This window comes from Cyanistes caeruleus, chromosome 31 (genome assembly GCF_971803275.1).
Source record: "Cyanistes caeruleus chromosome 31, bCyaCae1.hap1.1, whole genome shotgun sequence".
Lineage (NCBI taxonomy): Eukaryota > Metazoa > Chordata > Aves > Passeriformes > Paridae > Cyanistes > Cyanistes caeruleus.
Window position 1 is genome coordinate 938,941 of NC_141731.1, and position 133,044 is coordinate 1,071,984.

The 133,044-nt window shown below is 39.8% G+C and overlaps 1 protein-coding gene and 1 long non-coding RNA gene across 3 annotated transcripts; one reads left to right on the plus strand and one right to left on the minus strand.

Annotated features, from left to right (window-relative positions):
- Nucleotides 1-10,109: 10,109 nt before the first annotated feature.
- On the minus strand, nucleotides 10,110-11,983 carry LOC111943229 (uncharacterized). Its single transcript, XR_002870835.2, has 5 exons — nucleotides 11,890-11,983; nucleotides 11,274-11,309; nucleotides 11,111-11,149; nucleotides 10,648-10,716; nucleotides 10,110-10,250 (listed from the first exon to the last, which is right to left on the minus strand). It is a non-coding gene; the product is annotated as an uncharacterized LOC111943229 (long non-coding RNA).
- Nucleotides 11,984-22,122: 10,139 nt separating this feature from the next.
- Nucleotides 22,123-90,499, plus strand: LOC111943230 (maltase-glucoamylase-like). Of its 2 annotated transcripts, XM_086866495.1 has the most exons (49): nucleotides 22,123-22,144; nucleotides 25,050-25,167; nucleotides 26,074-26,147; nucleotides 28,614-28,734; nucleotides 30,610-30,719; nucleotides 32,505-32,656; nucleotides 34,643-34,814; nucleotides 36,554-36,653; nucleotides 38,360-38,472; nucleotides 39,546-39,671; nucleotides 40,838-40,969; nucleotides 41,050-41,169; nucleotides 42,625-42,738; nucleotides 44,165-44,249; nucleotides 46,810-46,927; nucleotides 48,065-48,236; nucleotides 49,458-49,574; nucleotides 50,003-50,157; nucleotides 51,856-51,940; nucleotides 53,054-53,110; nucleotides 53,971-54,095; nucleotides 55,433-55,521; nucleotides 57,414-57,463; nucleotides 58,541-58,711; nucleotides 60,284-60,433; nucleotides 61,818-62,030; nucleotides 63,367-63,521; nucleotides 65,020-65,188; nucleotides 65,869-65,965; nucleotides 66,078-66,190; nucleotides 67,369-67,494; nucleotides 68,584-68,712; nucleotides 69,331-69,438; nucleotides 70,411-70,473; nucleotides 71,912-72,046; nucleotides 73,485-73,569; nucleotides 74,538-74,676; nucleotides 75,925-76,058; nucleotides 77,001-77,035; nucleotides 77,129-77,245; nucleotides 78,670-78,818; nucleotides 79,644-79,728; nucleotides 79,838-79,894; nucleotides 81,418-81,542; nucleotides 83,517-83,605; nucleotides 85,269-85,318; nucleotides 87,103-87,273; nucleotides 87,817-88,839; nucleotides 89,999-90,499. In XM_086866495.1, the coding sequence occupies exons 2-48, from the start codon at nucleotides 25,050-25,052 to the stop codon at nucleotides 87,877-87,879; spliced, it is 5,433 nt and encodes a 1,810-aa protein (XP_086722621.1). In that variant the 5' UTR covers nucleotides 22,123-22,144; the 3' UTR covers nucleotides 87,880-88,839; nucleotides 89,999-90,499. The 2 variants fall into 2 exon arrangements, with proteins under 2 accessions (XP_086722621.1, XP_086722622.1); XM_086866496.1 differs by lacking the exons at nucleotides 83,517-83,605; nucleotides 87,817-88,839; nucleotides 89,999-90,499 and having other exon boundaries at nucleotides 87,103-87,143.
- Nucleotides 90,500-133,044: the final 42,545 nt, after the last annotated feature.

Sequence of the window (133,044 nt, forward strand, 5' to 3'; positions counted from 1 at the left end):
TAAGCAAACAGAAAAAACAAAATTGAAAACAAACACTTAAATCTCGGACCACGCTGGGCAAATTAAAGACTGATGGTACTTAATACAAACATAATGGTTTTTTAGTTCAGTCTCTTCTAGTTTAGGATTCTCTTTTAGGAAGGGTGCAGCTCTTAGATCTCCTCTCACGAGGGGCAGAGTTCTTCGATCTGTATAGCTTTGGCTCCGGCTCTCATGTGGGTGTCGCCTCTTTAGATGATCTCGGTGAAACATCGGCTTTGGCAGATCAGGTTACAGTTTTGATTTCCCCGGAGGAGGTGTTGCCCATGATGGAAAAGCACAGCCCCCAGGGGTGGAGCACTGAACAAAGGGGTGGGACCGAAGCAGGAGTTACTGGGGGAAGGGAAGGTTCGGGACTGGAAAAGAAGGAGCAAGGCGGGAAACAAGGGATCCCAAGCCATGTGGCCGGTGCCATCTTGGGATGGGGTGGGAGGCCGGGACGGAATTTCCCGGACAGGGAATGGGGAATATGGAAAGACAGGGGGTGAAGGAGGACATGGAACAGCGGGCAGACAGCAGCAGACCTACATCACCCTGGATGTTCTTTGTCCCTTGCCTGCCTTCAGGAAAACAGGGGATGGGATGGCAGAGAGACACTGGGGTGACGGGGAGACGGCAGCAACCCTGAGCCATCTTTTTTCACCCTTTGTCCTGCCCTTAGGAACAGAGGAAAGGGGAAGGTACAGGGAGGTATACACCAAAAAAAAAAAAAAAAAAAAGGAACTTCACAGAAGACGAAAACAGTCCACCGGAAGAGCCATACCGTCCATAATCGTCCATAATGTTAATATAATTGTCCATAATGTTGATATAATCATCCATAATGTTAATATCGTCCATAATACGTCTCCTTGGGTGATGTTAGGTGCTTGTCCCAGCGTCTGGTCTCGGCTCCCCCACCTCCGTAAGCCCTTTTCTTCCCCATGCCCGAGGCACTCTCAACCCAGTCTCCCTGCCAGGTACTCTCGAGTTCTCCTTTCCAAGGCGGGGGTCTCGCCGGCTCTCAAGTCATCAGCCGGGGACTTACGAGGTGTCCATGGAGCCGGGTCCTGCTGTTCTCTTGCTTCGCTGGATGCCACGCATTCTCTCACCATTTGTTGCTGTCAGCAACCTCAGGATCTCGTCCAGAGAAGACGCAGGATTCTGGGGACCAGCATGAAACACCAACCGAGACGGGCTCCCGTTCATGAAACCATTTATTCAACATGGGAACAAACTCAGGTCCAGAACAGAGTGCTCCAAACAGAGGCACAGCAAGGGTTTTTGAGGGACAGAACTCCCAAGGGTCTCCACCTTTGAGGGTGGAGTTCAGGGTCAGGGACCATTAGAAACACACCAAGGGAGAACCCCCCAGGGACTCAAACCCAATCAGAACACCTGGACCGCCCTTCACAAGGGGTATGGGGTGGAATAATGTTAACTCTTTGTCTCCCTGAGGCACACTGCCACATCACTTAACAGCCACACTGGCTAAAAGAGTCCGTTTCTACATGCTTATGAATATTTCACCTCATTGCCTGCTGCTTTTATAGGCACAAGTGTAGTTGCAGGTGCTTGAGGCAAACAACACTGGACAGATTCCTGTTCCCATTCCCACCTTCCTGCAGAACACTGGTCGAAGGTGGTTTTTTCTGTTAGAGTGGTTCTCACAGGCTGGACTCCCTGGGCTTGCATTAGTTGCATTAAGTGGTGCTTAGTCATTCAGGGATTGATTAAATGGATTTATAGGTTCTAAGACAGCATCTTGCTACCAAAGGAAGCCTGACACCCCAGGGGCTTGGGCTGTGCTCACCTGCTGCCAGCCCTGCCCCACCTTGCTCATCCACATCCCAGGACAGCAGACTCCACTGAGGAAAAGTATTTTTTTCCCAGTTAAAAAAGGTGTGGACATTAAGAAATAAAGACAAATGAAACCAACCTCTTGCGCTACCCACACTCTCCTCAGGCTGGAGAATTAAATCAGTGGATGTGCTACAGCTTTAAAGAAGTGTGTTCTCACATCATGCACAGCTCTTAAATTGTAGAAGGCATTGCTGAAGGGTGAAATAATTTATGAACAATTATAACTTATTGTGAGAAATGTTCAAAAGAAATTCAAAACTAATTCAAGAGCATCATTTCATTGGTGTCTATTAACTCTGATAATTGCACACTCACCAGAGAATTCCTTTCTAAAATCAGGATAAGAGGGCTCACTGAAAAATGCAGAGGCTCTTGCACATGTGATATGTACAACACCAAATTTAGGATGAAAAAGTGTGATGTGAATATTCTGGGCTCATTGGGAAATGGTTTTCCTTCCACCATGGTTCTGAATTTCATAATTTTCCCTTTTCTAATGCAGAGTAGGTCACAGCAGAACTCACATGACTCAGGTGGCAAAGGAAAAGACTCCAGAGATGACCTGTTGGAATACAATTTCAAAAGTGGCTGAAATGTTCCATAGATGCAATTTAAACTGGGAAATTACAAGAGGAATTTATGCAAGAGGAGGGTTTAGTTTGGCTATTGGGAAGGATTTCCTTCCAGTGAGGGTGCTGAGGCCCTGGCACACATTGACCAGAGAAGCTGTGGCTGGCCCTGGAACCCTGGAAGTGTCCAAGGCCAGGCTGGGCACGGTTTGAAGCCACCTCGGCTGGTGGAAGGTGTCCTTGCTCATGGCAGGGGATGGCACTGCATGAGTTTTAAGATCCCTCCAAACCCAAAGCATTCCATGATTCTCTGGTTCTGCAAGCTACAGTGAAACCTTTCGCATCAGTGCAGAGAAGTCATGTCTCTCCTGCTTAGATATATTTGATGTCTTTGTGTATGTTAGAATTTTGTCATACATCTATTTGGCCATAGGACAGAAGGAGATTCCTTTAAAATGAAATATTGGGATCTTAAAATCTTTAAATGTAAGGATTTAATGTGTGGCGTCTACAAATGACGACTGTGTATGAGACTGTGTGTCACACTCTCCAGTATTAATTGCCCCTCCTGGGGTCCATGTTCCCCACCTGCTCCTCATTATCTTCTGATTGATAAGTCATCTCTTACTCTTTTCCCATGTCCACACAGCTGGTCCCTTGTGTAAGTCTCCTTTTATCACTTACTTGCTTACATGCTACTGAAAGAATGTGTTCTGCAATTAAGTTATTGATGTTTTTGATTCCCCCTAACTGTACCTCCAGTTTAATCAGAAGCTGTTCCTCCTCTCTTGTCCACACACTTTTGTGGGCTCCTTGGGCAGAGATCTCTGAGGGGTGGGATGAAACAGTCCTTTCCTGGCTCCTGATAACAGGATGAGCCAGAGAGAAGGGTTGAGAGAAGCTCCCTGTCCTGTCCCAGTGTACACAGCAGTGTCATGTTCTTGTCTCTGCCTTTTTCAATTGGAAGTGTTGGTGATACCCATATCTTGTCCCTCTCCAGTGGCATGAAGATAAGATCATCCTTGGAGGACCCCCCAGTGCCCTGGGAGCTCAGGGCCACTTCCCTTGAATGATCAATAAACCCCTTCAGCAAAGCTCCCTTTTGTGTATCTGTGTTTTCCTGTGTGTATTTGTCTGTCTGAATTTCCGTTCTCCTGGAAAACGAGGCACCTTGGGCCAGGTGCTGGTCACTGTATGGCTGGGCTCTACTGCCTCCCAAGAAGTCCCCCACTATCCAGCTTGTTTGCTGCAGGTTATGTGAGGTCTGGTGTGGGCAGTTTGAGTGAGTGAGTGTACGCACAGGCAGAGCAAAGAGCAGATGCTGGCTGTGATCACGATGGAGGTTGGTGTGGGTCCAAAATGAAAAAAAAGGTTTCCAAAAATATTTGGTTTTCAAAAATATTTTTTCTTCAACTAAAAAATACTTTTTTTTTCCCAAAAAAATGTTTATTTTTGTCAGAAATATTTACTGATCCTGAAATTTGTTTCCCTGCTTGACAGGTCTATGTGGCTATGGGGGGTCATGTGGCTGTGGGGTTTCTCCATGTCTGGAGAGGAAGTAGGATGCCAGGTGAACCCGGCTCTGGGGGGTTCCTCAGCAGACAGGTCAGCCCTGCTCTGAGGCAGTGCTCAGTCGCCAGCAGTACCCTTCTCTATGGTGTCACGGGGCAGCCAGGTCTACCTGGGTCCAAGGTCAGGCTCAGCCACCAGCCCTGCCCAGAGCTGGTGGAGTGGCAACACCCCAGCATCCGGGCACAGGGTGAATTGGTCTACTTGGGTCCAGCAGGACTTTGCTGAATTTTAGCATGGCCTGAGTAGACCATTTTTTTCCTGGCTATCCTGGAAGTTCACCAAGGAAAGTAACTGGTTTTCTCTGCCACCAGTTACTCCATTGAGGGAGTCAATGCCAGTGGCACTGCCCCGGGGAAGCCTCACAGCAGAACTGGCACAGGGCACTGCCCTGGCAGAGTGGCACAGAAAATGTCTTGGCTGTGAGCAGCAGAGCAGAGAGAAACTGGCCCAGGCAGCTGCTGCTGTGCAGGCACAACTCCACTGTCCAGGAAGGTCCCAGAGTGACCACAGGGGTTTGCAGATGGACATGGAGTGGACATAGGACATGATGGAGAGAACAGAATATTTTGCTCCAAGGAAGAGGTATATGACCTGTGTAGCACATTCCCCATAGGAGATGTCCGTGATGTTCCAGAGGGATTTGGCCATGGCTTTAGGCACAGTGCTGCAGATGGAGTCGAGGTCAAGGAGGTTGAGGAGGAAGAAGTCCCTGGCTGATGAGTTTGGCGGGAGAAATGCTGCACTCAATATGAATGATCAGCAAGTCTCATTTATTGGTAACTCTAAAACCACTTATATAGCATCAATAATTAGGCTCATACATAGTGCAAAAGCAAGCTCATTATTGGATATTTCATTTAAGGTCAACTCCACCTAATTCCACATACCTGTGATCGCACATCTATGCTGAATTCACATTCTTCTGATCACAGTGTCCTGTTCTTAGTTAACAGTTATCACTAAGGTCTTTCTAACTTTGCAGCATCCCACACTGACTGTACTCTGTTGTCTAATTCTTTCCCAGCTAACTGCTGCATGGGAACGTGACCTTCGCTAGCTAGCCACTCCTCTGTACCTGGGGGTGTGCAAGTGGTGGTTGCAGACTGTAGCAGGGATGATGAGGCCGTTGCTCAGGAGAGCAGACAAGGAGATGCCCAGGAAGAGCCACAAGTACAGGAGCTGCAGGTCCCGAGGGTCTGTGAAGGCCAGGAAGAGGAACTGGGTACTGGATCTGCTGTTGAACATCTGGAGCCTCCTGTCACAAGGACATTTGCAAAAGACAGTGAGACATGAGGCTGGACTTTTCAGAGGAAAACCAGTTTCATTCTTTCCAGAAATTCCCAACCCTACCTCTGTGCCCTCAGTCCTGCCTGTGTGCAGCTCCCTTTGCCTGGAGCTGTGCTTGGCACTGGCTGAGGCTGCCAGGACAGCTGGGTTTTTGCTGTGGGCTTTTCAGAAATCACTTCTGTCCTGCAACAACTGGGAAACAGCAGGACAGGGGGAATTTGAGTGAAATGTGCTCCTGACAGAACAAAGCTTTTCATCATTGTTGCTCCCAACTCCCCCAACACACACAGAGCTCCAGAGGGTTTGTGTTTTTCCTTTTGGTCAAGTTCCACACCACAGCAGAGGGGTGGTTTGAAGGCAGATTTGTGTTGCATTCCTGTTATCCTGGCAGTGAAATACTGGGCAGAAGGCACAGAGATGTCTTCTCCATGGGGCTCACAGGAAACATCAAGATGCTTTGCAGGCACTTGCACCTGAGGGCAGACTCAGCCCAGCAGCACCCCTGGGCAAAGGAAGGAATGTCCCAAAGATGGGATGTTGTATTCAATGCCAGTCCCACACCTCAGCAGTGTGAATTTGCTGAAATTTTCCACTTTAACTCCACTCCTGAACCAATTCCTGATGTCTTGAAGACAGTTCTGGTAGAGGAGCAGTTCCTTCAGGCTTTCTGCACTTCCATGAGCCCCCATGAGCTTCCATGGGAGATTTGGTGCTGAGTCCATGGGTCTCAGATCCACAGAGGCAACTTCACAAATGTCCAAGGTGTGACAGTCAGAATCGAAGGCCCAAGACACTTTTCAAGGCCTGAGATAATTTTCCACTCTCCATTGGATTTTTGCTGTGGTCAAATGGCACTGAGTGTGGTCAGAAGGCTGTGAGTTTTCCTGAGCAATCCTTTGCTCTCCAGGTGCTGATGAGCTCTTGGAAGGGAAACAGGGACTGTGATGTTGTAATTGCTGCCCTGTCAGGCACCAATGGGCACCTGTTGTTCTTGGACCCAACAGCAACCCTAACAGAGAAGGATTCTCTGAGGTCCTGGAAAAGCCAAACAGCTTTGCTACCAAAAGCCCATGGGCTCCTGCATAGGTCTGTCCAGGACGCAGTCTGGAGGTGGTCCCTGCCAAGGATGAATAGAGGCCCTGGGCCAGTTCCACAAGGGGGCTTTATCCACTCCTTCCCAGTGAGACCTTCCTGGGCCTCCAGCACAGACAGTCTGTGGGATCCTGTCTTCCAGAAATATGGATGAGTTCTGCCCCTTTGCACTGGGGCTTTCTGAGCACATGCGGCACCAGTGTCAACCAGAGACACATCCTTGATGCTGCCATGGGGCTGCTGTGCCAGGCTACCAATCCCACCCGTGTCAGAAGCCCTGACTGTCCCTTTCAGATACCAGGAGGGAAACAGGGCCCCTCCATTTGTGCTCAGCGAAGGGATTTGTGGGGTTTGTTCTAGCCAAGCAGAAGTGCCTAGAGCAGGGTGGAAAGTCAGAGCAGCCCTTCTGCTCTGCCCCATAGACACTGGAGCAGGAGTTCACCTGCAAAAATGCTTGGGGGCCTGTCTTGTTATGGACTTCGTGGTTAGGTTCTTTTTCCCTTTGAACTGAAGATTGACGAGAGGGTGGCAGTTCTCTCTCATTCGGTCTTGGTTGTTTATTCTTATCAGCATTACAAGGTACAAGGAATTATGTGCACTATGATAAAAAGGTGTAAAATGGCTAACAAAGATCCTCTTCAAGGTCTTTTATATGTCCATTTGCCCAATAAACAGATGCCAACTAAATTATATTTCTTAGTGACTCAATGACCCAACAACTGTGTACTGCACTGCGGCATTCTTTATCCAATCACTAGCTACTACCCAAAAACCTCTAGAAGAAGAAGATGAGGAAGAAAGGAGAAGAGACAACACCCTAAATCCTCCATCTTGTCTTCTGCTCTCTAAATTACTTTAAACTCCAAACTTTATCTTATTCACCCAGTGACCTAAGAAACTTTCTAATTTACACACTTACATTTTCAGGTTTTTCTATCTAACTTTAACATTTGTTCTCATGTATCACCATGAAAACATGCTCATTAATTTCATGTTATATGAAAATCAGTGTTTTTCTGGATTTTAAAAATAAGTATCAGAAACAAGGACACACACTCTGTATCCCAGACTCCAACAGGGGCCTTTGCATTTCCCTCCAGGTTCTGTAGTGGAGCCCCTCCACTCCAGGGAGGTTCCAAATCCAAACTCCCCATGTCCAAGCCCCAGTGGTGTAGACAGAAACAAGGGTGACAAAGCCTCTCTCATGTCCCAATGAACAAGGGGGAAAGAGGCAGGGGGGAGGGGCTCACATATTCTGCACTCTGTTTTAGGATTGGATGTAGTGGTGACACCTATGTCTTATCCCAGTCCAGCAGCATGAGGAGATGATCATCCCTGGAGGAAATGCCTGATCCTGTGTGAGCCCTGGGCCATATGTTCTGACATATCAATACACCGCTTCAGTAAAGCTATGCTCTGAAAGTCCGTGTGTGTTTCAAAGGAAATTTCCCCAAACCCCCAGGAAGTTTCCCCTGGAGGTGTTGTCTTGCCCATACCCCCCAGGTGTCCATCCATCTGAACATCCTGTCACTCTGTCACTGTTACCTCCACACATGTCTGACCCCACTGACACCTCCCAGGTTTGCACCTGAACTCCTCCCTCCTGCTCTTCCTTCACCAGAAGCGCCGTGGCAGCTCAGACCAGGCACTCCCAGGCCGATGCCAGATAACGAGCATCTGGCAGAGGCAGGAAGGATCCCCCATTCCATGGGGTTTTGGGGTGCAGGGGGGCAGCTGTGTCCCCTCCCAGCCCCAGGACTACAAACCACAGAGAAGATGCCTCAACTCCCTCAACTGCATTGCTTCTCTCAGCCCTGGGCTTGGGAAGTCTCCAGCCGCAGCACAATCTCTAGAGAAAACTTTCCGCAAGGAAGACAAAAGAAAGGAATTGTTTCTTCCCTTTCCCTCATCCCTCCCCTTATGCCAATATTCTCATCAACTTGTAGCAAAACCAACCAAAAAGCGTCTGCAGTGAGGTAACTCTGAGGATCTATTCCCAAATAGGGCCCTCAAAAAAGTTAGAAAATTGTGATTTGGTTGAATAGTTTAAAAACCAGACATTCAAATTTCAGATGCTACAACAACAAAGTTGGCAGTTTTAATGGTCCTTTATCCTCCTTTTTCCCACTGCTCATTTGACACATCCCAACTCCAGAGAAGCAGATTATGGAAAGCAGAACTGCAGGAAGAGCTGGAGGTTCATTCCAGAGAGAGGAAGAAAGATTGAAATAGGGAAATTATTTCAACTGTTTTCTGGATCATAACGGCCACAAACAGCTTTTCATTCAGTGTTCAGTACCGCAGTGCTGACATATGTTTCTCATTTTTTAAGCCAAATTGCAGTAATTTGGAAATTGTCCCCGGTTTAGAACAAAACCACAGGCAAATAATTGACTCACTTTGGTTCCTAAATCAGAAATCATTAAGCCTCTCCCACAATGTGTTTCCTTGCAGTAGAGAAGCCAGCTTGAATCCTTTTGTCCTGAGTTTGTCCTGACTTAATGACTTCAGATGAACTGGAATGGTCCCGGCACTATCAAATGTGGCTGCAGTGACAAGGATCAGACCCCTTGAGTCCCCATAAATTGTGGTGGATCCTTACTTTCCACAGCCCCACCACGCTGAGCACAGGCACCTTCATCTTGCTCTTGCACTAGTCAGCACTGGCCAAGGCTGCACCAGGGGAAGAGCACCTTTATCCCTGCACCCTCCTCAACAGCCCCCAGGCCAAAGTCCGGCTTTGCACAGCCCCGAACCCTGGCTGCAAGCCCAGCCCTGGCACAGAGTCCATACCACTTGTGGCACAGAACCAGCCCGTTTCGCCTGGCATCCATCCAGCTTCCTTCATGGGGCATTTGGTCCTGCAAAAATGGAGCCTCCGGGTATGTGCAGTGGCTAAGGTGTTGGGCAGGGAGCTGAAGGCAGCTGGGTCCCTTCTCCAACACAATCCATCTTCCACCAGCCCCTTGGAGTGCTGGGGGATTGTGATCACCTGAAGACAAGGCTGACGATTGGGGAATTACTCAGATGTGGCACTTCCCACATCCACACCATCCCATTTCTCAGCACTGCAGGCCCCATGCTGGTCCAGTCTCCAGTGATGCCTTGTTTTTAACTTTTATATTTTTCAGATCCTGTACTGCATTAGTGTATAACTGAACTCCATATATGTTGCTAGTGGACATGAAATACAAGCACAGATTCAGTCACAACAGCAGAGGTTTTCAATCCCGAGGAGGTAGAAGCTTTTATTTCAGGGTTTTCAGCCCCATTTATAAGGTGTTCCAATACAGGTTAACCTGATTGGTACAAGGAAGAACACCTCTCTTGTCCCATTGGTGAAACAGGAGAAAAACACACTCAGACATCTGTACAACATTCTTCAGAGAACAAAAACCTATTTACAAAAAACAGTCCTTGAGAGAGAAAAGTTTCCCAAAAGACTTCCCCTTGGGAAACAGATCTGGCATTGGCCTGGGAGCACCTGGTCTGAGCTGCCACGGCACTTCTGGTGAAGGAGGAGCAGGAGGGAGGAGTTCAGGTGCAAACCTGGGAGGTGTCAGTGGGGTCAGACATGTGTGGAGGTAACAGTGACAGAGTGACAGGATGTTCAGATGGATGGACACAGGGACAAGACAACACCTCCAGGGGAAACTTCCTGGAGGTTTGGGGAAATTTCCTTTGGAATACACACACAGACACAGAGCATGGCTTTGCTGAATGCATTTATTTCTTGTTTGAGGAAAAAAGCCCAGGGCTCACAGGGGATCAGGCAATTCCTCCAGGAATGATCATCTCCTCATGCCACTGGAGGGGGGCAGGACATGGTTTTCACCAACAGTTCCAATCCTAAAACACAGAGCTCAAAATGTGATCCCCTGTGTCCACTGTGACAGAAGAGGGGCTTTGTGACCACCCCTGTTTCTGGAGAGAGAAAAGAATTGAGGTCCTGGGTAGACCTAGGACAGGATTTGGCTCCTCAGATCCACAGGACCCCCAGACCCCCTAATCCCTGGGGTTCCCCAAAACCTGCAAGAGAACCTCCCCCCATGGGGACTGTGGGGTTCCCCAGAGCTCCCCAAGTGCAAGAAAAGACTTGTCCAGCACCCTCAGAAAATAGATCAGTGAAAGTCAAGTTTTGCATCCCTCTACTGGCCCCAAACTCTGCCCACCCAAAAAATACCACGGTTCCCCATGAATTTCACAGAATCATGTGGGGGTCTGGGGACCACCAAATGCTGCTCACCTATCCATGGAGAGAGGCAGCCAGGCGCTTCTGCCGCAAAAGACCCTCCAGCTTTTCAGCCACAGGGGGCTGGGGACAAAGGCAGCATTAAAGACACACTGGAGGCACAGGGCTGGATTGGGAGGAAAGGGGAAAGCAGGGGGGACATTGGGGAAGGGGCCTATGGGAGCAGTGGGGTGTAGGAGCTGCTGTGCTCCTGCCCAGAAGTACTGGGGTCCTGGCCAAGAGGCACTGCGGGGACAGGGGCTGTGTCATGGACCATGCGGGGGTGCTGGGGAACAGAGATGGGAATGCAACGGGAGCACTGGGCAAAAGGTTCCCTGGAGAGGATCTATGCAGCAGGGGAGTTGCCTGGGGTGTCAGCAGGGGTGCACTGGGCTGTGCTGGGACAAACTGGGATGGCTTGGAGTGTGGTGGCCATGCAAGGGGAGGGTCTGACACCGGCAGAACTCTTGGTACCCACCAGAGGTGTCTCCAGGATCTCAAGATTGTCTAAATCCAACTGCAGAGAGACCAGGAGACCTTGCTGGTCACTGGGATGTCCCTGATGCCAGCAAGGAATTGGGGGACCAAACTGTCCCCAGGTTCCCTGAAGGGATGCCCTCCAATCCCAGGAGCCCACTCACCTCCTGGAGATCATCTTGGGTTCCTTCCAGGAGTGGCTGGGAAAGGAGAACAAAGGCTTGGTCTGGATTGGGCCTTGTGGGGCTGTGGGGGGACACAGGTGCAGGGAGCAGGGCGGAGGCAAAGGGATGGGAACTCAGGGTGTCCTGGGGGATCTGTTTGAGGTGGGGGGAGACCCAAAGACACTGAACTGGGGAAAACTGAGAGCCCAAGGTAGTGGGCCAGGGGTGTGGAAGGGGCACGGTGTAAGCTACAGGGCGGGAGAAAGGAATTGCGGTGTAGGGACATGGGCGTGCAAGGGAGAGGCTTGGTGGGTACAGAAGAACGAGGACAGGTGGGGACAAAGACCAGCAAGACTGAGAGAGGATTTGAGAGAGGCGCTGAGTCAGGGAATTGTACAGGCGGACTGCGCTGCAGTGGCCAGAAAGAAAGGCGGAGGACTGAGGGGGCACGTGGAAGGAAAGACCTCGCTTGGGAATGGTCAGTGGGAGGGTGTTTGGGCACCCTGCACAGGACACAGAGGAGGGAGCAGGGAGGAAATGTGTGACGGGCCCAAAAGGGTGGGATGGGAAGCCAGAAAGGGCAGGATACGGGGACAGCGTTTGGCTGGTGCCTCACCTTGGCCTGTGCTGGGGGGCACAGCAGGATGGAGAAGAGCAGGGCCACGCTGAGCACAGCCGCCTTCATCTTCCTCTTGCACTGGGCAGCACTGCCTGAGGCTGCTCCATGCCAGGAGAGCCTTTATCCCTGCCGGGACTCCTCCCTGTGCCCTCCCCAAGAGCCCCCAGGCCAAAGCCCAGCTTGGCACAGCCCCCAGCCCTGGCCACAAACCCAGCCCTGGCACAGAGTCCATACCACCTGTGGCACGGATCCAGCCCCACTCCCCACATCCCTCTGGCTTCCTGCATGGGGCAGCTGCCCCTGGAAGGGCCCAGGCACCCAGGGGTGCTAAGGGAGGCAGGCAGGGAGCGAAAGGCAGCTGGGGACCCTGTGAGGACAACCCCCACTCCAGCACAATCTGTTCTCCAACAGCCCCCAGTGCCAGATGCCCCATCTCCTGCTGCCCCTTCCCTTCCAGAGGTTTTCCTGTGGGACACCCCAGAGCTGAGCCTGGCCCCAAACCCAACATGTGGGAGAACAGGGGGAACAAGGGGCACGTGATCAGGCCACGGATTGGGATCTGCAGTCACTGGAGACACTGGGGAGCACTGGGCAATGTTGATCACCTGCAGACAAGGCTGAGGTTTGGGGAATGGCTCAGGTGTGGCAATTCCCACATCCAGACAACCCTGTATCCCTTCCCCTGCAGATACCAAGCTGGTTCAATTTCCCTCCCCAGAGCAGAGTTCAGAGGGAAATGTTTCCTCCTCTGGGACTCACCCTGTCACACCTGCAGTCTCTGTGCCCACCCAGAGCACATGGGTTCTACTCTGCACAGCTGTCCCACATGCAGTGGGTTAGCAACCCCATCCCTAACAAGGCCCAAACTGCTTGGGACATGCCCAGAACTCCACGAGGTCCTTGTCCCCACAGAGGGTCTCTGCAATACCCTGGCCCTGGGCCCAGGCCAGCGCTGGCCCTGAGCAGAATGTGCCCATCCTGAGGGACGTGGGCAAGGGGACATTTGTCCCCAGGCAGCCATTAAGAGCTAACTGGGTAAACAGAGGTGACCTCCAAGAAGGAGGAATGATTTTGGTCCCCTGCCAGCATCTTTGATAAGCCCTGTTTACCCAGGGCCTGAGGCACCAGGAAGACACTCAGGAATTCTGTTCCTCCCTGGAGTGCCTGATGTGGGGCAGTGTGGGCATGGGACAGGTTCAGGCAGCCTGGAGGCCCTTGCTCCCTGCAGGCCTGGCAGTGGGGAGAGCCTGCAGAGCAGCACAGAGCTGGGGCCACTAGTGGGAGCAGCTCTTGGGGTACCACACACCCTTGTTGCTCCCTTGCTGCTGTCAGCAAAGGCTGGAGCCCAAATCTGGGGACAATGGCCAAAGCCTACTGAACTCCAGGCTCAGAAAATCCATTCTCTTCATCCATCCTGGGTACTGTCTGATGGGAGAAGAAATTCCTGTTGGCTAAGCATGATTCCCTTTGGTCAATCCATGCTGACCACTCCTGGTCACCTCCCTGGCATCCCTATGGTCAGATGGCCTCCAGGATGAGATGTTCCATGCCCTGTGCAGAGGTGGAGGGGACACTGCCTGGCCTGTGATGCTTTAGGATTTTAGTTTGGGGGTTTTTTTCATGTATTTGTAAGCCTGTAGTTCTTTAATGTATAACTCTAAACTCTGTATACAGTGCTAGCTACTGTCTTCACATTTTGGTGAGACAAAACAATTCCTCTCTAGGTCTGGGAATCAAGGACACCTCACTGTCTCAGGCCCCGAGAGACCTAAACAAAAAGTGAGTTGGGGCGAGAAGACTGGGGGTAAATTGCTTCATTACCTGAAGTTGTAATTGCAAGATTAACCCCCAATGTGCAAATGGACCAAACTTATAACCTGTTGGCCATTTTTGGGTGTAGCCACTGCAGAGGTTTCTTCTGCTCTAAACGTATCTGAAGGTCCTTCAATAAATATTACCCCTTTTTTTTTCTCTTAATTTTGTCTGACCTCTGTTTTTAAGTAAGCCCAAAAAAGCATCACCTGCACTTCCCTGGCTCCTTGCTGCCCTCTGGGAAGAGTGGGATGACACTGGCTTCCTTCCAGCCCTCAGACCCCACTCCTGACTGCCACAGCCTGGCAAAGATTGTCATGGGAGGCCTGGCTGGGGTGTCCTCCAGTTCCTTCAGCACTCCCAAATACCTCTGTCAGGGCCCTTGGACTTTGGGATGCCTCGTTTCTCCAGGGGATCTCTGACCAAATCTCCAAGGGGTCGGAGGAAAGTCTTTTTTCCACCATTCCTTGTCACTGCTCTCCTGGGTCAGACATTCCTGAGGGCTGCTCTTGTGTTACAGAAAGGGCAACTCCACCACTCCCTTTTCTGTCCTGTTTTTCTAAAACCCCTGAAGCCATTCCTGACAACTCTCCAAGCATGGAGCCATCACTCCATCTCTCTGGACTATCCAAGTCTCACAACTGTGCAATATCTCTCAGTCTCTGAGTCTCTGTATCCCTTCCCCTGCAGATCCCAAGCTGGTTCAATTTCCCTCCCCAGAGCAGGATTCAGAGGGAAATGTCTTCTCCTCTGGGATCCACCCTGTCCCACCCAAAGCCACTGAGCCTTCCCAGAGCACCTTGATATTTTTCTGCATATCTGCCTCAGTCAGGGGGGAGCAGGGATCCCATTTTCAATAAGGCTCAAACTCCAGCACTGTCTGTGGCTGTATGTCCCCAAGGTCCTTGTCCCCACAGAGGGTCTCCACAATGCCCTGGCCCTAGGCCCAGGCCAGCATCAGCCCTGAGCAGGATGTGCCCATCCTGAGTGATGTGGGGAAGAAGGGCTTGGCCTCAGGCAGCTATTGGGAGCTAACTGGGGTAACAGAGTTGTCTTGTGAGGAGAAGTGTTTGTCCCCTGACAGCATCTCTGATAAGCCCTGTTTACCCAGGGTCTGTGGCACCATGAAAGCATTCAGCAGTCTGGGGCTTCCCCAGTTCTGCAGTTCCTTGGGCAAGTTCCAGAGCAAGCAGTCAAGACAGTGACCTGAAATGTTTTCCCAGCTGGGCCACAACAAATTTGTGGTGGATTCACAGTGTCCCTGGGGAAAGAGAGAAGCAGAACCCTTCACTAATGCCCTGGAATGTCAAACAAGAACAACAGCCAAAGACAGCTCTCAGGAACCACTTCTCTGTGTATTTTTCCTTTTTGGGAGCTGGGACAGGCATCTGGATCCACCTGGGAAAAAATTGGGGGCACCTGTGATTCTCTGAGGCTTAGGAAAACCTCCCATAGGCTTCCGAATCCAAACCAGGTTTTCACCCTCAACCTGTGATCTCCAACTTGCATCTCCTCTGAACACTTTTATTCACATCCCTGTAGGCAGAGCACTAAACCAGAGCAGGATTTTCCTGTCCTCAAGGCTGCTGCACGGAGTGATGGCTCCATGCTTGGAGAGTTGTCAGGAATGGCTTCAGGGGTTTTAGAAAAACAGGACAGAAAAGGGAGTGGTGGAGTTGCCCTTTCTGTAACACAAGAGCAGCCCTCAGGAATGTCTGACCCAGGAGAGCAGTGACAAGGAATGGTGGAAAAAAGACTTTCCTCCGACCCCTTGGAGATTTGGTCAGAGATCCCCTGGAGAAACGAGGCATCCCAAAGTCCAAGGGCCCTGACAGAGGTATTTGGGAGTGCTGAAGGAACTGGAGGACACCCCAGCCAGGCCTCCCATGACAATCTTTGCCAGGCTGTGGCAGTCAGGAGTGGGGTCTGAGGGCTGGAAGGAAGCCAGTGTCATCCCACTCTTCCCAGAGGGCAGCAAGGAGCCAGGGAAGTGCAGGTGATGCTTTTTTGGGCTTACTTAAAAACAGAGGTCAGACAAAATTAAGAGAAAAAAAAAGGGGTAATATTTATTGAAGGACCTTCAGATACGTTTAGAGCAGAAGAAACCTCTGCAGTGGCTACACCCAAAAATGGCCAACAGGTTATAAGTTTGGTCCATTTGCACATTGGGGGTTAATCTTGCAATTACAACTTCAGGTAATGAAGCAATTTACCCCCAGTCTTCTCGCCCCAACTCACTTTTTGTTTAGGTCTCTCGGGGCCTGAGACAGTGAGGTGTCCTTGATTCCCAGACCTAGAGAGGAATTGTTTTGTCTCACCAAAATGTGAAGACAGTAGCTAGCACTGTATACAGAGTTTAGAGTTATACATTAAAGAACTACAGGCTTACAAATACATGAAAAAAACCCCCAAACTAAAATCCTAAAGCATCACAGGCCAGGCAGTGTCCCCTCCACCTCTGCACAGGGCATGGAACATCTCATCCTGGAGGCCATCTGACCATAGGGATGCCAGGGAGGTGACCAGGAGTGGTCAGCATGGATTGACCAAAGGGAATCATGCTTAGCCAACAGGAATTTCTTCTCCCATCAGACAGTACCCAGGATGGATGAAGAGAATGGATTTTCTGAGCCTGGAGTTCAGTAGGCTTTGGCCATTGTCCCCAGATTTGGGCTCCAGCCTTTGCTGACAGCAGCAAGGGAGCAACAAGGGTGTGTGGTACCCCAAGAGCTGCTCCCACTAGTGGCCCCAGCTCTGTGCTGCTCTGCAGGCTCTCCCCACTGCCAGGCCTGCAGGGAGCAAGGGCCTCCAGGCTGCCTGAACCTGTCCCATGCCCACACTGCCCCACATCAGGCACTCCAGGGAGGAACAGAATTCCTGAGTGTCTTCCTGGTGCCTCAGGCCCTGGGTAAACAGGGCTTATCAAAGATGCTGGCAGGGGACCAAAATCATTCCTCCTTCTTGGAGGTCACCTCTGTTTACCCAGTTAGCTCTTAATGGCTGCCTGGGGACAAATGTCCCCTTGCCCACGTCCCTCAGGATGGGCACATTCTGCTCAGGGCCAGCGCTGGCCTGGGCCCAGGGCCAGGGTATTGCAGAGACCCTCTGTGGGGACAAGGACCTCGTGGAGTTCTGGGCATGTCCCAAGCAGTTTGGGCCTTGTTAGGGATGGGGTTGCTAACCCACTGCATGTGGGACAGCTGTGCAGAGTAGAACCCATGTGCTCTGGGTGGGCACAGAGACTGCAGGTGTGACAGGGTGAGTCCCAGAGGAGGAAACATTTCCCTCTGAACTCTGCTCTGGGGAGGGAAATTGAACCAGCTTGGTATCTGCAGGGGAAGGGATACAGGGTTGTCTGGATGTGGGAATTGCCACACCTGAGCCATTCCCCAAACCTCAGCCTTGTCTGCAGGTGATCAACATTGCCCAGTGCTCCCCAGTGTCTCCAGTGACTGCAGATCCCAATCCGTGGCCTGATCACGTGCCCCTTGTTCCCCCTGTTCTCCCACATGTTGGGTTTGGGGCCAGGCTCAGCTCTGGGGTGTCCCACAGGAAAACCTCTGGAAGGGAAGGGGCAGCAGGAGATGGGGCATCTGGCACTGGGGGCTGTTGGAGAACAGATTGTGCTGGAGTGGGGGTTGTCCTCACAGGGTCCCCAGCTGCCTTTCGCTCCCTGCCTGCCTCCCTTAGCACCCCTGGGTGCCTGGGCCCTTCCAGGGGCAGCTGCCCCATGCAGGAAGCCAGAGGGATGTGGGGAGTGGGGCTGGATCCGTGCCACAGGTGGTATGGACTCTGTGCCAGGGCTGGGTTTGTGGCCAGGGCTGGGGGCTGTGCCAAGCTGGGCTTTGGCCTGGGGGCTCTTGGGGAGGGCACAGGGAGGAGTCCCGGCAGGGATAAAGGCTCTCCTGGCATGGAGCAGCCTCAGGCAGTGCTGCCCAGTGCAAGAGGAAGATGAAGGCGGCTGTGCTCAGCGTGGCCCTGCTCTTCTCCATCCTGCTGTGCCCCCCAGCACAGGCCAAGGTGAGGCACCAGCCAAACGCTGTCCCCGTATCCTGCCCTTTCTGGCTTCCCATCCCACCCTTTTGGGCCCGTCACACATTTCCTCCCTGCTCCCTCCTCTGTGTCCTGTGCAGGGTGCCCAAACACCCTCCCACTGACCATTCCCAAGCGAGGTCTTTCCTTCCACGTGCCCCCTCAGTCCTCCGCCTTTCTTTCTGGCCACTGCAGCGCAGTCCGCCTGTACAATTCCCTGACTCAGCGCCTCTCTCAAATCCTCTCTCAGTCTTGCTGGTCTTTGTCCCCACCTGTCCTCGTTCTTCTGTACCCACCAAGCCTCTCCCTTGCACGCCCATGTCCCTACACCGCAATTCCTTTCTCCCGCCCTGTAGCTTACACCGTGCCCCTTCCACACCCCTGGCCCACTACCTTGGGCTCTCAGTTTTCCCCAGTTCAGTGTCTTTGGGTCTCCCCCCACCTCAAACAGATCCCCCAGGACACCCTGAGTTCCCATCCCTTTGCCTCCGCCCTGCTCCCTGCACCTGTGTCCCCCCACAGCCCCACAAGGCCCAATCCAGACCAAGCCTTTGTTCTCCTTTCCCAGCCACTCCTGGAAGGAACCCAAGATGATCTCCAGGAGGTGAGTGGGCTCCTGGGATTGGAGGGCATCCCTTCAGGGAACCTGGGGACAGTTTGGTCCCCCAATTCCTTGCTGGCATCAGGGACATCCCAGTGACCAGCAAGGTCTCCTGGTCTCTCTGCAGTTGGATTTAGACAATCTTGAGATCCTGGAGACACCTCTGGTGGGTACCAAGAGTTCTGCCGGTGTCAGACCCTCCCCTTGCATGGCCACCACACTCCAAGCCATCCCAGTTTGTCCCAGCACAGCCCAGTGCACCCCTGCTGACACCCCAGGCAACTCCCCTGCTGCATAGATCCTCTCCAGGGAACCTTTTGCCCAGTGCTCCCGTTGCATTCCCATCTCTGTTCCCCAGCACCCAGGTTTCTAGGGAGTGGGGTCCCCTATAGGGGATGAGGGTCCCTCTATGAGGTAGAAGGGTCTCTGTGGTGTGGGAGGTCCCTCTAAAGGTGGGGAAGGGTTGCTGTGGGTGTGGGGCCTCCTTGTGGGACAGTGGGGTCTGTATCCCTATTCAGATGGGAGTGTTTCTATGGGGTTGGGGTCCCTACTGGGGGTTCCTCTAGGGTGGAGTCTCTATGGGGTGGAGGGTCCTTAGAAGAGGTGGGGAGGTCCCTACAAAAGGTGAGGGTGCCTATGGGGTTGGGGGTCCCTATATGGCAGTTGGTCCCTGTAAGGAGTTTCTCTATGGGGTAGAGGCTTCCCTATAGGGGTGGGGGATCCTTTCAAGGGGTGTGCAGGTCCTTATGGGAATTCCTATAAAGGGTGGGGGTCCCTATAGGGGTGGGAGCACCCCTATGGGGTTAAAGGTGGACTTAATGGGGTGGGGGTGTCCCTGTAGGGTCAGGGGATCCTTTGAAAGAGTGGGTGTCCCTATAGGGGGTGGGGGCTCCTAATAGGGGGTGGAGGCACCGCTGTAGGGTTGAGAGGGGTCCTTATGAGGTGGGGAATTCTTATAGGGCAGGGGGCCCCTGGCGGGGTCCTTATAAAGGATGGGGGTATCCCATTAGGGGTGGGGGTTCCTTATAAGGGTTTGGGGACTCCCTATAAGGAGTTGAGGGGGGCCTTTATGGGGTGTGGGTCTCCACAGGGCATCTCTACAACGGGTAGGGGATCCCTATAGGGCAGGGGGCCTCTGTGGGGTATCCTTATAAGGGGTGGGGAGTCCCTACAATGGGACCTATGGATGGGGGGGGTACTTATGGGGTGGTTGTTCCTACAGTGGTGGGGACCTCTATGGAGGGGTCCCAAACGGGTGGGGGGGCTGTCTAAAAGGAGTAGAGGCTCCCTGTGGAGTTGAGAGCGTTCCTATAGGGTGAGGATTCCTATATGGTTGAGTGGGCTCTCTATAAAAGTTGGGGGTGCCTATAGGGTGGGGGATCTCAGTGGGGGGTCCTATAGGGTGGGGGGATCCCTATAAAGGGTGAGGGGTTCTTATAAGAAGTGGAGGCTCCCTATGGGGCTGAGGGAAGTCCCTATGGGGTTATAGGAACATTTTGGGGGTTCCTATAAGGGCTAGGGGGTCCTATAGGGTGGGGGTCTCTGTGGGGAGTCCTTATAAAGGGTCAGGGTCCCAATGGTTCGTATGGGATGGGGGATCTGGGGTCCTCCCAGAGAATCACTGGTCCTGAGACCCTCCAAAATCCCCTCCAGAATCCCATTAATTCCCCCAAATTCCCCACCCCTTCCCCATGCCCGAAATTCCTCCCAAATCCTTGGAATTTCTCTCCAAATTCCCCCTAATTTTCCCCAAATTTCACCCAAAATCCCCAAAAATCCCCCACCCCTCCCCCACTTCCAAATCCCCCGAAATTTCCTCCAAATCCCCCAATTTTCCCTAAATCCCCCTCCCCAAATTCTTCCTCGGCTCCCACTCTTCCCCCTTACCAAAATCTCCCCACTCCCACCCTTCCCCCATGCCTAAATCCCCACCAGTCTCGCTATTAATTAATATTATTAAAGAAAATATAAATTAAAATAACCCCAAGGCATTATTAGTGTTATTATTTCATTATTACTTTTATAATTTTAATTATTATTTTTAGTTTTAAATTTTATTTTTAATTTTCTATTCATTTTTATTACTATAATTATTTTAATTTTTAAAAATTTTTATTGATTGTTTTTATAATTTTGGGATTTGTGAGAATTTCCCCTTTCCCACCAGATTTTTGGGATCGAATTATACCTGAATTCCTGCAGATTTAGGAAAACTGGATTTTGCGGGTTTTTTCCTCATTTTTGATGTCCCGGTTTCATTCCCAATGTTCTGGTGTGTCTGGGAAAAAACCTGGATAAATCTGTGAGAAATTGGTGACAATTGGGATAAATCCTGAAAAATGGCAGAAAATTGGGATAAATTGGGATAAATCCATGAAAAATGGCAGAAAATTGGGAGAAATCCACAAGGAAATCAAGAAAAATCGAGATAAATCTGCCAGAAATCACAAAAAATTGTTATAAATTCAAGAAAAATTAGAGAAAACTGGGATAAATCGGTGAAGAATTGCAAAAAAAATGGGAAAAATGAGTGAGGAATCACAGAAAATTGGGATAAACCTGTGAGAAATCACAGAAAATTGGGATAAATCCACAAAAAAATTACAGAAAGGATAACTCCAGAAGGAATCACCAAAAAATCAGAATAAATGAGAAAAATTGAAGAAAATCAGAATAAAATCATGAAAAATCACAGAAAATTTGGATAAATCAGTGAAAAATGGCATAAAAATGGGATAAATCTACAAGAAATCACAAAAAAAATCAGATAAATCCATGAGAAATGGTAGAAAATTGAGAAAAATCCATGAGAAATAAAAAAGAAAATTGGGATAAATTATCAATAAGAAGCAGCAGAAAATCCAGATAAATCCAGGATAAGTTGCAGAAAATCAGGATGAATGTGTGAAAATTAGAGAGAATTGGAATAAATCCATGAGAAATCAGAGAAAATCAGGATATATCCAGGATAAGTTACAGAAATCTGGGAAAAACTGGGTAAAATAGCAGAAAAACAGGATAAATTCATGTGAAATCACAGAAAATTGGGGTAAATCCACAAGAAATCATAAAAAATGCTATAAACGTGAAAAATTGCTGAAAATCTGGATAAATCCTTAAAAAATCTCAGAAAATTAGGATTAATCTGGGATAGGTTGCAGAAATTGGAATAAATCTGTGAGAAAGCATATAAAATTGGATAAATCCCTGAAAAGTCAGAGAAAATGGGAAAACTCCACAAGAAATTACAGGAAATTGGGTAAATCCATGAGAAATATCAAAAAAATCAGGATAAATCCATGAAAAATCAAAGAAAAGTGGGATAAGTCCAGGATAAATGACAGAAAGTCAAAATAAATCTGTGAGAAATCACAGAAAATCACAATAAATCCATGAAATCACTGAAGTGGGCTGAATCTGTGAAAAGTTGTAGATACTTGAGAAGAATCCAGGAGAAACCAGAGAAAATTGGGGTGAATCCATGAGAAATCCCAGAAAATCTGCATAAAAACAGGATAAATTGTAGAAAATCAGGATAAATCCATGAGAAATCACAAGTCAGGATAAAGCCGTGGTAACTGACAGAAAACCAGGGTAAATCCCTGAAAAGCACTGGGAATTCCCCATTTCCAAGGATTCTCATGGGTTAGCAAAACATAAATCCATAAAAGGCCATAAATGCATAATGAAAATTGGATCTGCTCCGGGCAGTTCCCGGGGCAGGTCCCGCCCCCTGAATAAAAAGGGGAGAATTCTGGACTCTTCTGGGATTTCGGTCCAAACGGGGAGGGAAAGATCTGGCTCCAGGTGAGCAGGAATGGACTAGTACTACCAGTACTAGTACTACTACTATCCATTAAATCAATAATCAATTATTGCGGGGTTTCATTTTCTTTTCCTGCTTCACTTTATTTTTATTTAATTATTTTCACTTTTCCTTCTTAAATTTTCTCTTACATTTTCTGTTTTATTTATATTTTGTATTTTCTATTTCCTATTTTATTTTTCATTTCAGTTTTATTTTATTTTTGTATTTGTATTAGTTATATTCAATCTAACTTTGTTATTTCTATTTTGGTTAATTATTTTTATTATTATATTTATATTCATTTTTATTTTAATTTTTTACACTTAATTTCAATTTTATTTTTTATTCTATTTAGTATTATTTTATTTCTCTAATTTCTCTTTCATTTCTTTCATTTGATTTTTATTTTCTAATTAAATTTTACTTTTACTTTGTTTTTGCATTTTCTTTTCTTTTCTTTTCTTTTCTTTTCTTTTCTTTTCTTTTCTTTTCTTTTCTTTTCTTTTCTTTTCTTTTCTTTTCTTTTCTTTTCTTTTCTTTTCTTTTCTTTTCTTTTCTTTTCTTTTCTTTTCTTTTCTTTTCTTTTCTTTTCTTTTCTTTTCTTTTCTTTTCTTTTTTCTTCCCTTCCCTTCCCTTCCCTTCCCTTCCCTTCCCTTCCCTTCCCTTCCCGCACCTTCCCGCACCTTCCCGCACCTTCCCGCACCTTCCCGCACCTTCCCGCACCTTCCCGCACCTTCCCGCACCTTCCCGCACCTTCCCTTCCCGCACCTTCCCTTCCCTTCCCTTCCCTTCCCTTCCCTTCCCTTCCCTTCCCTTCCCTTCCCGCACCTTCCCGCACCTTCCCGCACCTTCCCGCACCTTCCCGCACCTTCCCGCACCTTCCCGCACCTTCCCGCACCTTCCCGCACCTTCCCTTCCCGCACCTTCCCTTCCCTTCCCGCACCTTCCCTTCCCGCACCTTCCCGCACCTTCCCGCACCTTCCCGCACCTTCCCGCACCTTCCCGCACCTTCCCGCACCTTCCCTTCCCGCACCTTCCCGCACCTTCCCGCACCTTCCCGCACCTTCCCGCACCTTCCCTTCCCGCACCTTCCCTTCCCGCACCTTCCCTTCCCGCACCTTCCCGCACCTTCCCGCACCTTCCCGCACCTTCCCGCACCTTCCCTTCCCGCACCTTCCCGCACCTTCCCTTCCCGCACCTTCCCGCACCTTCCCTTCCCTTCCCGCACCTTCCCGCACCTTCCCTTCCCGCACCTTCCCGCACCTTCCCTTCCCGCACCTTCCCGCACCTTCCCGCACCTTCCCTTCCCGCACCTTCCCTTCCCGCACCTTCCCTTCCCGCACCTTCCCGCACCTTCCCTTCCCGCACCTTCCCTTCCCGCACCTTCCCTTCCCGCACCTTCCCGCACCTTCCCGCACCTTCCCGCACCTTCCCGCACCTTCCCGCACCTTCCCTTCCCGCACCTTCCCTTCCCTTCCCGCACCTTCCCGCACCTTCCCGCACCTTCCCTTCCCGCACCTTCCCTTCCCGCACCTTGCCGCACCTTCCCGCACCTTCCCGCACCTTCCCGCACCTTCCCTTCCCGCACCTTCCCGCACCTTCCCGCACCTTCCCTCACCTTCCCTTCCTGCACCTTCCCTTCCCGCACCTTCCCGCACCTTCCCTTTTTTTCTTTTCCTTTCCTTTTCCTTATTATAATCTTAGTTTAGTTTAGTTTCCATCCCTGGGGATTTCTGGGTTTGGGACTTCTAAAAAATTGAATTTTTCTGGTTTTGCATTTCAAATTTCCCAATTTTGGTTCCAGAATTTTCCCAAAATCTCACAAATCATAGGAAGGTGGGAATTCTGGGTTTGGGGTGGGAAAAATTCCTTGGATTACCTAAAAAAATGGGAATTATCAGCTGAGAATCCAAATTACCCCAGAAATTTGAATTATTGATTGGGGATCTGAAATATTCAAAAATGGGAGTTATTGACCGAGACCCCAAAAATGGGAAATATTGACCAAGAATCTGAATTACCCAAAATTAGGGAAATTTTGATTAATAATCAAAAATATCCCAAAAATTGGCAATTATTGAGACCACAAAACTGAGAATTATTGATTGAGGATCTGAATTAGCCCAAAAATGGGCATTACTGATTAAGGACATGAAATACTAAAAAAAATTGGGAATTACTGAGCCCAAAATGGGAATTTTGGAATGTAAATCTGAATTGTCAGAAATATATGAGAATTATTTAGAGCCAAAAATTGCAAATGTTTGATAAAGGCTCAGAATTATCCCAAAACTTGGGAATTGTTGAGACCCCAATAATGGGAATTATTCCCCTAAAAATGCTCCTTGATCAAGGCTCTGAATGATCCCAAAAAATGAGACTTGTTGATTGAAAATCTGAATTTTCCCCCAAATGGGAAATATTAATTGAGGATCTGAAATATTCAAAAATTGGGAATTATTGACCAAAATCCCCAAAATGGGAATTAATCCCCCAAAATGCCAATTGTTGGTTAGGGCTCCGACATACCCCCAAACGGGAATTATTGACCGAGATCTCGAAAATATAAATTATTGATGGAAAATCTGAATTACCATAATAATGGGAAAGATTGATTAAGAATCTGAATTTCACAAAAATGAGAATTACTGATTGAGGAAATTGGGAATTATTGACCAAGACCCTAAAAATGGGAATTATTGATGGAAAATCTGAATTACCCTAAAACTTGAGAATTATCAAGACCCCCAAAACCAGGAATTATTCGCCTAAAAACTCCAATTACTGATTGCAGCTCCAAATTCCGCCAACAAGAAAAATTTTCCCCATCACCAGGAGCGGGTGTGGAATTTTGGGGAATTCCCGGAATTCCCAAAATCCCGGTTTTCCTCCAATTCCTGGCAGATGGGGCAGTGGAGCCGCCTGGAGCTGGCGCTGGGGGCGCTGTTCCTGGTGGCCGTGGCCGTGGCCGGAGTCCTGCTGGGTATCCTGGGGACGTGGGACCCCAAATCCCGGGAAACCCGTGAGCGATTTTGGGGGAAAAACTGGGGATTTGGGAAAAAAAGGGGAATTTTGGGGGGGAAAGCCACGGATGTTTTTGGGGAAAAGTGGGGATTTGAGGGGAAAAATGGGAATTTTGGGGTAAAACAGGGATCCGGGGGAAGACCCGGGGATTTTTGGAAAGATTTGGAGGTGCAGGAGAAAAGGGAGTGAATAAAAGTTAGAGGGGAAAAATTAAAGTTTGTTCGCTTTCTGAAACTTTTTTTAGGTTAAAATTTCAATGTAATGTAAAAGAATATTAAATATTACAATAAATAGTTATTTTATAAGAATATTTTATGTATTGTTATAATTTATATCTTTATATAAGTTTATTTTATTTTTATTACTATATTATTTAAAATTTTGTTGTAATTTTTGTACCTGTAGTTTAATTCCTTTAAATTAAAATTTAAAATTAAATTAATAATTTATTTTCTATTATTTTTATTTTTACAGTTTTACTTTAATTTTATTTTAATGTATTTTTTATTTTTATATTTTATTGTTATTTGAATTATTTTGACTTTCATTTCTCTTTTTTTTAACTTCAATTTTTTTATTTCCACTTCTCCTTATTTTTAGCCAGTTTAATTTCTATTTCAAATTTATTTGAATTTTAATTGTTTTGATTTTCATCATTTTGATTTAATTATAATTTTTATTATTTTAATATTTATTTCTCATTTATTTGAATTTCAATTATTCTGATTTATGTTTCGTGTTACTCAATTTTAGTTGAGTTTCACTTCATGTTAATTTTAATTTCAACTATTCTTCTCATTAATTTTTATTTTCATTATTTTAATTTCATTATTTTAATTTTCATTTTCTAGTCCCACTTCCAATTTAAATTTAATTTTTAATTAATTCTTCATTCCCACTCTAGGGTTTTCCCCTCGGTGCCCAAATGTATCCTTGGCCGAGCGCCTCGACTGCATCCCTGACCATGCAGCTACCAAGGTCTGAACAAAAATTACCCATATTCCAGGCCAAAACCCTTTTTCCACCCCAAAATCCACATTTTCAACTCCAGAAACCCCCTTTACCCCAAATTCTGATTTTCCACCAAAATCCTGATTTTTCTCTGCCAAATCACACATTTTCAATCACAAAATTCCTGATTTTCCACCCAAAATTCCATTTACAATCCCAAAATCCCCCATTCCCACCCAAAATTCCTTCTTTCCAATCTAAACCCCCAAATTTTAACCTAAAACCCCCCTTTTCCTCCCCAAAACTCCCAATTTTCCACTCAAAATTCTTCTTTTAATCCACAAAATTCCTGATTTTCCACCCCAATTTCCCCATTTGATCCTAAATTAAAACAGGGAGTGATGAAAATTTCAAAATTTCCCATCAAAAAACTGTGTGAAAAATCCAAATTTTGTGCATTTTTTTCTGAATGAAGAACACAAGATAAAAAATTTTAATTTTTAATTAATATAATTTCAATATTTCATTATATTATTTATTGACATTTGTTATTCAAATAAAGTATTTTAAATATTTGATTAATTTAAATGTATTTAATCCAGACATTTTAATATTTAATAAATACTTGTTAAATTTTTAATTACTGTTATTCTATTATTTAATTGATACCATTCTAATATTTAAACAAGAAAACAGTAATGTTTGATTAGAATAATTTGAATAATAAATCAACAGCATAACAATATTTAATTGCCATTCCAGTATTTCAATTATGTAATTCTAATATTTAATTATATATAATTGTAATAACTTTAAAATGTTATTAAGCACAATTTTAATAATATTTAATTGTTCTCATTTTAATCTTTGATTATTGGGGAATTGCAGGAAATTTCAGGGCTGGGATTTAGGGGATTTCAGGGAATTTTGGGGCTGGGAATTGGGGGATTTTAGGGCTGGGAATTGCAGGGGTTTGGGGAAATATTAGGATGGGCATTTGTGGGATTTTGTGGAATTTTAGGGATGGGAATTGGGGGAGTTTTAGGGCTGGGACTGGGCGGATTTCAGGGGGTTTTGGGGCTGGGAATTTGGAGGAATTTTTGGGGCTGGGAATTGGTAATTTGGAGGAATTTTGGGGGTGGGAAGTGGGGGATTTTGAAGAATTTCAGGAAATGGAGGGTGGGAATTGGGAGATTTGAGGAACTTTGGGGCCTGGAACTGGGGGATTTGGGACCGGGAATTGCAGGGTTTGGGGGGGAATTCTGGGGCCAGGAAATGGGGGATTTGGGGGAATTTTGGGGCTGGGAACTGGGGGGTTTGGGGGGATGGGAACTGGAGGAATTCGTGGGATTTGGGGGAAATTCAGGCAGTTTTGGGGCTGGGAATAGTGAGAATTTTCGAAGTGAGAATTGGGGGATTTAGAGCTGGAAATTTGGGGGATTTGGGGCAATTTTAGGGGTAGGACTTGGGGGGATTGGAGGAATTTTAGGGCTTGAAATTTGTGTTCGAGATTTGGGAGTGGGGGATTTTGTAGAATCTTGGGGCTGGGAATTGGGGAAATTTTAGGGAGCTCCAGGGCTGAGAATTGGGTTTTTGGGGGCTGGGAATTTGGGGGAATTCCAGGGGAATTTCAGGGCAGTTTAAGTCACGGCCAAGGTGGGTGGGGCTCGTTGATAAAAACATTAAATTTTATGGGAGTGGGTACAAATTCCTGGACTTTGCCTGGGAGGGGTCAGGAGCAGAAAAAGGAGCAGAGATAAAATTTATAAATCAAAGTTTAAAGATAAAATTCACAAATTATGATTGACAAATCAAAGTTCAAAGATCAAAGTATATGGATAAATGTATGTAAATACATAATTATGTTTGTATTTAAAGAATTGTGTAAATTGAGTATTTGGAGAGATTTGATTTTTAGTTCTATTTTTATTTATAAAATATTCGCTTTTATTTACTTTGAACAAGTAGTCAATTTTATATATTTGAATTGAAAATAAAAATAAATAGAATTTATTTTTATTTTTATTTTTATTTATAAAATATCCTACTTTATTTCTTTTCAGTAAATATAAAAATAAAAAGAATTTATTATAATTTTTATATTTAATATTTATACTTTTATTTCTATTTCTATTTTTGGAATATTGGAGATTTCTTTTAAATAGATCTGAAAATATTTTTTTTTTATAGTGCAAATTTATTCGTTTATTGAGATATTATAGGTAAATGTGGATAAATTTGAATTAATTTATTAACAATACAATTATTCATGTAATTAATAAAGTATAATTTAGCATTAAATTAATTATATATTTTTTAACACACAATAATACCTTCCAAAAATTTTCTAATTCTTTCCAAGCTCTTTCCATCTATTTATAAATTTTTTCTAAATTGTTCCAATTTTTTTTTCTATATTTTGAAAAATTCTTCCCGAACTTTTTCTGGTTTTCTTTTTCCGATTCCGCCCAAAATCGGGGTTTTTGTCCCCAGAGTCTGTGCGAACGCCGCGGCTGCTGCTGGAGCCCGCTCAGCGAGCCCGGGGTGCCCTGGTGTTTCTTCTCCTCTGAGCACGGCTACAGGCTGGAGAGCGGCCCCCACACCACGACCCAGGGTACGGCCGGCTTCGGCATCCCCCGTTCAACTCCTGCCATTCAATCCCTTCCAGACACCTTAATTTCATGTAATTTAATGTATTATTAAAAAATTGATTTAATTTAATTTACTTTTTAGTTTGTGTTGAAGTTAATTCTTTTTTCTATTAATTTCATTTTTAACTTTATTTTAAATTTCATTATTAATTTCATTTCAAATTCCATTTCATTTTTTATTAATTAAATGTCAGTTTAATTTAATTTATTGTAAATTTATTTTGATTCAACTTACTTTGATTTTAATTTCTTACTTAATTTGTGTTATATTTGAATTGAATTGAATGGAATTTAATTTTAAATTTAATTTTAAATATAATTATTACTAAATTTAAGTTTAAGCTAATTTTAATGTAATTTAATTTAATTTAATTTAATTTTAATTTATTTTCAAATTTTTTTCCTCATATAATTTTTCATTTTATTTTTAATTCTCTTTAATTTTTAATTAATTTAATTCAATGTAAATTTAATCAATGTAAATTTATTTTAGTTTAATGTAGTTTAGTTTAATTTTAATTTAATTTCTTATTTAATTTTAATTAAATTGTAATTTAACTTAATTTGACTCAATTTAATTTTTTTATGTTAATTTATTTTTCTATTTCATTTTGAATTCCATTTCATTTTTAATTAATTTAATGTATGTTTATTTTAAATTAATGTAAATTTATGTTACTTTAATTTATTTTAGTTTAATCTAATTTAACCCTAATTTTCATTTCTTATTTAATTTTATTGACTTGAAATTTAATCCAATTTAATTTTAAATTTAATTATTTTTAAAATTCAGTTTAATTTAATTTTAACATAACATGATTTAATTTAAGTAATTTTGATTTAGTTAAGTGTAATTCTAATTTAAGTTAAATTTAATTTTAAGCCTTAATATAATTTTCAATTTAATTTTACTTTATCTTTAATTTATATGATTTTATTTTAGTTTGGTTTAATTTTCTAGTTCATATTTATTAAATTATAATGAAATTAATTTAAATTAAATTTATTTTATTTTAGAATTTAGTTCTTATTAAATTAAATAATTTAATTTAAATTATTTTAATTTGCTTTATTTTATGCTTTTATTTAATTTTAGTTTTATATTTTTTGGTTTTATTTAATTCAATTTTACTTCTTATTATATTGTCCTTTATTTAGCTGTGTTCTTTATTATTTTATTTCGCTGCATTTTACTGTTTTCACTTTGTTTTGTTTAATTCAATTCAGTTTTTATTATATTTTATTTCACCATATTTTATTTTTTTATTTAATTTTATTCTGTTATATTTTGTTCTATTTTGTTTTATTGTATTGTGTTGTATTCTACTTTTTTCTACTTTAGTTTTTCTTTCATTTTTCAGTATTTAACTTAACAACTTTGCTGTATGTTATTTCATTTCATTGATTCAATAAAATAAAATTAACATCATAATAAAATACAATAAAAATGAAATACAATAGTTTAAATAAAATAATTAAAATAAAATAAAATTTAAAAAGAAAATAAAAATAAAATAGAATTGAATCAAATCAAACCAAATCTAAAGAAAATTCAAAAATTAAATTAAATAGAATAAACCATGAAATGAAATTTTAAAAAATTTAATTTAAAAAATGAGTAGAATAAAATAAAATTAAAATAGAATAAGAATAAAAATGAAATAAAATAAAATTTAAAAAATAAAATAAGTTTTAAAAATAAAAACGGTAAATAATAGAAAAAATACAATAAATAAGAAATAGAAAAAATAGACTAAAATAAAGACGAAATCGAGTAAGGAATGCAGTGGAATTGAATGGAATGGATTTCAATTCTCTGAAATTGCCGATTCCCGCAGGCCTCGAGTTCTTCCTGCGCCGGCTCCCCTCTCCCTCGCTCTTCGGGGCAGCCGCGGACCTCGTGCGGCTCCAGGCACAGTTCCAGAGCTCCGCGCGGCTCCGCCTGCAGGTGCAGCCCGGGGGAAAACTGCCTGGGAAAAGGGAAAATTCCGTGGAAATTCCCCAATCTGGGCGTGGTTTCCGCGCAGCACATTCCAATCACTTTGTGGTTTGTGGGAAATTCAGGGCTTGGGACAGAGGGGTGGCGAAAATACGGGAAAATCCCGGGATTGGGGGTGGCACAGATTGGGATTTGTTTAAATTTGGCTCTTCACTGTCTTGGATTATAGCGGTTTGGGTTTTTTGGTGGGGTTTTCATACTTTTTCCTTTTTTCTCTCTCAACTTTGTCTAACTATTTTTCCTCTTATTATTTTTTCTTTATTCCTTTTCCCCTTATTTCCTTTATTTTTTTCTCCCCTTCCCCCCTTTTTCTGCTTTTCCTATTCCCTTTTTCCATGCTTTTTGCTTTTGCCCATTTAATTTTTCAATTCAAATATTTTTGTATCTTTTTAAAGCTTTCCTTTCCCCTTTTTTCTCACGCCCCCTTTCCCATTTTGATTTTGATTTCCTTTTCTATTTTGAGATTTCCTGGGTTTCTTTTTCCATTTTTCTTATTCTTTCTATCCTCCTCTTTTTTAAAAATTTAATTTTCCCTTTACCTCCCTTTCTTCTTTCCCTGGATATATAAAAATACTATCCTACTTTTTTTTTTTTTTACATTTTTTTTTTTATTTTTTTTTTTTTTTTTTACTTTTTTTTTTTAAGATCTTGTCACCTTTTAATCCATTTCTTGGGTTTTTTCCCTGGTTTCTATTTCCTTTTGTTGAGTTTCTTTCTTTTCTTTTTTCTTTCCTTTTCTCCCCTTTCCACCTCTTTTTTCCTCCTTTTAAAATTAACCCCTTTTACTCCCTCTGCCCTCTTTTTCCCTCTTCTCCATCCATTTTGCCTCTTCCTTTTTTTCCATCCCTTTTTTCTTCTTTTCTCCATTTTTTTCCCTTTCCCCCTTATTTTTCTCCCTTTATTCTCTGCCTCCTTTTTCTGTCTTCCCTTCCTTTTTCCTCCTTCTTTTTTTCTTTCTACTTCTATTTTTTCTCAATTTTTTCCCTTTTAAAATTACTTCTTTTCCTTTTCTTCCCTTTCCTTTTGTTATTTTCCCTTTATTCTCCTTTCATTTATTTAATTTCTTTCCCGTTTTACCCCTTATTAATTTCTGTTTATTTTCCTTTTAATTTTTTTTTCTTTTTTTCCCTTTTCCATTTTTCTGTCACCTTTATTTTCCTTTGAAAAGGAAATGGAGTTTTCTTTATTTATTTTGATTTTTCCTTTTTCTTCTTTTCCTTTTTTAATTTCCCAGTTTTTCATTTCTCCTCCTTTCTCCCTTTTTCATTTTTTATTTCCCCTTTCCAATTTTTTCCTTTTTCAATTTCCAATTTCCCCCCTTTTAAAATTTTTTCTTTTTTTTTTCCCTTTTCCTTTTCTTATTTCCTCTTTATTTCCCTTTTTCCACTTCAATTTCACTTATATTTCCTTATTTTAAATTTTCCCAAATTTCTTCTTCTCTTTTCATTTATTAATGTTCCCTTCCCCCTTTTTAAAATTTCTTTCCTTTTTCCTTTTTTATTTCCATTTTATTTTCCTTTTCCCGTTTTTATTTCCCCTTTTTCCCCCTTTTCCTTTTATATTCTCCAATTATTTCATTTCCTTTTCTCCCTTTTCCTTTTCCCCCTTTATATCCCTTTTTTCCCATTTCTTTTATCCCTACCCCTCTGAGCCCAAATTTCCAATCTCAAAACCTATCATTTCCACCCCAAAAAAATAATCCCCAAATTCCCGTTTTTCCCCTTTTTCCTGCAGTTCACCGACCACAAAAAGCAGCAGTTTGAGGTCCCCCACGACCACATTGGGCCCTTTTCTGGCCCCGCCACCTCTGACCCCAAATATCGGCTGAAATTCCAGGAAAATCCCTTTGGGATCCAGGTTATTCGAGCCAGCACCGGCAAAGTCATGTGAGCAAATTTCCCAGGTTTTGCCTCAAAAAATTCCTGCCTTGGGCTGGATTTATAAGCTTTAATCATTAAATTGTCCTTTTCCCTGCATTTTGGGGGGGGCTTTTTTGCTCCCTAAAAAGGCAAATTTGTCATCAGGAAGGGCTGAGCCAATGGGACAATTCTGAATTAATCTGGGATAAATATCAGGATTTCTTTGAAATACTAAAAAATTCATTGAATTCTCCTTTGTTTTTTAGTTAATTTGGGGAAAAGAATTTTCAGATTTGAAAATTTCTTTAATTTTCCTTAAATTTTTGTTTCATTTTTTTGGAAACTGATTTAATTTTAATTTTAATTTTATTTAATTTGGAAAAATCCAATGCTGGGATCTACTTGAAACCCTGGAAGTTTGTCTTAATTTTCCATTAATTAGACTTCAATTTAATTTGGGGAAAATATTTTTGGGGATCTAAAAATTGATTAAATTTTCCGTCAATTTTTATTGAATTTGGAAAAATTAATTCTGGGATTTTTTTAAATGTTAGAAAATTACTTTAAATTTCATTTTAAAATGTTTAATTTTGGGAAATAAATTTGGAATATGAAAAATTAAGATTTTTTCATGAAGTTTTTGCTTAATTTAGAAAAAAAAATTGGGATCACTTTTGAAAAAGTTTCTTAGAAAATTTCCTAATTTTTCTTCAGTTTTTATTTAACTTGGAAATTAATTTAATTTTCATTTTTTTAATTTAGAAAACGAGAGTTTTTTAAAACACCAACATATACCTTGATTTTTCCTTTGGTTTATTTAATTCAGGAAAAATTATTTTGGGATTTAAAAATTCCTTAAATTTTGCTTTGGTTTTATTTAATTTTGGGGAAATAATGTCGGGATCAGAAAATTGCTTCAATTTTGCATCAATTTTTTTATTTAATTTAGACAAAAATTATATTTGGAGCTGAAAATTGCATAAAGTATAGCCGTTTTTATTTAATTTGGAAAAAATAAGTCTGGGATTGTTTTGAAAACTTCCCTAGAAAACTGATAAAGTTTTCCTTTCATTTTTTTCAATTTCGGGAAAACACTCCTGGGATTATTCAGAGAATTCCCAAAGTTGTTTCTCCAAATTAAATAAAAGCTGGAGGAAAATTGGAGCAATTTTCAGATTCCAATATTATTTTCCCAAATTAAATGAAAGCTGAAGGAAAATTTGGACTGCGTTTGGAGGAAGATTTTTTTAAATAAGTCCCAATTTCTTAAATGCAATAAAAACTAAAAGGAAATTTACGAATTTTTTTTAAAAAAATTATCCCAGATTTTTTTTTCAAAATTAAATAGAAACTGAAAGAGCGTTTCAAGAGAAGTTTTTGAAATGGATCCCAAAAGTGTTTTCTGAAAATAAATAAAAACAGAATGAAAATTTGTGCATTTTTTTCTGCTCCAAACAGTATTTTCTCCAATTATAACTTAATTTCCAATTTTAAATTAAAATTCTAAATTTTGAGTTTGAAGTCCTAGGTTTTAAATTTTTAAGTTTTAAATTTCTGATTTTAAGGTTAAATTTTTAAATGTTAGGTTTTAAATATTAAATTTTAAGGTTTAAGGTTTAAGTTTAAAATTCTATATTTTTGTTTGTGTTGAATCTTAAATTCCTGATTTTAACTTCAAATCTTACATTTTCTACTTTAGGCATTTAGTTAAATGTAATCTATTTTAAGTTTCAAATTTTTTATATTAAACTTGAAAATTCAAATTTTAAGTTTCAAGTCTTAGATTTAAAATTTTAGATTTCAGATTTGACATTTAAAAATTTAAATTTAAAATCAGATTTTCTATTGGATGTCAAAAATTTCACGTTTGAGGTATTTTACATTTAAATTTTCAATTTTAGATTTTTATTTTCTAATTTTTTTTCATTTTCATTTCACAATTCTTCATTTCATGTGCTTAATACCTAAATGTTAAATTTTTTGCATTACAAATTTCAATTTTTTTCACCCCAGATTCGACACCACCATCGGCCCCTTGGTGTTTTCCGAGCAATTCCTGCAGATTTCCACCCGCATTCCTAGCTCCAACGTCTATGGCCTGGGGGAGCATCTCCACCGGAGCTTCCGGCACGATCTGCACTGGAAAACCTGGCCCCTCTTCAGCCGCCACGCCGCCCCCTCTGCTGTGAGGTTTTGGGCTCATCTCCACGCTTTTGGGACAAATTTGGCCTTTGGGATTTCTCTTTCCATTAAAAATTAGCAAAAATTTAAGGTTTTGATGGGTGAAATTCTCATTGGCATGAGGTTTTTCTGGATTGTTTGGAATTTGTTTGTGGAGTCGGAAGGCATGTGAGAATTTTTAAACTGAAATTTGACATGAAATGGTGATTTTAATGTTTAGAGTTCAAAGTTTAAAGATTGACTTTCAAATTTTAAAAGTTAAAGTTTAATGTTTGAAATTTAAAATTTATAATTGGTTTTTGAAATGTTAAATTTAAAATTTAAAGTTTAAGTATAAAATGTAGTTTAAAATTAAATTTAAAAAGTTAAATTTCATTTTAAATTTTTAATTAATTTAACTAAAAACTTACAATTGAAATCTAAAAGAAAAAATTAAAATTTAAAAATCTAAGTTATAGTTTAAAATTTAAGTTTAAATTTGGACATTAAATTATAGTGGCTTTGAAATTAAAAATGCAGTATTTAATTTTAAAAGTCATAGTTTAAAGTTTAAAGTTTAAAATTCAAAAAAAAAGGTCAAAGATCAAGACTGAAAATTTTAATTTTTAAAATTTCATTTTAGAAATTAAAGTTTAAATTTTATGATTAGACAATTATGTTGCAAAAATGAAGAATTAAAAAGAAAATGGAACTGAGATAAAGGAAAAAATCAAATGGGAATGAATAAAGGAAAAGACCAAGTGGAAGTGAAGCAAAGAAAATTCCAAGTATCAATAAAAAGGAAAAATGGAGGGAAAATTGACATGACTAGACATAAAATGAAAATACTGGGAAATAAAATAAAATTCATGAAAATTATTTTAAATTAAATTTAAATTATAATAAAAATAAAATTTAAATAATAAATAAATATAAAATGAAAAATAAATAAAAAATTAAATCTATAAATGAAAACTCTACTTCATAAATTAAACTAAGATTAAAATTGTAAAAATTAAAATTAAATTAATCAAATTAATGTTTTGAAAATCAATTTCAAAAAGAAATAAAAATGCAAATAAAATTTAAGAATTGAAATAAAATTTAAATTCATTAAATAAAAAGTAAATTGAAGATTGAAAATAAAAAACAACATGGAAATTAATTTAAAACTAAAGGTTAGGATAAAATGTAAACCTGAATTCCAAAAAAAAACCCTAAAATTACCTTTTTCTGGCTGCTTTGACACAAATCTGTGACTTTTTTGGGCTATTGTTTTGACTCTTTATCAACTTAGAAAATCTGAGATTTTTAATCAGCCTTTGATGCTTCTCATTTCCCACCCCCCACTTTTTTTTTTCTGCATTCCCAAATCCAAATTTTTCGGGGGATGTTGTAGGAAGACCTGACATGATCCTAAACATGACTTTTAATACTCTTTATGCTAAATTTTGAAGCTTAATTATTTTTTTAGAAAAAAAAAATTAAGTAAAATTATTTTGTTATTATTTTAGATAAAAATTAATTGAAATTGGGAAGAATTTGGGGTTTTTTCTCCAAAATCCCCAATTTTTGGGGGAGATTTCCCCAACTTTTTGCTTTAAGCTGATTTGAAACACTTGAAAATATTTTAAATAAAAGCAGAAATTTAAAAGATAATGTTAAAATGGATAATTTCGATGTTTCCCCTATGGTGGTTGATTTTTGAAGTGTTTGTAATTATTATTTTTTTAAATTTTAATGATTTTCTCCATTTTTTGTCAGAGTGTGGAGAACCTGGCCGGAGTACATGCATTTTTCCTCTGTTTGGAAGACAATTCTGGAGCTTCCATGGGCGTTTTCCTGATGAACAGCAATGCCATGGGTGAGGAAATTCCAAATAATGCCAGAAATACTAAAAATATTATAAAATATTGATTTAAATATTATTTTTCTATAAAATATTAAATTTTTAAAATTCTTGCAAAATGTTTACTTTTTAAAAATATTACCTTTCACAAAATCTTAATGATTGAATAAAATATAAATATTTATTAAAATTAAAATAATTTTATACATTTATAATTATTATTGCTTACATAATAAAAATATAAAAATCAATAAATTTATTGTTATGTTTATGAGAGTAAAATGTCCTCTGTATTTCTAAATATAAAAGTAATATTAATTTTTAATATTTATTTAATTTTTGTCAAATATTAAAACATAATTTGTTACTGTTCAAGACTATTTCGGGAGAAAAACTTCAAATTTCAGCCAAAATTGGAAATAAAATCCATGAATTGGCCTAAAATCTGTGTGAATGTGTTTGGGTGTTATTAAATTAATTATCTGAATATTTAATTGAAATTATTTAATTCAATTATTGCATTTATTGACTGAATGGATTAATTGAAGGAATTTAATTGAAATTAAAATTTAAAAACTTAATTTAAAAATTAAGACAAAGTTTTTTATTTAAATTATTTAACTCTGTTAAAATAAAATTAATAAAAACATAAATTATTCAATTTAAATTATTTCCGATATATTAATTTGCTGAGTGGATTAAATTAATTTAATTTTATTTATTGAATTGAAATTGCAGATTTAGTTACTTGATAATTTGATTAAGTAGTAATTTATTAAATAATTTCAGTCAGTGATAATCTAATTCAGTGATAATTTAAGTGAATTTATTGAGTGATAATTTATTCATTGATATTTTAATATTTTAATCACTAAATTCAAACCATCAATTAAATTAATTAATTATTAATTAAATAAAATTAATAAAATAAAATTATTGAGACCAAATCCTGCCTTCTTGTTCCCCTTCCCTTTTTGGGGCTATAAATGAGTGAAAATCAGCATTTCTTAGGGGGAAAAAAAAAAAAAAAAACCCTGAAAAAAATTCAAAATTTCAAACTCTGGGATACCTTTAAATTTCCATCAAAATTTGGGGGCATTTGGGCAAATGTCCTGATGCAACACTGGTAACCGGGTTCTTTTCCCCAGGACTGAAAGTGACAAGACAGAGGCTGCTTCTTGTGCTTGGACTTGGTTGTTTATTCTTCTTTTATCTGCATTACATGTATACAGGGTACAAGGAGCTATGTGCACCAAGATAGAAAGGTGCAAAATGGCAAACAAGAACTTTTCCAAGGTCTTTTATATGTTCATTTATCCATTTAACAAATGCTAAGTAAATTATTTTTCATAGTGATCCAATGACCCAACACCTGTGTGCTGCACTGCGGCGTTCTATATCCAATCACTTATTACTATCCAAAAACCTCTAGAAGAAGATGAAGAAAGAAGAAGGACAAGAGGCAACACCCTAAATCCTCCATCTTGTCTTTTGTTTTCTAAAAGGGCTTAAACCTTAAACTTCACCTTTTTCACCTAGTGACTTAAGAAAACTCTCTAACATGCCCACACTCCTAGTTTTTCTATTTAAAAGTTATTTCCATGGTGTTATATGAAATTCAGTGCTTTCTTTGAAGTCAGAGCCAGGTATTGGAGATAAGGGCACACTCTCTGTGCTTCTCTGACTGCAAAAGGCATATTCTTCTGTTTTTGTGCCGGTAGAGGTGGCACTGACTCCGGCTCCCGCCGTCACTTTCCGGACAATCGGAGGAATCTTGGATTTTTACATCTTTTTGGGGGACACACCCGAGCAGGTGGTGCAGGAATATGTCCAGGTGCATATCTGGGGAGAATATGGGGGATTTGAGGAATGTGGGGTGGTTTCAGGTTGAATTCTGTCTTGTTAGGGACTTTTAGATTATGTTCTTTTTCCCGTTGAACTGAAGGTTGATGAGAGAGGCAGTTTTCTCTTGTTCAGTCTCAGTTGTTTATTCTTTTCTTATCAGCATTACAAGGTACAAGGAGCTATGTGCACTATGATAGAGAAGGGTAAAATGGCTAACAAAGATCCTCTTCAGTTTCTTTTATATGTCCATTTACCCAATTAACAGATGCCAACTAAACTATTTTTCTTAGTGACTCAATGACCTGTGTGCTGCGCTACGGTGTTTTGTATCCAATCACTTACTACTACCCAAAAACCCCTAGGAGAAGAACATGAAGAAGAAAGAAGAAGGACAAGAGACAACACCCTAAATCCTCCATCTTGTCTCCTGTTCTCTAAACTACTTTTTCACCCAGTGATTTAAAGAACTTTCTAATCTACACACACTTTTCCTATCTAACTTTAGCATTTGTTTTCATGTATCACCATGAAAACATGCTCATGAATTTCATGTTATATGAAATTCAGTGTTTCTTTGAATCCTAGAACTAAGTATTAGAAACAAGGGCACACACTCTATATCTCAGACTCCAACAGAATTCCCAGTTTTTCAGGTGCCACCACCCAAATTGAAGTGAAATCAGCGAAATTCAGGAGTGTGAGGAGTTTTTAAGTCAAATTCCCAGTTTATTTAAGCTGCTGGTGCCAGCACCTCCTGGATTTGGGTCAGAATGTTGGGATTTCGGAAGTCTGAGGTGTTTTGGGATTGAATTCCCAGTTTATCAGGCTGTCACTTTTGAAATTTGAAGTGAAATAGGGAATTTTGGGAATGTGAGGTGTTTTGGGGTTGAATTATCAGTTTATCAGCCAGCAACTGCCCAGGTTTGGGTTGGAATGTTGGGATTTCAAGGATATGAGGAAATTTTGGGTCAAATTCCCAGTTTATTGGGCTGACACCTCCCAGACTTGGATTGAAATCAGGGAATTTCAGGGAAGTGAGTAATTTTGGTGTCTAATTCCCAGTTTATCGGGCTGCCCGCCCTCCCACCATATTGGGCACTGGGATTCCAGCTCAGCCACCGCAGTTACGGATCCCTGGATGAGGTGAAGGCTGTGGTGGAGCGGAACCGGGCAATTGGGCTGCCCTATGTGAGTCAAAGCACTACTCAAATATTTATTATTAATATTTTCATTTTTATTTTCATTATAATTTTTATTGTTATTTATTATTTTATTACTATTATTATTACTATTGTTATTCTCCATTATTATCCATTATTATTATCCACTATTAAATTTTATTTTTACATTTGGTATTGCATTAATTATTTTTATATTATTGTATTTATATATCATATGTATTTGTCTATTTAAGAAATTGTGATTGACATATTCTATATACTTTATTCTATAATAATGCCATATCCCATATTTAGTCTTTATTCTGCATTATATATATATATAATTTATTCTATATGGGTTTATTATTTATTCTATATTCTATAGAATATCTAAATATAATGTGCCAATTTTTTAACTTCTGAATTTATATAATAAAGTCCATATTCCATATTTTATTTCACAAATAATATATAACATATATATGCCTGTAGTCTATGTCAATATTATACAATGATTTCATATTAAATCTATAGTCTACATTCTATATATTATTTCTTGTATAACATATATTCTCTGTTCTGAATTTTATGTTTCCTTTATAATCTGTATAACGTATATTATATAATATTCTGTATTCTATAGGATATCTATAATATAGTCTATATTCTCTATCATTTATTCTGTATTCCATATAATCCACATTATGCACCTATATTCTATATCCTACATTTAATATAATTAAAATATAATTTATAGTTTCTATAATTAATACACATTTTATATTTAATACAATTATTAAATGCAAATTTATTAATAATATTAAATTTATTTATTCTATATTATATTATTATTTAATATAAATTAAATATTTATATTGATTATATAATCCATATGCTGCATAAAAGGCTCCAAATTATTTTACATCTTCCCCCATTTTTCCAGCAGCGGTTTCCCCATTTTGATTTCTCCCTATTAATTTCTTAATTCCTAAATTATTCCCATATAATTTTCCTTAATTTCCCTCCAAAATGAGCTCCACCCCCATCCCCAAAATCCCATTTCCAAAATCCCGCAAACTTCAGAAAATCCTCTGCCCTCAACTTCAATTTTATGGTAGAAAAGAATTTTAAAAACTTGAATTTTCCCAAATCCAGTGTTGTTCAAGGAATTTTACCCCAAATCCATGTCCCCAGGACGTGCAGTACACTGACATCGATGCCATGGACGGGTGCAAGGATTTCACCTACGACAAAATCAAATTCCACGATCTTCCCAATTTCCGCGAATTCCTGAATGCCGCTGAGCAGAAATTCGTCATTGTCTTGGTGAGGGATTTTTCCCATTTCCCATAACTTTTTGGGGAATGCAGAAATCAGAGGTTTTTCCCCATTTTTGGTGGGTTTAGGATGCTGCCATCGCCATGGAGCCAATGGCAGACGGGAGCCCCTACAGGACCTTCGAGAGAGGCCAGGAGAAACGGGTGTGGGTCAACGAGTCTGATGGTGTCACACCGCTAATTGGGGAGGTAATTAATTAATGGCTTGTGAAGTTAACTGGAGAGAGAATTAATATCCTCTGATATTAATTGTAATGAGAATTTAATAATTGATAGCCTCCAGCTTAATAATTCGTAGCCTCTCTGGGGAGAGTGAATTAATTAATAACCACGGATTCTAACTGGAAAGGTAATTAATCATTTCTGGTGTTAATTGGAGAGGGAATTAATAGCCCTACATGTGAATTGGAGAGGAAATTAATCAATAGCCCCTGCCACTAATTGGGAAGGCAATTAATTAATAGCTCCTGATGCTAACTGGGAAAGTAATTCATTCATTAATAGCCCACAAGGACAATTGGAGAGGTAATTCATAAATTAATGGCCCCAAACACTAATGGGAGAGGGAATTAATAGCCCCCAAAGCGAATTTGAGAGGGAATTAATTAATAGCCCCTGATGCTGATAGGAGAGGGAATTACTTAACAACCACTGATTCTAAAGGGAGAGGGAATTCATTAATTAATAGCCCCTGGTGGTAATCGAAGACTGAAGTAATTAATGGCCTCAGTGCTGATTAGAGACAAAATTAATTAGTAGTCTCTGATTCTAATTGATGTAGGAATTAATTGCCCCTGATTTTAGTTGGAAAGGGAATTATAGACCCTGGTGTTAATTGTAACGGTAATTCATTACTTAATAGCTTCTGGTGCTGGTGGGAGATGGAATTATTAGCCCCAGCTACTACTTGGGGTGGTAAATAATTAATTACTAGCCCACACAACTAATTTGAGAGGTAATTCATTAATTAATGGCCCCGAACACTGACAAGAGGATGAATTAATAGCCCCCATAGCCAGTTGGAGAGGTAATTAATAATTAGCCCTGCTGTTAATTGGAGAGCGAATTAAGAGCCCCACCTCTGAATTGAAGAGGGAATGAATTCATTCCCCGTATGCTAATTGGAGAGGTAATTCATTAACTGATGGCCAATGGCACTGATGGGAGAGGTAATTAATTAGTTTAAATTTTTTAATTTTAAAAATCAGTTTTGACATGTTCCAATTTCTTGATTTTCCAATATTTTAAGTTTCAATTTTATTTTTCAACATCATTTTGATTTTTTTTATTTTTTATTTTTTATTTTTTGTACTTTACTTAAATTTTTAATTTAAGTTTTTTTAATTATTGTTACTTATTTTGAATTTATTATTTTATTTTCTATTTTTTATAAGTATATTTAAATTTATTTTTAAGCTTTAATTTTTCAATATTTAAATTTGATTTTTCATTCTATTTTTTTAAACAAAAATTTTGATTTATTTTGATTAATTTTTTTATATTTTAGATTTTAATTTTTGTTAATTTTTTTTTCTATCCCTTCAAGGCCCCAAATCCCCAAACCCACTGGAACCATTAAAATTCATGTTTCTCCCTTGTGCTAAAATCCCGATTTTAACCAATTAGGTGATTTTTTTCCCCCAGGCACGGCCAGGCCAGGTGGTTTTCCCAGATTTCTCCAACCCCGTGTGTGTGGAGTGGTGGGAGCAGGAATTCCAAAGGTTCCATGAGCTCATCCCCTACGACGGCATCTGGATCGTGAGCCAGCCCCAAAATTTATTTATTATTTTTAATTGTTTTAATGGAAACAGATGCTGGATTCTGTCAGAAAAAAGGGATTTCAAGAAATTTAATCTTTCTGAGAAGTGCCTGCAACCACAATTACAAAGAAATATTAATATTTATATCAATACTTTTATAATTATGAGTATTAATTAATAAAACAACAATAATTAATATTACCATTAAACTTTATTGTTATAATTAATATTGGTTAATAAAATCAAAATAATTGTTATTATTATTAAATTTCATACTTATAATGTATTTAATGTTAATGCAAGATATTAAATATTAAATAAAATTCTAATAGTATTAATAAAATTAGACATTAGGTATTAGATTTAATTATATTTAATAGTAGTATATTATTTTTACTATTTATACAGAATTTGTATTAACAATTATATATAAATTTAAATTTAAAATTTATTATTATAAACAGTATAGCATCTAATACAATATGGATTATAATGTAATAAGATAGACATTCTTTTGGATTTTTTTTTTTATTTATGCAGAGATTTTATTACCAAATGATACAGAAATTAATGATTTGGTTTTTTGGTACTGCATAATAAATAACCTAATATCTAGGATTATAGTATCATAATACAAAAATATTAATATTAACATATCCATTAATATAATAGATATTACATTATTCAATTTAATATTTCTTATAATTTGTGTTAATAATTTATATGTCAATTTATCATTTATTAGATACAATATAATAAATAATATCTGTAATGTCTTTTACATTATTACAATATTATAATCATAAAATTATGTCTATTATTAATTATTAATTTTAATGTCAATACAAATAATATGTCTATTATATTAATATTTATATCGATAAATTTTTTATGTTAAGAAAGAGTACATACATTTGTCATTTATTACCATATATGGTATAAATACTAGGATAATGTTTAATATAATTTCTCTTATACTAATATAATATGATGATAATATGATGATAATGCAGTTATAATATTATAAGTCTATAGTATAATAATTTTATTAGTGATATTGAAATAATACCCATTATATTAGATATTACATTATTTATGCTTTTTTACTACATAAATGATACTAAATTATAGGTAAACTATAATTATACTTAATATAATTATACAATCACAATATTTATTAATATTTTATATTAATATTTATATTAATACTACTATTATTACTATTGTTACCATTATTTCTTCAATACTTCTTGCAAGCAGGGGAATTTTATCTCTTCATTAATTTTAATTAAACTCCATATTTCACTTTTCAATTCAAATTTAATTGGGCAAAAAGCCCATGAGGATTTGCCATTAAATATCAAAATTTTAAAATATTTCAGTATTCCAATTTTGGTTTTAAATTGGATTCTGTGATTTCCCAGGACATGAATGAGGCTGCATCCTTCATCCCTGGATCCACCAGAGGCTGCACTGATAGCACATGGAACTTTCCCCCCTACACCCCCCGTAAGAGAAAATCCCCCAAAATCAGTAGGAATATGGAAAATTCACTGGGAATATGGAATTTTTATTCTTATTTCAATCTTTACTTTTCTATTTTTAATTTTCATGTTTATTTTTATTGTTTATTATTTATTGTTTATTTTAATGTTTAATTCTGTGATTTTTTTTCTTTGCATTTATGGGGTTTTTGTGTTTGTTGTATATATTTGTTTCTGTTTCTGTTTATCTATTTTAATATTTTAGAGTATCTTTTATTTTTATATTTTTTTATGTTTATTTTTATGTGTTTTATTTTTAATTTTCATTTTTATTTTCATTTTTATATATTGTTTATATTTACATTTATGTTTATGATTCAATGTTTATTTTTTTTTAATTTTTATTTATTAATGCTCAATTTTACGATCCATTTATTTTCAATAATTACCACTCAGGGAGAATTTATTTTTTTATTTATTTTTCATTAATTTTGATGTTCACTTTTACGTTTATTTTTTATTTTTATTTTAATTTAATATATTGCTTACATTTATGTTCATATTTACTTTTATCTTTCAACGTTTATTTTATTTATTTATGCCACATTTAAAAATTAAATGTTTTTTTTCAGTAATTATCAGGGCCAAGAAGAAAATCTCATGTTTCCACTCCATAAATGTGGTTGTAATCTATTTGTTAATAAGTTATAGTGGCAAATACTTTATAAAGATAACCATCAAAATATTCCCCTTGTATTTATATTTATTCATATTAATATATTTATTTTATTTTATCTGATTTCTTATTTATAGATTTTTTAGTTTTTTTAATATTTTATTTTGTTCTAATACATATAAATATTATAATTTTTTGGTTTTGTTCTTGCATATATTTTGTAAATTAGTTTTTATAATATGTTAATATATTTGTATAAAAATATAATTTTATTTTATAACTTATACAACACATAAATCCTATAGAATTCTAATCTAATTATATGCCTTTGTTCATATTCTAATACTTTAATTAACTGTACAAATGCATGGATTTATACTTAAATTTTATAGATATAATTACATAGACATTTTGCAAAATTGCAAAATTTTACCTATAATAAACATTTATATCTATTATATATATATTAAATGTAATAAATATAATTAATAATTTCAATATATAGAATCTATATCATTAATATGGAACATATATATGTGCAACATATATCATTTACCTATACAGCAATAGGTAATAATAGAATATCATATATAAATACATTGTATGTCATAAATATCTGTATAACAATAAAAGAATAGCATATTACACATACAAACCCTATATAATTTAAATGTAATTTGACCATTTGTATACATTTAAATTATATTTTATTAATTAATATATAATAGAGATTTATATATTGTTTTTATGAATATAATTATTATGTAATTATTTCATTTCATGGCATTGTCACTTTATCTATAAATAATGAATATTGAATATAATGAATGTATCTAGTTTTTATATAACATAATTTATGCACAGAAGAATATGTAGTAAGTTAATATAACAATGTGATAGTATTCGTATATAGCATATACGAATAATGTACAATTAAAAAATAATTTGTACCTTTATATAAATGAAAATAATATTTTTGTTATGTCATATAAATGCATATACTTTTATACAGGTTGTATAGATATATTTTTTTTTCTGAAATTATGGAATTTTATTTTTAAACAATAAATATTGAATGAAGTAAATATTGAATATATTAAATGTATCTAATTTTCATAGACCATACATAACTTACTTACAGAATATGTAATAATCTGTAATGATCTCTAATATGTATGAATAGCAATAAAATAATTGTATAACTTAAATAACACATATAAGTCCTATATAATTAAAATATAAATGTATACATTTGTATACATTAGAATAATATTAATGCATATAAATCAATGCATATATATAATAAATAATATGTGTCTAATATAAATTTTATTAATATAATTATTCATTTATTTTGTGAAGTATTTTAATTATAAATAACTAGAATGTAATAAAAGTTGAATACATTTAGTGTATCTTTTTATATATTGTATATAATTAATGTGTAATAGACAAAATTTATATACATATATTAATTAAGAATAATATATAATAAGTAATAATGATAATGATAGTAATAATAAAGATGATTATGATAATGAAAATGGTAATGTAATTATAATGATGATAATGAAAATAATTATAATAATAATTATTATTTTCATTATTATGATAATGAAAATGACAATATTATTATTATTATTATTATTATTATTATTATTATTATTATTATTATTATTATGATAATGAAATGACAATAAAAAATAATAAAAGAAGTAAAAGTATAATTAGAAGTAGTAGAAATAGAAGCAGAAAATGAAAGAGAAAAATAATAAACAATTTTTTAAATTATATTTAAAATTAATAGTAATAATGTTGTAACTTATATAACCCACATACATACATATATCAATAATACATAACATACAGTTTTAATCCATTTCCCCCCAATTCCCATGTCCCCTCACAGGCGTGGCTGACTGGCCGCTCTTCAGACGGTCACTCTGCCTGGATGCTGTCCAGTCCTGGGGCCGGCAGTATGACGTGCACAGCCTGTACGGCCACTCCATGGCACTGGCAACGCTCCGGTGAGAACAACCCGGGAATTCTGGGAATCCTCCTCAGAAATGACACCCAGTGACCAACTGACCACTCCAGGTCACCCCTTTCTTCCCTTTTCCCTTCCTATTCACCTTTGTCTTCTCTTCCCCTTCCCTCCCCCGTTTCCCTTCCTTTTTCCCTTCCCCTTCCCTTCTCCTTCCCCTTCCATTTCCCATTTCCTTTTCTTTCCCTTTCCCTTCCATTATTTTATTCTTCTTATTATTCTTTGGTTTTTAATCTCATTTCATTATTCTGTTTTATCATTTTATTTTCTCCCTTTTTTAAGTCATTGATATTTTATTTTTATTTTTTAAGGTAAATTATTTTATTCCATTATTTTATTATATTATTTTATCTCCTTTTTATAAGCTAATTTTATTTCATTATTTTATTTTCTTAGCTTATTTTATCTATTTTTAAAGCCACTTTATTCCATTAATTAATTTCATTATTTTATTCCACTGTTCTGTTATCACCTCTTTTAAGATAATGTTATTTTATTATCTCTTTTTTAAAGCCATCTTATTTCATTACTTTGATTCATTGATGTTCTTACTTTGTGTTGTTATCCTATTCCATTATCTTATTTCACTTTTTAAAAAATTCATTTTATTTCATTATTTTGTTATAATGTATTTTATCTCTTTTTAAAACTCATTTTATCTCATTTTGACATTTTGTGATTTCAATTTCTTATTTTATCTCCTTCTCTAAACTCATTTCATTTCATTATTTTATTCCATTATTTTATTCCATTATTTTATTCCATTTTTTGTCATTTTCTTTCATTACCTTATTCCATTATTTTATACTATTATTTAATTTCAATGTCCTTTTCTAATCTCATTTTATTCCAGTATTTTATTCCATTATATTTTTCCATTCTTTTATTTTGTTATGTTACTCCATTCTTTCATTCCATTCTTTCATTTCAATCTCCTTTTCAATCTCATTTTAGTCCATTATTTTATTTCATTATTTAATTTCAGTCCTTTATTTCAATGTTGTATTTTAATCTCATTTTAGTCCATTATTTTATCCCACTATTCCATTTCAATCTCTTTTGTTTTTTTAAGTCTCACTTTAATTTTTTTCCCCCCATTTTCCCCCGTTTTTCACCCCAGGGCTCTAGGCCGGTTGTCCCCAGGGCGCCGCAGCTTCCTGGTGTCCGGCTCAACCTTTGCGGGCTCCGGACGCCTCGGTGGCCACTGGCTCGGCGACAACGCAGCCACCTGGGACCATCTGCGATGGGCTACCCCTGCTCTGCTGGAATTTGGCCTCTTTGGGATCCCCTATGTGAGTTATAAGGGCAAAAACAAGAAAAAAATGTGCAAGGAAATGCCAGGAAAAATCTGGATTAAGTCATTAAAGAGAAGTGGGGAAAATCCACCCAGCAATCCCAAAAACACAAATTAAATAATTAGAAAGAAATAGAAAGTCTGCAAAAATCCCAGGAAAAGCTGCCCAGAAACCCCAGAAAAAAATCTGAATTAAATAATACAAAAATGGAGGGAAATCCAGAAAAAACTGGAATTTGATAATTATTAGAGAGAAATAGGGTAAATCCACCCAGAAATCCAAGGAAAAACCTGAATTAAATAATTATACAAAAATAGGGGGAAATCCAGAAAAAACATAAACAAATAATTAGAGAAAAATGGGGAAAAATCCACCTGGAAATCCCAGAAAATAAAACTAAATTCAATAATTAGAGAGAAACTGGGGAAATCCACCTGGAAATCCCAAAAATATCTGCATGAATCTGGGAAAATATTGGGAAATGCTAAAAACCCCTGAATTTGATAATCATAGAGAAGCAGGGAGAATCCACAGTGGAATCCCAGGAAAATAGCAAATGAAGTAATTATGGAGAAACAGGGAAAATCTGCCCAGAGATCCCAGAAAAATCTGAAATCAGTAATTATAGAAAAATGGGAAAAATCCATAAAAACCTGAACTAAGGAGGGATTGGGGAATTCTGAAAGTGCAGATGGACAAGAAATAAAAAACTGATGTGAATATTTAAGAGGAAAATGGAAGAGGAAAATTTTGGGTCCGAATCTCAGAGATTTGGGAAATTTAATTTGAGTTTTGGTGGCAATTTGGGCCATAACAAGCTGGGCAACAACAGTATCCTGCTTTTCTTTTAACTTCTACTTAAAACTCAATTTTAACTTTAATTTCAATTTCCATTTTAACCGCAACTTCAATTTCAATCTCAGCTTCTATGTCTACTGTGATTACTTTCAATTTCAGTTTTAATTTCAATTTCCATTTCAACTCCAATATCATTTCAATTTATACCTCAATTTTAAGTCCAACTTCAATTTAATTTTAATTGCAACTTCACTTTCAATTTAAATTTCACTCTAATTTTAATTTCAATTTCAATTTTGATTTCTACTTTAATTTTGTTTTCAACTTCAAGTTTAATTTCAGTTTAACATTCCACTTCAATTTCATTTTTAATTTCATTTTTAATTTAAATTTCTCTTTCAATTTTTCTCTCCATGGCAGGTGGGAGCGGCCATCTGTGGGTCCTTGGGGGCAGCTCCGGAGGAACTTTGCCGGCGCTGGATGCAGCTTGGGGCCTTTTACCCCTTAGCCAGGAACCACAACCACGAGAGCAGCACAGTGAGAGAATTCCCCAAAACTTCAGTTTTGGGAATTAAATTTCTATGCTGATGGGTCCAAAATTTGGGTAGTTTGGGCTCCCAAGGGTGTTTATGGATGGCAGAGGAAGGTTTGGCATAGTTAAATTTTTTAATTATTGTCAGCTGGCATAAAATAAAATTAAATTAAATTAACTAAATTAAATTAAATTATAAGTGGTAAAAAACCTCAAACAAAATAAAATTACAATTTTAAAAAATTGAAACTTAAATAAGAATTAAAATTTTAAAATAATATTAACAAAGCAATAAAATAAAATAAAACCAGTAAAAATAAAACAAAAAATAAAGCAAAATTATTTTTTAAAAAAATTAAAATTAAAATAATTTTAAAAGCCCCAAACAAAGAAACAAACAGAAAAAAAAGTAAAATCCCTGTCTTGGCTGCAGCCACAGGATCCAGCTGCATTCGGTGCCAACTCGGTGCTGGTGAACTCATCCCGACACTACCTGAGCATCCGGTACCACCTGTTGCCCTACCTGTACTCACTGTTCTACCGTGCCCACACCCGCGGAGATACCGTGGCTCGACCACTGCTGCATGAGTGAGTCCAGCCGGGAATGCACCTGGGAATGCACCTTGACCTTGACTTGAATCTTGATCTTGACCTTGTCTTGGATCTTGACTTGAATCTTGGTCTTGGATCTTGAGCGTGACTTAGATCTTAATGTTGGTCTTGACTTGGATCTTGAGCTTGAACTTGATTTGGTCTTGATCTTGAACTTGATTTGGTTTTGATCTTGAGCTTACCTTAGATATTGACTTGGATCTTAGTCTTAATGTTGACTTGGATCTTGATCTTGATCTTAATCTTGGTCTTGACTTGGGTTAACCTTGATCTTCATTTAGATTCTGATTTTGGCTGGGTTTTTGATTTTGAACTTGATCTTGACTTGGATTTTGAACTTGATCTCAACTTGGATCTTGATCCTCATCTTGACTTATATCTTGACTTGGATCTTGATCTGGATCTTGATTTGGATCTTGACTTGGATTTGAATCCTGATCTTGACTTAGATCTTGATCTTGGTCTTGACTTGAGTCTTGACCTTGATCTTGTTTTGGATCCTGACCTTGACTTGGTTTGTGATTTCAAACTTGATCTTGGACTTGACTTGGATCTTGATCTTGACTTAGACCATGACCTTGATTTGGACCTTGATTTGGATCTCAACCTTGATTTGGTCTTGATCTTGATCTTGATCTTGGCTGGGTCTTGAACTTGGCCTTGATTTGGGTCCTTGTCCTGATGGGACTCTTTTGGTTGAGTTCTGTTTCCCCCTCAGACTGAGACTGATGAGAGAGAAGCAGTTTTCTCTTGTTTGGACTTGATTGTTCATTCTTCTTTTATCTGCATTACATGTATACAGGGTACAAGAAGCTACATGCACCAAGATAGAAAAGTGCAAAATAGCTAACAAAGAACTTTCCCAAGGTCTTTTATATGTACATTTATCCAATTAACAAATGCTAAGTAAATTATTTTTCTTAGTGACCCAATGACCCAACACCAGTGTGCTGCACTGCAGCATTCTCTATCCAGTCACTTACTACTACCCAAAAACCTCTAGAAGATGAAGAAGCAAGTAGGAAGAAGAGACAACACCTTAAATCTTCCATCATGTCTTTTGTTCTCTAAACTATCTTAAACTCTAAACTTTAACTTCCACTCAGTGACTTAAGAAAATTTTCTAATTTACACACTTGCACTCCTAGTTTTTCTATTTAACTTTAACAGTTGTTTTCATGGTGTTATATGAAATTCAGTGCTTCTGTGGATGTCAGATCCAGGTATCAAACATAAGGACACACACTCTGTACCTCTAACTCCAACAGGTCCTAATCTTGAGTTGGATCTTGGTCTTGCATCTTGACTTCTGTCTTAATCTTGATTTTGATTTTGACTTTGACTTTGACCTTGACATTCACCTAGTTCACCCTGGAGAAAATGAGGCCCATCCCTCCCCAGAACCCCCTGAGAGGAGAGTTGGCCAGGTGAGGGCGATCCCTTCCCAGGGTAATGCATGCCAGCCCCAGACTCATTTGCATAATTAATGCATCATTAACGAGCTGAATTTGCTCCACATTGCCTCCATCTGAAACAATTCTGGGATACAGTGCATTTTAAACATCTGAGATCTTGAAGGGTTAAAACAGCATGAATTAGCCTTAATTAACATGCAATTAATTACCCACTTAGTTAATTAATGCCGCTAACAACTCTGCTTTGCTGCCGGCCCAGGTTTTACGCTGAGGAGGCCACATGGGATGTGAATGGGCAGTTCCTGTGGGGTCCAGGGCTCCTCATCACCCCTGTGCTCGAGCCTGTAGGTGGAATTCCCCCAATTTGCACTGGGAATTACTGCAAAAAAACCCAAAACTGAATTTATTGATCTTTTATTCTCTTGAATCTGGGGTTTCTCTCCAGTTTTAAATTGTAATTCCCTGACTCTGGGAGGATCAATTTCCCCCTCCTGGTCTGGATTTTAAAGCTGGAGAAGAGAGGAAAAAAAATTGTTTAAAAATCTTATTTAAATACAATTTTCATTAATATAAATTTCTCCTTAAATTATTACTTCTTAAATTTCATTTTCTCCTAAAAATTCTTATTTTTAAACCTGATTTTCTCCTTGATTTATTTTTTATATTCAGTCCTTTCCTAAATACTTTCAAAATTTCATTTTCTGCTTAATGTATTTCAAAAATTTATTTTTCTCCATAAATTATTTTCTCCTACATTTAATTTTTTCCTTAAATTATTTTTATTCCATTTTCTGCCCCAGAATCGTATTAAATTTTAATAGTTAGTAATTTTCTTTCTTTTTCCCTACTTAACATATTTTTAACATTTAATTTTTTCCTTAAATTGCTTTTTAATTTAAGTTTTCCACTTCTGCATTCATTTGCTTCTCAATGTATTTTTCCTTAAATCAATTTTTCTTAAATTATATTTTCTCCTTTTTCTCCATTTTCCCCTTTAATGTTGATTTTTAACCTACTTTTCTTGTGATTCATCGCAACAAAAAATTGGGATTTTTGTTTTTTCTGTCGCAAAACCTTTGCAAATCACTCTGGATTTCTTGGAGTGGAACCAAATATTCCATAAACACAGGAAATATCAGCAAGAAAATGGAAATTTGGGTGATTTAATGATTCCCATTAATATTCTGTGACTTTGTGCTTGGAGCACTCCAATTTTGGGTTAAATACAGTGAATTTACATTAATGGCTTTGATGATGTAACACTCAGGCCCTTCCAATCCAAAGCATGGATGTCTGGGATGAATTCTGGTATTTTAGACTTCCTTGATTTGATGATTCTCCACGTTTTGGGATACTTAAAATTAACCCTGAAGAAGCAAAATCCTGATGGAATTTTGGTGATTTCAGGCAATTTTGGGTGCTTGTTGCTGGAATAATCCATGTGTCCCCACCTGCAGGGTGTGGAGGTGATCTCGGCTTACATTCCCGACGCTGTCTGGTATGAGTACGAGTCGGTGAGTCCAGGGTGTCCAGACGTTAAAATTCCTTAATTACTTTAATACATGGATAAAAACCTGAAATGCTGAATAAATAAATAGAGGAGTGAGTAACACCGTTCCCTTCTCTTCCCCTTCCCCTTCTTCCTTTTTTCCTTCCTGCTCTTCTTCCTTCTTCCTCTTTCTCCTCTTCCACGCGTTCCGCACATTCCTCCTTGCCATCCTCCTCCTTCTTCCTTGTTTTCTTCCTCCACCACATCCTTCTCCTCTTCCTCTCCTTCCTCCTCTTCCCTGTTCTCCCCTTCTTCCTTCTCCTCCTCCTCCTGCTGATCCTCCTACTCATCTTCATTTTCCTCCTTCTTTCTCTTCTTCCTTCTCCTCCCCTTTCCCCTCCTTACCCTCCTCCTCCCCTTCTTTCTCCTTCTTCCTTTCCTCCTCCACTTTCCCCTCCTCTTCCTCCTTTCTCCTCCACCTCTTCTCCTCCTTTTCTTCTTCCTTCTCTTCTTCCTCCTTCCCCTCCCCTTTTTTCTTCTTTTCTCCTTCCCCCTCTTCTTCCTGCTGCTTCTCCTGTTCTTCATCTTTTTCCTCCTCCTTTTTCCTTTTCATTTTCCTCCTTTCTTCTTCTCCTTCTCTTCTTCTTCCTCCTCCACTACCCCCTTCTCCTCTTCCTCCTCCTCCTTCTCTTCTTTCTCGTCTCCTTCCTTCTTACTCTTGCTCTTCCTTGTCCTCCTCCTCTTCCTCTACTTTTTCCCTCCTCCTTCCTCTACCTCCTCTTCCTGTTTCTCCCTTTCCTTCTGTTCTTCCTCCTCCTCCTCCTCTACCTGCTCCCCCCCTGCTTTTCACCCATCCCTCCCGCCCGGTCATCCCTGCTGTTCCAGGGCTCCAGGCTGTGGATGCGGAAGCAGTGGACTCACCTGTACCTGCCTGCAGACAAGCTGGGGCTGCACCTGCGCGGGGGTCACATCTTCCCCGTGCAGCACCCGGCCACCACCACAGCTGCCAGGTAACACCAGCAGGGGTGGGGCCGATGGGTTGGGCAGAAATGGGGATGAAGGTGGACAATGACGATAATGATGATGATTATTATTTCTCCATCTCTGTCTTCTTCATCAGCTTCTTCATTTGCACATTGCCGTTCTTCTTCTTGTTCTGTTTTCTTCTTTTTCATCTTAGTTTTCTTCTTCTTCTTTTCTTCTTGTCATTGTCAATCTTCATCATTTTTGTCTTCATCTTCCTCTTTTTTTTGTCTTCTTCTTCATCATCTTCCTGATCTTCATCTTCTTTATCTTTGTCTTCTTTCTTGCCTTCATCTTCCTTTTCATCTTTGCCCTTTTTGTGTTCCTCTTTTCTTTTGTCTTCTTCCTCTTTCACTTCCTCATCTTCTTCGTGTTTTTCATCTTCATCTTCAGTGTCATCTTTTTCTTCAATATCTTTGTCTTCTTCATTTTTTTCTTCTTCATTGTCTTCTTGCTGTTCTTCTCTTCCTCCTCTTCCATCTTCATCTTTGTCTTTTTCATCTTAATTTTCATCTTCTTCATCTTCTTCATCTTTGTTGTCTTTGTTTGTCTTTTTTGTTGGCTTCTTCATCTTCTTTAGCTGTCATCTTCCTCTTCCTCTTCATTTTCATCTTTTTCATCTTTGTCATCTTCTTGTCTTCATCTTCGTCTTTTTCATCTTCATCATTTTCATCTTTGTCTTCATCTTCTTCATCTTTCTTCTTTCTTTTTCTTTTTCCTTTTTAATCTTCTTCATTTTCTTCTTGATCTTCTTGACCTTCTTTATCTCTGTTTTTATCTTCATCTCCCTCTTCTTCATCTTCTTTTCCTTCCTTATATTCCTCTTGCTCTTCTGCATCTATATCTTCTTCCTCTTCTTTTCCTTCATTGTCTTCTTTCTCTTCTCCTTCTTCTCCATCTTCTTCTTCTCCATCTTCTTTGTCTTTTTAGTTTTCATCATTGTTTTCATCAGCTTCTTTGTCTTCATCATCATGGTCATCATTATCTTCATCTCATTCCACAATATTTACTATTTCCATAGTGAAATTTGGGAATTTCCATCCCTGCCACAACCTCATCCATTTTTTACCAATTACCCAGATCTTGATTAATTTCTTACACCTGCCTAGGGATTATATAATTATCCTTGATAAATTAATTTAATCATTATTAGAAGGATTTTATCCTGATGGAAGAAAATTGTCCAACACCAAAAATTCAGACAACAAGGAAGTTTTGAATCCCTGATAAACAGAAATTAATAAAATTAATAATACTCATTAAAATTAATTGGCTTCTTAATTAATTAATTATCTACTGTTGTGGCTTGTCCCCTGTTTTCCAGCCGCAGGAATCCCATGGGACTCATCGTGGCACTGGATGAGAACCAGGAGGCAACGGGGGAGCTCTTTTGGGATGATGGAGAATCTGCAGGTGAGACGGCAACAGCAAAAATTCCCTGAATCTACTCAGTTTTGGGTCACTGAACTGATTTCAAGGAAGGAGAATAAAAGAAAAGAATACAGAAATATCTCTTAAATTATGTAAATATAAGATATTTGAAATTTTCAAAATATTTAAATATTTTTTTAAAAAAATTAAAATTAAAAAAGTTTAAAAGTTAAAAACATTTTAAAATTAAAAATAATTGAGTTCTTAATGTTTATTTTAGAAACATTTAAAATATTTTATTAATATTTTCTTTTTAATTTACTTTTTTACAGCTCTTAAAATATTTAAAAATTAAAAAATAAAACAAATGTATTTTGAATTTTATATTTAATTTTAAATTTTATATTGTATTTATATTTTGATTCCTATTTCCTGTAGTAACTAATGGATATTTTCTTTTAAGAAATAAAAATTCAAAATATCCAGTTTAAGAATTATTTTTAATCTTTCAAATTTACATTTAAATAAAAAAATATATAATATAGTATTCAAAACAAAATTACATATATATTAATTTTTAAAAAACTTTTAATCTTTAAAATTGCATTTAAAGTTTCAAATAGCCAATATATAGTTAAAAAACATTAAAAATATCAAAAATTCTAATAAAATTCTCAGGTTGGGAAGTGGAAACTCAAAATCTTGAGTGTTTAAAATTAAAAAATTAAAAATTTAAAATTTTTATATTAAAAAATAATTATTAAAAATAATTTTTTTAAGTATTTAGGAACTATTTGGAAAAAATTAATTTTGGAAAAGAAATACATTTCAAATTTTCTGAGGTTGCTTCAAAGGGTCTCTTTAGTGCAGGTTTTCACTGAAATTAAACAATTTTGGACACTCAAATATTTCAACAACATTCATCCTTCAATGGCCATTTTCCCCCCAAAAATGGCAAGATATTTGAGTTTTATTGATTTTCAGTGAAATAAAATATTTTAAAAACTTGAAGTTCCTTCACCATGACAACCAGAATGAGAAATTATTCAAAAAGGCCAAAATTTTGAGATAAAATGGCAAGTATTTGGCATTAATATAGGAGGATTTAATTGGAGTTTATGGATTTATGACAAGAGGAAAGTATTTGGGAAAAAATTCTTGAATATGAGGGAAACTGCATCAAAATGAAAGAAGAATTGTATTGTTGGGGAAAAAAAATTAATTCTTTTGGTTCAGTTTTTAATTCAATTTTTTATTTTATCATTTTACTCATTCCTTTATATTTGATTTTTACTGATTTATAATTCACTTTTAAAATAAAAAGTGTAGTATATAATTTTCTTCCTAATTGAAATTGAATTTTCTGATTCAATAATTAAGGACAGGGCAATTATTTTCAGAATGTGGGGTAAAATGGGCTAAAAAGGGGCAGATTTGGGGGGGTTTGGGCTCCCATGGCTGGGATAGAGAAAAACGTGGGAGTTGAGGGAGACTCTCCCACAAAAGAAAGGGATTTAAGGAAGAACAGACATTTCAATGCCCCACATTGATTCAGAGTGGGAATTTTAATGAAAATTAAATCTATATTTAATTACTTAATTGAATTATATTTCTTTTTAATTAAAAGTAAAGACTGAATTGGAAGACTAATAGGTGTTAAATTTTAAATTGTAAATTGTTAATGTATTTTTATATAAATGTATATTTCATATCTATTTTAACAGATATCTAGTATATGGATAATATTAATATTAATGGTATTTAAAATATTGATTATATTGCAATAAATATATATGTCATGTTATACATTTTATAATTAGCAGGATTATAACTATAAAAATTTTATAATATGATGGCTTATTGTAATCATTAATTACTGCTTATTATTTCTATTATTATTACTACTACTATTTTTATTTTTCTCCCCATTTTAGATACTGTGAGGAGCAAATCATACATTTTCTACAAATTCTGGTTTTCCAAAGTGAGTCACAAACTTTAAAGCAGTGAACTTTAATTTCTGGTTTAATCAATAACATTTCCCATTAATGATTACAGATTAAATTTGAATCCATGACACTTCCCAGCCAAGTTCCCTTTTCCTCCCCCTTTTCCTTAAAGTATTTCCTAAAAAATTTAAATATTTGGTAATGTGAAATTTTAGAAAGCCGTTGGCCAAGATGGCAGTCTGAGATTAATCTTTTTTAATATTATAATTATTAACATCTGATAGTAATTATTTTATTTTTATATTAATAATTTAAAATAATTTAAATAAAAATTAAATTCAATTAATTGTCTATCACTGTGTTATTACTTTTTCCTTTCCTAAGTATATAATTATAATAATCATGTTTAATTATATTTTATAAAAATTTCATTTCAGTATTACTAATAGTATTTAATTGAACTATTTTATAACTAAATTAATAAACTTTATTACAATTTTATTAGTGAAATATATGAAGATATTATTACCATTAATATTAATATATGTTGTTATGATGTATATTGATTATAATAATGCTAATATTGATAATGATGATAAAAACAATGTGTTTTATATATATATGTGTATATATAAATAAAAAAAATTAATTTATCATTTTAAAGATTATTGAGGTACATAAGTATCTTCATTTTACACTTCCAGGGTATGTATTTCTAATATAATTTTTAAACATATTTGTATTTATAGAATTGTTGAAAATTACTTCCAGAATTTTATTTTGATTTGCAAGGATAAAATATAATAGATATATAATAATACCATATAATTAATAATAATATTATTAATATAAATATACAATATACAATACTGTAATGTCAAATATATTATAATATAATTTATCAATATATGATATATGATATTGGTATATTATATATGATAAAATATAATAAAAATATATATTTTTAAATTTTCCTTTGAAATAGTATTTTAATAAATTATACATTTATAAATATTATTTATATAAATTAAATATATCTTTTTTTACACTTCCCATCTGAAATGAAACAAAATTCTCCTGTTTCACCCCAAACTGTCCCTGTTCCCCCTAAGACTGTGCTGGAGCTGTCAGTGGCCCACAACAACTTCTCAGAGCCTCATGGACTGGAGTTCCAGGAACTGCGTGTGTTGGGGCTATGGCAGGCGCCACTGGCCATCACCGTGATGTCCAGCGATGCCACTGTCCCATCACCCCACAATCTCACCTATGACGCTGCCACACAGGTGAGGGAGGGGCAGGGAAAGTTTGGGCTTGGAAAATGGAAATTCGGTTTGATGGGAATGGCAGAAATTGGGTTATGGGTAAGTGATTATACTTTGTAAATTTGTATTTGTTTAAGTTAATAATTGCACCTAAATTTATTTCTTTTAGTTGAGTGGTGTTGATGTATTAATATTTAGCACTTGAATAATAATTATGTGCTATAAATATGTATTATATATTTTTATATTTCATAATAATATTAGTATTACATAATATTAGTGTGTCCACATAGGCTTGTAATTACATTAATCATGCTAGGTAATGTACAATGTTATATTATACCATATATTCTTAATGACATATATGATATATTAATATAGTAATTATTTTTATACTACTATATTTTGTATTGTATATTATATTTCAGTGTATAATCTATATTAAAATTGGATTGCCTATCAATAATGATAGTTAAATATATAAAAATATATTTTATATTCCTTGTATGATGAATATATTATCTGTAATTTTATTAAGTATACATCAATACATATATGTATCTATCTATATATTTATATATAAATACATTTATAAATACAAAATACATATTTTTAGAGATTTGTATATGCCATGTAGTCTTTTATATTATTGATTTCTCTCTATAAAATATAAAACATACATAATATATAGGACTATTTAATGGGTAATTATTAATATTATTAACGTTAATGTAGTTTTATTATATTTATATTAATATTTAATGTTATATATTACCTATTAATTGATATATGTAACAATTTGAATCTAAATATAATAGGTATCTTATATATATAAATTCAAATATAAATATATAATATATATTTTCATATATCTCTACATTATATAGCATATAATACATACATTGTATGTAGTATATAATACATAATATATAATTCATAAAATACCATAATATGATTTAGATATCAATACGTAAATATAAGCACACATTTACATTTAAAATATATTTATACAAATAAATATAGTTTAGAGAATACCTTATATTGTTTGTGTATGTTTTTAGACATACGTAATATATAAATATATAATAATAGTTTCATATACATATATTAATATTGAGAGACCGCCAGCTATTCACCAGTCTTCACAGAAGTAATTGTGAATGCTGTTTATTCCTATCTTTAGCACACCTTTTATAGGGTTCTACAGGGTCTGCAGGCAGAGTAAGCTACTATTGGCTAACACACACAGTTTACATTTTTTCTCCTACACACAAGGGTATTGTTTTGCTTTACTCTCTCTTCTGCAGGAGGGTTTCAAGGATTTTAGCCCTTAATATCACGACTTATTTCAAAGGCTGGTTTGTGCATACAGGCCTTTACTAATATATAAAATACAACAACATATTAACAGTATATTTTTAATAAATGATATATTAATATAGTAGTTATAATTCTATGATAGATTTTCTATTTGAAATTATATGTAAAATGATACATAAAATACTTTGCTTTACATTTTACATTGTATTTTACAATGACCCATTAATTGACAACTCATAAATTAACATTTCATTTATAACAATTAATTTTCAGGTTGCCATAGTCCAGGGGCTGCGTCTGCGCCTTGGCCAATCCTACAGCCTGCACTGGACACTGGGGACACGTGACAGTGACCGCTTTGATTGTCATCCTGCCGAGGGTGCGTCCCGTGAGAGTTGTGAACACCTTGGCTGCATCTGGAATGTGAGTGATCACCCAGAATCTGTGAATATCTGGGATTTGGGGAAAGAGAAAACTCCCAGAAAGCAGAAATTCACAAAAATCAAAAATTTCCCTGTAGGGAGGAGCAGAAAGTCTTAAAGGAAAGAAGTTGTGGGGAATGAAAATTCCCGGAAAGTAGAACGTTGTGAAAGTTGAGAATTTTTCTGCAGGGAAACAAGTGATGAACAAAAATTTAAAATAAAAATATTTCAGAGAGGAGAAATTTCCGGAAAGCAGAAATTTGTGAAAATTTAGAATTTGTCCATAAAGGAATTAATGATGAGTGAAAAGTTGTTACAAGGAAAAAATAAAAATTGTGGAAAGTGAGAACTTTTAAGGAGAAATAGCCACAAAAATTTCTGAGAATGAAAAATTGCTGAAATGCAAGAATGCTTGAGAAGCCAAAAATTTGCCAAAAAGCAAGGTTTTTGAAAAGCCAAAGATTTCTGAAGAGGAAAAATTCATGAAGAGATGATTGTGGAAAGCAGGCATTTGAGAAATTAAAAAAATTATGAAACAAAAAAACTCTTGGAAAAGGTAAATTTTTAATAGCAAAAACTTGTCAATAGCAAATATTTGTGAAAAGCAAAAAAATCTGCTGAAAACAAAAATTTGTCCAGGGGAAATGTTTGTGAAAAGTGGAAATTCCAAATAGGGAAAGAATTGTAGAGAGCAAATATTTGAGAAATGCAAGGATTTCTGAAAATGCTGTATTTTTGAAATGAAAGAGTTTGTAGAAAATGAAAAATTTTTAGGGAGCAAACATTTCTGAAAACTTGTGGAAAGCTGAAATTTCTGAAAAAGTGAAAATTGTGAAAAGACAAAACTTTCAGAATGGACAAAGAACTTGTAAAATACCAAAATTTGAAAAGAGCAAAAAATGTAAAAAGGAAAGATCTGAGAAAACCAAAAATCTGGGAAAAACTAACTGGGAAGAAGATTCCATAGGGGAATTTTAAGGCTAATTAGTCTGTTTAAAGGGGTCATGTGATTTTGCTCATTAATCTTGGGCAAATCCTCTGGAAAATGCCCAACAGGAAAAAAAAAAAAAAAAAAAAAAGGAGTTTTGAAGGTGTTTTGTTGTTAATTTAAGCGAAAGTCACAGAAAAAGAGAATTTTGGATCATTGGCGTATCTGCATTTCTGGACAGCTGGAAAAGCATTAATTAAGGCTAATTAATTCTATAATTAATTATTGATTTCTGTATAGGGATTGAGATGTTCAGTGGGGTTTTATTGATCAGTAATAGTGCCAAATTTGAGGCAAAACCACTCATTAACCAGTTTTCCATTTAAAAAAAATTACTTTCTGGAATAAATTATTACAAAAATGTGCCATAAATTCAAGAATTCCTCATTATTCCCAGGAAAATACCTCAGGCATCCGTGTCCCCTACTGCCACTACAACGGCTCCGATAACGGTTACTCTGCCTCAGACATCAGGTACTCGCCCACCGGAGCCACGGCCACCGTGACCTTAGAGCGCCGTGGCCATGCCAGCACCACTGCGGCCACCACACCCATTGAGACCCTGGGCCTGGAGGTGACCTTCCACATGGACCACCTGCTGCAGTTCAAGGTGGGGCCTTGTTAGTTTGGTAATTAATGAATGAATTAATTAGGAAGCTGGGTGGATTTTGGCTCGATTTGGCTTAATCTGGTGGTTGAAGTTTTATTTGTTATTTTTTGTTATTTGCTGTGTAACATGTTCTGTTTTGTGGACCAGGTTTTATAGTTATATAGGTGATAGCTTTCATTTTCATTTCTAATATTTTTATTTTATTTATTATATATTATATTATTTCTTATAGATTGAGTTATATCCTGTATTAAATATTTTACACTACGCTCTATTATTATATATTACATATTATATATTATTGTATTTATTTTTCTTCATTTATTTTTATATATTACTGGTTATATATGATGCAAAATAATATATAATATTATTAGAAAATGTATATTAGGCATTATACATGATAAAGAAATGAAAATATGGAAATAGAAATAATATAACTATAATACATCATATTGTATTGTATCATGTTAGGGTATATTATGTATATTATACCATAACATATTTAATTATATGGGCTATTATATTTATATTTACTTATATTATTGTATAGTAATAATTCTAATCTACAATTGTAATATCATGCAGTTAGAAACTATTAATTAGTTATATTTGGGGATCAATTCCCATCAGCCAACAGGAAAACAGAAGTGTTGTCATGAATTTTTTTCCCCCTGGAAATGCAAGTGGCTCATTTAAATGTATAATGTTAAAATATTGAAATGTTGAAGTTTTGAGATTTTGAAGTTCTGATATTTTGAAATTTTATTTTGAAATTTTTGCAGTTTTAAATTTTACAGTTTGAATTTTTAAGGTTTTTATAAGCTGAATTTTCAAAAGTTAGAAATGTAGAACCGTTAAAAAATTTGAAATGCTGAATTGCTGACATTTCAAAATTTTGAATTTAAAAATTCTTTACTGAGAAATTTCTATATTTTACATATTTAAATTCTGAGATTTTGAGATGTTACGTTTTTGAAATTTAGAAATTTTAAAATTTTGAAATTCTGAAATATTGACATTTCGTAATCTTGATTTTTAAAAAATGCTTTATTTTGGAATTTCTACATTTTAAAAATTTTCAGTGCTGAAATTTTAAAATGTCAAAGTTTTGAAATGCTGATATTTTTAAAATTTGTAAATGATGATATTTTTAATTTTTGGAATATTTAAAATAATTAAAACATCTACATTTTAATATTTATTTTTGTTTTTTAACTCGTTTGGAATTACAAAATTTTAACACTTTGAAATGGTAAGTAGATCATTTTGAAATTTCGAATTTTTGGATTTTTTTAATCTGTCAATTTTGATATTTTTTGTTTTTCTGTCACAGATTTACGACTCTGCCACTCAGCGGTACGAGGTTCCAGTGCCACTCTCACTCCCAGGCACCCCCCAGGCCTCAGTCCAGCGCCGCCTCTATGATGTCACCATCCAGGAGCGACCCTTTGGGGTCCAGGTGCGGCGCCGCAGTAGTGGCACCGTCATGTGAGTCCACTCTTTCAGTTTCTTTTTTGATTTCATTTTACGGCTCCTCATTTAAATGTTAGCTTTTGTTTTTTTATCTTCTCATTAATTCTTCATTTATTTTTTCACTGAAACTTAAATTACATTTTTTATTTTCCTTTTTTCTCCCTTGCTATTGGTTGTTGTTTATTTTTGTTTGTTTGTTTTCCCCTATTTTTTTAACTCTGTGTTATGTTATATTTATGAGGGCTTCTTTCCCTATGTTTTAATTATTTTCTATTATTTTTGCTATTTCTTCCTGGTTGTTTTTCAGTGTTTTAAAAAATTTCTCCCTTATTTTTATAATATTCCACTATCTTTGTCCTATTATTGTGTTATTTTAGCCTAATTCTGTATTTTATCCTAGTTAAATTTTTTAACATATTGTTCCTATTTTTTCCATGTATTTGTCCATTCTTTGTAATTTAGTTCCAAAAATTTATCATTTTTTTCAGTTACGTTCAATTCTTGTAATTTCCCCCCATTTTACCTCTATATTTTTAGTATTTTGACTTATTTTTGTCTTCTTAATGCTATTTTTGTATTAGTGGACCCACTTTTAAATGTTTGGTCCTACTTATGGGGGTGGTTTTTCTATTTTCGTAAATATTAATGGCCATATGTTGCCCAGTTTTTAATTTTTTTCCTACTTCCACATTTATTGACCAATTTTTTCAGTTTTTGACCTATTTTTTAAATGTTCTCTTATTTTTTCAAACAATTTTTGTATTTTTTTCATACGTTTGTGTTTTGGGCCATAGTTTATATTCTTCATACTATTTTTATTTTTTTCAGCTTTCACTTTTTCATCCTATTATTTGCATTTTAATTGGGTTTTAGTTTTTATTTCTTATTTTGTGTCTTAGTTTTATATTTTTATCCTCTTTTTTTGTTCCATTTTTGTATTTTTTCATCCAGTATTTATTTCCCCCTACTTTTGTTTTTGTCCTTTTTATTCCTTTTTCTATGTACATAACTCTTTTCTATTTTTTGCTTATTTTTGTAATTTTTCAATATTTCTATATTTTAACCTTATTTTTATCTTTTTTCCTTTTTTCTCTATTTCTCCATTTTTATCTTTCCTCCCTATTTTTGTCCTTTTTACCATTATTTTAGCCTTTTTTCCCCTATTTTTAGCTTTTCTCCCTATTTTTGCACTTCCCCCCATTTTAGCCTTTTTTCACCAAATTTGTACTTCTACCTTATTTTTTGGTTTTTCCCTTATTTTTTTTTGCCTTTTTTTTTCCTTATTTTTATCTTTTCTCCATAGTTTTGGGGTTTAAATTTTTCCTTATTTTTTCACTTTTTCCCCCCATTTTTCCTTTTTCCCCTATTTTTATTTTTTCTCCCTACTTTTTCGCTTCTCCCCCTTTTTTTTTTTTTTTTGCACTTCCCTTATTCGCCCTCTTATTCCCTCCCCTTATTTTCATGATTTTTCCCAATTTCACTCATTTTCACCCCGTTTTCACCCAATTTCCAGCTGGGACTCACAGCTGCCGACATTCACGTTCAGTGACCAATTCCTGCAGATCTCCACACACCTCCCAGCACCGTTTGTGTTTGGCTTCGGCGAGACTGAGCATGACGCCTTCCGCCACAACCTGGACTGGCACACCTGGGGCATGTTCACTCGCGACCAGCCCCCCGGCGTGAGTCTGGAATTCCATGGCTTTTAGAGGGAAAAACATAAAGGAAATGAGGAAATGGCTTTTGAGTGGGTTCTTCTGTGAAGGGGAGGTTGTTCCATGCTGGGGGAAAAAAAAATTATATGTATATTTACATTTACATTTATATTTATGTTTAAATGTATATTTACATTTGTATTTATATTTAAGTTTTAATTCTGGTTTTAATTTTAAACTATACTTATTTTTTAATTTTAATTTTCATTTTTATGTTATACATATTTATCTCTATTAATATTTTTATTCTTATATATTTATATTATTATATTTTAAATATTTACATTTACTCTTTTTCATATTGTTTATATTTACATTCACATGCATACTTATATATTAAAATTATCAGAAATTTATTATTAAATTAAGCAGATGATAATAAACAGATTTGATTGTGATATAATTAGACATAAGATCCATCCCAACTCAACTCAACTTAACCCAATCCAACCCAACTGAACCCAACCCATCCTTTACCCAATAGCTCCTCCACTTTATCTACAATGATCAATCATTTACTGCTAATTGGTACAAATATTGATAAATGCTATAAATATTAATAAACCCTATAAAAATTTGTAATCCATTGATAAATAATGGGATGTTTTCCATGTCTTCCCAATCCATTATGTCAATTTTTGGGACAGTACAAGCTGAATTCCTATGGTTTCCAACCTTTCTACATGGGGCTGGAAAAGGATGGCAATGCTCACGGTGTCCTGCTGCTCAACAGTAACGCCATGGGTAAAAAAACACCTCAATTCCTCTTTTTCTCCATGTATTTTTCCAAAATCCTCCATTTTTCAGCTCTAACTTGGGGGGTTGTCACCTTCTTTTCTCTTTACTATTTTTCCAGATGTCACTTTCCAGCCAACCCCAGCCCTCACCTACCGCACTGTTGGTGGCATCCTGGATTTCTATCTGGTCCTAGGGCCAACTCCTGAGGAAGTGGTGCAGGAATACACAGAGGTGACAGTTGGGGGGAAGCCAAAGGGAATTTGGGCAGGCTTTGAGGGATTTGTGGGGCCTCAATGATTTAGGCAGATTGGGGGGTTTCAGGAGGTTTTTGGATGTTTAGGGGGGATTTTTTCAAGGGGTTGGGTTTTTCAGGTTTTTTTTGAGGCTATTTTATTTTATTGGCGTTTTCCTTGTGGTTGTTATATTTTTTAATGTTTGCCCTGGGTTACCCTTTTTTATTTCTGATTTTGGGATGATTGTCAGTTTGTCTTGGTTTGGGGTTTTTTTTTGTGTGGCTTTTTTTAATGCAATTTTCAATGTTATTTTTGATTTGGGGTTTGAGGTTTTTCCAGGAGGTTTTTTTCATGGTGTTTTTGCTGGGGTTATTTTTAGGATTTTTTGTGTTGTGTTTATTTCTAAAATTTTGGGAGGTTTGGTGTTTTTTACATGGGTGGTTATTGGGTTGGCTTGATTTATGGGGTGGGTTTAGAGGATTTTTTAGGAGATTATGGAGAGCATTTTGATATTTTTAAGGTTTTTTATGTTTTTTGCCTTTTTGGAAGAGAGTTGGTTCTTCTTGTGGTGTTTTAGGGGTGTTTATTTTAGGGAGTTTCTCATTTTTGAGAGGTTTTGAAGATTATTTGCTATTCTGAAGCATTTTCATTTTGTTTTTTTGGGGACAGTTTATTGTTTTGGATTTTTGGAAGACTTGCAATTTTCCTTCTTATTTTAATGGAGTTTTTTTGTTTAGGTGTTTTGGGGGGGTGGTTTTTACTGGGGTGGTTTTGAAGATTTTTTTTTTTTTCTAAGGGCTTGAATTTTCTTGGCTTTGATTTTTTGGGGAAGTTTTAGTTTGGGGATTTTGGGCTTTTGTTTAATTTGGGTTCCTTTGAGAGATTTGAGTTTTTCTGGGTTTTGCCATTTTCTCTGGTTCCTTTCTGTCTGTTTTCCTTCTTCCCCTAGTTCCTTTTTTGCAGGGCTTTTATTTCTTTATTTTAAAATTTATTTCTAGTTCACCTTAATTCACTTTTTATTTCTTCAGTGGGAATTTTTTTTGTTGCTTGGGGCAGTGTGATTTTGTTTTTCCTTTTTTTTTTGTTCATTGTTTGGGTTTTTTGTTTGATTTTTTGTTTGGTTTTTAGGTTTTTTTTCTCAATTTCCCTTAATCATGCTGTTTTCCCCCATGCCAGCTGGTGGGACGTCCAGTAATGCCTGCCTATTGGGCTCTGGGCTTCCAACTCTGCCGCTATGGCTATGAAAATGATGCCGAAATTGCCCAATTAGTCAATGACATGAACCGAGCCCAGATCCCTCTGGTGAGTTCAGCCCCCAGTCTTGGGGAATTTTCAGTGAAATTCAAGAAAATTGGGAGGGATGTTAGGATCACCTTTTCCTACGATTTTTTTAGGAAAAAATGTGGCATGTGAAAAAACAGGTTTTTGCTGGATTATTCTGGAATGCCATATTAAAAATATATTTATATATTAAAAATATAATTATAATAATATAAAATAATGTCATATATAGATGTTACATACTGTATCTATCTGTATTTGTATATTTTAATACTCCCCGATTATACAAATATAACATATTTAGAGAAAACTGACTTTTATAAAAAACACTGCAGACCATAAACAATGTCTATCGTTATAACTCTTATTGTATTATAATTATTGCTCTTATTTTGTCATAATGTAATTAATATGCATTAATTTCTTTTTTATTATTTGTTATGTATAATGCAGATCTTTTGATTCACTATATGAAATATTATATACAATATTGACGATCATAGTAGGAAATAAATTAGTTAATATCTTATTCTGGGATTTCTATGATGGATGGTGACAAGATCACCATAAATGATCAATGCCTTTTAAATTTCATCAACTTTCATTTAATTTATTTTTTTCTTTTTTCCTATTTTTTCATTTTGGCTGTTTTTCTTTTTTTTTTTATTTCAACATTTTTTCATTACCTTTTTATGCTTTTTTCTTTTTTTTCTTTTTCCCATTTTTATATCTATTCTCTTTCTGCTTTTTTGATTTTGATTTTTTTTCCATATTTCCATTTATCCTTTACTTTAAATTTCCCTCTTTCTTCTTTCTTTCTTTCCATCGATTTTCTATTTTGCTTTTTTCTTTCTTTTACCCATTTTTTCACTTCCCCCTTTCTTTCATTTTTCTCTTTTTTCCATTATTTTTTCATTTTTTCTTTCTTCACCCTTTCCCCCATTTCTTCTTTCCCCCTTTTTCCACTTTTTTTTCCATTTTTTCCTTTTCCCATTTCATCTTTCACTTTTTTCCCATTTATTTTTTCCTTTTCCCCCTATTTTCCCTTTTCCTCACTACCCCACATATTTTATTTTGCCCCTCTCCGGTGACATTCCTGGTGTCCCACAGGATGTGCAGTATGCTGACATCGATTACATGGAGCGCCAGCTGGACTTCACGCTCAGCCCACGCTTCCAGGGGCTCCCAGAGCTCGTGCAGCGCATCCAGAGCAACGGGATGCGCTTCATCCTCATTCTGGTGATGACGTCATCACTGAAAGGGGCTGGGATAAAGAGGACAGAGTGGGGCTAAAGGACAAGATGCACTTTATCCTCATCCTGGTGGTGACATCATACCCTAAAGGGGGTGGGGTTAGCTGAGAAGGGCAGGGCTAAAGGAGGGGATACAGGTCATTCCTATCCTGGTGATGATGTCATCTCTGAAAGGGGAAGAGTAAGGAAAGGGGGGAAAAGTACGGAATGAACTTCGTCCCCATCCTGGTGATGATGTCATACCCAAAAGGGAGTGAGGTTCACAGAAGGGGTGGGGCCTAAGGACAGGATACACTTTGTCTTCATCCTGGTGGTGATGTCATCATTGAATATGGGTAGGGCTAAGGAGGGGGTGTGGCTAAAGGATGGCATGTACTTCATCCTCATCCTGGTGATGATGTCATCCCTTAAAGGGGCGGGTCTAAGGGAGGGCCCAATGAAATTATTTAATTACAGTCAGAACCTAATTAAAAATTGAACTGCAGCTTATGTTAAGATAACTGGAAATTGAAATGAAACTTAATGTTTAAGCTTTAAAACCCTGTATTTAGGCCAAAAAAAGTTAAAACTCAGGATTAAAAGGCAATTAATATTTGAATTTCAGGACCCAGCCATCTCAGCCAACGAGACTAATTACCCGGCCTATGATCGTGGGGTGCAGCAGGACGTCTTCATCAAGTGGCCTGACAGTGATGACCTTGTCTACGCCAAGGTCAAAATCCCGATTATTTCACACAAAATTTCCCCAATAATCCCGTTGTAATTGCTAATGTCATCCAAATTGACAGATTTTGTTGATAGATTGGTTTGGGTCTGACCGTACTGTTTTATCCGTTTCATTATCTTAGCAACTCCGATCTTGTACGATAAAAGTAAAATGGGATTAAATGACAAAATAAAAACAATGTAAAGAAAAAAAATTAAGATTTGTATGAAAAAAATACAAAAAATTTAAAGGATAAATTTAAAATTTTAAAGAAAAGGTAAAAAAGTAAAAAAATAAAGTAAAATGTAAAAAAAAATCTTAAAAGGTAGGATAAAAGAAAAATATAAAACAAGTATAAAATATAAAAGATAAACAGTAAAAAATACACCAAAAATAAAGCAATGGTAAGATTTAATATAAAATAAAAAATAAACCAATTTACAACTGAAAATGTGATTATGATCAAATGAAGAAAAAGTATAAAGATTGAATTTAAAAGAAATGAAAATGAACTAAAAATTAAAATAAGATTGAGAGTACATAAATTTTTTAAAACCCATAAGGAAAAAGATAAAAAGTCAATTTAAGATTAAATAGAATAAAAACATTAAAAAATTAAACAATAAAAACTAAACAATAAAAAATAAGATTAAGTAAACAAAAACATTTTAAAATCAATAAATTTTTAAAAATTCATGTTACATTTAAATATTATAAAATTTAAATACCTAAAATAAGGCAAGAATAAAACTAAATAAAAATGTAGAAGATAATTAGATAAAATAAAATTAATTTTAATTTACAATACTTTTCTGAAATACTAAAGGCTTCAAGCTAATTGTAATTTTTAAGTTTTAATTCAATTTCATTCTATTTGATTTTTTTTCAATCCTGTTTGAAATCAAGTCAGGTTAATTTTAATATGTTATTACTTTAATAGCCCAATTATTTAATTTATTTTGCCCTCTCCTCCTCCAGGTGTGGCCAGACCTGCCCAACGTGGTGGTCAACGATTCCCTGGATTGGGACACCCAAGTGGAGGTGAGCATTGGCATTCTGGGGAGGAAAAGTGGGAATGGGAAATTCCTCATGTTTATACCATGACTGGCTGAGGAAATCGAGGTCAGTGCAGGAATTGCCCCAGTTTTGTACCAGGACAGGAAAAAAAAACAATTAAGTAAAAAATACTCCAAAAGTGCTCCAGTGTCTCTGCCAGGAAAAATGTGGTGAATCGGGAATTTTCAAAGAAGAATTAAATTTCTATTTTAAAAGCTATTAAAAAAATAGGCTTCTATTTCTAATATTTTCTGTGACAAAAATTCTATTTAAAATTTAGACTCCAATTGAAAAACTATTTTTAAAAAAAGTTAAATTTCTACTTTAAAAATTTTTATATTTTAAAAAATTATGTTCCTGTAAAAACACCTATGAGTCATTAAAAATATTTTAAAATACTTCATAATTTATAAACATAATTTGTATTTGTAAATAATCAAGTTTCTATCAAATATTTATTTTCATAATTTCCTGTTGAAAAGTTAAATTTGTATTTTAAGACTCTTGTTTCTTTAAAAATTCAATCTCTATTTTGAAAAAAATTGCTTTAGTGATATTAAATTTGTTTTATAAGAAGTACAGTTTCCTATCAAAAATGAAACTTCTGTAAAAAATTAAATGTATTTTTTAAATATTAGTTATATTTTTTAATTTTATTTATATCAGAAACCAAATATTTTTCTGAAAAATACACTCCTAAAAAATTCAATTACATATTTTTTAATCGCTTTTTAAAAATAATTACCTACATTTAAGTTTTTAATTTATTTTTTAAAAAATCTATTAGTATTATTCAAAATAATATATTTTTAAAGATATGTATTTTGATAGAACTTTAATTCTATTTTTAAAAAATGTAATTTTTATTCTAAAGGAATTAAATGCATTTTTTAAAAAATTTTAATTAAATAAAATTGCAACCATATTAAAAATCTAAATTCTGGTTTTATAAATATTTTTATTTACTTTATATTATTAAATTTTAATATGGTATAGTTAATTAATTTATTTTAATTTATGATTGTGTTTAGAACTTAGTTATAATCACTAGTGCTTATTATAATAAGCATTACAATAAATTATAATTACTTACAATTAATTACAATTTGTTATGGTTCACATTTATAATTACTATTTATTTTAACTAATAAAAATTAATTGTATTTACAAATTATTTAATTGTAGTTTTAGGTTTATAATTGTATATGTAAATATAAAAGGTAAAATAATATAGATATTAGGTATGATACAGAATATAAGAAATAATAATATAAATATTATTTATATATTATTTTTATATATTCATCTTTTAAAAAATTCTTTTAACTAAAAAGTATTCTATTTAAAACCCAAAAAATTCTTATTTTAATTAATTTTATATTGATTTAACCCAAATTAACGCCACTTTCCCCCTCTCCCCCAGCTGTATCGGGCCTTTGCTGCCATGCCAGATTTTTTCCGGAACTCCACCAAGGATTGGTGGGCACAGGAAATTGCTGAAGTCTACGAGAACCCCCGGAACTCCTCCCTCAGCATCAAATTCGATGGACTCTGGATCGTCAGTGGGAAACTTCTTTTTTGTGGGGATTCAGCCCAAAATTGTGTCTCCACCTGTTCCCAAAAAACCCCAGCAGTGTCACAGACTTTAATCCCAAAAATTCACCCTAAAAGTCTTTATCCAATCATTGTTGTGTTAATTTATTTTTAGTTTTTTAAAAATAATTTTTGAAATTATTTTCATATGTTTATGGGTTTATTTTGATTTATTCGTTCAAAAATATCTTCCCACAATATTAATTTTTAATGTCTTCCTATTGTTTTAATTTTGTGGGGTTTTGGTTAATTGGATTTTTTTTTACTTCAATAAGTTCTCTAAATTGTTTTTTAGATTTATTTATTATTTACTGATTGTTTTCTTTTTGGCTATATATATAAGGAAATAAAGATTAATTGAAAACTAAAATAGGGAAAAAATATAGGGAAAAAATATAGGGAAAAAAGAGGAAAATAGAGAAATAAATATAAAAACAATAGAAAAGAGAGAAAAAGGGAAAAATAGAGGAAAGAAATAGAAAAATGTACAAAATAAATATGGAAAATATAGGAAAAATACAGAGAAAATAGAGGAAATCAGTAGAGAAAAATTTAGAAAATAAATTTAGAAAAATATAATAAAATGGAAAAAAAAGAAAATAAATAGAAATACAGCAAAATGGAGAAAATCAGTCTGGGGAAATATAGAAAAAAGAGAGAAAATAAAGAAAATAATTAGAAACAGAGAAATAAATAAATACAGAGGCAGTAAATACAGAAAAATATAGAAAAGCTGGAAATAAATATAAATAAATCTTCTGAATCCAGAAACACACAAGAATTTTAAAAATCCTGGGAAAGATTTGGCATTTTCCCATTATTTTCCCTATATAATCACCAAATAAGGGAATTAGGGATTTCCCTAATTTCTATATACTTAATGATACTTCTCAAATTAATTTCCCTTTCCAGAGAGGAAAACAGGGGTTTTCCCAGAAATATGGCAAATCCAGAAACAATCCTGCAATCCACAGGCTCTTACCCTAAGGAACCTATTTAATTAATTAATGATTCATTAATTCCCTCATTTTCTTAATAAATTTGATTTTGATTTGATCCATGAGAAGTGAAATATTGCTAATATTCAGGATTTGGCCATGAAGGGAATTTTCATCAGGAAAATTTCCTATTGATTAAATTAAAAAATCTAGTTGGCCCAAAAATACAAATTTTCCTCTATTTCATTAAATAATGTCATTAATTTTGATAAATAAAAATAATTAACTTTTTGTGAAAATGAGGAATTAAACCAACTGGAATTACACCAATTTAAGAAGAATTACTTCAATTTAAGAGGAATTTCCCCAATATAATAGGAATTGCCCCAGTTTAAGAGAAATTCTCCCAATTTAAGCATAATTCCCCTAATTTAAGAGGAATTTTGCTGTTTTTCCTGCCCTCAGGACATGAATGAGCCCTCAAGTTTTGTCCATGGCACCATCGGCGGCTGCCGGGACCGGAACCTCAACTTCCCACCCTACATGCCCCGTACGTCTTGGAACATCCCAAAATTCCAACCTTTTGGGTCACTATGCATGAGATAAATATGGATTTAATATGGATTAAACCCCAAGTGAGCCCAAAATGGAAATTCAGCACTTCTAGCTCCATCTTTGTTGGTGAAAACAGTGCCTTGAACTGCTGAGAATTCAGATTATTTTTTTCTGTGGGGTTTGAGTGTTTTTCTCTTGGGATTTTGTTTTGTCAGGGCTGTGGATTTTAAGACAATTTATGTTAAAACAGACAAACCCCCCTAATTTTCAGAGTTAAGAGACACTTGCAAACTCACCTCACAGATCAAGGTCCTCACACAGGATTGCTTGGAATCAAAGATTTTCCTGAATTAGTGAAATAAAATTTCAGCATTTCTTAATCTATGAAACCAAATTTCAGTCTTTAAAAATTCTAAAAATATTAAAATATTCCATTTTCATTATTTTCTGAATTTCTGAAATTAAATTTCAGTATTTCCTCATTTATGAAATCAAATTTCAGCTTTTCTTCTTTTTTTAAAACTTCATTTTCTTCATTCCCAGAATTTCTGAAATCCAACTTCAGCATTTCCTGTTTTTTTCTAAAACTTCATTCTCTTTTTATTCCCTGAATTTCTAAAATTCAATTACAGCATTTCCTAATTGTCCTAAAAATCCATTTTAATCATTTCTGGTACTTCCGAAATCCAGTCTCAGCATTTCCAACTTTTCCTAAAACTGAATTATAACCCCCTGATTTTCCTAAAATCCCATTTCCATCACACTCCAAACTTTCAAAACCAAATTCCAGCAAGCCTCGAATTCCCTACAAAAAATTCTTGTGTAAAACCCCAAATACATTCTTCATTAATAATTTTAACCAACAACACCCAATCCTTAAAAAAAATAAAAGAAAGTTTTTATTACTCCTGGGTGCTGTTTGAGGCAATTTGGGTGGATTTCTTTTTCCCCCTTTTCTGGCAGAATTGGGATCCCGATCTGAGGGCCTGAGCTTCAAAACCGTCTGCATGGAGGGGCAGCAGCAGCTGCCAGACGGGTCGCCCGTACGCCACTATGACGTCCACAACCTCTACGGGTGGGCGCAGACCAAACCCACCTTGGAGTGAGTTGCTTTTCCACTTTTGTCCCTGTTATTTGCATTTATTTCTCATCTTTCCGGCCTGGAATTCCTCAAAAATCAACATCCATTTTCAATCTTCTTATACCAAAATGTTCCTCCCTTTTTTTTGCTGGAAATCTTCTGTTTTCTCCCATTTTTTTCCTGGCTATCTGAGTCCCTTCTGGTATTTGAGTCAGTTAAACAGGAATAATTTCACTGATTTCACCTTAAAATGCCCAAAAACATCCTTTAAACTCACATGGACATTTCTAGAAACTTGGATTCATTAATCAAAAGGAGTTATTCACACAAGAGCAATTAACTAATTAAAAGAAATAAAAATCAAAGCAAAGCAAAAGCAATTAATCAATTACACATAAATAATCAATCAAAACCAATTAATCAATTAAATTGCATAAATCAATCACAAGCAGTTGATCTGTTAAAGAGGAATAATCTAAAAAACAATCAATCAATTTAAAGCAATTAATCATTCACATGCTGTTATTTAGTTAAAGGGAGTTAATCAAAAGCAATTAACCAGTTAAAAGGAATTAATCAAAACCAAGGAGTTTATCAGTTAAAGGAGATTAATTTTTAAAAAATCAATTAATAAAGCAATTAATTACAGTTGATCAGTTAAAGGGGAATAATAGAAAAATCAATCAATTGAAAGCAATTAATCACAGATTCAGTTAAAAAGAATTAATCAATAAAACAATTAATCAATTAAAATAATTAATCATAATAAATTAATCAGTTAAAGAGGATTAATTTTAAAAAGCAGTAAGTCAGTTTAAAGTAAGTGGTTACAAGCAGTTTATCAACTAAAAGGGAATAATCAAAAACAATCAATTAAAAGGATGTAATCAATCACAAGTAGTTTATTACTTAAGGAGGATTAATCAGTCGAGTGGTTAATCAATTAAAATCAGTTAATGAGAATCAATTACCTAATTAAAAGCAATTAATTACTTGGAAAGGAAAATAGGGATGGGAGTGGAAATGGGTTGGAAAAGGAAACAGAAACAGGAATGGGAATGGGAATGGGAATGGAAAAGGGAATGGGAATGGGAAAGGAAAAAGAAATGGAAATTTCCAAACCAAGACAAAAATGCCAAGTTAAATATGACTCTTTTTAGACCAACCCCTGCCAGTTTCATATTTAATATATAAACATATACTTTTGAAAAACTAAAACTCTGGTTTTTCCCTCTCCCTGAATCACCAAATTCTGGGATTTCTCCCCAGCATCCTGCGGAACCTCACAGGGGAGCGTGGGATAGTCGTCACACGCTCAACCTTCCCCAGCAGCGGGAGGTGGGCAGGGCACTGGCTGGGGGACAACACAGCTGCCTGGAACCAGCTGGACAAATCCATAATTGGTGAGCACCCAAAATCCTGCTTTCCCACACAAAATTCTGTGTTTCTCAGTTTTGTCAAAAAAATCCTCTATTTTTGAGCCAAAATTCTGCTCTAAAAATCACATTTTCTTGAGCCAGAATTCCATGTTCTTCCATGGTTTCTTTCCAAATAATCCCATTTTTTTGGGCTAAAATTCCCTATTTCTCCTTGGTTTCCTGCAAAGTAAACATATCTTGGGGCCAAAATTCCGTATTTCTTCTCAGTTTCTTATACAACAATCACATTTTTGAGACAAAATTCCATATATTTTTTGTTTTCCTACATAAAAAATATTTTTGAGCCCAGATTCCATATTTCTTCTTGCTTTCCTTCCAAATATTTGCATTTTGTGAGCCAAAATTCCATGTTCTTTCTTGGTTCTTTCTTTCCTAATGATCACAGTTTTTTGAACTTGAATTTCATATTTCTTGATTTCCTCTCCACTAATCAGCTTTTTTGACCCAAAATCCCTTATTTCTTGATTCCTTCCTTATAATCACATTTGTGAGCAGAAATTCTATTTTTCTTCTTGATTCCCTTCTGATCCCATTTTTCATGCCAAAATGAACCAAACTCAGAGGAGTTTCTTCTCCAATAATTGCATTTTCTTGATCCAGAATTCCTTGATCTTTCTAGGTTTCTTTCCAAATAATCACATTTCTGGAGCCAAAATTTCATATTTCTCCTTGTTTTCCTACATAATATTAATATTTTTGAGCCAAAATTCCATATTTCTTTGTTTCCTTCCTCATAATCAGATTTTTGGGCAAAATTGAAGAAAAAATCAATTTTCCTCCTTGATTACCTTCCAATTATCCCATTTTTTGACCTGAAAATGATTCAAACTCAGACAAGCCAAAATAATTTTTGTCCCTATGGTTGATTTTTTGACCAATTCCAACAATTTCCAAATTAATCCACAGGAATGATGGAATTCAGCCTCTTTGGGATCTCTTATGTAAGTCCCTCGTGCATCCCTGACTCTCCAGTTCTCCTATTAACCATAATGGTGGATTTTGTGCACGGTCTGCTTGGGATTTTTTTTTTGCAGAGTGGGGCCGATATTTGTGGATTTTTTGGGGAGCCCTCATACGAACTCTGCGCCCGCTGGATGGAGCTCGGTGCCTTCTATCCCTATTCCCGCAACCACAATGGGAACAAGGCCAAGGTAGGTGAATTCCACCTTGATTTTCACTAAAAGTGGCTAATTCCCATATTTTCTATACTTATTTTTTTTCATATTTTTCGTATTTTATTTCATATATTTTTCATATTTCCTATCTTTTCCCCATGTTTTCCCAGTATTTCCCATATTTTCTCTGTATTTCTGCATTTGCCCCAGTTTTTCCCAGTAGTTCCTACATTTCCAACATATTTGCAGTATTTTCCCCATAGTTCCCGTATTTTGCCCATATTTCCTCCATATTTTGCCCATATTTCCCCAAAACTTTTCCCATATTTCCCCAAACCTTTTCCTATGTGTTCCCTGTATTTCCCTTATTTTGCCCATATTTTCACCATCATTCTCTGATATTTCCCTTAGTTTCCTCATTTTCCTGTACTTCCCGTATTTCCCTATATTTCTTGTATTTCCTCAATGTTTCCCATATTGTCCCCATAATACACATTTTTCCTGCATTTTCTTCATATTTTCCAGATATTTCCATATTTTCTCCGTATTTTCCCCTGTATTTTTCATGTTTCCCTATCTTTTCCCTATTTTTTTAAAGTAGCTCCCATATTTTCCCCATATTTCCAGTATTTTTCCCATAGTTCCTAATTTTTTCCTATAGTTTCAGTCTATGCCCCATATTTTCTCAGTAGAACCCATTTTTCCCTTATATACCCACATTTCCCCTTTATTTCCCATATTTTCCCAAATATTCCTCATCTTTTTCCTATCTTTCCCCAATATATCCCATATTTTCCTCATACTTCCTCATATTTCCCATAATTCCCATAGTTTCCCCATAATTCCTGTGTTTTCCCTGTATTTCTGATATTTTTTCTGTATTTATCCTATTTTCCTCCTATTTTCCCACATTTTCTCCATGTTTCCCATACTTTCCCTGTATTTACCCTATATTTTCCATATATTTCCTGTATTATTTTTCCCCATGTTTTCCCTATATATCTCATACTTTCCCTTTAGTTCTCATGTTCTCCCCCATTTCCAGTATTCCCCCGTATTTCCCGTATTTTCCCCATATTTAGTATATTTTTTCCATATTTTTTCTTATAGTTTTCCCCATATTTTCCCTATAATTTCCACATTTGTTCTGTATTTCCCCCATATCTTTCCCATATTTTCCCTGTATTTTCCCTGTATTTTCCCATACTCAAAATCACCACTTTTTTCCCCCATTACCCAAAATCTCCATTTTTCACTCCTTGACTCAAAACCACCATTTTTCGCTGCATGACTCAAAATCACCATTTTCCACCCTGTGACCAAAAATCGTTTTTCACTACATGACCCAAAATCTCCATTTTTCATCCCATAGCTCAAAATCTCCATCTTTCACCCAATTACCCAAAATCACTGTTTTCCCCCCCATAACCCAAAGCCTCAGATTTTTTGTCCCATTTCAGCGCCAGGACCCCGTGGCCTGGAATTCCACTTTCGCGGATCTGTCTCGGGCCGTGCTTCAGCTCCGGTACCGGCTCCTGCCCCACCTGTACACACTGATGCTCCAAGCCCATGTCCGTGGCAGCACTGTGGTGCGGCCCCTCCTGCATGAGTGAGTTTGCCCAAAACCACCCTTTTTCATCCCAAAATCCATGGGGTTCCCAAATCTGCCCAAAAAAACTGTGGAATCGCATAAAAAATAATGGGTACATTGTATTTTTAATTTTTTTTAGGTATAAATACATGTAAAAGTATGCATAAAAATGTATTTGGGCTTGTATTTTTGTGTCATATATAAAATAAAAAGATAAAAAAATAAATTACAATGTATAAAATTTATACAATATTAAATTATATACAATATATACAATATCTAAAATATTTACAGTGTTTACAATATCTACAACAAAACAATATAAAAATTATACAATATATACAGTACATAAAATAGAAGCATAAAAATGAAATGTAGATATAAAATATATAGGATGAAATGTATATAAAATATTATAATTAAAATAATTAAAAATTAAAAATAGAATAATAATTTTAAAATTGAAATATATAAATATTATATAAATATACAGCATAAAAGTGTATGTAAAATAGTAATTTTCGATGTTCATATATAATATTAAATATATATAATATTTTATATTTCTATTTATCAATATATAAAATATATAAAATTATATAATATTCTATATTTCTATTTATACTTATTTTTTAATAATATTTTATATATTATCAAATATATATATTTACACTTGGAGAATGTTTATGTGGTTTTTATAAATATAAAATAACTTATAATGTAGTATTATATTATATAATACTTATTTTAGCTTACATGAAAAGGCAAAATTCTTTTAATAATTATTTTCAATGAGATTCATTAATTGGAAAATTTCCCCAAAATTCTCCTTTTCCTCTGCAGGTTTGTGGAGGACAGAACTACGTGGGACATTTACAGGCAGTTCATGTGGGGGGCGGGTCTGCTCATCAGCCCTGTCCTGGAGCCGGTGAGGAAACTGGGACAAAATGGGAAAAATGAGGGAAATCCCAAAAAACCACCCAAATACCCCAAAATTGGGACTTTGGCATGAAAAGCCCCAAAATGTTTCATTCCAGGGTGTGTCCGAGGTGCGTGCATATCTGCCTGATGCCCGCTGGTTCAATTTCCACACTGTGAGTTCCCCAAAAATCTCCTTTTTCCTGATAAGAAAATGGAATTGGAATTAAGATAATTGATTATTTGGACCATATGTACGTGAAAAACATAATTATTATCATTTAACTGAGTGAATTTTTCCCCCAAATGTTGAGCAGGGGGAGGAGCAATAGTGATGGAAAAAAATTACCTTATAAATATATTTTATTTTATTTAACTTTATTGTCTTTTATTTAATTTCATTATATTTCTTCCTTTTATTGTCTTTATTTAATTTGATCTTATTTTAACCCCATTTTAAAATTTACTTTATTTTAATTTTTCATAATTTTATAGTTCATTTTTCTCTATTATATCTCAATTTAAAATTTCAATTTTATTCATTCTATTGAATATATTTTTTCACTGATTTTATTTTATTGCATTTAATTTCATGACACCTTATTTTATTTTCAACTTTATTTATTTTATTGTATGTATTTCATTTAACCTTATCTCATGTTATTTTAGCACTAATATTTTCTGTTACTTTATTTTGTATCACTTTGCTTTGCTTTATCTCATTTTATAAATGCACAATAAATTACCTATGTTATATCAAAAAAAATGAAATTTATATTACACAAATTTTGAAAAACAGCCCGAGAATAAAGAATATTTTTGAAATGTAGATTTTATTCAGTTCAATGAGTTCAGTTGAAAAAATAAATTCACTAAGTTTAAACAGTCAATAGCATTCAATGAAATCCAATCAAATTTAACAAAATTCAATTAAATGCAATAAATTAAAAAAATTTCAACCTCAATGAATGTTAAAAAACAAAAAAAATCAATAAATTTTTAAAAATCTAGACGAAAAAATGTTGATAGAATTCAATATACCAAAAAAACAAACACCTAGCAACTTTTTAAAAAAATCCAATACATTTGATCATTAAGAAATTTAATTAATTTTTAAACAGCAATAACACTCAATAAATTTAACAGTGTAAAACCCAATTCATTTTTTAAATTTACCAAAATCTGATGTATCTGAAAGTTTTTTAAAAAATCAAGAACACACAAAAAATTTCAAAATCGATAAAACTAAAAAGAAAATTCAGTAACTTCAAATAAATAAAGAGGCTCATTTTGGGTATTTTGTCATAAACTTTTCATTAATTTTTGGTAAATTTCTCACATATATATGTTTATATAAAATTTTGTCAATTTCTGTCAATTTCTGTCTCCTTTTAGTAAACTAGTTTTTTAGTAAATTTTTGTAATTTTTTGTAAACTTTCACAAATTTCTTAAATTTCTAGCAACTTTTGTAAATTTCTGCTTGCTATTGTAATTTTTTTTTGTCAGCTCTTAGTAAAGTTTTGTCAACTTTTGTGTATTTCTGTCGATTTTAAGTAAATTTTTTGTACTAACTTTATAATTTCTTCTCCATTTTTTGTCTTTTTTTTTTGTTTTGTGATTTTTTCTCAATTTTTTGGTCAATTTTTTGCAAAACTCTGTGATTACTTATGAATTTAACCATTTTTCGACATTCCCCAGGACGAGGAGGTTGGATTCCGTCGCCAGTTCCAGAACTTTCCAGCACCCTTGGGCCACATCAACCTCCATGTGCGGGGAGGCCACATCCTCCCCCAGCAGCTCCCGGCCAACAACACTTGGTTCAGGTGAAAAACGGGGAAAATTTCCTTGCGTTTGGGGTTTTTAACTAGATAAAGAAACATAATGTGAATTATTATGTATTTTAAACTACTATTATTAGTGTATATTTAATATTTAATATGTATATATTAATGTATAATTATATATATAATATATAATATATAATACATTATATAATATATTATATATAATGTATAACTTAATATATTAATATTTGTATTTTGTTTTAGCATTTGTCTTTGAATTTTCTGTATTTTCTTATATTTAATATATTTTATATATTTCAACAGATACAAAATAATAATTGTAATGGTAGTAAGAATAATGTTTAATATAGTATTATAATATTATCATCTTATAATATTATAATACTATATTGAACATATAAACACATATATAACATATTAAAATGTTATATATAATTTTATAATATGTAATAGTATTTGTATAGTAAGTAATTAAAATACTCCATTATTATATGTGATTAATAAAATATAATTCAAAATATTAAATTATTAAATATTAATTTATATTTTATAAATATAATATTTTAATATAATGTTATAATGTATTAAACATTATTATTACTAAATTACTATTATTATTTTTTATTTATCAAATATATGAAATATATAAAATATATAAAAAATACAGAAAATTTAAAGATAGAATATGAAAGAGAAAATATTAAAGATAAAAGATAAAATACTAAATATAGAATATATGGTATGGTAAGAAGCACCAACCAAATAAAATGTGGCCAATTAAAATTGAATTACAATTTATTCTGTTGGTTCTTGGGATTGTAAATTAATAGGATATAAAATAAAATGTAATTCCTAGCATTAATAATTTTTATCATATAAGTAATTGCATTGCTGTATACTTCTTTGCATGATATTTGATATTGTATATCATCTTAAATATTAAATGTTAAAACATACTTTATGCATAAAAGATAATTTCCATATTTGTAAATATGTATATATAAAACATATAGAAATATATAATCATTATATAATATATAACATGTAAAATATAATATGTTTTATATTGCATATATAAAATAAAGTTTAATATAATTATATAAATAATATAAATTAATATACATAAAACATAATGTATAAAATATTTATTCTTAAAATTATGTGTTATCTATTATAGATATATTGTATGTTTCGTTTCATCTTTAATAACCCGCTTTTAATTTTGTATTAAATTAAAAAATTAAAAGTTAAATTATAAAATTAAAATTTAAATATAAGTACAGTGTTTTCCATACATAAAGGTATACTCATTCATACTTAATATGCATAAATATTAATACATGTAATAAGTAGCATAGTTATTTTAAATGTCTCATATAATTTTAACATAAGTACACCTTAGATAATATGTATTATGTATTATTTACATATTCATTAAAATATATAAATATGTGAAAGGCATCATTTATTAATATTTTATATCTGGTATAGGAACTGTATTTGTTATATATAATTACATATTCCAGAATATATGTAAAATAAGAGATATTTCTATTTTGTATGATACATTGTTTATAATCATTATATTAACATAAATAACAATTATATATTATTACATAATTTCAGAAACTAGAAACAGACTATAAAAACACATTAGATTAAAACTGTATCAATTGTGTGTGTATCAATTTCTACAAATATAAACAAAGATAAATATATAATATAATTTATATGTGAAATATAAATTATAATTTTATCTACTGCAAATAAACCCTGCAAATTGAAATCAAAATTTTAAAAATCAATTCCAAACCCAAAACTCAAACCCATTCCCTCAATCCCACTAAAATCCCAACACCAACATAAGGAACCCTCCCAATTTCCTCTCAGCTGGATCTCTTTCCCCCTCATTTCATTTTCCCAATTTCCCACCTGTGTAATCCCAAATCCCCTGGATTTAGGTGCCAAATCCTAAAAGTTTGGTTTTTCCAGCCGCCGGAACCCACTGCTCCTGACTGTTGCTCTGGACGATGCCCAGGAGGCCTCGGGGAACCTCTACTGGGATGATGGCGTGGGCATCGGTCAGCCTCATTTACAAAATTAATTAATATATTCATTAATCAACTCATGGCCTGCTGGCACAAATTTCCCACCATTTTTTTTTGGTCCTTAATTTGAGTTTTTGGGGATTTCTAGTTGTTCTGTGAAGCGACAAATCAAATAAAAATATGAAGGTGTTCAGGTTCGTTAATGAAGATAAAATGCAAATGAAGTGAAATTTGGAGGAATAAAAAGACACATTAATGGATAATTAAGGTTAAGTTCTTTAATTAAAGTTGCTAAAATTACGTTAATAAAAGCTTCTTACAGTAAAAAGGATAAAACTTAACTAATGTAAATTTTTATTATATTCATAAAAATATTCTGCAGTAAAAGGATGAAGTATTTTATTTTGGTTTAATTTTTGTTTGATTTTGTTATTTATGTTTATTTTCCTTTTCTTGTGGTTCTTCTATTCATTGTTATTTTATTTGCAGTTTTTTTTTTATTGTATTGGTAAGTTTATAGGTTAATTTTTCTTTTATTCATCACTTTTGTATTTTTTTTACTATTGATTTTTTTGTTTTATTTTTATTTTATTAATTTTAATTTAAATTTTTTGTTTTTATTTGAGTTTAATTTTATTAATTTTTATTCATATTTATTTCTTTTTATTGGTGTTTTGAATTTATTTTTATTCTTTTCTTCATTTTTATTTTCTCTTTATTTTGCTCATTTTTTGTTTTTGTTTATTTATTTTATCTTTATTTTGTAAAATTATGTTTTATTATTTATTTTGGTTTAATTTTTAAAAATTCTTTATTATTTATTTTTATTTTTTATTTTATGCATTTTATTTTTTTTCTTATTAAATTTTAATTTTACATTTATATTTCACCTTATTTTTTATTTTATTATTTATTTTTATTTTATTTTTAATTCCTTATTTTTGTTGGCTGGTCTAGAGGTCTGTCCGACCCCCAGCACTGCCACCGACTACACCGGATAGGGGTCACGCGAGGAATGGCTGTCCAAGGGGTCTTGGGTGCTTCCCAGTGAGGAGTAACTCCTATGAGCAGTCTGAGGCTTCAAGTGATCAGCTCTTTAAGAAGATATTTCAGCTCTTGTATTGATCAGCTCAGATCAGCCCAGTTCTGCTCATTGGTTACCCCAGCCGATGCGTAGACAAGAGACAGGAGGCCATGTAGATTTCAACAGAGTCCTTTATTGGCAGTCTTCAGCGAAGGGGCCAGTGACGGTCACATCCACTGAACTGGGCAAAAGCTGGAGTTTTTATAGCCAAGGGGAGAATTGGGAAAATGACCAATAGTTTAGGACTGGGTAAAATGACCAATGGTTTACAAGGAGATAACATGGGGTCCCAAAGCAGGAAGGGGTCCACAGCTTGGTCACCATGACTAAGTACTCTTATCTTAGGGGGCAGCTCACCAAGGAGGAAGCCTGTCACAGGACTGGCTTTCGTCCACACCATATTTTGTCTGTATTTTTTTATTTTATCAATTTTATTTTTTTTTCCATTTTAAATTTTATTTTTATTGTTCCTTATCCTATAATTTTATCTTTTTGTTTTTCTTTATTTTTAATTGTTCTTTTCTATTTTAATTTGAATTTCCATTTCAATTTTAATTTAAATTTAATTCTCATTTCAACTTTATTTTTATTTTATTTCTTTGCTCACTCCAGACACTTTTGAGAAGGGCGAGTACCTGATGATGTCGTTCACCGCCAGCTCTGTGAGTCCCAAACCAAATTTTTAACCAAAATTTCCTTTTCAACCACTTCTTTATTATTTGTCCTCTTGTTCTAACCATTTTAGTCCTCTTATAGCCTTTTTCCTCTTTAATATTTTTAATAGGTTTTTTCCATTTTTAATATTTGTAATAGTTATTAACCCACTTTTCCTCATTTTTTTCTCCTGTTTTTATCCTTCTAATCCCATTTTTGTCTTTTTCATCATCTTTTAGTCCCTTAAAACCTCTTTGTGCCATTTTTAGTCCCATTTTAATCCTTTTAACCTCTTTGAGTCCATTTGCTTCTATTTGAACCTTTCCATTCAATTTTAGCAATTTTCCATCCTGCTTGAATCCTTTTTAATCCTATTTCAATCCTTAAATCTTCTTTTTGTTCTTTTTGATCCTTTTTAATAATTTTAATCCACTTTTCATAATTTTCCAACAATTTTAATCCCATTTTAGTCTTTTCCATCATCTTTTAGTCCATTAAAACCTCTTTTGACCCTTTTCTGTCCCATTTTAGTGCTTTTAATTCTGGTTTAGTCATTTCTCATCTCATTTTAGTCCATTTTCATCCCATTTTAGTCAGTTTCATCCTGTTTTAATCCATTTCATCCAATTCTAGTCATCTTCATTCAGCTTTTTTAATTTTTAATCCTATTTAAGTCCCTTTCATCCTGCTTTAAAATTTTTTGTTCCAGTTTCTCCTTTTTCATTCTGTTCTAATCTTTTTTATATCCAGTTTTATTTTTTTAGCAGTTTTTGTCTTTTTCCTCCTGTTTTTGTCCGTTTAATCTGGTTTTCATATATTTCATCCCATTTTAGTCTTTTTGAAATACTTATTAATCCAAACTTCATTCTTTTAATCTGTTTTAATCCTTTTTATAACATTATAATTATTAACACCATTTTAAATTATTAAAGACTCTTTAATCTTGTTTTATTCCATGTACATCCAGTTTTATTGCTTTTCCATCGTTTTATTTCAACATATATTTTGTATGTATATTTTGTATACTGTATTTTTATTTTATTTTTAATATTTAAAAATATTTAACCTTTTTTTAATCCTCTTCTCGTTCTTCCTAATCCAATTTTAAACCTTTAAAATCCCATTTAAATCCCTTTTATCCTCTTTTAAGCCCTTCCTAATCATTTTTTAATCAATTCCAATATTTTTTTCCACCGAAAAATTCTCACCAGGCAGGTATTTTTACTATTTTTACCTTTTTTTTTTTTACAATTATTCAATGTCTTTTTTTTTTTTTTCTTGGTAGCAGAAATTCCATGGGAAAAGGTGGAAAACTGATAAAACCCAAACCATCAGAATTTTGGGGGAAATGACTAAACCCACAAAGAATTTATTGATTAAAAAAGAGAATTAATGGGATTTAAGCAGGATTCTAAATTAAATTTAAATTAAAAGGTTTAAAATTGGATTAGGAAGGATGAGAAGAGGATTAAAAAACATAAAATCTGGGTTAAAATAAAACAGTGTAAAAAGGATTGAAAGACATGAAAACAGGATGAAAATGGAATAAAGCAGGATTAAAGAGTCTTTTAAATACTAATTTAAAATGGGGTCAACAATAATTATAATGGTATTAAAAGGATTAAAACTGATTAAAAGGTTGCAAATGGGATTTAAAAATATTTTGAAAAGACTAAAATGAGGTGAAATGGATGAAAAAAAAGAAAAAATCACAACCATCAAACAGGTGTGGAAAGAAGGGGAATTCTGAGCAATCTGAGAAAATCCCTGATTTTTTTCTCCTTCTCCCCAGAACATTCTGGAGCTGCGGGTGCTGCACGGGGGGTACATGGACCCAAATTCCCTGAAATTCACAGAAATCAAGGTGCTGGGGGTCCCTGGGAGCGTCCAGGAGGTGACAGTGACATGCGATGGGCTTGATGTCCCGTCCTCTCATGCTGTGGCCCATGACCCCCAAAAACAGGTAAATTCCAGGCAGTTTGGAGTTTATAAAACTCTGGGGTTTTGGGGCAAAAAAGAGGCACCAGAGGAGCCCAAACTTGGTGTGGTTTGGGAAAAATTTGTTTTTTTGGAGAGAATTAGTGGGAATTAATGAGTGGAAAGTTGATTTATGTTAATGTATGGATCCAAAATGGCTGTTAGGGGGCAATATGTTAAATAATGTGTATATAGTATATGCTATATACGATATACTATATATAAATAAATTATATATAAAGAAATTTTTTATATATATATTTCTAAAAGTTATATGATATATATTAATAATTAGAAAATCCACATAATGTGATAATAAGCGCTATTTTCTATATTACATAGTGATATAGATGATATATTACATAATATATAAAACTATTATGTAAAAGAACAGAAATAAATGATGTAAAATCCACAGCAGAAAGTACCAAAAGCTCCCATAATTAACCACAAATTTCACAATTGTGGTAAAATCCAACAGGAACTGCCTGGGAGTCATTTTCTTCTGCTTTTTTTTTTTTTCCCAAAGGTGCTGAAAATCACCCAACTGGAGCTGGAGCTGGGTCAGAACTACACCCTGAAATGGGCCTAAAGCCCCAAAAGTGGCGCTGCACTGGAAATTGGAACTTTCTCACATCCATAAATTATTTCTCGCTTTTTCTGCCTCTCCAGATCCTTAAAATAACTTTATTATTGTACTAAAAAATGTGTAAAAAGTTCTTGTTTTGTTAATTTACTCAGAGCTAATTTATTCCTCTTTATTTTACTCTGCCTTAACCTACTCTGCGTTAATTTATTCTGTGTTAATTTATTCTGTGTTAATTTATTCACAAAGCCACTGTTCTGCTCTCGTTATGTGGGATTTTCCCATTTTTAATAATTTTGGCTCTCCCTACAGCTCCGTATTTGGAGCTGTGAATTTTCCGTGGGAAACAAGTTTTTTTGGCGATTTTTGAACATTAAAAATTGACAAATTCAGTAAATTTGATGGAAGTATTGTGAATGGCGGGAAAGGGAGGGTGACAAATCCATGCAAATTCTTCTTCCAGCCTCATTTGCACATCGTGAGTGGGGAGAAGGGTTTAATTACGGTGTTAATTAATATGGATGCTAAATGCAAAAAAGGAAGGAGGGAGCACAGTGTCAGTGGGAAACCAAGTCACAGAACTTTCTCAGACTGGCCTGAGAAGTGTGGCCTGGGAAATCATAAGGAGGAACCAAATCAGTCCTTAGAGATAGAAGACAACCTTGCAGGTGTTGTTTGTCACCTTGTTGTTTTCTTACAAGAGAAGGTCAAGGGGTGGTGTACACAACAGACCAGTGATGGTGATGCGTTAGTTTAATGGCCAATGAGAATTTTACCTTTCTGGACCTTCTCAGACCTGTCTAAAAAACAAGATCTGGAATAATAAAACTGACTCTCTTGTGCAACTCAGAAGAGAGTCCGTGCCGTTACTTTTGCTGTTCCCAACAGAGAGCAACATCTGGTGGACCCCAACGTTTGTTGCAGCTGAGACTGAAAACGTGCCTCCCGTTTCTCCTCCGAAGAGAGGTAAGTAAAAAAATTCTCCTGTGCTCTCCTGGAGGGAAATGGTCTCTTCAACCACAAGACAGAGGGCCCAGCTGGTGACTGGGCCTGGAATGGTAAATCTCAACAAAGCTAGAGTTTAGATTCCCAGGATAAGCCACTGCATTTGCATATTGCACTTGCGAGCCATTGGGATAAAAGGTTCCTACAATGGGGAACCAAAGTTCCACTGAGGAACAACTCGTCCTCTTTGCATGAAAAGATGCTTTTCCGTGCTTTGGGCTTCCTGTCTCAGAAGATTCCATGCATGCCTTATTCCAGTGGGCAAAAGCCCAGGGTTTTACAGTAAACACCAACAGTGCCTTTAATCTCAATATCTGGCAGTTGATGGGAGACCATATATGGTCTGAGTTAACTAACGGAGATACCAGCGTGTGTACGCTGGCAACCACCTGGGGCATGCTCTCCAAAGCATTACAACAGTGCCCATCTGGGGGTGGTGATGAGGGGATGGAGGATTTGGATGCCAGAGATGCCTCTTCTATACACACTGAGAGGCTGGAGGATGGGACCGGGAACAATTTTAGTAGTGTTTCCTCAGCTCTGCCCAGGCTCTCAAGGGACATTGGACTTGGGTAAAAAAAGTCTCTCTCCACAAGACTATGTTCCTCCAAAATATCCTTCCCCCGGGATATTGTAAGGCCAAAGTATCCATCACCCACAGAATTGCTTGAAAGGGCTTCATCAACAGATGGATGGTGGGAAAGCGGCAAATGTCTGCCTCCATTTGCGCCCTCCACAGCACCATTCTCAGCACCTCAAGCAGCCATGGGAGAGCCTGCACTACCAATGGTTCCCTTCACCCCCACCCCCGATACCCCCTGCGCCCCTTTCTCCTGCTGTACTGCTGACAGTACAGCAGTCCCCACAGCAGACCCCCAGCACGGTGGGAGGGGGTCTTTCCTTCCGTCAGCGTCCCCCCCCATACACACACTTCCATCTGTGGGGCTTGCACATGCATCAGAATTGCTGGGGCAACCGCCGCTGCAGACCGTGGCGTGGTGGGAAGTGCTGCCCCCTCAGCCCTTTGGCTTCCAGGTATGGGGCCCGTGCCTGAGCCCGCACGGCTTCCTCCCCCCTGCCCAAAGCAGATGCTCTGCCACCATGCCTCCTGCTGTTTCAGAGCAACCATCTGTGGTGCCCGCAGCTGCTGCTCCCCTTGCCTCTGCATCTCTGGCCAGCCTGCCCTCCTCTGCTCCCTGTGCATCACCTCACACACCACTTCCCCGGGACACAGACAGTGATCCAGCTGGCGACCAGCTCTCTGCCCCACAGTGGGGCAGCAGTCTGGCAGCTGAGCACTGAAACTGCCAAGCTGCGAGATCACCCCAGAGCCATCTCTGGACACTGCCACCGTGTCAGGTCACCGTGCATCCGAAGCACCTGGGACACTTTCAGGAGGCAGAAAAAAAGCAAGCTTTGGAAATGGGAGATTAGGATTTACTAGAGAGGATATGGGTGCTCTATTGTATAGTTGGTACTTCTTTATCATCCCAGGTTTTGTCTCTGCATGGTCAGTTGGGAAAACAAAAAGTTGAGCAGGGGAGGAAAGGTTTCTAGAGGTTTTATTCTGATGTTTCTTATCCTTGTAGTCCTGTTAATAAAGTTTATTTATTCCTTTTAAGTTTTAAGTCTGTTTTGCCCTTCTCCTAATCCATATCTGGTGATTTTAGCCAGCACTAAAGGGATGAGGGGGGACCCAGGATGAGTTTGGGGAGCCTGGGTGGGTCATGAAGGGACCCTCAGGAGTCTTGTAGGGGGTGAGGAGGGCAAAGAACAGGGCAACCCCTACGATGGCTTTGGGGAGTTGGAGCTTCCATGGCAGTGGCATGGGGAGATCTGCCCATGGAATTTCATGGGAATGGCATGGCAGAGAGATCCATCTACAGAATTCCCACAGGAATGGTAGCACAGTGGGATCCATCCATGGAAGTGCCATGGGAATGGGATGTCTGAGATCCATCCATGGAATTTCCATGGGAATTCCCATGTTCCCAAAATTTGCCCTCCCAAATCCTACATTCTCATTCCCATATTGTCATGGGAATCCCCACCTTTACACTCCAGTGCCTCCCACCCATATCTGACATAATTCTGGAAACATTCCCTGCAGCTGTGACTCAGGAAATTTGTTAATTCCTTGGCCTGGATCTCATGGGATCTCATGGTGGTGCCACATTTTCCATCGCAGCCCCACAGATCCCCCAGCCCCGGCACCCCCCACTCAGCCCTGTTCTGGCTGTGCCACTGCTGCAGCATCTACAGCTCCTGGGTGGCCCTGCGCCGGTGCCACTCCTTGTGCCAGCTCTAGGTATCCCAAGATCCCAGTTCAGCTCCGGCCTCCATGCCCAGCAGCTGTGGCTCCTCCCAGCCCTACTTGCTGCAGTGGCACTGGAAGGGGATCCCATGGACATGGACTGCGGGAAGCCCAGGCCGGGCTCCGACAGCGCCGTGTGCAGGTAACACAGGGAGAGGAGAACTGGGGGGAAACGGAGATTTGGGATCGGGGAGGTCACATTTGAAGGAAGGGGGGAAACAGGGTGTTGGGGGTTAGGTGTGTTTTTTTGTTGTTCTGGCTTGCCCGTGGAATTTTTACCCATTCCTTGCGGGGACAACCTAACTGTGGGTACTTGGTGGGTGATTGACAAAAGACAAAGAGTGGCTGGGCCCAGGGGGGAAGTGGGGCAGGAAAAAGGAGGGTGGGGACAGTTTGGCAGGCTTTTCTTCAGCTTCAGAGAAAGATATTTTTGGGCGCGGAGCTGTTGTGGTGGAGAGAAGGGAATTTCGCCATCACCCAGACGGAGCTGCTGCTTCTTCTCCTTCTTCCCTCTTCGTTGGTGACCTCACACCCCCTGTCCTGCCGGGACGTGTGGCAGTGCCACCCACCACTGCAGAGCTGCTGATCCACCTCAGCAACTGGACCGGGATCTCAGCTCATCCCTGCTGTTCCAGCTGAGTGTTCCTCGGAGCCCTGCAGGAGCACCGGGACTGCCCGCCCGAGGGGGTTTGTGAAAACAAAGCCTCTCCCCCATCCCATCTCAGCCGAGACAGCTGTCCCAGGGCCCCTGGTTCTGTTTTCTTGTTAATGCTGTAGTTATTGTAGTTTGTTTGCCTGGTTATACTAGTAAAGAACTGTTATTCCTATCCCCAGATCTCTGCCTGAGAGCCCCTTGATTTCAAAATTATAATAATTAGGAAGGAGGGTGTTATAAATGCAACAGCAAATAATAATTTGCCGATTAATATAGACAGCGATTTATTATAAAACAATTTCAATCACAAACGGGAGAAAAAAACCACGATAAAATAGATCAGCGCAGCACTGGGTGGACTGGGGTCTATACCCAGAGGTACAGATTTACCCAAATCCACACGGAGGGTCGACTGTCCAGGGTTTTTATAGGGATTTTGTGTCCTGGGGCTAAACTCCGAGCAGTCACTGTTCCACAAAGAGTCTAGATGGTTGGTTGAATGGATTTCCTGGAACCTTCGAACTGAATCAATAGACGACTGGGCAGAGTCTTTTTGCATGTGAAAAGTTCTGATTGCCTCCTGATTGTATCTTTGGTTGGGCTCTCAGGGAGAAGTGTCCAGGTCCGGTGTGGAGCTGATGGGTATCTCGGCTGGGCTCCTCTCATTGTTTAGTTAGATTGCTTTTTCGGTCATGGCTTATAGGGTGGGGTATCCTGATTCGGTGTGGAGCCGTTGGGCATCTCGGCTGGGCTCTCCTCATTGTCTAGCCTGATGGCCCGTGTTCTGCTCTTCCTCTCAGGCTGATAAGCGTTGCCTAGGATCGTTATCACCTGAATAAGTAGTTACTGCTGGGTTTGGGGAGGAATCTTTAGTGCACACTATATTTTTATGTGTTTTATACTGTTATAAATACAGTTATATACTTATTCTCTCCTTCATGAATTTTTTCCAAAGTTACCTTTACCACAAGGGGGTCTACATTCTTTCATCCCAAGGGAGGCTCCTGCCCTCCCTAGCAGACACTTGTCTTCTAGAACTGAGACACAGGTGTTATAAATTTGTATTGTGATACTGGCTCTCGCAGATGAATATTATATATTAAATACTTTTTAGCTATGTATGTACTTTTTTTCTTGCTAACAAGTCTTAAGTTTAAAAGAATTTCCTTGGTACAAGGCAAGGAAACCCCAGAGGGCAAGGACACTGGGGCCCAAGCTGTTATCAGGAGAACAATAGAGCTCAAAATGTTATCAGCAGAAGATATGAAGCTCAGCTGCCCTCAGGGGAAGGATGACAGGCCCGGATGGTTATCAGCAAGTGACCATTTGCAAAAGAGAGGAAACCAAACTTCAAATAATGCTGACCAGCAAGAATAATGATGACCAGCAGGGATAGTGCTGACCAGAAGAAAATAAAGATTGTGCAAAAGCATATTCTAGGAAGGTGGAACTAGGGAGGGGACATGTTTTTGAATATGCATAGAATCCTCGAAGCAGGAGGGGATAAAGGGAGTGATCCCAAGATACCAGGTGTGTTCCTGGCAACCCGCCAGGGCACCCGGTCGTTTTAACCCTTTGCTTTATTTCTTTTGTCTCCTAATTGTCTTTTGTTTATATTAAATTATTTTTTTATAATTTATTAAGTGAATCTTGTTTTTAAGACAGGGAGAGCTGGGAATGGCATTTGGGGATGCCAGGACTGACAAGAGTAAAGGCTAGGGCTGGCTAGATGTGGGATGGCTGGAGTTCAGGGGGTTCCTGTAACCAGGTTCAGGAAAATTAATCCACAAACACCAGAGGTTTATGTCCAAAAAGGAGACAGAGGAGTCCTTTTTCTTTATTTGAATAAAGGGAGAGGTCATGGGGCATTCCCCTGGGGTCTCTCAAATTTTTGGAGGGCGCAGCCTCCTTTTTATCCTAATTCCCGGCCGCTTGTCCCTTCTCTCTGTTGTGAATTAATGTTGTAAATATTGGCTTTTCACAATTATTCTGATAAATATATTATATGCTTTTACTATATTCTTTTCTCTTAGCAAGTTACAGGCTTAGATAGGAATTCTGAATGGTAAGGATATGTCTCATCTGGAGAAGGCAAGATAACTCCAACAGGCAAGACAATGGGAGGATCAAGCTGTGGAAAACAGGCTATTATCAGCAGCAGGAAATGGAGAGCAAACTGTTACCAAAAAGCCGGTACCAGGACGTTGGTAAGGGGGAAAGAGATGAAGCCCATCTGCTCTCTGAGGAAGTATAAGGGGCCTGGACCCTTATCAACAAGTGACCATCTGCAGCAGAAAGGAAACCAAACTCCAAAATAATGCTGACCAGCAGAAAATAACATGATCCAAGAAGGTGGAACCAGGGAGGGGACATGCTTGAATATGCATTAACCTCTCACAGCAAAGAGGGGATAAAAAGGACACTCCTGAGATACCAGGTGTGTTCCTGGTAACCCACCAGGGCACCCGGCCGTTTTAACCCTTTGCTTTATTTCTTTTGTCTCCTAATTGTCTTTTGTTTATATTAAATTCTTTTTATAATTTATTAAGTGAATCTCGTTTTTAAGAATTTTTGGGGGCTCTTTCCGGGATAAGCACCTCACCTCTAGGACCACCGGAGATCCAGAACAGGGAAACAGGCGCGCCTCTGCTGAGTTCAGCAGATCCCATTCTGTTTCTCCTAGCGTGGACCAAGCGGCTGCAGGTCAAAACCCCGAGGACAAGAAGGAGAGGAATAAAGCAAAGGAAAGGGAAAAAAAGGCTCCATAAAACCGCGGTATTTTTGCTCCATAATTCTTGTGCACGAAGACCCAAAGAAGAAGACGGATTGTAAGTAATCTTTGGGGGAGCGGGAAGCGGGGGTTGCAAGATACCCCCGGGTTACTGGGACTGGGTCTCAGGGGAGGGGTGAGCCCCTCGGGAAAGGGAGCCCAAGGTTTTCCTGGCACAATCCACTGGGAAAACAGAGTAAAATGTGGATTCTCTAAAACTTTGTCAAGTTGAGGATTAAATCCAAGAAATTTGGATTTAAAACTGCCAAATTGAGGAATAATCCAAGAAACTTGGGATATTTGACATATTACAGTGCCCATGGGCGTATATTAACAAGGGAAGTAAAAAGCACCTTATTGTCTTGCTGTGACTGGGTGGAGTTGAATGAACAGATGTGAGAATGCGTAAATAGGTGTGATTGTTGCATTGAAGTTTGTGGGTTTTTGTTTTTGTTTTTTTTTTTTTTGGAATTGTGTTGTTAAAGAGGAAAGGTTTTCGATGCTGTGCTGGAGTAGGAGTGAACACGGGTCAATGCTTCCACAGGGACTGGATCACGGTGGGGACACATGGAGGGATTCGCTTCCTCCCTGCGAGCTCCTGTCTTGGAGCCCCGGGGGGGGCAAACCAGAACTGGGGCTTGTAGCCCAGGAGTCGCGGGGGTATTGTATCAAATCTGTTCTCAGCGGGATAGCAGCTCTGGTCTCAGAGCAGAGCCAAGGTTATCTTTAGTGGTGATGGTCCCTCCGTGTCTTTCCTCCCCCCTGGGCAACAAGAGCTGCTTGCGGGGGAGGGGTCGCTTTGGTGAGATGGTATGTAATTCAGCGTTTGAAGTTGTTTGGTTTTTGGTTTTTTTTGGTTTTTTTTTTTTTTTTAGAAGTTTTCTTTGCCCCGCTGTGGTGGCGGTGAAAGGTTTTCCTGGGAGATGGTGCTCCCAGGGCTACTCCCTGCCAAGCTATTGAGACGGAGGGGCAGGTCAGCCTCAGTCAGGGAACTCCTGGAGCTCCGGCCGGCGGTGAGTCGGGCCGAACCCTGATAAGATCAGGGCACGGAGGGTGCCCTGAGGGGATGAGTTCAGCCCATCCCTTTTGAGTAAAGTGAGGGCAGGGGCCTTCTAAGTCTTGGTGCCCCTGGATTGTTTAAACTTATTTGGAGGTCTCAAGCCGCAGAGCTGTGTTTAGGCGGCTGCAGGCAGGCTGGATTGAACCACAGATGCTGGTTCGGGTTCCCTGCTCCAGGCACAGGGGGATCGGAGGAGCTCTCAGTGACTCCTGGAACCTCCTGAAGCTGTGAAACAGGCCGGGAACAGGCCCAGTGGTGAGAGAGAGCTGGGTGAGTCCCTCTGGAACCCAGGTTTTCTATGCCGGGGTCTTATGAGACCCCGCACATTAAGTTCTGTGATTTCGGAAGTAAGGACTGGTGTCAAACTGTCTCAGAGAGCTTTTTCTTAGCCAGATGTATGAGTGAGATATGGAGCAGTACTGGCGTATGGTATCAGCTCCAAACCAAGGGAGCTGCAAGTTGCAAGCCTTTGTTTTTATCGTGTTCTGAGAGAATTCCGTGTATGATGGTGCTGTGGTCTTCTGCAGCAATAAGTTGTGTCGGTGCTTAAAATTTGAGATTTCAGGAAGAGTATGCATCCTGGGAGAAAATGGAAAAGAAGTGAGCTCTGTTTCTTAGTATGCCTTCCAATTTCTTTACTTTAGTGAATATCGTAGAATTTTGTGGTTGATTATAATTTTAAAGGCAAGTTACAGTAATTTGCATAGTAGTCACTTCTTGAGGTGAAAACTTATCAGGTTGTCAATAAGTGTTAGAGCTGTTAACCCTAATGTTTTTTGTGTCCCGTGCTGATGGGCACAGCCCATGATTCTTAACAGCAGAACCTGGTGTCAGCCTAAAAGCAAAATCCTGTGGATAGTTGTAAATCTTTTTACTGCTGCTGAAAATTATTTTGTCTCTTTTCACAATATGAAATGCTGATCATCTCTCTGATGATTTCTAAAAAGGAGTTATTGTGATGGTGTGTTTAGCTGAAGATCAGGCTCAGAACTGCCATGATTTCTTGTTCTTTTGAATTTGCCAAGTGCACACGTCTCTAGGAGTGCTTGTGTTGTTTTGCAGCTGTGCTTATTACAGAAGCAGAAGTGGACCCAGTTAAAAGATTAGAATTAAGATTGTTGGTGTTTTGAATTGAGAAAAGAATTGTGGAGACTCTAAACTTGGTCTATTTTAATAAGTACATGTGTTATTTTGGAGATGAGTCTTATTTTGTGAAAGAAGAGTTCGAAAAATAATTGTAAGACTGGTTCTTGCTATAGATTGTTCATAGTACATAAGCTGCAAGTACTGTTGAAACATAAAGGTATTGTCAGAAACTTGTCAATGTATCTAAATGCCTGTAAGAATAAAAGACCTGATCATATCTTGTCATGGGAAAAGTTACACTAGAGATTATTCACATTAAGCAGCTGTGTGAGGATAGACTGCTTTGTACCTGTAGAAGAAAACTTAGAGAAGAATGATGTCTGTGTCTTCATTTCTAGCTTGACTGAAGATCTGTTCAAGGCAGAAGAAATAGAAATTGCAAGTTTGTTTTAGTTGGTAAAAGGAGCTAGCTAGCTGACTGGTCTCTGTGTCTAGCGCCTTTGATGGCTTTGGGGAGCGTCCCCAAAAGGAGGTGTTGGAATTTGTTGTTGATTCTGAAGCAAAGTAATTTGTGTAGTGGAGATTCTGGAGGGATGTGGTGTAAAGAGTGGCGAGATAATAGTGGCAAAGAGAAAGAGAGAGGTTTGCGTCTCTTTTCATTAAAGTTGTAAAGATTTTTAGAAAGAGAGCGAGAAGTGTCTTGTTGGCTCCGAAGAGTGAGCACTGGCTTGTGGGGAGAAAAACTTTCAAGCGCGATTAGAGGTGAGAATTGTGCCCAAAATAGGAGATGTTAGGAGCATCTGGAGCGCTGGGTTAGGAGCTGCTAGGTTTAGGTGTTGTTTTATTGCTTTTATGTAAAGCGGCTGCAGCAGGGCCCGGTCCCTGTGAGTGGCGAACAGCAGGGCCCGGTGTGGCGGCTCCCGGTCCTCTCCCACCCGATGTGAAGGGTGCAGAGCGCGGTTCGTGAGTGGCGCTGCTGGAGCGGGACCCGCCGTGTCTGTGCCGGGGTCTCCAGCGGTGCTGGGTGAAGTTTGCCGCTGAGGAGCGAGCTGGCCCAGCAGAGGAGCCTCAGACCAGAGCACTGTGGACTGCGGGCTCTGCCCCTCGGCTGTGGTGGGAGCTGAGGGTGTTCGAACATGCCAGTCCTGTGTGTGAAGGGACGGCACAGCAGGGAAAGAGGGGACACGGGCTTTGCCCCAGGGTCAGCACGCAAGTGACTGGCAAGGACGCAAGTGGGCCCCTGCAGAGCGAGCGGCTGAAACAGCCTGCTCAGCCCAGAGCTGTGGCAGCAGTGGGGGAGAGAGATAGCCTGAAAAACTGCTGTGAATGGGAAAGGAATGGAACAAAAGCCGAGAAACAGACCGGTGGATGATGAGACCAAAGCAAAAGTAGTCTTGCTCGTTAGGTTCTGAAAACCTCATCAAGGAGTTTAAATTTCTTGAAATAGGATCTTTTTTTTTCTCTCTTATTTTTTTCTTCTCTTTCTTTCTTTTACTCTTGTTGTTAAAAGGAAGGGGTTTGTTCTAAGAAACCGATAAAAGAAGTTTGTGAAGCTAAACAAGTAAATAGTAACCAAAAGGTAAAAAAGGTAATGAATGTAATTTATTTGAAGTCAAAACTAACCTAGCCTTTCTTGTTTAACTAATTTGAACACGCAGAAAGAGATTGGCTCCTATGTTAACTGTTAAATTTCGCTGATGGAAAATTTTGATGTGACGTTTTCATTCTCCCTGTGTTATTAAGAAATTGTTTTCAGGTACTACTGATAATTAAGGCAGAGAAGCTGCAATCTGGACCAAAGAGTGAAGTTGGATTCACACCAATAAGATCAAAAGAGCTGAGGACTGGACTGTAACACCCAAACCAAGTGATACCAAATGTACTCTTGAGCAGAGACCGGCGGCAATGAACTGATCCAAGGAATGAGCTAAGAATCACGCCTAACTGGGAAGTAAGACCAAGCCTGTATCAGTAGTTTCAAGTCCTGCCTGGATAAGTTCTGGGACACTTTCGATATCCACCTTGGGGAGGAAAACTCCCACTCCAAACAGGAGGACTGGGGCAGTTTTGGTTGGGAAATCCTCGTATATTTTTACTTTTGCCTGTGATTTGTATAAAGGAGGGGGGAGAACCACAACTTCCATCAGTGCCACATCATATATATTGTCTAAATCATCCCAATACGGGGCATGCTATCTGGATTAAATATAAGTGTTTAAATTAGAGAGTAATAGGTATTGTAGTCCACAAAGTTAAGCCTCTCATTGCAGGAAGTGTGAGGTGTCAAATCTATTAAGAATAACTTAAATGATAACTTTTTTTTTTCAAATGGGAAATTACTAGTGCGTGTTGAGTGGGAAGTACCTGAGGAACGGTGGGAAACTGCTGTTAAAAGGTGTCAAAAGAAATTTGCTTGGAAATTACAAAAAAGGAAGTGACAAGGAAATAGGGGGCAAGACCAGACTGACCACTACAACTCGCCACCGAGAAGAATATAAAACACCTGCTGTGAGCTGCAACCTCATAGGCAGGATTGGTGGGGGTGTAAGCCATACTGGACCCCTATTATTCCTTCTTCTGTCACTTATCCTTCTCCCTTCTGGGACACCAGCAAAGCCATGTTACAAATGCTATCAAAAGCTTTACATGGAATGACACCGGGGTTTCTTTCTTATTACCCACACCAGTATCAATAATCACTGCTATAACCCATCCAAATTAAGTACCTGTATGCATAAAGGGAAAATATTAGACTACAGAAAATCTAAGAACAAGTAGTAACAGATTAGAAAACAACTGCCCAAAAAGGAGAAAAAGATGGATTTTCTTCACAAGTTGTTGCCAGGAGAAATAACCAAGATTTGGTAAGAGAGCAAATGGTAAGTGAAAAGATAAAGCCAACACAGCAACCTAGACCTGTATTAACCTCACGTCAGGACATGTAAGCAAAGCTCAAACAGCAATTAAATGGAGAAAATTTCTTCATGAAGTGAGAAATACTCCTAGTAAAAAGTATAAAGTTGGTAATAAAACTTGTACATAGTAAGTTCCAGAGAAACCAACTCGGTATTAGACCCAAAGGAAAGTAAAAGAAAAAAACTGTGTACATAGTAATAGAACCAGATTCTTCCAGTGTAATAGTACAGGGAAAAATCCTTACTCTGGAAATAGTCAAATTTTGGGGAAATAAAAATCAACAGAAAAATGACTATTAGAAAGCACCAGATGTCTTATTTTGGGATATGTGAGAAAAGGGCATACCCAAAGCTCCCTTCGCAATGGAAGGGGAATTGTACTCTGAGAATGATTCAGCTAGGATTTTTCTTTTTGTCAGGACAAGACAGAAATTAGTTGGGGGTGTTGGTTTTTGAGGTCCTAAAAAGAAATAAAAGGAAATAGTTTGAGTACCTCAAAAATGGGGAGATGAGAAATAGCCCCTGAACACATATTAGAAACATTCTTGGGCACAAGATGGAAGTTGGAGATATCGAACCCCAATTTTTGCATTATGAAACTCCAAGTTGTTGTAGAAATCATAACCAGTGAAACAGCTGGAGCTATAGAATTAATAGCCAGTCAGTGATGAAAGCCACAGTGGCAATATATCAAAATAAGCTGGCTTTAGACTATTTATTGGCTAAAAGAAGGGGTGTTCTGTGAGAAAATTAATACATAAGATTGTTGTTTTCAATGACAATAAAAATGCCGTTCTAGATATCGCCAAAGAAATCAGAAAAATGGCCCATGTGCCAGTCCAAAAATGAAAACCAGTAATGACCACTAACTGGTGGGATAATATATTGGGGATAGAGTAGTAGAAGAAGCTAAGTTTCTTCTCCTTGTAGCAGTGCTACAGCTGGTTTAATATTTCTTCCTTGTTTAATCCCCTGTTTAATTTGGCTAATCACCAAAGTAGTGCAAGGCATGCAAATAGTAGTAATGCCTACAGACTCAAAATTGGCTACATCTAGAATGGCACAAAAAAATCATGGTATTAGGAAAACAAAATAATGTGAAAGATCTATTGGAAAAAGCTAAACTGATTTGTGAGAAAAATGAACGAGTGCTAGAAGCTAGAAAACAAGAATTATTGCTCAAGCCAAATGATTTATAAAAAAAATAAAAGGAGGGCTTGTTGTGAATTAATGTTGTAAATATTGGCTTTTCACAATTATTCTGATAAATATATTATATGCTTTTACTATATTCTTTTCTCTTAGCAAGTTACAGGCTTAGATAGGAATTCTGAATGGTAAGGATATGTCTCATCTGGAGAAGGCAAGATAACTCCAACAGGCAAGACAATGGGAGGATCAAGCTGTGGAAAACAGGCTATTATCAGCAGCAGGAAATGGAGAGCAAACTGTTACCAAAAAGCCGGTACCAGGACGTTGGTAAGGGGGAAAGAGATGAAGCCCATCTGCTCTCTGAGGAAGTATAAGGGGCCTGGACCCTTATCAACAAGTGACCATCTGCAGCAGAAAGGAAACCAAACTCCAAAATAATGCTGACCAGCAGAAAATAACATGATCCAAGAAGGTGGAACCAGGGAGGGGACATGCTTGAATATGCATTAACCTCTCACAGCAAAGAGGGGATAAAAAGGACACTCCTGAGATACCAGGTGTGTTCCTGGTAACCCACCAGGGCACCCGGCCGTTTTAACCCTTTGCTTTATTTCTTTTGTCTCCTAATTGTCTTTTGTTTATATTAAATTCTTTTTATAATTTATTAAGTGAATCTCGTTTTTAAGATCTCTTTCCCCATAGGCTGAGGTACTTGAGAGGTACAGGCTTCCCAGAATGCCTGATACCTGGGGTACCTTCCCCCTCCACCAATGCATAATCCCTTCTTAACTTTTATGGAATTCATAGTGTTCTTTCAGTGCCTCTTTGATCTCCTACCGGAATCCATCCCATTGTTTCTGTCATCTCTCACTGATAGCTACATCTTATCAACTGACCCACAGCTTGTTTGTAAAGACAAGCTCATCATTCCTCTCACAGGAAAGGGAACTCGAAGGATCCCAGGTGTCCCCATTGCCAGGACAGGGCAGGGAAAGCCAGGATGGCTAGGAATACAGGTCCCGGGTGTCCTCAGTGCTGAGAAAAGGAAGGGCTGGGTGCTGGGAGAGGCAGGAATAGGGGTCCAGGGGATAAATGGGTCAAGGAGAAGGGGGCACTGGGGACTGCGAGAGGCGCAATGGCAAGGAAAGAGGTGCAGGTGTTTTTGGTGCCAGATAAGGGCTTGCAGGGTGGAACCTACACCTGGGAATGGGGTTTCAGTGGGATTGCGGTGCCCAGGAATGGGAGTTTAGGGGCCCCTTGGTGCTCCGGTGTTGTGGTGACAAATGAGGAATGGGACCACCTTGCTTTGAAATGATTTATTGCTCAAGTAGCCAGATATGATATCAGTCTCAAGGCATGAGATTTAGAGGAGCAACAAGTCAGCCATAGCTCAAGGAAGACGCGAATTTCTTCTTTGCACAGCAATATATAACATTTTAGCCCAAGAGACAGTTGGCTTGTTTTCACTTATTAACCTATCACCTTCGCTTGCTTAATTTTGCTGCACTGCATCTGTCTCTTAGCCACTAAGCTGACAGGTCACATACTCATACACACCTCTATATAATAGAGGTTTCTAGATCTCTTACCTACTCTGTAAGTCACACTATTACAGATTAAACCTCAAACTATTTTACCCAATATAATTTCTTACCTACTCTAGGCATATTCTTACTTATAAATACAGGAACATAAGTTTAAAATTTCTCTACCCAATGTCTGTGTACCTTCATCACTACATCAATCCAAGCTCTTTCTAAGGTTGTAAATTGAACCCTTTAGCATCTGTAAAAGTTTCTGTTTTTCCATTTCCAACACTCCGAAATGGACGATTAAAGAGTCCCGGTGCCGGGGGTCCTACTCACCTCTCGTCGCCCCCCGAGAGCGCCCCCGGCCCCAGCGTTGGAGCCATCGCGCTGCTCCGCTGCGGCCCCGCCCACAGCCCCGCCTCCGGCCCCGTCATTGGCGCCGCTCTTTGCTGCCCGAGGCTGCAGTGACGTCATCAGTTGCCGGGCAGATCCCGGCGGCGCAGGGCGGGGAAGGCGGAAGCAAAAGTGCCCGAGGGAAGCACGGAGGGGGAGGGGATGGGGCAATTCCAGGGAATTCCTCTTGATCCACTCCCGGGATCCCCCGGGACCCTCCTCGGCCGTGCACTACGGGACCCTCGGGCCAGGATGTGCTGAACAAACTTTGAGCTGCGCGCCCAAACTCTGCCTGGAACCCGCCCGCTTCGGCCCAAAGCGGGGGAAGCCCCGGGATCCGCGGATCCCATTTTTCTTGCGGCTGCAGATCCCAACCCCCAGCGGAGCAGGACCGGGCACTGAGAGCTCTAGCCCTGATTCCCAATCTCCTTCTCTCTCTCTCTCTGCTGTTCTGTTTCCTTTGGGTGATCAGAAATTCCAGAGCCCCGTGCCCAGATCGGCTTTCCCAGGAAAGGGAGGCCTGGGGGTGCAGTGCCCCGGGATGAAACAGAGAAATTAAGAATTAGGAAGAAATGCTTGACTAAAAGGGGTGTCTGACAAAAATCATACCCTGACACCCTAATCCACAAGAACAGGAAAAAGAGTCAGACTGCAAGATAAGATAAGGAGCTGGAATACACAAACAAGATGCAAAGACAAAGGCACCACAGGATAAAGGAGATTCCTGGACCCTAAGCCGGAGGAAACGGATTTGAAGTCCCAAAAAGCGGCCAAAGGACTGAAAGGGGCACAGGGCTAATTGTAATATGAAGTGAGGACAGATGGGGTTAGGAAATGAATATGTATTAGGTGTATCATGTAAACCTAGCCTGTAAAGGATAAAAAGGGAAAACCTAATCAAAAAGGTGTGCATGCTTTTTGGAGGAGATATCCCCATGCACCTCAGAGCTGAATAAATTCATACCTGCTCTTATAACTACTCTGCTAGTTATAGAGTCCCGTTATTTTGCACATCAGGGATGGCCGGGAATGGGGCTCTAGGGGTCCCTGGGCTGACGGAACCAGGGGTTCCAGGGGCTGGCAGAGGACGATCCCCGGGAAAGGGGGTGCAGGGCAGTGTTGGTGCAGGAGAAGGGGGTGTGGGGTGTTCTGGAGCTGGGGAAGAAGATGTGGGGGTGTCCCAGGGCCCAGGAATGGGGATCCAAGGGGGTCCCAGGGGGGGTCTGTAACAGACGGTCCAAAGATTCCCTCGTCTGTCTCACAGCCGTCTCAAGAACAGAGACTGAGACCCTGAATATCACAAGGAACTGGGTTTAGGGGTTTGGGCCTAGCTGAGGTGGATGTTTGCTAAGTGATTGTTTGCAGGTGGTTGCACAGTACACTGCTCTCATTCCTGCTGGTGAGCAGAGGCTTGTGCGTGGTACCCTGTGCAATGGGTTTTCCATGACACCTTGCCCTCGTTCCTGCTGGTGAGCAAAGACGTGCAAGATGTGGTTTGCTCTCTACCCTACAACTGCCCCCCGCGCAATGGAATTCATCACAGTGATCATCAATCTCCTCTGGTTTTGGCCCTGTGCCCCTTGCTTTACAAAAGACTATAAAATTATACTCCAAACTTACTTTCCTTTGAGATCTCCCCAACGGACAGAAGACTCTGCATTGTTGGACGGCAGAGTGGACTTCGACATTGGTAGCTGTAATCCCCTTATTCTCTTTTTCTTATGCTTTGCTTTCTCCTCTTTTCTCTCTATTGCATATTAGTGCTGATGAGCACTTAATAAAGTGTGTTTTGCTGTTTAAGTCCTTGGTTTGCTGATAATCTTTTGTACTCTAAGACTGACTAAAAGAACCACATCATGAATCCCACCTTACGGATCATGACAGGCTCCCCAAAGCCCCTCCCAGGGCACAACAGGAGCTGGGTCAGGAGCTCTGGTGGAGACAAAAGGGGGTGACCCCAGCATGGGGGGGACATGGGGGAATCACAGGCCCTCCCAGAGGGGGACACGACCCCTGGGGACCCCTCCTCACCTTCTCCCGCAGGGGGAGGCCAAGCCCCAGCCCAGGCAGTACGAGCCCAACACAAAGCCCCTGAGTCCCGGCAGCATCTTGGGGGGGAACATCCGGTGGCAGCTCCAGGGCCAGGAGGGGCAGGATCCAGGAAACAGCGGTGGCTGCCAGGAAGGGACCGGCATGGACTGGGACAGCCTGCATGGACTGTGACACTGGCATGCACTGGAATACACCGGGATACACCGGACCCAGCCCTGGCACCCACTGGGAGCACTATCAGAGCACAATGGGACCCAGCAGCACCAGGACTGGGGCAATGTGGATCATCGTGGGGCCAACTGGGATATACTGGGAGTGACTGACAGGGACTGGAATCATACTGCTGGGAACTGAAGCCTTACTGGGCCAAGGGGATGTGACTGAGAATGATCAGGAGTATTCTGAGTGCAACTGGGATATACTGGGAGTGTCTGGAACCATCCTGGGGGTGACACACTGAGAGCCACTGGCTCTACACTGGGGCAACTGGGATTGACTGGGACTATGCTGGGGGAGACTGAGATCATAGTGGACTCATATTTGGATCATACTTGGAATGATTTGCTCTCTGCTAGGGGCAACTGAGAGCAACTGGGATCATCATGCATCAAAGTCAGATCCTACTGGGAGTGACTGGCTTTATTCTAGAGGCAATTGGGGGCAACTGGGATCACACAGGGAGGAAATGGGACCACGCTAGAGTGGACAACTGGGAGCATACTGGGAGCATCTGGGACCATATTATGCCCAGGGCCACCAGAGCTGCTCCAGCAGTGTCCTCCTACCCCAGGCAGGGCACGGAACAGCCAATGAAAGGCTTGTGCTCAGCTCAGGGCAGGGACAGGGCACTCCCCTGGTGTTGCCACGGGCATAGCAGAGCTGGCTTGGGGAAAGGATTGGCATTTATGGCCCATGGAATCCCAGCAGGGATTGCTTCTCATGTCACTGCTCTCATTGCATTGCTCATCAATTCAGATAATTTCCCCATGGAATTCCCATGGCAGTGGAGTGAGGGGGAGATCCACCCATGGAATTCTCACTGGAATGGGATGACAGTGAGATCCAGCCATGGGAATTCCATGGGAATTGATGCATTCCCAAGTTCCCACTTCCTGAATCCCACACTCCCAGAGGAATTTCCCTCCCCCTCCCACACTCACCTTTGCGCTCCAGAGCCTCCTGACCATAGCTGTTGTATTTTGGGAGCCCTTGCACACAGCTGTGTCCCAGGTCTTCTTCTGCTCCACTGTGATCTCTTTGGATTCCCAGCACCTCTGGGTGATCCAGGTGGCACCAGCAATACCTTCAAGCTGCCAGATCCCAGCTGGAAGGAGATGAAATCCCAGCCCTTGTAGCCATACCGGTGGGATCCATGGACACTCCGTTGGACAGGAGGTGGCAGTTGGAAGCCACCTGCAGCGTGTGGAGACCTGGGAATGAGGAGAGAAGGGACCCATGGAGCTGTGCCCCAGAAAGCCCCTTGCATTCCCTGCATTCCCATTCTAGTCCCACAGATTGCCGCCCATCCCCAGAGATCCCATCCCAGCTGCTCAGAGTCCTCCTTTCCCACAGATCCCAGCCCAGCCCCAGCTCCCCCAGTCCCCCCTGCTCTGGTTGTACCAGCCCCGTCTCCAGGTCACTGTCGGCCACATGCTGGTGCCTCTCCTCGAGCCGGCTCTGGCTATCCCAATATCCCAGGTCTGGCTATCCCAATATCCCGGCTCTGGCTATCCCAATATCCCAGCTCTGGCTATCCCAATATCCTGGCCCTGGCTATCCCAACATCCTGGCCCTGGCTATCCCAATATCCCGGCTCTGGCTATCCCAATATCCTGGCTCTGGCTATCCCAATATCCTGGCTCTGGCTATCCCAATATCCCGGCTCTGGCTATCCCAATATCCCAGCCCTGGCTATCCCAACATCCCGGCTCAGCTCCTGCCGCCATTCCTGGTGCCTGTGGCTCCATCCAGTCCAGCTCACTGTTGCAGTGCTCGCAAGGGGGTCCTGGCCACGTCCCCCACAATCAAGGACTGAATGAAGAACCCCCGGGCCGGGCTCCAACAGTGCCACTTCCAGCTATGGCAGGAAGTGGAGAACTTGGGGGACACAGAGATTTGGGGCACCTGGGGGCACTGAAAGTGGGAGTTTGGGGATCCCGTGGGGTCCACAGGTAAAGGAGAGGGGGTAAATGAAGAGCTGGGAGAGCTGGGAAGGAGGTTCAGGGGCTCAGAGTCAAGGAAAGGGGAGTGCAGGGACTGGGAGAGCTGGGATGGGGTGTCCAGGGAGTCCTGTGCCCAGGAAGGGGTGCCAGCACTCCTCAGTGGGAGGAAAGGAGGGGATGGCAGCTGGAAATGCAGGAATGGGGGCCCAGGGGTCCCAGGGTCAGGGAAAAGGGTGGGACTGGGGGCTAGGAGAGGTAGAATGGAGTTCCAGGGGGTCCCTGAGCCCAGGAAAGGGGAGTCCAGGCTTTCCCAGAAAAGGGGGGTACCAGGGTGGGGACACCCAGGATGGTTGGGAAGGGGCAGTTCAGGGGATCTCTGGTTTTGCAGAAAGGTGGGGCTGGGAAAGGCAGGAATGGGGGTCTGAGGCATTCCAGGGCATCCCAGGGTCAGGCACACAGGAAGTCTGGAGGCTGGGAGACATGGGATGGCCGGGAAAAGGGAGAAAGGGGGTCCTGATGTCCAGAAATAGAGGATCCAGGGGGGCCCTGTGCAGGATAAGAGGGGCAGGGGGGTCCTGGTGCTGGGAGTGGCCGTTCAGGGTCCCGGTGCCAGGGGTCTCATCCCCCCTCGGCTCCCCAGGATCAGCCCCAGCCCCAGCACTGGAGCCATTGCACTGCTCCTGCTCTCTCTCAGTGTGATCCCAGTATGACCCCAGTACAAACCAGTCCTGCCAGTGCTGCCATTTATAGGATCCCCCACCCTCCCACGTTCAGATCTGTCCTGGCTCCATCCCTTCTCCTCCGGCAGCTGCAAAGGGTTCAGGAATGGAGGAGGAAGGAGGAAGAGGCAGAGCAGCAGCAGGAAGCAGGAGAGGAGCAGAGGAGGAACCGAGCGGCACCAGCAATCCCTGAACTCGCAGGCCCCCGGGACCATCAACCACATCCCGCAGGTGCCCGGGGAGGGGGACCTCACCCCAAATACCCCAGGGGTCGGGTTTGGGGTTTTTGGGGGAGATGTTTAGGGATTGCAGGGCTCCACAGCTGAGCCGCAGATGCCCCTTGGGGGGACATCGGGGGTCCCTGGGAGGTGTTTTTAGGGGGTCCCAGTGGCAGAGGCGGCAGAGCCCCAGTGGGGCTGGGGAGATGCAGGTCCCCCCACGGTGGGGATTGGGCTTCCCGGGCCTGGCCCTCCAAGCTCTCCTGGGGCCACATGGAGACCATGCAGGAGCGGCAGGATCCAGTAGGATCCCAGCATTGGCACAGCTGCTCTCATGATTATCCAGCATGGTTCCAGTTGTTCCCATTTACCTGCACTGTGGTTTCAGTCTCTCCCAGTCTATCCCAGTTGCTCCTAGTCACTCCACAGTTGCTTCCAGCTTGATTCCAGTTGCTCACAGCCACTCCCAGTCACCCTGAGTGCAGTCCCAGTTGCTGCCAGTATAGCCCCAGTCTTTCCCAGCATGGCCCAGCTGCTCCCACTGTGATCCCAGCAGGATTCCAGTTGCCCTCAGAATAGTTCCAGGTGTTCCCTGTTCCACCCACTGTGATCCCAGTTGCACCCAGTTACCCCTAGTAGAGACCCAGTGACTCCCACTCGCTCCCAGTTGTCCACAGCATGGGGTCCCAGTTGTCCTCAGCATAGTTCCTGTTGTTCCCAGTGTGTTCTCAGTCATCCCCAGTATGGTTACAGACACTCCCAGTATATTCCAGTTGCCCCCAGCATGTCCACAGTCATTCCCTGACACTCACAGTGATCCCAGTCAAGTCCTTGTTATCCTGGTATGATCTCAGCCACACCCAGTATATCCCAGTTGAGCACTCCCTGAATTCACAGCCCCCCACCCGTGGGATCATCGCACCCCCATCCCACAGGTGACCACTCCTGCTCCATCTCCCAGTCCAGCATGGTCCCTGGCTGCAGGACAACCCTGCTGCCGATGCCGTCCTGCCGGGGACGCACTGGGGGGATCTCCTTCCCCTTCCCTCTGGCACAGAGGAAAATCCCATCCTCTCCTTGTCCTTCCTCATCCAGACAAGGAGCTGAGGACAGAGACCAGGGAGGACAAATCCCCATGGCAGAACCTCATGGAAGAGGCCATTTTGAGCATCTCCAGGGCACAGGAATCCAACGGGGAGGAAAAGGCCCAGAGATCCCACAGAAGGAGGGTCTCCAAACCCATCCCAGGGTGTCCTGAGGAGGAAAGACCCACCCTGTGCCGGGAAGGTGGCCGGAGATCCAGCCAGGGCTCTGAGCTGGTGGCCCGTGAGCAGTTTCACGATGGGGAGAAGCCCTACAAGTGCTTGGAGTGTGGGAAGACCTTCAGCCACAGCAGGAGCCTGATCCACCACCAGATGATCCACACTGGGGAATGGGCCTACGAGTGTGGGGAATGTGGGAAGGGCTTCAGCTGCTGCTCCTACGTCATCACCCACCAGCACTGCCACACTGGGGAGAGGCCCTACAAGTGTCCCGAGTGTGGGAAGAGTTTTCAGACCAGCTCCCAAACTCCTCATGCACAAGCAAATTCACACAGATGAGAGGCCCTTCTGCTGCCCAAATGTGGGGAGGGCTTCAAGCACAACTCTACCCTTGTTACCCACCGGCACATCCACACTGGGGAGAGGCCCTATGAGTGTCCCTAGTGTGGGAAGAGCTTAACCCAGAGCTTTCACTTGACCAGACACCAATGGATTAACCATTAAGGGAAGCCCTGCAAAGGGGCCCCAAGTGCATGAAGAGCTTTGTCCACTGCCTCAGCTCCATCCCCCATCCGTGGACCCACGCTGGGAAGAGCCCTGGTGGTCCATGTTCCCTGTGATCCATGCTGGGAAGACACCTGTACCTTTTCCTGCCTGTGGCAATGACATTATGTGGGATCAAAGAACTTGAGGATCTGGCCATAGCCCTGTCGTTATATTCAATCCCATCTCAGGTCATTGCCAGGAGCAGGAAAAGGACTCCTTCTCTCTCACCAGAGGAGAAGGGTGTCCTTTCCAGTGAGAAGGAAATACATGGCCAGGAGGAGCCAGTCAGTGGTGGTGTAGTTTTCCCTGTGAATAGGTTGTGTTATCCCTTCTGTTACCAAAATTGTTTCTGTTCCTGTTTGTTCCTTATCTCGTTGCTGTTCTCAGTAAATTGTTCTTATCCCAGCCCAGGATCTTTGCCTTTTGTCCTTTCCATGGGAGGTGGGAGGGAAGCGAGCGGCGGTGCGGTTTTAGCAAGACCAGGAAATTGGGGAATCCCATTCTGGAAGCTCAGCCCATGTAAACTGAGCATCCCAGCTGGTGCCAGGCCTGGTTGCCATGGTAGCAGCCTTGGGAGCGGGTCCCTGGCTGGGGGCTGCAGGAACTTCTTCACTCTGGTGCCCAGGGACAGGAGTGGAGGGAGCAGCTGGAGCTGAGCTGGACAGGTTTAGGCTGGATGTGAGGAAAAGGTTTTTTCCCCCAAGGCTGCTGGGACACTGAACAGGCTCCCCAGGGAAGGCTCCCAGCTCCAGGGCTGGCTGAGCTCCAGCAGCGTTTGGCCAGCGCTGCCAGGCCCAGGCTGGGATTGTTGGGGTGTCCTGTGCAGGGCCAGCAGTTGGACTGGGAGGGTCCTCATGGGTCCCTCCCAACTCAGACAGTTCTGTGGCTCTGGGATCCCATGAGCCTGGGAATGGGACCACAAATGGTTGCCATGGCAATGGACTCTGGCTCCAGGCCTGAGCTGATGTCCATGGCAACCATCCCTGGCATGGGGTCTCCATGGAGCTGCCAAGGGACTGACCATAGCAACAGGGGTTGTGATGGTTGCCATGGAAACAGACCACAGCAACAGGGTGCTTTGATCATTGCCATGGAATCAGATCATAGCAACAGGTCCTGGTGACGGTTGCCTACTAAGGATCAGATTTGTTACAGGCCCTCTGAGGGGCTCCATGGGGACATTCCAAGAGTCTCCAGGGTGTTCAAGAGCTGGAATGTCACAGGCAGAGACAGGGACTCCACAGAGACCTCCCAGGGGTTTCTGGGGATGCTGAAGAGCCATGTGGTCAGATGCAGTCCCAGCAATTCCATGATGACATCCCAGGGGACCTTGGGCTGCAAAGGCACCGCTCTGTCACAGGCAGTCACAGGGGCTCCATGGTGACATCCCAGGAGTCTCCAGGCTGCTAAGGAGCCAGGATGTCACAGACACTCCCAGGGCTTCCTGTCATGGGCAGAGTGGGAGCTTCAGGCAAAAGCTTTATTTCTTTATAGGAGAAACTCCTGCTGAGACATGAGGTGGAGAAATATCCAACAGCCACCATGGATCCTCAAACCCCTCCAGGATGCCAAAACTTTTAAAATTCCTTCTAAGAGAGGAGACTGGGAGCAGCTGGATCCTATCCCAGACTCAAACTTTGTCAAAGGTTTATGTGTAATGATTGGACAGGTGGAATTGAACCATAATGCAATTTGTTCCATGGGATTAATGATGAAATACAAGATATATTTAGATAAATACAGCTATGATTGATTCTGAATGTGATTAGACAGAAAGATTTATTTACACCACAGAGTAAACAAAAAATAGAGTTACTTTCTCCAGATGACAGGAGCTATAACAATTATTAGAATATAGTGCTGTAGGAAGCAATTTTGAAGTAAACAGAGCCTTGCTGGAGTTGTTTGAGCCCATTGCAAGGTAGACCCTTCTGCTCCAGCAGGAACTGCCTTTCCTGTGCCATGCCCAGGGCAGATCCTGGGCTGCAGGAAAAGCCCCAGGCCAGCCCCAACCCAGGGAAGGGCTCAGGCACAACTGCAGAGTGCCATGCTGGGAGCTGTGCCAGAGACAGCCTAAGGCACCAAAGACACCTTGGCAGCAGCAGCTGCTTCCAGGGCATGGACAGAAGGCTCCCTTGGCACCCCGGCCTCGTGGCCAGCACTGCAGAGCTGCTGCTTCAAGGCTCATTTCTGGCTGGGCTCTGAAAAGCCACTTCTGCTCCATGAGCCTGACTGGGAAGCAATTGGCCCCAGCACCCTGGGGACAAGATAATAATGCAAAAACTCTTCATACCAGCAGAGACAAGGCAGGGGCAGAGGAAAGGGGAGACCCAGGCCCAGGGGGCATATCTGCAATGGTGATGGCAGTGAGGTCAGTGCCACTGCAGCAGCCTGGCTGGCCCTCAACATTCTGGCCAGAAGAGTTGTGAGGACACCCAGCATATCAGAGATTCAACACAACAACAATTCCATCCTTGGGGACGGGAAGGGCTTTCACTGTGTCAGGTGGCACAGAGCTCCCGCTCTTGGAGCATTCCTGGGATGGGAATGTCAGACCTGCCTGTGATGTCAAAGCATGTGCTGTGATGTTGTAGTGCATTTAAAAAATTACAGAATATCTCAGGGGAGAACTCATCCTTGATTTTGTATAATGTTAGTCCCTACCTAACCTCTCTTTCTGTTTCCCTATCTTATTGGCTGTAACCTCCCTGTATCTCCTGACCACCCCCTCCTCCTATTTTAAGAGATAGCACCCGAGGCACCTCGCTGTCTTTCTTGACTCGGGCAATTCACATACAATAAACCCAGGACCATGTCTCGCAAGTTTGAGCCTCCTTTGTCTAAAATACCTAAGTTCATGCTGTATATATTATGAGATCCCCCTCCCTCACATGTTCTGTGAAGGGCGGGCACATCCCCACAGGCAACAAGAATGAAGGGGTTCTCTTAATATTTACAGCACTGTGATATTACAGGCTGTCTGTATGACATCACAGAGAGTGATATATGACATCACTGATGGGGTTATGACATCACAGAGCTGGCTGTGACATCATAAAGGGGGGTGTGAGGCCATAGAGCAGACACTGCCATCATAGAGGGCAGCTCTGTGACATCACAGAACAGACTGTGACATCACAAGGTTGACATCAGAGTCTTCTGTGATATCACACCACTGCTGTATGAAATCACAGGATGACATACTAGAGTTGGCTCTGTGACATCACGAGGGCTCCCCAGAGTGGGCTGTGACATCACAGGTTGCTGTGTGACATCACAGAGGGCTTTGTGAGGTCACTGGGGAGGTCACTTTGTCCTGGGTACCCCCAGAGAAGTCCAACGCTGCTTGTGCACAGCGGGGTTCCCCGTCCCCTTGGGTTCCCCTACCCCCAACACGACAGCCTCTCCCAGAGGATGTTCCATGAGATCGACCCCAGAGCCTGACACAGGGACTGGGGTCGGGGCCATGGGGGTAGGACATGGGGACCCCTCAGCAGTGTCCCCATCTCCCCCAGGGCCAAAGCCTGCACCGGGGCTCCTTCATCCTGTCACAAACAAGAGCCTGAGAGCACTTAAAAATCCCTAGCAAGGGAGCAGCAAAAACCAGATTTAATATTAAGTGCCAGCAGCACAAAGTTCCTTGGCAAGAGTCACTCTGCTCCTGCCTGAACACTTCAGGCACAGCAAGGAAACAAAGCACCAACAAAACCAAACAAAATCCAGGCAATCCAACCAGAAATGAACCCAGAACTGTCCATGTGTTTGTGTGTTTGTGTGTGTATGTGAGACAAAAGGACAGTGAGGGCAAGGATAAAAGCAATACGGCTTAAAAGCTAAACAGATATCAAACTTAACAGGACTTCACTTATACCTTAACCTTCACTGATACCCCAAACATCACAATTTAGCAAAATCACTTAACAGTATATAAGCTAAGTAATAATATATGACTTCATCATTTAACTGTGGAATAACAATTAACAATATTCAACTTAGCTTATAACTTACATTAAATTTAGCAAAAGAACAACACTAGGCACCATTTCCCTTAGCTTAGACCTTGTGACTTAGCCTCACTTACAGGCCTAACTGACTCAGATATCCAAGGCACTCCAACCCCTCAGACAGCAGCATTTCTGCCCCAAGAGAGGGGCTTCAGGCATCAACAGCTCTCTTTGCAAGGCTGAGTAAAGGGATGTTGTGACACGGAGAACAGAAACAGTTCCCAGGGCTGCTCCTGAAGCAAGCAGGAGCTGGTTTGGCAGCAGCAGTGCCTCGGAGCAGACAGTGTTTCTGATGAGCTGCAGAGGAGCGGATCCGGGGGCTGTTGGCCAAGCCTGAGGCCCAAGGAGCATTTCTCAGCTGGCAGGGAAGTCTGTGAAGGGGAGGGGAGAATGCACCAGCACAGGGCCCCATGGAACAAATGGACCACTGGGACACTACAGGGCCCAATGGAACCAAGCAGAACATTCTGACGTTGTGCGGCTCCAGGGAACCAAGGATCCATTGTGATACCACGGGCCCTCATGGAACCAAGAGGACCACAGTGACCCTGCGGGGGTCCACGGGACCAAGGGCCCATTGTAACTGTTATAAATTGTCGTGACTGAATAAAAGGGGACAATTTAAATTATCATTCATAAAAACCAATTTTATTAATTTAGCAAGCGGTAAAATAAGCAAAAGTCAGCTAGCTGGGGCGAGCCGGGGGATGCTGCTCCACTCAGCTCAGTGTCTCCACCCATGGTGCGGGCTTTAGCTGAGGAGGTTTTTCTTTATATAATTCGTGCATCTGTATCTTCCTGGATCGCATCAGCACCTGCAGCACCTGTTGCTAGGGGGTCTTCTACTGCCTCCCGGTGGTAGTGGGTTGAAGGCTTGTAGTCTTCCTCTGTCCATGATCAGACATTGGTCTTATGACAATTAGGCAACCCTCCTCCTAATAAGGAAATGTTCTAATTTTTGTTTGTACAGCCAAATACTGTGGTCTGGCTTCTCTGCAGCTTCAGCTTCTTGCTTTTACAACAGGATGTTTGTGGTTAGGCATTTCTGCAGTGTTAACTCCTAAAACAGCTTCAGCAATCATATTATATTTAGCAATCATATTAAATTTGATTAACAAAGAATAACAATCTATTACAATCCCCCCTTTTCTATTTTCCATTTTGTTTATCAAATTTCTTTAACACCTCTCTTGCTCTATTTAGCAATACCTCACTTTCAGGCTCTTCCCTTTTGGATTGTTGGTGGATTAGTAACAGATGGGCTGCTTCCTTTCACTATTGATAATACCCGATTGATTATACAGGGGCCACGAGTGAGGCTTAGCAGTACTACAATTACTGGACCCATCAGAGTGGATAGCAGAGTCGTTAACCAGGGTGACTGGGAAAACCAAGACTCATACCAGCTTCATTGCTGTTCCCTTTCTTTGCATCTTTTTTCTAATCCTTCCCGCAGTTTTGTCGTAGTATCTCTTACTACTCCCATGTGGTCCACATAAACACAACTTTCCTCCCAAAGGGCTATAATCCTCCTTGTTGTAAGAACAGCAAATCCATTCCTCTTCGATTTTGGAGTACTACTTCAGATAATGATGTAAGAGATTTTTCTAAGGCTGAAATAGACTTTTCAATTCTTTCTAAATCCTCATCTACTGCTGCCCGAAGGCTAGTTAACCCTTGCTGTTGATTCACTAAGGATGCAATCCCAGTTCCTGCCACTACTGCTCCAACCCCAAAAAGTGTGGCAATTGTAATTGCAGTCAAAGGTTCCCTTTTTTGTATTTTATGATTGTTGTTTTCAGTTCTGTCAAGGACCTCTCTCTCTGGGTGTTATAGTACTCATGGCATTATTATTACCTGTATGCAGTATTCCCTGGAACCATTAAATATATCCAAAGATAAGCAGGGTGGAAGGCCTATCCAAGAGCAGATCCACTTTGCTCTGCTGACAGGAATAAACCATTTCCTTGATCCTTTTCAGGTTCCTTTAGAGTGTTTTTACACAATCCTTTTATTTTTTTTGGTATGTTTCCTACTCCCTCTACATTTTGTAAAGTAAGTCCTACCTTTTGGTCTCCCCAGTTGCATTGTGGTGGACAACTTGCATTGCTTCAATTAAATGGTTCTGGGGTCCCAATGGTTTCATAGTAAAGAGGCTTGACATCATAGCATAACCAACAGTGCTGGACCAGCTCAGAATGGGTAGCATTTAAAAAGGCATAGCTAGCCTGCATAATTTTCCATAAGGGACCCATCAAGCCTTGCTCTGGAGTCGGGGCTTCACTCCAGTATACTGGAGGTGTCATAGTTCTAGGGGACCCCTCGGTTGGTGTCAGCATTTTCTTTTGCAGGGATTGTTCTTGGTAACAGAATTGGGATTGTTTTTAATAACCGGTTTGACAACATGATTGGGACTGTTTCTAATCACAGGATTGGACCCACTGGCTGGGGGTCTTCTAAAGCAGATTCTTTTTTAATAAAAAAGAGGCCTCCTCTGTTTGTTTGTGATTCCAAATATCTTATTCCCCATGTTTTTCCCACAACCCATCATCTGTCCTCAAGATTTGTTACAATGAGATAAAGGTGTGTGCAGTTTCCATCCGGAAATACCACTTGCCGGGGGCCCAGTTGCATGCCCCTGGAGGGATCTGACCAGGGAGGCTTGCATCCAGCTGGCCCCCACCCCACAGTCAGAAATTTATCTCCTACTGTTTTCCAATTAGATGCTGTAGTCTCACACACCCAGTAGGCACAATAGAAATGCCCGGGATAATTACAATAAGAAGGTCCGGTGCCAGGACACATGTAAAAACTTTTTTGATTCCAGCACATGTCTGTAGGGACTAGCTGACACAATTGTGGTGTGAAGGAAGGAGGTCCTGCTGCTACATAGCTTTGAAACATAGTTTGATCATTCCATCTAATAAGAGATCATTCAAAAGGCTGATGGGCATGCTGAGTGATTACAACTGCCAGACAATAAATCCACAAAATATATCTCAGGAGAATTGGTGGGTACTAGGGGTGAGCCATAATACGGTGTTTCAACTCTGCAATAGGGATTCGAGGTGGTATTTTAGAGGGACGCATGTATGACACAGGTTTGGGAGCTTCCCGGATCATTACCTTGGGAGTGCTGGTTCCCCACAGTCTGTCTCTGTATGTCTCTGCCCCCTCTGCCTACTCCTTTGCTTGGAGCAGCGAGGTACCCCATCTTCTTGGCAGCAGGTTATCTTTCAGGGGCTCTCCCTTTTGCTTGACACTGGGCCACATACGCTTCCTAACTTTTACTCTTTACCTCTGGTGCTGAGCACACTACCCAGGGTATGCATTTCCTGAACACCACCTCAGTGATTTCCAATTCCCCTAATATAATAGGTGCACTTCCAGATAAATTAGGATGTGTACACTCTTTTTCTGGATGGATTCCATACGCATATATTTTCCACCACTCAGAGGACCCCTTTTTAAGTTGCCCAATGTTCACCGCTTGCTCTAAATAAGTTGAAGTTAATAACCTTTCATAGTTGTAACATTCTCCACAAATTTTTCTAGGGGGATACCCTGTTCTACAATGTCCCCACCAATTGTCTTTACACAACTTACACCTAAAACAAATAAAAGGGTAGCAAATACAATCAAGCTCAGGGCAAAACACAATGTCACTCATTAGTTTTACTTTTTAACTGGACTTTCAGTTCATCAGGTTGAGGAATGACTTCCCATGCATCAGCGACTGGACCCTTGATCCGGCTGGTGTGTGTCCATCCTCTTTCAGCAGTCCCTGCAACTGTATCTATGGTGAGCAAAATGAGAAAAAGACCTTCCCATTTAGGGGTGAGAGAGGTTTCTTTCCAAGTTTTATAGAAGATAGAGTCTCCAGGTTGTACACGGTGGATAGGTGCATTCAGGGCAGATCTCTGGGTAATCAGTCCTTGTTTTCTCAGTTCATTCATTCTTTTCATTAGACTTAAAACATATTCATTTAACAGCTGGTTTTTCTAATACCAGGTGGTCTGGAGGCATTTCCATGTCATATGGCATCCCAATTAATATTTCAAAGGGTGAAATTCCCGTATCAGTCCTGGGCTGAGTGCAGATGTTTCAAAGGGCTAACAGCACACATCTTACCCAGGACAGTCGGGTTTCTAGCATCAGCTTAGTTAGCTGCTTCTTTATTTCCCCACTCACTCTCTCTACATCCCAGAGTTCTGGTGATGATAAGGAGTATGATAATCCCATTTTATGCCTAAAGGTTCCAAAGTCTGTTTTATTATTTTTGAAGTAAAATGTGGTCCCTGGTCTGAATATATCACTTCTACTATCCCATATCAGGGGATTATTTGTTCTAAAAAAAATTTTACTACTGTCTGTGCAGTTGCATGGACCAGGGGAACTGCTTCCACATAATGGGTGAGATGATCAACTATAACTAACAAATAACGATATCTTCCCACTTTGGGGAGTTCAGTGAAATCTACTTGTACTTGGGCAAAGGGTCTGATTGCTAGTTCTCATCCTCCTGGCACGTTGTCTCTTAGGTGCTGTTTATTCACTTTTTGGCATGTCATACAAACCCCTACTAATTGTTTGGCCAAATTATAAGTACCCATACACGTGTATTTATTGGTAAACTGATCCACTAATGCCCTTACCGAACAACGAGTGTGTGTTTTATGATGAATATGCCTGAGTATTTTCCAAGCAAGCCCTTTTGGGAGGACTTCTCTACCATCGGGGAGGAACCACTGATTTCCCTTTTTCATAAATCCTTCTTTCTTAAGTATTTCTTCCTCCTGTTTAGTAAAGGATAATTTAAATGGATAAGCGCTCTTATTTAATGATCTATTTTTGTTTTCTGGCTGTTTAAAAACCAGTATTGCCACTCTTTTTGCTTCTTCATCTGCCAAATTATTACCTCTAATTTCAGTGGTTACTCCCCTCTGGTGTCCTCTCACATGGAACACTTCAATTGCCATGGGTCCTCTTTAGGCCCCTAAAGTTTGCCTTATTAACTCCCTGTGCACCAATCCCTTCCCTTGGGAGTTAATGAGACCTCTCTCTTCCCAAATTTTTCCAAATGTATGTACCACTCCAAAAGCATATTTTGAGTCTGTGTATATAGTTCTCTTTTTCCCTTTTAGTAGTTTTAATGCCCATAGTACTGCATATAATTTACATGCCTGTGCAGACCAGGCCCGACTTAATGGACCTGATTCTATCACTTCAAGGGTCTCTCCATTAACTAATGCATATCCTGACCTCCTTTCTCCATCTACTATTCTAGAAGACCCATCTACAAAAATTTTCTCCCCCTCTTCCAGTACACTATTTTCCAAATCTCTAATTTTGGTTTGTTGTTCTATATACTGAATACAATTATGAGATACGTCTTTTTCAGATCCCCCATACAAAAATTGAGCTTGATTTTGTAAAAAGGTTGTTTCTACATCCAAGTTGGGGGACTGAATCAAAATTATTTCATATTTTAATAATCATGCATCTGTAATCCATTTTTCAGCTTTTTATTGTAAAATTCCCCTGACATTATGTGGAGTTAATACCTTCAGCTTACTCCCAAAAGTAAGTTTGTTGGCTTCTTCTACTAACAAGGCTACAGCCACAATTGCTTGTAAACATGTGTCCTAGTTTAGGGCAAATCAGGAAGGAAAACTTTAAATGGGGATCTCTACAGGGAAATGCCCCTCCCCACCAACGGGTCAGGGAAAAGGGAAAAAAAAAAAATTCTGTGGAGAGAAGTGGAAAAAGCTGTTTATTTAACAGAAATTGAGTAATATTAAATAATAAAATTATTAAATAATAAAACTTCTTGCTGTTCGATGGGATGGTAAGTCTAGGAAGAAAAGTCTTTTTTCATGTGGTGTAGCTCGGCTCACTCAGGTTCTTATTAGTCCTTCTAACGCTGGAAAAGTGCCGAGGCCCAGGCCTCGGTGGGCCACAGGCGTGAGCTCCCGGGGTTTGGCTGGGTGTTCAGTCTAGAGCAGGCTTGCACAGATCTAAGAAAATTGAAAAAAACAAGGGTCCAGGGAACTCTTCTGCTTCAGCTAGCTAAAACTAACTAAAAGTCAGAGAGAAGCTCTGTCCCGCTGTCTGTCCGTGCTGCAGACACCACAGTCCAGGAGCGGGGTGCGTGGGAGTGCTGTTTTTTTTAACACACTGCGCTCTTCTTCTTTCCCTTCTCTTGCTTTCAAAGACAGTCTTAAAGGTGCAGGACTTAATATGTAACATAAACCAGACGATTGGGGATACTAGTATTATAAAGTCACTCCAGGACATTCCACTCTTTATCTCCATATCGTCAACTTATTATCAAAATCTATATATATATATATATATTTTAACTCTACAACACATACATTATATACAGACAAGGGTATTTATTCATAATCTTCACCTAACTATCAGATTTCTCTGAGGTACACATTGTGTTGTTCCATCTTTCTTCATTATCTACTATGTGTAACTCGGTCTTTGAGCAAAAACAACTCTACGAATGGGTTTGTCTGTACTCGAAGTAGAATTGATCTAAACTGTCTTTCTTAACAAACTTCTGAGATGTACTGCTGGGACTTTGTCTCTATCTACTTTATGCAGGGGCTCGGATTGGGCTGGGCTTGCTCGATTGGTGGAACCTCGGGTGTTAACTATCCAGGTGGCTTTTGCTAGATGCTGTTCTCAATTTTTGAAAGATCTTCTACTCAACGCTTTCAAGGTAGTCTTTAACAGTCTATTGTACTTCTCTACTTTCTCCGCAGCACATGCATGGTAGGGGATATGGTACACCCACTCAATGCCATGTTCCCTAGCCCAGCTGTTTATAAGGCTGTTCTTGAAATGAGTCTCATTGTCTGACTCAATCCTCTCAGGGGTACCATGCTTCCAAAGGACCTGCTTTTCAAGTCTCAGGATGGTGTTACGTGCTGTAGCATGAGGCACAGGGTAGGTTTCTAACTATCCAGTGGTGGCTTCTACCATTGTGAGTACGTAGCGCTTGCTTTGGCGGGTTTGGGGTAGTGTGATGTAGTCAATCTGCCAGGCTTCCCCATATCTATATTTGGACTAACGCCCACCATACCATAGCGGCTTCAACTGCTTGGCTTGCTTGATGGTGGCACACGTCTCACAGTCATGGATAACCTGAGAAATACTGTCTATGGTTAGATCTACTCCTCGGTCTCGTGCCTACTTATAGGTGGCATCTTTACTCTGATGGCCTGAGGCGTCATGGGCTCATCGAGCTAGGAACAACTTTCCTTTGTGTTGCTAATCTAAGTCTATCTTTGACACCTCTATCTTTGCAGCCTGATCCACCTGCTCATTGTTTAGGTGCTCTTCATTAGCCTTGCTCTTGGGGACATGGGCATCTACATGACGGACCTTCACAGACAGTTTCTCTACCTTGGTGGCGATGTCTTTCCATTCATCAGCAGCCCAGATTGGCTTTCTTCTGCGTTGCTAGTTGGCTCTTTTCTACTTTTCCAGCCATCTTCACAGAGCATTGGCTACTATCTATGAATCTGTATAGAGGTAGAGCTTTGGCCACTTCTCTCTTTCAGCAATGTCCAGGGCCAGTTGAACAGCTTTGAGTTCAGCAAGTTGGCTTGATCCACTTTCTCTTTCAGTGGCCTCTGCGACTTGTCGTGTGGGGCTCTATACGGCTGCTTTCTACTTCTGGTTCATCCCTACGACCCGACAGGAACCATCAGTAAACAGAGCGTAGCGTGTTTTTTCTGCTGGCAGTTGGTTGTACGGTGGAGCTTCTTCAGCCCGTGTCACTTGTTCTTGCTCTTCTTCATCAGTGAGACTAAAGTTTTCACCTTCTGGCCAGTTTGTAATTATCTCTAAAATCTCAGGGCGATTCGGGTTTCCAATACGGGCGCGCTGTGTGATGAGAGCGATCTACTTGCTCTATGTAGCATTAGTGGCGTGGTGGGTAGCAGGAACCTTCTTTTTAAACATCTACTCCAGCACTGGCAGTCGGGGTGCTAGGAGGAGTTGTGCTTCTGTGCTAATTACTTCTGAGGCGGCTTGAACTCTTTCATAGGCGGCTAAAATTTCTTTCTCTGTGGGAGTGTAGTTGGCTTTAGACTCTCTGTAACTTCGGCTCCAGAATCTCAGTGGTCGGCCTCGAGTCTCCCCAGGCACTTTCTGCCAAAGGCTCCAGGACAGACCGTGGCTCCCGGCTGCAGAGTAGAGCACGTTCTTCACATCTGGTTCTGTTCTGACTGGGCTAAGGGTTACTGCATGAGCGATCTCCTGTTTGATCTGAGCAAAGGCTTGTTGTTGTTCAGGGCCCCACTGGAAAGTGTTCTTTTTGCGGGTGACCAGGTAAAGAGGGCTCACAATCTGGCTGTACTCAGGAATGTGCATCCTCCAAAAACCTATGGCACCTAGGAAAGCTTGCGTTTCCTTCTTGCTAGTGGGTGGAGACATTGCTGTGATCTTATTGACGACTTCAGTGGGAATCTGACGCCGTCCATCTTGCTACTTTACTCCCAGGAACTGAATCTTACGAGCTGGTCCTTTAACTTTGCTCTTCTTGATGGCAAAACCGGCTTTCAGGAGAACCTGGATGATTTTTTCTCTTTTCTCAAAGACTTCTTCAGTCGTCTTTCTCCAAACAATGATGTCATCAATGTACTGCAGATGTTCTGGAGCCTCACTCTTTTCTAGGGCAGCTTGGATCAGTCCATGGCAAATGGTGGGGCTGTGCTTCCACCCCTGGGGCAGTCGGTTCCAGGTGTACTGCACTCCCCTCCACGTGAAGGCAAACTGAGGCCTGCATTCTGCTGCCAGGGGAATGGAGAAAAATGCATTGGCAATGTCAATTGTGGCGTACTACTTCGTTGCCTTGGACTCTAGCTCGTACTGGAGCTCTAACATATCCGGCACAGCAGCGCTCAGAGGTGGAGTCACTTCATTCAATGCACGATAGTCTACAGTCAATCTTTATTCTCTTGCAGATTTACGCACAGGCCAGATGGGGTTGTTGAAGGGTGAGTGAGTTTTGCTGACCACCCTTTGGCTCTCCAGTTCTCGGATCATCTTGTGGATGGGGATCACAGCATCTCGATTTGTCCTATACTGCCGGCGGTGCACCGTCGAGGTGGCAATTGGTACTCGCTGTTCTTCTACTTTCAGGAGTCTTACTACAGATGGGTTTTCTGACAGTCTAAGTAAAGTGTTTAATTGCTTGATGCTCTCTGTCTTTATAGCTGCTATCCTAAATGCTCACTTAAGCTCCTTTGGGTCTTTAAAATACCCGCTTCGGAGGTAGTCTATGCCTAAAATGCAGGGGGTCTCTGGGCCAGTCACAATGGGGTGCTTCTTCTACTCATTTCCAGTCAGGCTCACATCAGCTTCCACTAAAGTAAAGTCCTGTGATCTCCCTGTCATACTAGCAATAGAAACAGATTCTGCCTCTACATATCTTGATGGGATTAGGGTACACTGTGCACTAGTGTCAACTAAGGCTTTATATTTTCGTGGTTCTGATGTGCTAGGCTAACGAATCTACACAGTCTAAAAGACACGGTTTTCTCTAGCCTCTACCTGGCTAGAGGCAGGGCCCCTCTAAACTTGGTTATCATCATACTTGTCAGTTTGACTATAGGCTACTGGAGCGGCTTTCTTTTTGGTGGAGTATTCCCCCTGGGTTTTGCTGTCTTTCAGTTCATGCACCCGTTTTGCCAGAGCAGCAGTAGATTTACCATCCCATCTTTTCATGTTTTCTCCACAGTCACGTAGGAAAAACCACAGCTCAGCTCGTAGCTTTTTCTCTCTATCTGGGGAACTTCTGCGTTGAGTACCAGGGCTCCTGGTCTGTACTGTTGAGACTGGAAGAAGGTCTTCCCTGAGTTTCTTGAGAGTCTCTTCTATTTTGTCGTGGAAGTTTTGTATACGTGTTTCTATAGTTGCAATTGTTGCCTGCATGGGGCCATGCACGGTATCTGCATATGCTCGAAGCTTCTTCGCCATATCCAGCACAGTCTCTTCTCGGTCATCTCGCTTCATTGTTGCTAAAGCAGAAGCGTATTCTTGTGGCCCAAGTCGAACAAGTTTTCGCCACATCACAGATGTGCATGGCACTAAGTCTGGATTTCTAGTACCTAAGTCACCCACAAAGACAATCTCTACTATTGCCATTTCTCTCAAGCGCTGAATCCCTTGTTCTATGGTTTTCTAACGAGTTTGCTGTATATAGAGATCGTCTGCACACAGATATCTTTGTGCTACACTTCTTAGGACCCGTTCCCAGAGACTATAAGGGTCAGCCCCCCTCATCATCTCCTGGTCAATAACTGGATCGTGTGACAGGGATCTCAGATGCCTCGCTTCAGTGCCATCTAGAACTGTAGCCTCTCCTGCAGCATCCCACAGACGGACTAACCAACTAATTATAGATTCATCAGGTCGTCGAGTGTAATCTTTTCTCAGGCTACGAAGGTCCTTCAGGGAGAAAGGTTCACCAGTGCTTTCTGATTTTGTGTCAGTTGCTGGTCTTGAGGGTCCTTCCCCCGCATCATTATTATCATCATCTACTGGCCGATCGGTTTTGGTTTTGAATTTCATGCCTCTCGTGGCAGGAGCAACAGACACTGGCTTAGGCTCACTGTCTGGTTTGGCTGCTGGCTTAGGCTCACTGTTTGGTTTGGCTGCTGGCTTAGGCTCACTGTCTGGTTTAGCCTGAGTCACTGGGGTAGCTGCTGATTTATCTGCCTGCCCTACAGTATTTAGCACCGTGCGATAAGCATACGCTAGGGCCCAGCTTATTGCAATGATATTTTTTTTTTTAGAATCATCACAGCAATTCTCTTCCAGATATTTCCCTACTTCATCTGGGTTCTGAATTTGTTCACGTGAAAATTCCCAGGCTGGGGGATCAGAAAATTCTTTCAGAGTTCGGCCAATTCTCTCCCACTCTCTACACCACTCAGGATTTCTCACACCTGAGTCTACTTCTGGGGCAGGGGTCTCGTTGGCTCTTCTGGATATCTCAGCCCTCATCCTATAGAAGCCGCAGACTATATAGAGGAAGCTTAACAGCTGAGCCAGCTGTACTACCAGGAAAGTGGTATCTTTAACACTCAGGGGAAACTGGGTATTCTCAAAGAGGGACATAACAGATTCAAAGGAGAAGAAGGAAAGAAAAGGCTGAAACGCCTCATCCCTTGGTCTTCCTTTAACAAACTGGGTGCAATTACCAATAAACTCCCAAAATGTGCCACTAGGACTGGGAGGCAGGGTCGGGCGAAGAAACCGTGAGCCAAACATACCTGACAGAAACTTCAGTAGTTCTATAAACTTACTATAAATCAGTATCACTGAGCCCAGCACAATAACCATTCTAATCCGTGCCCCTCTACTGTGAAAGAGGGCAAAGACAGGTATTAAAACCTCAAAAACTTTTAGGGACCAGGTCCACATGAAGGCTTCCACCCCAAGAGACATTATGTATCTAAACAACATGACTACAGACTGCTTTATCTCAATACAGAATAAATACAACCAACAATCAGTACAGGTTTTTCCACTTTCTCTTGCCCCACGTTGGGCGCCAAAAACTGTATTTGTCCTAGTTTAGGGCAAATCAGGAAGGAAAACTTTAAATGGGGATCTCTACAGGGAAATGCCCCTCCCCACCAACGGGTCAGGGAAAAGGGAAAAAAAAAAAATTCCGTGGAGAGAAGTGGAAAAAGCTGTTTATTTAACAGAAATTGAGTAATATTAAATAATAAAATTATTAAATAATAAAACTTCTTGCTGTTCGATGGGATGGTAAGTCTAGGAAGAAAAGTCTTTTTTCATGTGGTGTAGCTCGGCTCACTCAGGTTCTTATTAGTCCTTCTAACGCTGGAAAAGTGCCGAGGCCCAGGCCTCGGTGGGCCACAGGCGTGAGCTCCCGGGGTTTGGCTGGGTGTTCAGTCTAGAGCAGGCTTGCACAGATCTAAGAAAATTGAAAAAAACAAGGGTCCAGGGAACTCTTCTGCTTCAGCTAGCTAAAACTAACTAAAAGTCAGAGAGAAGCTCTGTCCCGCTGTCTGTCCGTGCTGCAGACACCACAGTCCAGGAGCGGGGTGCGTGGGAGTGCTGTTTTTTTTAACACACTGTGCTCTTCTTCTTTCCCTTCTCTTGCTTTCAAAGACAGTCTTAAAGGTGCAGGACTTAATATGTAACATAAACCAGACGATTGGGGATACCAGTATTATAAAGTCACTCCAGGACAACATGAGGGCCATCCTTGGCTTACGGGGTCTAACAATTTGGAAATATATCCCACAGGCTTCTTTTTCCCTGCCCACTCTTGGGTCAATACTCCATAAGCAGTTTCCTTCCAGCTATCCACAAATAAAAAGGCCTCCTAATGTCAGGGAGGCTGAGCACTGGAGCCTGGATTAAATCTTCCTTCAGGTTCTTAAAAGCCTGACAATCTTCTTCATTTTATTGCTCCTTCTCCCACCAACTTCTGGTACAAAAATTTAACTTTTCTGCTAAAGTCTTCAATCCTCTGTCTACAATATCCCAACAATCCCAACACTTGTCTAAGTTGCCTCTTACTTTTGGGGAGTTCTAAAGCTAAAAATACCTTTTACCCGTTTGGGATCTAACCTCTTACACCCTTCTGTACTCCAATGTCCTAAATATTTCACTTCCTCTTCCACAAATTGCAATTTTGATCTGGACACTTTAAGTCCCTACAAACTGAGGAAGTTTAACAATTTAATGCTTTCTGCTCTAACACTTTCTTAATTTTCTCCTCCAATTAATAAATCGTCCACATATTGTAATAAAACCACCCCCATCCCTAATTCATAATCCTGGAGAATTTGTTCCAAAGCCTGACCAAACAAATTAGGTGATTCGGTAAATCCTTGAGGAAGTACAGTCCATCTTAATTGCTGTTTCCTATGGGTATTGGGATCTTCCCACTCAAAGGCAAAATAACCTCTGCACTCCTCATTAAGATGACATGCCCAAAAGGCATCCTTTAAGTTTATAACCAAGTACCACTGATATTCTGGGTTTAGTTGACTTAACAGTCTATGTGGATTTGCAACCATGGGGAAGCAGAACACAGTTAGTTTATTTATTTCCCGCAAATCATGCACCAATCTGTAGTTGCCATCTGGCTTCTTAACTGGTAAAATCGGGCCATTGTAGGGTGACATGCAAGGTTCCAAGAGACCTCTTTGTAGCAGCCTTTCGATTTCAGGTTTCAATCCTCTTCTCCCTTCTTGGAAAATGGGGTATTGTTTTGTTCTTACAGGGATTTCAAGGTTCTTAATTATTACTTCAAAAGGTTCAATATTCAATTTCCCTGCAGTTTCAGGAGTATATCATACTTCTGGATTAATCTTCTCTTCATCTTGCGACCTTAAAAGACATAATTTTACTGCTAATTGCTTGTCTTTTATTTCCAAGTTTATATTTAATTCTATCATTAAATCCCGTCCCAGCAAATTATAATCTGCTTCTGGAACTAATAGCAATGGTCCAACTCCAAATTTACGTTCTGATTCTAATTGTACATTCTCAATTATGGGGGCCAAAAAAGGTTCTCCACTGGCCCCTACTATTTGGATGTGTTTTGATGAAGGTTTACTTCCTTTAGGTACTCTTTCGTCAGTGGACCTCTCTGACCCAGTGTACTAAAAATTTGAGTACCTCTTGCTGGGGACCCACTTTCAACTTTATCAAGGGCTCTGATGATATTCCATTGGTCCCAAATAAATAGAGCCCCTGACCCTTCTAATCCTGTTCAAATATCTTCTCTTCTTGAATTCTCTTTATACAATTCTTCTTCAAATGCCCTTTCTTGTGACTGTAAAAGCATTCAACTTCAGTCCAATCCCTTTTCCCAATGGGTTTTCTAGGCCCTTGGGGTCCCTTAGTAAACCCCCTTCTCTCGGTTTACTGACCACCTCCCATACTGCAGCCACCAGCAACCTAGTCTGCCTTTTCTGAAACTCCTCCTCCCTCCTTACATACACTTTCTGAGCCTCTCTCAACAGCTCCTCCAGGGGTTTCTCTTGCCAAGCCTCTATTTTTTTTCCAACTTTTTACATGTATCCAACCAAGATTTAGCCACAAACTGGGTTTTAAGGAGGGTTTGTCCCACAGGTGTAGTGGAATCAATGCCTGAGTATAATTGCATGCATTTTCGGAGATGTTCCAACCAATCTGTTGGGGTCTCATCCTTCTTTTGCTCCTCCTTAAATGCTTTATTAATGTTTTGTCCCCTCAGGACAGATTCCTTTACCCTTTGGATTATTATGGCCCTTAAATCACCCATGTTATTACGCCCTGCCAATTCTTGATGATTCCAATGAGGATTTTGCATAGGCCACTTAGTGTCTGCAGCAGGTCCAGCCTGATGTGTTAGATCCCAAACCCGCACTCCTGCCCTTCGTATCATGTCTCATTCCTCTGCCATAAATAATATGTCAAGGATGGCCTGGAGTTCTTCCCAGGTGTATATGTTGGGGCCCAAAAACTGATCTAAACATTCAGCCACCCCTAAAGGATCCTCTAGTAGGTTACCCATTTCCTTCTTGAAATCCCTGACATCCCCAGTATTAAGGGGAACTGACACATACCCGATTCCCTGGTTGTTCCCACCCAGCATTGGCACCTCCCTTACCACGACACCAGGGATTATTCCCTTAGGACTATTGCCAGGAAAACTCTGGCAGTGGTTCAGGAGGGTCACCTCTCATCTATCTCCAAAACACTGGGAAGGCTCCATGGTCTCCTTCTCATGGGAAAGAACTGTCCTTCTTCTGCAGGTGCCCATGGCCAAAATTGGGATTCCACCTCTAAAATTCCCTAGATCCAAAGGCTGTTCCCAGATGAAATCTGCCATTACTGACAAGTCTGGCTGGCCTTGGCCTCCTGATGTCCAGCTCTCACCTGCCTTCCAAACCCTTGGGGCTCTGTGCTTTCCTTCCTATGGAAAAGAACTGTCCTTCTCAGCCAGGTATCCATGGCCAGAACTGAGATTCTACTTCAAATGTTGCCTATTGTGACAGACTGGAAGAGATTGGCTGGAATGAAACATTTCATGGGTGGGGGAGGAAGGGGCAGTTCCAGCCTTGCCATGACCTGTAACCCAAATCCCCCAGAGCCTCTATCCCAGCCCAGCAGTGTCTGCCAGTCCCTGGCACACCAAAGGCAATGCTCCACACCCACCTCTGGTGCCACCAGCCCAGCTCCTGAGTGACCAAATGATCAGAAGTTACACCTGGGGAAAGGGCCCAGGAAGACCAAGGGGTATTTAAGGCTAACCACATGGCAAGCACACATCTTGACCCTACATCTTCTTGGGATTTCTATCTGAATGCTGCTGGAATCCAAGAATTGGTAGTTGTGTGTATGCTTCTCTGTATATTCTTTGTCTTTCTCTTTCTGTGTCTTCTTCTTCTATTTCTGTCCTCTTGTAAATTTTGAGAAACTAAAAATTAACAGGCTTAGAGTTTGTGAATATGAATAGGCCAAGCTAATGCTTTGAGAAGTGTTTTTTGTTGATTGAATGTTATATTAAAACATTTGCAGAAGTTTCTCTGATTTTCTTAAGTTGCCAGTAAAGTCTGTTTTGTTGTTTTGAGCTTCTGAGACTCTCTTGATGGTATTTCTCCAGTGTGTCCGACTCAGAGGACACAAACAACTGCAATTCCTTTTAAATGTCTCCTTGAGGGAATTGTTTGGGGGATGGGGGTCAGGGTTTGGCTGTCCTTCTTGGCAGTAGTCCTGCATTTTCCTCCTCCAGCCTTGGTCTCCAGCACAACCATGGAGACTTTTTGGGCTCTGGACTTTTCCTGCAGCCACCAAGGGCAGCTGAGCTCTGCCTTTGGCACAGTCAGCTCTGACCAGTGCAGGCCATGCACAGCAATTCTTTGTCTGTGCCTGGCCTTGCTGCCAGCCCTGGCAGCGGCTCCGTGGCTCCTTTGTGCCCCTCTGGCCCAGCCATGGAGCTTCGCGGGTGGGCACGGCCCCTGTGCCATGGTGCCCACAGCAGCCCTGGGGCTCTGTGCCCCATGGCCTCCCTGATGGGCAGCCTCTCCCAGCTCCTGCAGAGCCCATGGCACCTGTGGGCCTGCACACACAGCCCTGCCCCGGGCTCTGCCGGGCTCTGGGCCAGCACAGAGGCTGGGCAGGGCTGGCCATGGCCAGCAACAGGCCCTGAGCCCTGCAGGAGGATGGAGCTGGGCCACAGCCAAACTCAGCCCAGGCCAAACCTGGGCTCAGCAGCCAGGGCTGGCAGCACCTGGGGACAGAACCTGGCAGTGACAAATGTCCTGGGTCCCCTCCCTGCTCTGCTCATGCCACCAAAGGCACAGAGCAGCCTCCTCTATTGGCCACTTGCCTGTTTTCAATCCCTTGCCCTGTAGGCGCTGGCCCTGCCCCACAAGGCCTGGGCTGAGTCCTGTCCCTGCACGCTCACACAGGCTGAGATGGATACTGCTGGTTTCTCTAGCAGGCTCTCTGAGCCCAGCCCAGCTCCCTCCAAGCTGTCCCAGCTACCTTGAGCTCTCGGCAGCAGCCAGGGCCTCTCCCCAGCACAGCCCAGCCGGCTCTGGCCCCACAGCTCTGCTCAGGGCAGGCTGCTCTGGGCACTGCCCCACGGCCTCAGCCCCTCTGCAGGGCACAGCAGCAGCTGCAGCTCAGAGAGGCCTCAGCCCCAGCCATGGGGGGAAGGTGCTCGGCCAAGGGAAAAGGAGGATCCCTGGGTGCCCAGCTCCACTCTCCCTGAGGTGCTGAGAGCTCTGCAGTCCCTCCTGCCATCCCATCTGCCCAGGCCAGGACAACACCCCCGGCCTTGGGGCCCTCAAGAGCTACTCCTGCTCCAGGCACAAGGCCCATCCCAAATCTGGGCCAGGCAGAAAGCTGTGCCCATTTCTGTTCATTCCTGCTCTGATGGGGATGGACCCTCATCAACTTGGGGGTTGCTGAAGAATTTTGCTACTCCAGAGGCCTCCTGTTTCTTGGGCTCATGGAACCAAGAGGTCTCTGTGACACTGCAGGTCTTTGTGGAACCATGCAGAGCATTGCAACAGAGCAGGACCTCGTGTCATGATGGGGCCATTGGGACACTGCAGGGCCCCATGGAACCAAGGAGCCTGTGTTGCTCCTCAGGAACTCATGAATGTTTGACACTGTGGTGCCCCTTGGGACCAAGAGGACATGGTGACACTGTGGAACCAAGGAAAGCATTGCTGCACTGCGAGACCTTATGGAACCAAAGATCCACTGGGACACTGCAGGGCCTTGGGGACGAAGGCGCCATTGCGACACTGCGGGGCCCAAGGATCCAAGGGACTTTGTGACATGAAGGGATGCCATGGTGCCAAAGGGACATTGTGACCCTGGGAAGCCTCATGGAATCATGCAGACCACTGTGACACTCTAGGGCCCCATGGAACCCTGGCGACACCAAGTTGGCTGGGAGTGTTTATGTGCTGCGGGGTAGGAGGGCTCTGCACTGGGACCTGGACAGGTTGGATCCAGGGGCCAAATCCAACAATGTGAGGTTTAACAAGTCCAAGTGCTGGGTCCTCCACTTCGGCCACAACAACCCCTGCAGTACTACTGGCTGGGGACAGAGTAACTGGACAGCAGCCAGGTAGAAAGGGACCTGGGACACTGATGGACAGCAGGCTGGACATGAGCCAGCAGTGTGCCCAGGTGGCCAAGAAGGACAATGGCACATGGCTTGGATCGGGAACAGTGTGCCAGCAGGACCAGAGCAGGGATTTTCCCTGTACTCAGCACTGATTGGGCAGCACCTTGATTGCTGTGTCCAATTCTGGGCCCCCCAATTTAGGAAGGACATGGATGGGCTGGAGTGTTCCAGAGAAGGGCAAGGAGGCTGGTGAGGGGTCTGGAGCACGAGTCCTGTGAGGACCAGCTGAGGGAGCTGGAGTTGTTTATCCTGGAGAAGAGGAGGTTCAGGGGAGACAAGGCAGTGTCAGGGCACAAGTTGGACTTGATGAGCTCCAAGGTCTTTTCCAACCTTGCTGATTCTGTGATTCTCTGAAACCACCATTGGAGCAGGTGCAGGATGAGCCCTGGGCATCCAGTTCAGAAGGTGCAGCAGCCCAGGTCCCTCAGCTTCTGCACACAGGCCCCAAAGCCCATCCTGTCAGTCCTACAGAGCATCTGCAGCTCCTCCTCATTGCCCAGAACAGGGAGCCCCACAGCCAGACACACCAGCCCAGATGTGCCCCCCTGGCCTGTGCTGCCTCTGGCCAGGGAGCAGCACGAGGCACTAAAGGACCCTGCAGACAATTCCTGAAGCACTTGTAGGATGATCCTGCTTCCTAAGGGATGTTCCCATGGTGCCAACTTGGGAGCGGAAAAGGGCAGTGGGGCCAGAGAAGAAAGGGCAAACAGGGATGGACTGTTTGCAGGGGAGGGAATAGGGATGGGCAATAGGAAGAAATCTGAAGCAGGAAGAGTGAAGAAAGCAAAGGTGAAGCAAAGAAAATACTCAGGGCAGTTTGGGGGTAGCTGCCAGGCAGCACTGGCTCTGAGCAATGTCTGCAGTGGGACAGGAAACTCAGTTCATGGAAACAAACTTTCTGGCTGACTTCAGAGGCTACAACAAACCTGAGTGGTCTCCATCCATCCCCCAGCCGTTCCTGACCCCAGGGGCTGATGGCATTTGTGCTCCTTCAGGTTCATCTCCCCACAGCAGCACCATGGGGGTGCTGACGCCTGCTCTGGGCAGTGCAAACAGGGGCTCCTGAGCCAGTGCTGCCGTGTCTGTGCCTGCGAGGATGCGGCACCTCTCTGATCTGGGGGAGAGGCCAGGGCTGCAGAGGGGGGATGTTATTGGCAGCTCCATGAGGACGCTCTGGGATGCTGCCCTGGGGTGTCCAGTACAGTGGGGATGGATCAGCCCCTGCTCTGCTGCTCCTTCCCATCTCCCCTAGGGACCTTGCAGAGCCCCAGCCATGCTGTTTGCCCCCAGCCTGCCCACGGCCACCCTGGGGCTGCTCACGGGGGTTTTCTGTGCTGAGCGTTGGCCTGGCCATGTTCTTGAGAGAGCCTGGGCAAGGAGCCTGGAGCCCCCAGGCCCTGCCCTGAGGCGTCAGCGCTGCCCCAGCAGTGCCCATGGCCTGTCCCTGCTGCAGCCCCGGCACTGCCACCCCCAGGGCTGTGCCTGGCCCCGAGAGCACTCAGGCCCTGCAGCAACACCAGGGCAGAAGGGCAGTAGGGCAGTGGGGCAGTGGCACGGGAGCAGCACTGGCAACACCAAGTGCTGCTGCTCCTGGGCACAGCTGCTGTGCCAGCACTGATCTGCCCCCA

Bases quoted from the DNA above. Each gene is read 5' to 3' on its own strand.
- LOC111943230 (XM_086866495.1), top strand. From the start codon at position 25,050: ATGGGGCAGTGGAGCCGCCTGGAGCTGGCGCTGGGGGCGCTGTTCCTG. The intron at 49,575-50,002 runs GTGAGAGAATTC...TCTTGGCTGCAG, and splicing joins ACAACCACGAGAGCAGCACA to CCACAGGATCCAGCTGCATT. The intron at 65,966-66,077 runs GTAAAAAAACAC...CTATTTTTCCAG, and splicing joins GCTCAACAGTAACGCCATGG to ATGTCACTTTCCAGCCAACC.